General features: G+C 46.6%; 3 protein-coding genes across 6 annotated transcripts; 2 read left to right on the plus strand and 1 right to left on the minus strand.

The window, feature by feature from the left end:
- Positions 1-4,142: 4,142 nt before the first annotated feature.
- PFDN4 (prefoldin subunit 4) lies at positions 4,143-6,982 on the minus strand. Its single transcript, XM_064391570.1, has 4 exons — positions 6,789-6,982; positions 5,364-5,471; positions 4,786-4,929; positions 4,143-4,553 (listed from the first exon to the last, which is right to left on the minus strand). Exons 1-4 carry the CDS (start codon positions 6,810-6,812, stop codon positions 4,422-4,424), a joined length of 408 nt encoding a protein of 135 aa, XP_064247640.1. The 5' UTR covers positions 6,813-6,982; the 3' UTR covers positions 4,143-4,421.
- Positions 6,983-14,682: 7,700 nt separating this feature from the next.
- Positions 14,683-26,926, plus strand: LOC135282204 (1,25-dihydroxyvitamin D(3) 24-hydroxylase, mitochondrial). Its single transcript, XM_064391760.1, has 12 exons — positions 14,683-14,921; positions 15,042-15,232; positions 15,592-15,685; positions 16,308-16,404; positions 17,503-17,594; positions 18,710-18,821; positions 20,136-20,281; positions 21,468-21,634; positions 21,812-21,890; positions 22,912-23,106; positions 24,482-24,593; positions 25,826-26,926. Exons 1-12 carry the CDS (start codon positions 14,694-14,696, stop codon positions 25,837-25,839), a joined length of 1,527 nt encoding a protein of 508 aa, XP_064247830.1. The 5' UTR covers positions 14,683-14,693; the 3' UTR covers positions 25,840-26,926.
- Positions 26,927-45,850: 18,924 nt separating this feature from the next.
- BCAS1 (brain enriched myelin associated protein 1) lies at positions 45,851-81,815 on the plus strand. Of its 4 annotated transcripts, XR_010348371.1 has the most exons (13): positions 46,494-46,536; positions 49,745-49,818; positions 49,910-49,991; positions 55,364-55,881; positions 60,676-60,813; positions 61,316-61,360; positions 64,095-64,235; positions 66,599-66,634; positions 66,874-67,074; positions 70,674-70,841; positions 76,802-77,050; positions 80,583-80,874; positions 80,918-81,815. XR_010348371.1 is itself a non-coding variant. In XM_064391409.1 (12 exons), exons 2-12 carry the CDS (start codon positions 49,750-49,752, stop codon positions 80,655-80,657), a joined length of 1,722 nt encoding a protein of 573 aa, XP_064247479.1. In that variant the 5' UTR covers positions 45,851-45,870; positions 49,745-49,749; the 3' UTR covers positions 80,658-81,815. The 4 variants fall into 4 exon arrangements, 3 of the variants coding, with proteins under 3 accessions (XP_064247479.1, XP_064247480.1, XP_064247478.1); XM_064391409.1 differs by lacking the exon at positions 46,494-46,536 and adding an exon at positions 45,851-45,870 and having other exon boundaries at positions 80,583-81,815; XM_064391408.1 differs by having other exon boundaries at positions 80,583-81,815.
- Positions 81,816-141,833: the final 60,018 nt, after the last annotated feature.

A 141,833-nucleotide genomic window follows, 5' to 3' on the forward strand; every position in this document is an offset into this window, starting at 1 on the left:
GGGGTACAAAGTGACAGGGATAAAGGCCTCCTCTCCCAGGTTTATCACGAGCCCAAGCCTCTCAAACCCAGCTCAGCAGCAGCTTTGTGGGGTTTTTGTGTGTGTATGTTCTTGTTTTGGTGGGGCACTTATCAGCAAATCAATGGAACAGACTGACAGAGAGGAGGTTGAGATGGGATATTGGGAAGAAATTCCTCCCTCTCAGGGTGAGGAGGTTGCCCAGAGGAGCCTGTGGTGGTTTTATTTAGTTTATAAATATTTTATAGCTTTAACTGTTTGCTTGGCTTGGATTAGGGATGGAGCAGGTTTGATGTGGGTGTGGAAGCTGCTCAGAGCTGCACCCAGAGCTCTGATCCAGCCCAGCCCTTCTCTCTCACTCTATTGACATCTCCTCAATCAATCTGGGCTCAGAGCTGAGATAAATCAGGCAGCCAGGGCTCCGTGTGCATTCCTGCTCGTGCAGCCCTGGTGTGACAGAAAAACCCAGATAAAAACCTTGTGTGCCATCTTTGGGGCTTTCGGTCAGTAGATGGAAATGCAAAACTTGCACTGAGATATTTAGAAGTACATCTTCAACTGTAGATCTGTCAAATTAACAAATAAATTGAGGAGTAAAATTAATTCTGTAGTTGATTTTACCACTTGTCTAAAATCAAGTATTGTGACTGCAATAAAAATGTCATTGGGACCAGAATTCTTCTACAGTGAAGTCCATTTTGTTCCTTTAGATAAAAATATATATTTTTAATATTTAGGTTTTAAAACAGTAATTTTTCATATTTAGATTTAACTGCACATGTGTTGCAGCAGCATTTTCTACAAAGCAAAAGTCAACTCCTATAAATGCCATCCTGAACATCTCCAACTGACCCCTGACCCCTCAGGAGCTGCAATGAGCACAATGATTTGTTTTGGGTAGCACACCCATAACCTGAACACATAACAGACCCTACAAACAGAGACAAGCTTTCGTTTTAAACCTTCCCAGAGGCTGTTTGATCCCTGATATGTTCAACATTGCTGCTGGGAGACGTTTTCAGAAGCAAACCAAAGCTCTTCTGGCTGAACTTTTAACAGCAGGATTAAAAACGGGAGGGGAAAGTGCTTCCACAGCAGCAATGGAACTGAATGTTTGATTATTTTCCCCCCAAGTGTTAATAAAAAGGAGTGCTGGAGCTACCAGCAGTGCTTGGCCATGTGTGTTGGGATTAATGATTTTCCTCTGAGTTGACTGTACCCAAAGGCAGCCAGTTTTATCTTGTAAATAAATATATTTGGTGTGCTGCAGGTTGTTGGTCAAAGGCCAGGCTTTACACAGGAGTTTGGTTAAATTCAGACAAATCCCAGATACCCAAGAGACAGCAGAAATTTAAACTCTAAACAGAATTTTAAACCCCCACAGCTGTGTGTTGTAAGCCTGGTGTGCACAACACTGATTGTTACAGAAAAGGCAGGAAAAGCACCCAAATTTGATGGAATTTTGGACTGTGCTTGAAGGGTAAAACTTGGCAGACTCTAAAACTCCACTGAACAAGGTTTTTCCTCCCTTTGCTGGGCTGTGAAATCCAACAGGAATTTTCCCTTAAGGAATGGCTGGGAGCAGCCCTGGCTTAGCTTGGAGTCCAACACTGAGCACATCCTGCCTGGTGTTCTCCTCACGTTTATAATTTTTTATTCAATTTTTTATTCCACCTTTTATCATCTGGATGAAATTCCTCTGAATGCTGGGGGAATCCTCCCTGGCTGTGTTTGGTGTTCTGTGCAGCCCCCCCAGCAGCCAGAGTTTAATTAGAAAATAATTTGGTTTTCTGCGTGACTCACACAATCTAAATAAAGACAAAGTTGGTTGTAAATAATTTCTGTCAGGCCTTATTATGCCTATATATATATTCATATTTTTTTTTCTCTCTCATGAATCAGGCTATTAGAATAACATTAGAGAAATTATCTGAACCACTGACTCATGCAAACCAAACTGCTCAGTTCTGTTGTTCCTGCAGAAATGTGGATTCAGTATTCAGAATTCAGTCTCTTTTTGCCCTTGGATGTGATTTTATTACCACAAAATTATCAGTGCTTCAGACACACACCATTTCCTGTAATTACTGAATAATTATCCACCACATTTATATGGTGGAGTGTAAAGGGAGCCCAGATCTGCTGTAAAAAATGGGGATTAATAAAGGTTCCACTGGAGATCATCCTGTGGGAAACATTTTTGTATCAGAGGTGCAGAATCACAAACCAGCCTTCAGTGCAGGAACTGATCCCACTGTGCTTGGCAGAGGTTTTACCAAACTTTAAAAATCTGGGAGCTCCTTGACAGCAGGCACCAAACTGAGCTGAATTTCACCTGTATTTTACTGCTTGAATTGCTGCAGCCAAGTGAAAACCCAGCCATGGGTGACTCTGTGACTTCAAACCAAAACCTCTATTAAAATTGTGTTTTAAAACAAAATAAAGCTGAAAAGGTGATTCCGTGAGTAAGGGATCCTCAGCCCAGTGCTCCAAAAGCCCTGAGATGAAAGAACAGCACTTTGTGACACATTTAATCTCCCAGGTGCCCACAAATGTCCCTCCCTTGCCAACACAGAGGACAATAAACTCTTGGCATTCTGAAGTTTCCACATTTATATTGCCAAGTGCAGCTGAATGACTCATGAGGTGCTCAGGGGTGAAGAGAGCACCAGGGTTTGGTTCATGGGCTTCTACCACAGTTCTCTTGTTCAGGTAAAAAAACATCATTGTTAGAGATCACAGACTCCAATCTGCCAAAAAGAAGAAGTCCTCAGAACATGGGGTGCTGAACAAAGTGCCAACTCAGAAACAATTGCAGATCTTCATGACAGAAAGGTTATTAAAAAGCAAAATAGGATGCTGTCAAATACTTCCAAGCAGCTGATGCACCATCTGCAAAGTCACTTCCACAATGACAACTCCAGAACAAGAAAAGTGTTTCCTGCATGTTCTGCTTTACACATATAAAAATACCAAATGATGGCTTGGCACAGGAGCTCTGCAAATACAGAAATTCAGAGGCTGAGCTGAAAAACGTTGGGATGTAATGATTTGCAAACACAAATGACCAGAGCACACAAGGAAATTGGACATCCCAGGTGCAAAAGAGCCCTCCCATTTCTGTAGCAAGGACTGAGCCAACAGGAAAAATGCATCACACCCATAAAACCCAAAAGGGAGAGAAAACAAGGGGAAAATCAGATCTGTGGCACTGAACAATCTCCCCTGAGCACAGCACTGTGTTTATGGCCAATCCCAATTTTAGGATCAAAGAGCAGCAAGCTCTCCACACCCGGCCGTGGCAGGAGGGTTGGAAATAAAATCATCATAAAATCATCATAAAATCATCATAAAATCATCTTCAAGGTCCCTTCCAACCCAAACCATTCCAAAATCTTTCATTTTCCCTGCAGAGTGTGAAATGCTCAGCACAGCAGTGACTCTGGAACTGTCACCATCCAATCCAAGCCCTGCAGCCAGAGCTTCTTCACTGCAGGCACCATGGCACTGCCAGCCTGGCACTGCCAGCCAAAACTGGCATTCCCAGATCTTTGATGCCACCTGCTGGGTGCTCCTCGTTATGGGTCAAACTCCAGCAGTTTTCACCTGGCAAAAACACCACTCTTTTGTGTTTTCTTTGGTTATAAAGATAAATTAAGCCAATTAAGACATTTAAAAATTACGTTTAACCCCTCCTAGTAATGGAAGCACAGATCAGGGATTGATGCTGACACTGCAACAAAACCTATGAACAACTGTGACATGAATATGGATTTAGGAACTCTTCAGGAAAATTAGAAATCAAGACTCAGAACTGTGACTTGCAGCAGTTTTTGGGATTCCCAAATACAAAGCAGTAAATGAGTGACTATGGGGGCTCCAAAAGCTTTTCCTCACGACCAAAGTGAGCTTTAAAGAGCCCAGGCAAATTCCTGACTCCTGAGCTGAGGGTGAAACACAGAGGAGGAATTTAGGAGCTCCAGGAGGGCTCTTAGGAACACCTGAAGAGCATCACTCCCTCGTGTCCCCTGTATCCCACAGCTTTTATCCAACAGCCACTCCAAAATTCCCTCCTTCCATTTGTTTTAAGCCTTTTTATGAGTGGAAAACAAAACCCAGGGAAGTCCAATACATGCCTGGCTTTATTGCCTTAATAAACAATGCAGATATTCCAATCTTGATGCTTTACCAGCAATGTGAAGTCAGTGTTTTCCTGAATAAATAAATAACTGCAATAACCAAAATAAGAAAGTTCTTATTAAATATACAGAACTTTACAGGGAAGTAAAAAAAAAACAACAAAAGGAAAGGGATGGATTTTCTGTTCTCAAATATAATTGCAGTAATGTTATCAAAACATTTAATAACCTAAGGAAAAGTTGGGTGTTGTGTTTAGAAAAGCTTTAACTGTCCTCAGCCTCCAGATTGATGTTGTTCCCAAACTTTGCATAGAGCTGAACTTTGAGGTCAGACAGCACGCTCTGGATGGACTCCACCCGCGACTCCAGTGCTTCAATTTCCTCCTGTAAACTCCTCTGAAAAGGGAAAAATAAACAAAAATCAGTTCTGCACAACAAACTGAGCACACAGAACCAACAGAGAGGTGCCTCTTTTCCAACTCATGCCCAGCTCTGGCTGCAGGATTTGTTGCTGGAGTGCCTTTGGAGTGACCCAGATCCCAAATCCAACATGGATTTCAGCCCGAGAGCTCCTGAGGCTGCAGACCCCACCCCAGAGCCCAGCACAGCCCAGCAGCTCCAGACCAACCTTGGCCTCCTCCAGCATCTCCTGAGTCTCCTCCAGGGAGTGACTGATGAAGACATCCCCAATCTGGTAGGGAATCAGGTGGGAGTCAGCATCATCCAGCAGCATGATGTCATCACAGGCATCCTCCAGGTTCTGCAGCTGCTTCTGTGGGCCAGGACACACAGAGAGGCTCCCTGGGCACAGCCCTGCCACGGGCACAGCTGGGCAAGGAGCCCAGGGAGGCTGGATTTTGGGAACAAATCCCACCCAGCACCAGCACACCCCAGAGATCCATTCACAGCTGGAATTCAGCAACTCAATCCAGCAGAAACTCCCAGTCAGCACTCATTATCTGCCATTAACGCAGTAATTAACTGTCCAGGCAAGGGCAATACAGCTGGTTTAAATGTCACTAATATCTGATATTAGTGACACTTATTAATTAATCTGATATTTTACCATTCTCTATTTCCAAATTATCAGAAACCTCATATCAGAACCCAAGCATTACTTAAACTCACAGTAACTCACTGCTGTTAATTTCCTATGTTCCAGCTGAAAATCCAATGAAAAGCTCATGAGATCTGAAGCAAATATACCTTTTTCACTTCTATTTCTTCCTTCAGCTCTGTGATCCTGCTGGTGTTTCTTGCAAACTTGTTAATTTTCTGTTGATCTTCAAAGGTGACATTGACATCTTCTGCAGCCTGCGGGGAGGAGAGGTCAAAATGATGATTTCAGTTCTTACATTAACCTGAGTCTCCCTGCAAGGATACTCCTACAAAGTGATGGAAAACAATCTGAGAGCCACCACACTCTGCTCATGCACCTGGCTGCTCCCAGTGCCTCTTTGAGGACACCAGAAATGCCCACATTTAGCAGGGTACATCTAATTAAAACTCTGGCCAGCCACAGCATCCTAAAGGAAAGGTTTCCTTGATGCTGAAGGCTGAACTGGACACCCTGCTCTGAGTTTTCTCTGCAGAGAGACCATGAACAGGAGCAGTTAGTGACAGACAAAGCAGCATGGCTTCAAACTGACAGAGAGGAGGGTTGGATGGGATATTGGGCAGGAATTGTTCCCTGGGAGGGTGGGCAGGCCCTGGCACAGGTGCCCAGAGCAGCTGTGGCTGCCCCTGGATCCCTGGCAGTGCCAAGGCCAGGCTGGACGGGGTTTGGAGCAGCCTGGGATAGCGAGAGGTGTCCCTGCCATGGCAGGGGTGGGGTGATGGAACGAGATGAATTTTAAGCTCCTTTCCAACCCATGATGATGACGACTCCATAATTAACCACGCTCCCAGAAAATAGATTTCTCCTCACATCCACCCTGCCCCTGCCCTTGTTGTTTAGAAGGAGCCGCACCAGCAGAGGCTCCGCGGGGCCACCGACCCCGGGGACAAGCCCGGTGCCAGAGCCCGGTGCCAGAGCCCGATCCCACAGCCCGATCCCACAGCCCGGTGCCACAGCCCGGTGCCCAGCCCGGTGCCCCAGCCCGGTGCCACAGCCCGGTGCCCAGCCCGGTGCCCCAGCCCGGTCCCACAGCCCGGTGCCCCAGCCCGGTGCCCCAGCCCGGTGCCCCAGCCCGGTGCCCAGCCCGGTGCCACAGCCCGGTCCCCAGCCCGGTGCCCCAGCCCGGTGCCCCAGCCCGGTGCCCCAGCCCGGTGCCCAGCCCGGTGCCACAGCCCGGTGCCCCAGCCCGGTGCCCCAGCCCGGTGCCCCAGCCCGGTGCCCAGCCCGGTGCCACAGCCCGGTCCCCAGCCCGGTGCCCCAGCCCGGTCCCACAGCCCGGTCCCCAGCCCGGTCCCCAGCCCGGTGCCAGCCCCCTCAGCTCCCCGGCGGCGGCCGCGCCGCTCCGGGCAGGGCTTCACCCGGCCGCGCCCGGGGCTGCGGGAGGCAGCGGAACACAGCGGCCCGGGGGGCAGCGGAGGAGCTGAACCCGCCTCGGGGAGGGATCGAACTCCGCCGGGAAGGGACCCAATCCCGCTCCAAAGGAGCGAATCACCCCCGGCCCGCTCCCCACTCACCGCCTTCTTCATGGTGGCGGCCATGTTGGTGCTGGAGCATCCGCCCTCCGCGCAGAGGAGGAGCAGCGGGCATGGGAAAAGAAGAAAGAGGAGGAAAAACTGCAGGAAACGGCCCGAGCCCCGTGAAAATCGGGGATTATCTCTATTCGCACCGCTCGCAGCGTGGTGGGATACCCCGAGCGGCCTCGGGCACGGAATGGCTCCGAAGGCACCCCCGCGGCGCTTGGTACGGCCCGGCGGGAGGGGCGGGAGCGGCTGAGCGCTGGTCCGCCAGGGGGCGCCATGAGACGGGAATGGATGGGATCGATGGGAGAGGGGAGGGGGGGAGAGTGGGATATGGGATAGTGGGATAGTGGGATAGTGGGATATGGGATAGTGGGATATGGGATAGTGGGAGAGTGGGAGGGGGGGATAATGGGATATGGGATAGTGGGAGAGGGGGAGAGGGGGATAATGGGATAGTGGAATAATGGGATAGTGGGAGAGTGGGAGAGTGGGATAGTGGGAGAGTGGGAGAGTGGGATAATGGGATAGTGGGAGAGTGGGAGAGTGGGAGAGTGGGAGAGTGGGATAATGGGATAGTGGGAGAGTGGGAGAGTGGGAGAGTGGGATAGTGGGATAATGGGATAGTGGGAGAGTGGGAGAGTGGGAGAGTGGGAGAGTGGGATATGGGGATAGTGAGAGAGTGGGATAGTGGGATATGGGGATAGTGGGAGAGTGGGATAGTGGGATAGTGGGAGAGGGGGATAGTGGGATAGTGGGATAATGGGATAGTGGGATAGTGGAATAGTGGGAGAGTGGGATAGTGGAAGAGTGGGAGAGGGGGAGAGTGGGATAGTGGGATCCATGGGGTGGGAATGGGATAGTGGAATATAGGGATATAGGCATAATGGGATATTGGGATAATGGGTGGGATGGGATCCATGGGATGGGGTATTGGGATGGGATAATGGGCTGGGATGGGATAATGGGATGGGATCCATCAGTGGGATCAGATATTGGGATGGGATTTTGGGGTGGGATATTGGGATTATGGGATGGGATGGGATGGGATAATGGGATGAGATGGGATCCATGGGATGGGATCCATGAGATGGGATAATGGGATGGGATCCTTGGGGTGGGATGTGATCATGGCATGGGATGGGGTAATGAGATGGAATAATAGGATGGGGTAACGGGATGTAATAAGAGGATGGGATGGGATGGGATACTTATTTCTATAATATTGCCTGAAATAAAATGATTTTTGTTTGGTTGGTTTTTTTCAGTTCCAAATAGCTGTTCATTTCAAAACTCCTGTTCCAAACCAGTAGGAAAGACAGAATAATAAAAGATATTTTGGGTGGCCCTCAGGCTGATGTTACATTTTATTTTGGTGCATCACCACAGTGCCTTGTTTCCCACTGAGGCAAGAAGTTCATCACCAAATTTCTCCCCAGAGAACCACATTATTATTAACTTCTACAAAAACATAATCCCAGCTCTAAGCCTCTCTTTTCCTCAGAAAGCAAACCCTCATCCCTCTGGCCATTGCCCTGCTCCTCCCGAAGGATCCTGCTAGGAGAGGACACCGCCTGAGCCCTGGATATTTCCCTGGCTGCATTCACTGCGCCGCCACAGCAATTTCCCTCAAGAGAAAAGGAGTGGATTTCACAAGAATTCGATGACTCCAAGGCTTTGAAAAGCAATCTTTTCTTCTCCCACACGCTCGGGCAAGCTCTGTGGGGTGAGCCTTGCCAAGAGTAACTCACTGCAGACCTCTCTTATGTAAATAAAAGTGAAAACAGCTCACGAGTGCAGCGAGGAGCGAGAGGAACCCGCTGAACCCAGTGCCCTCACTCCTCTCCCAGTTGCATAAAGGACTTGCTCCTTCTTGCTCTGTGCTGTTTGGCTTCCCCTTGCTGGGATCCCTTCCATGCCCTGCCCTCCTCTCACGGCTCCTCTTGGGTTATTTGCAATTTTCTCCTGCCTTGCTGGAGCCCTCTGCTCGGTGGGAAGAACATTCCCGTGCTTCTGCTGCCAGACCTTTGGAGTTCCCAAACTCTTCTCCCCTTTCCCTGAAGCTCCACAGAGCTTCCTCAGGCCTTGGTGATCGTGGAACCCACACACACCAACACGGTTTGTGAATTCCAGGGCACTGGGAATGGGGATCAAGTGGTTCACTTTGAACTTTAAAGTGGATGAAGGGGATCACTTTGAGCAAAAGCCACACAGATTTGTCCTGTTTCAGTTGTGGCAGCACAGTAAAGGAGGTGGCAGTGCTCTGACATTCCCAATATTTGGGATTTATTGTGGAGTGCAGTCCTTGTGTCTGCCCTTCTTGTACCAGCATTGCAGGGGGAATGGAGGTTGAAGGGAAAAAAATCCTTTTCTAAGGGTGTCCATCTTTCCCAAAAAAAGATCTTAATGAGACAGCTCCTAATTATTTATATGGCAAATCCCCCAGTGAGGATCTGTTCATTATTTTGTCATCTGAGGGAAGGGAGGCAGACTTTCTCACCTTTCTGCCCTCATTCTTTCAAAATACCTCGTGTTGGTCAAAAGCAACCTCACCATTTCACCACTCCAGCCTCCTCTATATTCACACCTATCCAACATTAGTTATTAAATTTCATTAGGTTCAGGGGCAACTTCCATAACCCTTCCAAACTGGCCTGAGACACTTCCAGGGATCTCTAAATGCTGCTGCTTTTAAAAATAAATAAATACAAAAGCTTCCAGCCTCCTGTTCAAAGAGAAATATCCAGCCTGGGACAGTGACTATTGCACAAACCCTTCACCTGCCCTTCCTGCTCAGGCAGGGCAATATTCCTAAAAGAGACAAGAAACTGTAACACCCCAGCAAGTGACTCTGATTTCCAGAAAAAAATGCAAAACCTGCCAAGTCCTGAGTAATTCCAAGCTGGCTGTCAGGGCATCTTGTCCTGCACCTTGATTTCTTGCTCTGCTCTCACCATTTTCTCCCTGATTGTCCCAGGCAAGCTCCTCTCTCGAGGATGCAGTGCATGGAGCATTGCTTGCTCATCTGAAGAAGATAATAAATGTTTCTCCACCAAAAAGATGGTCCAGTTTTTATTTTTTTAACCAAGCTTTGCTTGATTTAAGTCAAGAAACCTTTTCATTTTCTTGAACCACTGCTTTAGAGGCTCCCTCAGAGTGTGGCAATGGTTATGGCTGAGGTGGATATCTCAGGGCATGGCCAGCTGCAGGACTCCTGGGCTGCTGGAATTTGAGTTTTCATCCACTGCTGCTGTCATCTTGGAGAGCAGTAATCATCCAGAAGGTGAGATGAGAAGAGGAGTTTGGTGTTAAAAAGCAGTATTTGAGTGAAATTAGAATAAAGGTTTCTTTTGCTTTCATTTCATGGTGAACGTGGAAAACTTGGAGATCTCAGTTTTCAAAGCTATTTCAGTTTCTCTTCTGGAGAATGGGAATGACTGTACTTTCCCATCAATACTTACAAGACTCAAATATCCTCAGCTGGAAAGAGAATTAAAGGAATTAGCACGGAATTAAAAGTGTATAAACAAACATGAGCAAACCCTGCAATAACAACCAGAGCTTGCGAGTTGCAATCCATTTGCACTCCCCACATTGTGAAATACCTTCCTGTGACACTCTCGCTGTTAATCTCCTCCTGTGGCATTCAGCACTTTGTATGAATTTAGAAAACTCAGAGATTTCACAAAATTTTAAGGCCAAATTAGCAAAAATCTTTTCCCAAGAAGGAGAAAGAGAAGAGGCCAGGAGACAGGAATTGTGTAATATGTCACAGAGCAAACCTCCTGGAGTTACAGGCATTAAGAGAGAAAATCCACTCCCAACATAAAGCTGTTCCCCACTGAGGAGTTATTTTGGTGATATTTGATGTATTGGAAGTGAACTACATGAAAATCACTCAGGTCACTTTCCATGAGCTCAAGGTTTTGATCTGGAAGTTCAGAAGTTGTTTTTAATGAGCTTCCCAAGCACACCTCAGCCCCTTAAATCCAGGGCAGGAGCTCTGAGTTTGATGGGATTTCCAACCTTTACTCAAATATGTTACAATTATTTCCCAAAAAGTAGGACTAGAAATTGAATCAGCTCAGAAAGCATCGCTAAAACTTGGACTAATTAAATATTTAGTGGTGGAAAAATCTGAGCCAGCTGTGTGTACCTGCACAGCAGATCTTCCATGGAAGCATCCCACTGGCACATGGTTTTTCAAGGAATATTCTCTCCTGACATCCAAGAGAGCAGAAATCAAACCAAGAGCAAAAGATGAGCACAGAAAAGTCAGCTCTTCAGTTTTGATCTTCTGCTATTTCCTGGTCTTTGACCCAAAAATCCTCCTTGCCCTAGTGGAGAAGTGAAGAGGGTTTTTAATTTTCCACTCCCAGCTGCCTTTTGCTGTTATATTGGAAAATATTGGGAAGTCTTGTGGATGCACACCTGTGGGATGGTGGTGACACCTTCACAGTTCAGGTGCCCCAGTGGGGGAATACACCCAAAATTCAGCTCAAGAACACTGAACTGGTCCAGCTCTTCTCTTGGAACTGATGCCTTGTGCAGGCTGACCTAGAACAGAGACTGGATGGAGCTAAAGAATAAAGCAGGGATTGATTAAAAAGATCTCCTCCATGGATCCACCTTGGGCAGCACAAGAGCCCAGCCAGGGCTGCACCCAAGGTGAACCCAAATGGTCCCAAAATGAACCCAAAATGCACCCAAGATGACCCCAAATGGTCCCAAAATGAACCCAAGATGAACCCAAATGGCCCCAAAATGCACGATGCTGCCGGGGTCTCTCCCTGGGCTCAGCTCTGCTCCATGTGCACATTGCAGTTCAGTGTCCAACCCCACTGCAGCCCCTGCACTCCCATCCTGCTTGTTTTTCTCTCTGCAGCCCACGGGGTTTGTGCTCCTGGGCTGGGATTGGGATCATTTGTCCTTGGTGCCCAGCTGGAGCAGGAATTGTTTTGTGTCCCTGCTCTGTGCACAGAGCTCACCATCCCCTGATGTGGAGCCAGCCCCACACACTAAAGCAGCACAGAACCTGAAAATTTAAAAGCTAAAACCTGAGGCATCACGATAACCCTTGATATGTTAACTGAAAATTAAAGCTTGGGTTTGATATCTCTTGAAAAGGAGGGAAGAAGGGGAAGCTGCAAACACCCTTGGACTTGCACTTGAGCAGGAACTGAGGAATCATTTTCTGTCCCAGCTCCCTGCACACCAACTTCCCTGCCAGAGACTTACAGCCACAGGAGTGAAACACAACCCTTTCCATTCTGTCATTCAAAAAGAGCCTCAGAGAGAGAGGATTTCACATTAACAGGGTGGTTTCCTCCCCGTAGCTGTGAAGAACATGGAAAAATTGACCTGTGCCCAGTTTAGTCTTGACTTGCCTGTTCCAGACTCTTCAAAGACATAGTTTCACAGGCACGAAGCTGTGACCCTTCAAATGAGTTCATTCTCATTCCTTAAATAGGCAGAGTGCACAAATTGTCTCTTCTTATCTGGTTTTTCAGAACTCATCACTGAACGGAGCCTGAGCTGCCTACAAGGACAGGGAGATGTGTTTCACCAGCACTGCTTCAAAGCAAACAAACCACACAATGGGATTGTGGTGTCCCCCCACAAAAAATACAAACCTCTGAACCAACTTTCCTGACTGGGAAGTGCTCTGACCCTGCGGCCCACAGAGGATGATCCCATTGCAGAAAATCACCTGGGAAGGATGTGCAGAACTCCCAGAAAAATCCTGCAGTGTATTTTCTTTTTTGTGGTACATTTTCTCTCTGCTGATCACTGCTGCCTTGGTCTCTGTATTATTATTAATTTGACTTTGAGACATGTGCCTTTTGGTGTCAAATCCATCTTCTGATCGTGCTCTGTCCAGCACACCCAGTGTCTGCACACTCTGCTTCTGCCAGCCCCTCACATGAAGGGGATTAGAGCTGAGACACAAAAGGCACTGGGGAAAGAAGGGAAAAGGCAGAGGGGGTGCAAGAAAATCAAATCCCCTTTGTAGCCAAGCTGTCTTTCCTGGAAATCCTCTGGATTACAGGTAGCTTTGTCTTTTGTCTTGCAGCAGGATCCAACTCTTCTCTTCTCTTCTCTTCTCTTCTCTTCTCTTCTCTTCTCTTCTCTTCTCTTCTCTTCTCTTCTCTTCTCTTCTCTTCTCTTCTCTTCTCTTCTCTTCTCTTCCCTTCCCTTCCCTTCCCTTCCCTTCCCTTCCCTTCCCTTCCCTTCCCTTCCCTTCCCTTCCCTTCCCTTCCCTTCCCTTCCCTTCCCTTCCCTTCCCTTCCCTTCCCTTCCCTTCCCTTCCCTTCCCTTCCCTTCCCTTCCCTTCCCTTCCCTTCCCTTCCCTTCCCTTCCCTTCCCTTCCCTTCCCTTCCCTTCCCTTCCCTTCCCTTCCCTTCCCTTCCCTTCCCTTCCCTTCCCTTCCCTTCCCTTCCCTTCCCTTCCCTTCCCTTCCCTTCCCTTCCCTTCCCTTCCCTTCCCTTCCCTTCCCTTCCCTTCCCTTCCCTTCCCTTCCCTTCCCTTCCCTTCCCTTCCCTTCCCTTCCCTTCCCTTCCCTTCCCTTCCCTTCCCTTCCCTTCCCTTCCCTTCCCTTCCCTTCCCTTCCCTTCCCTTCCCTTCCCTTCCCTTCCCTGTTCTTGCTCCTCTCAGCCTCAAACTTTCCAAGCTTTTCTGTGCAGTTTCTGATTAAAAGACCGGGATTCACTCATTTTTGTCGGGATTTAATGGCTAACAACACCCACAGCGAAGGGAATTTTGCCTTCCCCGGTGATGCCCACACGACCTTTTCTGGTTACTCAACCAGAGAGGGTAGGGGCAGTTCACACCCCACAACTTCTTCTTCTTCAGCTCCCTGCACTTTCTTATTCCGTCTTTTTAAAGTGCAAATGCTGCGGGAAAACTGAACCACTCTGCGCTCTGCAGGATGAACACCGCGGCCCTTCGTGCTCACGCGGGTGCTCGGACTCTAAAACACGAATAGAAAAAAAAAAAAAAAAAAAATAAAAAAAAAAAAAGAGAGAAAAAGAGCGAGAGAGCTACGAGACCGCTCGCACGAGCGCCAGGCAAGGAGCGGAGCCGCTGCCCGCGCTGGGGACCGATCCCCGCATCCCAGCGGGTCCGATCCCCGCATCCCTGCAATCCCAATGGGTCCGGCCCGCTCATCCCCGGATCCCGGCGGGTCCGATCCGCTCATCCCCGGATCCCGGCGGGTCCGGCCCGCTCATCCCCGGATCCCGGCGGGTCCGATCCGCTCATCCCCGGATCCCGGCGGGTCCGATCCGCTCATCCCCGGATCCCGGCGGGTCCGGCCCGCTCATCCCCGGATCCCGGCGGGTCCGATCCGCTCATCCCCGGATCCCGGCGGGTCCGATCCGCTCATCCCCGGATCCCGGCGGGTCCGGCCCGCTCATCCCCGGATCCCGGCGGGTCCGGCCCGCTCATCCCCGGATCCCGGCGGGTCCGACCCGCTCATCCCCGGATCCCGGCGGGTCCGATCCGCTCATCCCCGGATCCCGGCGGGTCCGGCCCGCTCATCCCCGGATCCCGGCGGGTCCCACCCGCTCATCCCCGGATCCCGGCGGGTCCCATCCGCTCATTCCCAGACTCCAATGGATCCGATCCGCTCATCCCCGGATCCCGGCGGGTCCCATCCGCTCATTCCCAGATCCCAATGGATCCGATCCGCTCATCCCCGGATCCCGGCGGGTCCCACCGCGCATCCCCGCGCTCCCAGCGGGCGGAGGCGCTGGCGCGGTGCCTTCCCTGCCCCGCCTGAACCCTTCCATGACCCGCCTGCCCCGCGGGCTCCGCGGGCAGGGCCGGGGCAGCGGCCCCACCTCACCCCACCCAGGGCTCCCATTGGCGAGGATGAAAGTCCAGCACCTCGGGCTGCTATAAATGCACCTATGCGAGCCCGGGGCCGGCACCGCGGCCATGGCAGGCTGCAGCATCCTCCTCCTCCTCCTCTCCCGGCGGCTCCCCGCCCGCACCTGCGGCCGCGCCGCGTCCTCGCTGAGCGCCCTGCGGCCGGCGGAGACGCTGCCCGGGCCGCCCAGCTGGCCGCTGATGGGCAGCCTGCCCGACGTGCTCTGGAAGGGGGGGCTCAAGAGGCAGCACGAGACCCTGGTGAGGCGGCGGGGACGGGATGGGGATGAGGATGAGGATGGTGATGGGGATGGGGATGGGTTGAGGATGCCGCGCCCGGGAGCGCCCCGCGCTCACGGCGCGTTTTCCGCTGCTCCCCAGGCTCAGTACCACCGCAGGTTCGGCAAGATTTTCCGCATGAAGCTGGGCGCCTTCGACTCGGTGCACATCGCGGCGCCGTGCCTGCTGGAGGCTCTGTACCGCCGCGAGAGCGCCTGCCCCCAGCGCCTGGAGATCAAGCCCTGGAAAGCCTATCGCGACTATCGCGACGAGGCCTACGGGCTGCTCATCCTGTGAGTGGGACCGCAGCGTCCCGGGGGTGCCCGGAGGGGCTGCGGGGGTGTCGGTGCCCGGGGGATGCTGCGGGGCCCCCGGGGACCGGGGGATGCTGCGGAGCGCGGCCGCCCCAGCGCGGCTCCGCGGGGACCGGGGGTCCCGGGCTGCACCCTGAGCGTGGTTTGGGTTCGTCCTCACCCCTGGGATCCCCCGGTGGTGCCGCCGATGCCCCCGGGGATCCCCCAGTTGTGCCCCCGGGGATCCCCCGGTTGTGCGGTGGAGCATCAGTAGTGCGGGTTTGGGTTTTTTGTTTTTTTTTCTGGTTTCGTTCTTCTCGGAGCTTTTCGCTCTCCAACCTCGCTGTCATTTCAACCAGGGAGGGGAAGGACTGGCAGAGGGTGAGAAGTGCCTTTCAGAAGAAGCTGATGAAGCCCCGGGAAGTTGTGAAGCTGGACACGACCATCAATGAGGTACCCTGCTCTGAGAAAGCCTTCCTCTCTCTGCTCCCCTGCAAGCCTGGGAGTTAAAGCAGATCTGGTTTGTCTGGACAGCTTTATTTACTGCACAGTGATAAACCACGAGTTCAGACCCAGAACATTCAGGGGATAACGAGTACAAACTGATTGCCATGGTCTGAGACCGTCTCCACAGAATAATAGGATTATTCCATAAGGATGCAGGCTCCTGTAAAGAGCTTTTCCCTGCTTTTCCTGCCTGCAGTAATTTTTGCCTTTACCCCTTCATTCTTCCGCTCCTCCCCTCAGGGAACACCTCTGTCCTTAACCTCTGTGCTCCTGGGGGAGGCTGAGGAGCATCTGTGATAAACACCTTAATCCCCAGTTGTGCAACCCCGGAGTGAGGGATTGCATCCCCGCGAGGGCAGCACAGTTCATCGAGAGCTGCGTCAAATCCAAACACTTGTTCACACGGGGGGAAGTTGAATCTTGTTCAAGGAACAGGGAACAAAAGGATTCCTCTCATGCAAGATTGTTATCTGCTTAAAAGGCAGTGGAAATGCTGAATTACACCGGATTTTTATTAGTTGATGTCATTTTATTCCCTTCTTTTCTTTCTATTCTCCTCACCATTTAGGTCCTGGAGGACTTTATGTACAGAATAGATGAAATTTGTGACCACAATGGACAGATGGAAGACGTCTATTCAGAATTCAACAAATGGTCTTTTGAAAGTGAGTTGGGTTTTGCCTGAGCGTGGTGCACCTGCCAGGGCACTGCAGTCAAAATACGATCAGGGATGAACGTGCTGATTATTTCCAAACTCAGCTATAATATCATGGAAAGAGAGTTGCAGAACAGCCAGGGACTGTCAGTGCAAAATTCAGCAGCACAAATACAAATTTCTGCCTAGCTACCTGCATGGCTTACTAAAATTCAAACATTCCAATGACTTATAAATCAAAAAATTGAGGAGGTTATGGTTCATTCATCTAGAGTGGGATCAGATAACACACAGCCTTTTTTGTCCATCTGATATTTGTTAGCTATCAGCAGGATCAATGAAATATTCCAATAACAGAGTGCTGGCTGCAGGCAAAGCCTGGAAAATCCCATTTCTAGTGTTTACACTGGGATTGAGAAGGGCTGGAATGAGTTACCAAGACAGAGCCTCATCCCTAGGAACCTTTCCGAGCTCACTGAGGAATGTGCCAGGAATGACACAGGGCAGAAAGTGGCTCAGTGACTCCCAAAAAAAGGGATGGCTGGGTGCAGTGACTGACCCAGCCCTGCCAGACCCAGCTGCCCTCGGCTGGCTCCTCTCAGCAGCCTCTGGGCTGAGCTCCTCAAAGTGGTTTTTTTTCCAATGTCAGTGGTGATGGTGCTTTTGGAAAGGGAAAAATAGGAAGTGACAGTTTGAAAAGAAAGGGGAAAAACAGACAAGTGGAAAAGGTGGGAAGTGGTGGAGTGTGGGATGCTGCAGCGGTTTGGGGCTGTGGGGAGGAGTGGGGATGCTGTGGGAGGTGGCTCCTCATTCTCCAGTTTTCTTCAGTAAAGTCACCAAATATCAGCCAAATATGCAGTTCTGCTGCCGGTGGGGGGATCAGTGGCACTCCTAATTCTGCAGGAATGTTGCTGTAAGAGCCCCAAAGCTGGAAACCCTCACTGGGGCTGAGGCAAACCAGCAGGAGGGGTTTTACCAGGGCTGCTCTGCCAGCTCTGCATCAAGGAACACTTTCAGAAGGCTCACCCAAGCCATTCCTTGATGATAAATGATGCATCCCACACGGCCTTTTGTTTATAAATTTAATTATAATATTGCCTAACAACAGGTATCTGCCTGGTGCTGTATGGGAAGAGGTTTGGCCTCCTGCAGCAGGACGTAGAAGAAGAAAGTCTGAACTTCATCAAGGCTGTAAAAACGGTATGGAAGGGTCTCTCCTGGGGCTGTGGTGGTTTTGTACCCCTGCTGTTAATGAGAGACAGCAGTTTAAAGGAGCCAGCTGGAAAAGCAGCTCAGGCTTCTGTACCCAACAGGTGCCCAGCTAATCCTGAACTTCTGCCTCCTTTAGGCAATGCCTCAGTGTGTTGTAATAAGAGAGGACTCAGTTTCTCCATGCAGGAAAACCCCCTTTTTATTCCCATTTTTATACAGTTTTCACAGACCTCCTGTGCAACTTTAACTTTGGTTAGGAGCTTTCTTGCCAATTACCCTGTTGGTTAGTAAAAGGTATTTCACTTGTCCATCAAATCTCTCTATTCTTGAATTGTTCACACATTTTCTTCACTGATTCTCATGAGACAGATCCCTGGTTATTACAGGTGCACTTGGTTTTTCTCTCCAGGAATAGTTAATTGTTGTGTTAATGAACTCTCTCAAGCTGTTCTCACATAGGGACTTGCAATCTATTGTCAGTTTAGCTGAGGTAGCTAAGCTAATCCATGTTTTATAAATTTTTTTATAACACCTTTTACCTGCCTGCACCACCAGTGTGACAGGGGAAGTGCTGAGTGGCCGTGAGGGCAGCCTGGAAGGAGAACTGTCAGCTTGGCTGGTGACTCTGCTCCTGCAGGGTGGCACTGTGGGGCTGTGCAGATCCCTGGGCTTGGGCTCAGAGCTGCTTTGGGCTCTGGGGTCCAAACCTTCCTTATTTCAGTCACGGGGTCAGAGCTGCTTTGGGCTCTGGGGTCCAAACCTGCCTCATTTCAGTCATCACACACAGGCAGCCAGCCCTGCCTCAGTTTTTAGCCCATCTGTTGTCAAGGGAGAGGGAGGCACTGCCAAAAAATGCCTTGTCCCACTCCCAACAGGTGCCTAAAATCCACAGGATGCATTCCTTACTGAGAACACTCCTGGCTGCCTCTAATTTTTACCTGGATATGCCCTGAGTAGACTGAGACCCATCCTCTCTGTCCAGGATAGAAATTCCACCAGAATTTTGCCTTCCTGAAAATCTCCCTCTCCTTCCCAGCCTGGTGTTGCTCAGGGATTGCAAGGAGGAGGATGAAAAGAGATTAAAGAGAGGTTTTCCCCCACAGATGATGGCCACCTTCGGGATGATGATGGTGACCCCTGTGGAGCTGCACAAGGGGCTCAACACCAAAGTCTGGCAAGCTCACACCAAAGCATGGGATGATATATTTAAAACAGGTCATTATTTAATCCAAATTATCTCCTTTCTCTTTGTCTTCTCCTTGCTGGAATTGATTTTTTTCCATACTTGCTGCTGTTAATCCCCACCCTCAGCCTGGATTAAAACACATTTGCTGTACCTAAAGAGGGATTGATTCCCATGTGGGAGCAGTTTTTAGTGACTAACACCCAGGCTGTGGGGCAATATCCAATTCCCAGGGGAATCCCAGGATTCTGGGAGCCAGCAGTGCCATGGCACTACTTTAATCTGTCCTAAAAGGAAATTAAAAATGGATAATCCCTTTCAAGGCAAGGGTATAAATGTAAAGGGACTTCCCTCAAGGACTCGTTTTCTTGAGAAAAAATAATTGTGCATGCAGCAAAAACTTGTTTGCTAAAAAAAAGAAATTATAGCTTTTCTGAACAACCTGTAACACAGCTGTAAATCTTATACCCAGAAGTAATTTAAATAATAAGGAGCAGTTTGGCTTTTTGACAACATGTTTGACTATTTAAAATGAGTTTGCCTTCCAAGTTTAAAAATTACTCAAACTCCAGATGTGAAGTTGAGTTTGTATTTTTAATACTTTAAATTTTCATTGATTTAAACAGTGAGAGGCATAACTAAAGGCTGAGGAGCTTTTGGAAAGTTGTAACACTGAGATATTTCCCTTGGGTATTTGAGTCCCAAGGCTTTTTATCCTGCCAGCCACACACTCACTCATTTTATTGCTTCTTGGTTTATGGGCTTTAGGAAAGACACTTTAAACCAGTTTTGCTCAGAAAAACCTGTTTGACACCTTCACTTAAAATGAATAATTCCTTACAGAACTGTTTTTAACAGCTGGGATACTCATGAGCAAAACCTGATTCTTTTTATTTAAAAAAACCCCAGCATGTCAAAGTTTGGCATCTCTTTGTGCCTTCCCCTGGTAAATCCAAGGTTTACATTTCCCCTTGGGGGTGCTGGGTGCTAAATCCCTTTGATTTTTTAACACCTTGATCCCCTTTGAAAGCCCCAGGTAATAAATTTTACATACTCGTGTTTCTGTTTGCTGAATATTTCCCTCAACGTGTCACTGATTTCCTCCCTTAATTTAAGAGAATAGAATTCCTAAGAGCTCCTCCTCTTGAAAAGTGATTTTTGGGACTGAGTTTGTTTGAAAAGCGACAGCACCATCCTTTATTCCCTATAAATACTCTCATTATTTACCCACTGCTTAAAAGCAGAGCACAGCTCGGCACTTCTTTAAAACCCTGTGTGAGAAACGTGGGTTTGCTGGTGTTCCTGTGGGGCTCCGAGTGATTTTCCATCATTCCCGCCCTCCTCAGCCAAGCACTCCATCGACAGCCGGCTGCAGAAGCACTCTGCCAACCCCCAGGGGGATTTTCTGTGTGACATCTACTCGGGGGGACAGCTGTCCAGGAAGGAGCTCTACGCGGCCATCGCGGAGCTGCAGATCGCGGGCGTGGAGACGGTAACCACGTGCCAGGGGTTTAAACCACCCTAGTTGCATTTTTGGGGTTTAAATTCCCCCAGTTCCCTCCTTAGCTGCAGATCCCCAGTATGGAGATGGCAAAGCTGATTTTCCAAAGGTTTAAATTCCCCCAATTCCCTCCTTAGCTGCAGATCGCGGGCGTGGAGACGGTAACCCATGTGCCAAGGGTTTAAACCACGCAGGGGTTTAAATTCCCCCAATTCCCTCCTTAGCTGCAGATCCCCAGTGTGGAGATGGTAACTGATGTGCCAAGGGTTTAAATTTCCTCCAGTTTCCTCCTTGGGGTTCAGATGACCCCCAGTTCCCTCCTTAGGTTTTAAATTCCCTCCAATTCCCTCCTTAGCTGCAGATCACCAGCATGGGAATGGTAAAGCTGATTTTCCAAGGGTTTGAATTCCCCCAATTCCCTCCTTAGCTGCACATCATGGGTTGGAGATGGTAACAATGATTTTCCAAGGGTTCAGATTCCCCCAATTCCCTCCTTAAGGTTTAAATTCCCCCAATTCCCTCCTTAGCTGCAGATCCCCAGCATGGAGACGGTAACCCACGTGCCAAAGGTTTAAACCCCCAGTTCCCTCCTTGGGGTTCAATTCCCCCAGTTCCCTCCTTAGCTGCAGATCACTGAGGTGGAGATGGCAAAGCTGATTTTCCAAGGGTTCAAATTCCCCCAATTCCCTCCTTAGCTGCAGATCACCAGCGTGGAGTAAGTAACCCACGTGCCAAGGGTTCAGATCACCCCAGTTCCCTCCTTGGAGATCAAATCCCCACCTAGTTCCCTCCTTGGGGTTTAAATTCCCCCAGTTCCCTCCTTAGCTGCAGATCACCAGCATGGAGATGGTAAAGCTGATATTCCAAGGGTTTCAAATCATCCCAGTTCCCCACTTCCTTCCACAACCCAACCACCAGCAGACCTGGAAGTGAGTTAAACCTGAAGTGGCTTCAGTGGCCCAAGTGCAAATGGATTTTTGTCTGAAATCCCTGGATTTTTACCTGAAATCCCCAGATTTTTAATTCTGCAGGACAACTGGGACTGCTCATAACACCTCAGGCTGTCAAAATTCCGTAAAGCTGTGCCCAGCCAGAAATGTTGCTTTGAATTTTGGGAAAACTCTTCCTTCTGTGCCTACAGAAGGAGGGCTTCACCTTTCTTTTTGCCTTGTTCCAGACAGCCAACAGTTTGCTGTGGGCTCTGTACAACCTCTCCCGCAATCCACACGTGCAGCAGAAGCTTTTCCAGGAAATCCAGAGAGTTTTGGCTGCTCAGAAGAGCCCGAGTGCTGAGAGCCTGAGGAACATGCCCTACCTAAAAGCCTGTCTGAAAGAATCCATGAGGTAAAATCCCCAAATCCTTCAAAACAATCACCAAGTGTTTCACCAGCTCCTTTGCACAAGGGAGAGGGAATTTTCCAGCACACGGAATTTTGTTCATCTTGCTGTTTGAGGGAAAATATGAGAGATAAAAGAAGGGAAATTGCTGGGAATTTAACCCACTGTTCTCTTTCCCTGCAGATTAACCCCATCAGTGCCTTTCACCACCCGCACCATCGACACAGAAATGGTGCTGGGAAATTACATGCTGCCCAAAGGGGTAAGGAAATTAATTCCGTTTATTGGGATGGTTTTGAATTTATTAATTGCCCTTTAAACCACAGAAGTTGCTCATATTTCAGTTTCAAACTGGCTTTGCCAAAGCACCAGCCCCAGGACAAGGAATGAAGGATTCACCCCAAGGATTCCCATAAACACAAACCCACACTGCCTGCACTGCACTTGGACTTAGACAGAAATATTTGCCTGAAATAATTTTGATGAGCTATTCCAACTTTTTATCAAGTTTTCCCATGATTCTCTGAGGAAACCACAACCTTTTCTATGTTCCAATTGATTTTTTGGGGATTCCATGACCTCTCCTGCGGAAGCTGCTGTGCTGTGAAAAACACATTCACTTGTGAAAATTTAAAAAGTTTGATAAAGGACAATAGGAGACAAGGACTACAGAGTAAAGGTTATTATGGTTGGGTGTATCTTGGTACTTAGCTAAGAGTACACTTGTTTTTTGGAAACACTTTTTATATACTATTTCTGTTACATTAGTTTGTTGCATATTCATAAACAACCATGCATAGTAAACTTCTTCTTTAAACTAGTTTACATATTTTAAGAACCGTTTGGTATGGCTCTTGTTTGGTTTTACTTTTTCAGAGCATGAGTATTCTTTGGCTGTGGTTTTTAGCCTATTTTTATTACTTTTATTTTATTACTTTTAGTTTTTGGGCTATGGCCCACACTGTTTTTAGCTGTGAGAGTTGATAGTTGGTATATCTGTGGCAGGTGTCTTCATATGCTCATTGGATGTTATTTTATTTAAGTAGGTATATAACAGAAGGATATTTATATCAGCTATTTCACTACTATGTCCAAGCTTAATTAACAACAGAAATAAAAACCGTATAACGAAGTCGTTTTAACCTCACACTTATAGAATCCATGTTAATATTTGCCAAAAGCCAGTGTTATTATTTGTATCTGACACGTGCCACGATTCCCCATCCCGGAGCTGCTCCCTGGGGTGGCTCTGTGACCCGGCTCTCTGTCCTGCCTCGCTGCAGACCGTGCTGATGATCAACAGCCACGCCCTGGGCTGCAGCGAGGACTATTTCAGGGGCTGGCCCGAGTTCCGGCCCGAGCGCTGGCTGCACAAGGGCTCCATCCACCCCTTCTCCCACGTCCCCTTCGGCGTCGGCAGGAGGATGTGCGTGGGGCGCCGCGTGGCCGAGCTGCAGCTGCACCTGGCCCTCTGCTGGGTGAGCACCCCAGAAAGGGAACTGGGGGGTGTCAGGGTCCCCAGGACGAGGCCAGAGATGAGAATCTGATTTTAACTTCTCTATATTTATTAGATTATATTTATTGGATTATATTTATTAGATTTATTAATTTTATTTTTATATTATATTTGCTTTTTATATTATATTATTATATTATATTTTTATATTTTATTTTATTTTTTATATTTTATTTTATTTTTATTTTATTTTTATTATTTTATTTTTATATTATATTTTATTTTATTTTTATATTTTTATTATATTATATTTTATTATGTTATGTTTTATATGATATTATGTATACATGATATTATGTATACATGATATTATGTATATATGATAGTATGTATATATGATATTATGTTATATTATATTATATTATATTATATTATATTATATTATATTATATTATATTATATTATATTATATTATATTATATTATATTATATTTTTTCTATTATATTTCTTATATTTCTTTATATTATATTATATTTCTTCTATTATATTTCTTATATTTCTTTATATTATATTATATTTCTTTATATTATATTACATTAAAAGAATGCTAGACTAGAACTATACTAAATTATACAGAAAGGATACGTCAGAAGGCTTAACAAGAATGATAAAGAAAACCCGGTGGTTCAGAGTCCGACACAGCTGGCTGTGATTGCTCATTAAGAAAAGCAATTTACATTGAACCAATCAAAAATGCACCTGTTGGTAAAAAACTTGTAGGCTACATTCCAAAGCAATCAGATAATTGTTGTTTTCACTCTTTCCTGAGGCCTCTCAGCTTCCCAGGAGAAGAAATCCTGGCAAAGGGATTTTTCAGAAAATATCACAGTGACGGGGGGTTTGTGCTGCAGCTGAGCGGGGCAGAGCCCAGCACGCTGATGGTGGGCACAGCTCTCTCCACAGGGAGCAGCAGGCACAACCTCCCCAAGGATTCTTCCTGGGGAAGGCAGCGAGACAGCTCGGAGAGAGCAGAGAAAACAATTCCAATCTCTGTTCCCTGCGCCTGTTTGGCACGTGTGGAACGTGTTATGGAGATTGTTTAACAAGAGGGATTTGTTAATTGGGCTCTGGTGGTGGTTGTTTTGATTGATTGGCCAATTCAAATTAGTCAGGTTTGATTGACCAGGTCAAAGCTGTGCTGTGACTGTCTGAAAGGCTCACGGGTTTTTCTTTGGTATGATATAGTCTAGTTTTAGTATAATATAGTGCAATATAGCATAGCTTAATGAAGCAACTGTTCAGCCTCGTGAATCCTGGAGGGAGAGCAGGTTATTCCCAGGCTGGGGGAGGCCCTGCATCCATAGGGGCGATTCACTGACAGGATGTGTCCTTGCAGCTGATCCGCAGGTACCGCGTGGTGGCCACGGACCGCGCGCCGCTGGAGACGCTGCACTCGGGGATCCTGATCCCCAGCAGGGCCCTGCCCATCGCCTTCCAGCCACGAGCAGGTCGGGCACACAGCACATGCTGTGCTCTGCTTGGGCACCAAAACACACACCTGTGTTCTGCTTGTGCACAAAACCACACTGTGCTCTGCTTGTGCACCAAAACACACCTGTGCTCTGCTTGTGCACCAAAACACACACACTGTGCTCTGCTTGTGCACCAAAACACACCTGTGCTCTGCTTGTGCACCAAAACACACCTGTGCTCTGCATGTGTACAACACAACACACTGTGCTCTGCTTGGGCACCAAAACACACACCTCTGCTCTGCTTGTGCACAAAAACACAAACCTCTGCTCTGCTTGTGCACAACACCACACGCTGTGCTCTGCTTGTGTACAACACCACACGCTGTGCTCTGCTTGTGCACAAAAACCTCACACTGTGCTCTGCTTGTGCCCACACCACATGCTGTGCTCTGCTTGTGCACAAAGACACAAACCTGTGCTCTGCTTGTGCACAAAACCACACGCCTGTGTTCCTGCACGCTGTGGGCTCTGCTGGGAGCTAGGCTGGGGTTTCTGTGCCAATGGGAGGGTAAAGCTGATGCTTCTCTGCCCTTCATTCTCACAGGGCCAGAGCCCTCCTGATCTCTATTTTAACAAATTAATGCTGTCCCAGTTTAGTATTTTATCAGGAAATGTCCCGTGTTTTGCACAGCTCGTGGCTCTGGAGGCAATTTTATATCCACATTTGCTGTGTGATGCAGCTCAAAAAGGGAGAAATCAACATGTACCCACTGCTGCAGAAAATAACAGCCAGGGTTTGTTAGAACTCCTCCACTGCATCCCCAGAAGATATTTCCTGGAAAAGAACATTTGATCTTGAGCATCAGTTTGCAGATTAAATAGAGAACGCCTTAGTGAAGGAACTTCTCACTGCAGAGCTTAGATCTATTTGTAAATAGTCATGCAGTAGTCCAACTTAAATATTTTGAATGTGGGATTTTTCTCTCTCACAAATTTACACAAACTAACAAAATAACTTACTTGTGCAACAACCTAAATTGAGAAAATAAGTCTCTGATCTAGAATTAAATCCTCCAATTAGAAATCCAGGACATTTCAATACTGGGGAAGAGATTTTTTTTTGCTAGCCAACACCACAGGAAAAAAATATCTCCCAGTATAATCTGAATATTCAGATTTATCTGAATATTCCTTTAACTGAAGTCTGTTCAGTGCTGTTTGCTTTGACATAATCACTATAAATATTCTTTTTTTGCTCAATACAGGTTGCAAAAATTAAAGGACAGCCCTGCTGCTGCTGCCTCCTCTTGAAAGAGAGACATCAGCTGTGGGAGCCAAAGCTCCAGGGAAGAACTGCACCACATCCCTTGAACAACTGCTGAGCCAGGAACAGCACCAGGAAAAGCTCCCAGACCCTTTTATTGGGAAAAATGTGCTTAAAAGGAGAGGAAAATACCAAGTGCTTTCCTAGAGCTGTGGAAATCCAGGGATTTAGTGCAGGACGAGGAGCCCTGGGGGGTGTTGAACAGCCCAGTTTGGGGAGAGCTGCCTCCAGTTTGGGACCAGTCAGGGCTGGGCTGGCCCTGGGAGCTCGGAGTGGGAGAGGAAACTGCCTCAGTCCTTCTCAAATTACCAGAGAAGGGAGTTGGGAGTCTGGAAAAAGGCTAAAACAGGGCTGGGAAATTGGGATCAGGAAAGAAATAGATTTCCTTGGCATTCTTCATTTCCTGGGTAGGAGGGAAATAGGGACAAATGCACCTGGCAGGATTTCTGGCTTGCTTTGAGCAGTTGCAGCCTGTGCCTGACACAGCCTCTGCCCTTCCCCATGGATTTCCATCCCTCAGCTCCTGCACCACCCATTTTATCCCACTTTTATTGTAAAGGCTTCGTGGCCTTTCATAGCATGAGAAGAAATGGAACCTCTGGAATCCTATGGGTTCTGCCTCTGCAGGGTGATGATGATCCTAACAGGATACTTACATGAGATGAACACAAAATTATGCTTCCAAGAACAATTCCGCAGGAAATGAGGACCCTAAACATTTCCAGGGGGTTTATTTCTCGTGGATACTGCAATATCTAAAGGTTCAAATTGTCACTGCCCTCCATGCAATACTGGATTTTGGCTGTTATGGTCGCTGGTTTTACACTTTTGCAGTTTCAAGCACAGCTTTATTTCTATATATAACCCTGAATTTATTTTTTTACAGGCTGAAATGATGCAAGTTCTTGGTACTTGTTGGTCTGCCTCTTGTTTTTCATTTGTTTCTTCTCCTCTGTTATGCTCAGACATGTAAATCTACCCCCATAACAATGTATAAAACAATTTGTGCATTATCTGAATATTTCTAGGCAGTTTTGTAAGAAAATAAAGAGTTATATTTTTTCTCTAGAATTAGTCCTTCATTATTCATTTTAAAATATTTGCAGCTTTGCAAAAGAGCTTCTGCACCCTTGGCACAACCTGAACACAGTTCTGCCTGGCGTGGAGGTCCCAGGACAGGGATTGGGATATTTCTCTGCCATGAGGACAAGAAAAAATTCATACAGAGGTCTGAGGAAAGATGAAAATAGCTGGAATTTTTGCAGAATCAGTAGAAATGATGCATATTTTTTAAATGCCATCCCTCAGCACCATTCCTGGCAGGGTGAGGGTGACACCGGGAGCAGGGAAGAGGATGGGAAATCAATCCCCAGGGAGTTTGTGCTGGGGTGCAGGTCCATGTGGGGCATCTACCCAAAATCCCGGGACAAAAACCCCCCAAAAAGCCTCTTTTTACGTCATCATAAATTAGTATTACAGCATTAGAGCCAAGGGAGCTGTGCCAGTATGGAAGAAGTGCTAAGAGACACAGTTTGTTGGATTCCAGGCATCTCTCACTGCTCACAAAGTTCTGATGATTTAACTCAGAGACAAGTGCTGTTATCTCGTTGAACTGACCTTGGCAGCCTCGTTAGGAGCTGTTTCGAAACCCTGATTGCTCCTGGGCAGGAAATCACAGGTGGATATTTACTGAACTGCTGGGGATTCTCACTGTTTAAATGCAGTGGACCCAAAGATCCAGGCGGGTGTTGCTGTGAGGGAGGTTTGGGTGGATTCTGTGCAAGCTCAGGTACAAATCTGTGCAAGCTCAGGTACAAATCTGTGCAAGCTCAGGCACAAATCCCTGCTCTCTGCTGGGTGACCAGCACCCACTGACCTGGAAAACGCAGTTCCGGAATCTTCGGAGCTTTTCGGGTGCCTGAAGTTTGCAGAGAACTTCATTAATCACCCACCTCCGAGTGAATGTCCAAAGCAATTTACTTAGGGAATGGGTAATTATCAAACTGCACAGATAATGAATGACCAAGCCAGGCTTCCAGAGAACAGAGCTTTCCTTCCCCTCTGTTTCCGGAGCAGGACCCCAGCAGATTAATCAATATCTGGAACCCTTTAGCCCAGCAGGATAATTCAGAGCAGTCCTTTGCTGCTTTGGAACGAGGCCCTCATTCAGAATTTCCATTTCAACACCACCTCCCTGGGACCATTTCCTGCAGTCCCTCCTGGGAGGAAGGCAGCAGGATCACAATTTAATGGAATTAATTCACCTCCGCATTCCCTGTCCCTACAGGGAAGGGAGTGAGGTTTACCTGTCCAAAAGGAAGTGAATTCTGTTCAGGCTTTGGGCGTGTTGGAGTTGAAAAGGCAGAGCTGGAGCCAATAATCCATGTTTTTTTAATGGATAAGAATGCCAGTGTTCAGGCCTGGCAGTCTGGCATGTTTGGTCTGTGCTCTGCTCCTGACAATTGATGTGCCCCAGCTCTGAGTCAGTCCCTGCAGAGGGATTTAGAGACCTTTCCCTGCTGCCATCAGTGACAGAAAACACCCAGGTTTGTCCCCTCCAGCCCAAGAAGGACCTCTGTGCTCAACAACCAGAGGCAGAATTTACATCTCTGTCAATATTTCAATGAATGGTGCAAACTAACCCAAAATCTAAACAATTAATTCTGTGAATTGTTCCCAGCTGAAGTTCATTTCAGGACAAATGTTCAGGAAATTCGTCCCATGCCTCATTTTAAAGATAAAATAATTCATTTTTAATTCAGTGGTACTGCCCGTGGGTGGGTGTGTTTTTAATGCGTTATCACCTCTCAAAAAAGGAGAAAGTTGGACAATTTTCAGTCCTTTGTGGCACATCTCTTGAAAATCCACGGAAGAGTTGTAGCTTTAGCAGAAGAAGGTGGTTTTGGCTGCAGATAATTGAAACAAGAGGTTTGTTGAGGTTGAAGTTGCCAGCAGCTCAATGATCCCTTGTGTGAATTCCCCTGAGAACCTGAGCATTGATAGTTCAGGGTGGGGGTGGCTGCATTCAAATTTTTTTAATGTCTCCTTTTAGGCAAGGCTTGGAGAAAAGTGTGAATGTTATATTATGAAATTGAGCATTTTGCTTATTCACTTCTATTTATTCTTGGGTATTTTTGAGTATCAGAGTTGAAGAGAGTGAAGACCAGAGCTTTTCTTTCCTGTGTGTTCACCTAGAACTTCATTAATGCCTCATACAATTCCTGTATGGATTTATCTCCTATATTCCCTTACTCCTTGCTACCAGAGGACAGACTACATCAAATTTCAACTCCTGTCCACAGTTTTTATCTCAGTTGTGTGATCTTTGAGGCTTTGGAACAACCTAACAAGTCAAACCTCAGCTGTAGGACTCGGATCCAGAAGGAATTTTAAAGAACTTTACATTGTAGGGTTTGGAGGGAGCAATAATTCCTGACAAGAAAAGCAACAAGGAGCCCTGTCCATAAAACAAAATATTTTTCTCTGAGAGACAATGTCAAAACAAGTGTGGAATGGAATGCATTTAATAATCAGGGAAAATGATCCTGTGCTTTCTTGGGCATGTTCCTCTCAACAAGTTCAAACTCTTTGCCTCTAATTTTCCAAGTGTTGGGTGAACTCCAGGCAGTGGGAAGGGAAGGAAGAAGGGAAGGCACTGCAGTCAGCTGCTGGCAGGGACAGCAGCAGGGCAGTAAAGGGGAGCCAGGAGCACAAAAATTCCCCCAAATTGGAATCTGCACGTCCATGGCACTTTACCCTCCACTATCAACTCAGGTGTCCCAAAAGTGGAATGGAAATCAGAGTCTCATCTGCTCCATGCTGAGGTGAACTGTGCTCCACAGAAAAACAGGAGCTAGGAGAGGAGCAGGGAGTGCTCCGGGTCTGTCTGCCTCTCTGCAGTGAGGAATTCTGGAATTCCAGCAGCACGGGGCTGGCTCAAGGTGAAGAAGGGAAAAAGGTCCTCCAGATTTAATGAAAATCATGGAGGGAAATGTTTGAGACGCCTCAGGCAGAAAGGGTTGCACTCATCCAGGCTTCCAAGCTCCCTCAAAAACCCTTCTTGTTATCTGAGTCCCACCAACAGGAGCCACGGGCAGCTCTGCAGGTGAGGGCAGTGCCTGATCCAGGCTCTGTCCCGTTCTTCTCCAGGGCAAAGGTACCCAGATATCTGCCAGGGGTCAGCCAGGAGCCAGCTCAGCCACGGGCAAAGGCCACCCCTGCCAGAGCTGCTGGGGTGGCTTGGCAGGGACACCCAGGCCCAGCCTGCAGACACCAGAGCCACCCTGAGACTGAGGCTGGAGGTCTGTCCACCACAGAGCACAGGGAAAACCCCAGATCTGGCGTTTGTGGGGCCCAAACTTTGGCCATTGTGAATGGGAGCAGAAGGAAGAGTTTGGGAGCAAGGTTCTGGGCAGAATAACAGGAGAGCTGGGATCGTCCCCACCTGCTCTGTTCAGGTTTTGGGGCTCTGGAAGAATCCTGTCTTCCCTCTGGCTGTGGTTGAAAGAACGACGGGAAGGAAAAGCTTTAATGCAAATTGTAACATTCAGCTTTTCAACACAAGCGAAAAGCTTCAAAGCACACTCCACCAAAATAAAATAAACATAGAGAAAAATCAGGAGATGTTTTATATGCAGTCAGTGATATAAAGTTCTCAAGAAGTTGGACACCCTGGACATTCTCATGGGAAGCTGCCACGGCCACTGGGGGTGGCTCTCAGTGCTCTGCTTTAGGTGACAGGCTGGAGACTGGGCAGAGTTGGGGATCTTTTCCAGTCTAAATTAACCTGTGATTCTGTGATTCAAGACATACAAAGGGGAGCTGGCTCCATAAGAGATCAGGCATTTGGTTTTCCTACAAAAAATTTAAGATCTCAAAGTTCACCTCTAAGTGTTCCTGGAAGGGCTGATAAGAAGTGCAGGCTGAGGGAAACGTTTGCAGGGTAGTGAAATATCATTTTATCAGATTTATTAGTTCCAGAACGAGTGGTGCATCCCACCTGTCTGTTATATACCTATTTGTGTGCAGATCAAAAAGGATTTTTGGGGCCAGAAAGAGCCACAGAGCTGCAAGAAGAATTCAAACCCATAACTGTAAAGATATTTTATTTATTGATCTATTTATAGATTATTCATTTAGACACCTCGGGCAGCAGTTAATGAGGGTCACTTGGACTGAAATTCTCCTGAAATGGAGAGAACTGGTCCCTGCTGGATCTGCTCACACCAACCCCAAAGGAGAAGGTGGCTGGGGGAAATTTTCAGGTGTGGTTTTCTCGCCTGCAATAAATCCCTGTGGAGATTGCACCTCCACAGGGAAGGAGCTCCTCCACAAAAGGAACTTTGTGGTTCACAGACTGATTAGGAGCCCGTGTCCTTCACCCCCTTTCGTGAGCAGGGATCTGGGACTTTGATCCTGACAAAAACCTTTTTGTGCAGGCTTGGTTTTAGCAGGGTCACAGGGCTGCTCTGACTCACCTCTTGGCTGCAGAATTGCTGGAGTCAACAGCAGGAATGTGGCACCAATTCGTGTCTGGGGATGAGACCTTGGGGCTGGGAAGGGCAAGACCAAGCCCATGTGTAGCCAAAGGAGCCAGGAAGATCCCCAAGGTCTCTCTCAGGAGAACTTCAGGTGCTGAATCATTTCTTTTGGGATGCAATCCCTCAGGTTCTTAAATATTAAAGTGAATTCAAGCCACCTAAAACCAGCAGGACTTTAGTGTTTTGCTCTAAACACTAAAATTTCACTTTGGACACATGAGAACCTCTCAGGGACTTCCCTTCTGGTTGGAAGGAGAAAAGAGCAAATTGCAAAAGGTATTTTTGTTGCTGAATATCGGGGTTTGCTGTTGTCTCTGCCCCAACACAGGACAAGGTGGTTCTGGGTGGCCGCACCTGGAAGGACGAGTCTGGACTCTCAGGTTTTCGGTCTTCAATCTTGTTTATTAATTCTTATCTACAATATTTTCTCTCTGCCCAGCCGAGGTCTGCTCAGCAGGACAGCCCAGTGCACTCTCCCCCGCCCAGGGGACAGTTGTGTCTTTTACAGTGAAAATTACGTCTATTATATTTACCTTTAATTCCCAATACTTTTCACCTTTATTGACAAGTGTACCTTCACCATGAACCAATCCAAAAGTGCCAACATCACCACAGAAAATGGAAGACATGACGAAGAAAGAAGAACCCAGGGCCACGCCCTGAATCCTCCATCTTGTCTTCATGACCCCCTGTACCTAAATTCTAAAATTTATACTTCACCTTGCAAACACGCTATTCACACCCTAAAACTTCCCATTTCCTCATACACAGATGTTTCATCTCTAGATGGATCAAAGTCCAGCCACCAGACACTTTTAGCAACATTCCAGGATCTCCGAGCCCCCCAAGGGTTCTCTCGGGGACTCTGGACATCCAGAGTGATGTGTTGAGTTCCCACAGCTGAACAGTGGCAAAACAACCTCCCAGCACGGGGCCAGGCTCTGAGGGAAGCCTGGCAAGGCAGGCCAGGGAAGGTGTGCCCCAAGACGTGCTCCAGACAGGACAGAAGCTCCAAGAGCAGTTGATTCACAACCCCTGTGCAGCTCCTCTTGCCCAAGGGCAGACCTGAAAGGGAAACTCATTGCTCAAAGAACCAGAGGCAGCTGTGAGGCAACAGATAACCACTGCAGTGGGGGAAGTTTTATTTGTCTGTGGAGCCGGATGAATGGAAGAGAGGTTTAAAAATAGCACATTGTGGTGCCTGCAGGAGGAGCTGCTCGGGGAGGGACGAGGCTGGTGCCAAATGTTTGAGCTGTGCTCTGATCCAGCAGCAGGGCTCTCTCTGGCAGGTGCCCTCACAAACACGGAGCACTGAGGGATTTTTGCATATTCAACATCCCCTGGGGAAGCTGCTGCTTCCCCCGAGCCTCTCTGGGGTTGTGCTTGGCACCCAGAGCGGGGCCAGGCTGGAAAACATTTATTTTTTGTCCAAAAAGATTTGTGACATGGAGAGAGAGGAGCGTGCTATTTATAGAAGTCAATGGCATCCAGGGGAAAAAACCTGGAATTTCTGGGGAAATCAGAGCCCCTGGGCAAACAGAGATGTGGGAATAACATTTTTGGGGTCACACAGTGTCAGGGCTGTGCTGTGGAGCCACATGCCCCACACTGGCCGTGATGAAGGACAATGGGAACCAGGCTTGCTATTTTTCTAAATTATTCTGAAATTTAAAATTATTCTGTGCTTGAAAGCCTGATTGAAGCAAAGGTGTTTTTTCAGCAAAAGTTTAGGAGAGAGAAAACAAAACAGCTGGATAGAAATCTTATGGGAAGGAATCTTCTGGAATACTTGGAGCTGTTTTTAAGATTAGCAGGGCTGTTACCAGAGCTTCCTCCAGGACAAAGATTTTTCATCCAGTCAAGCTCCAAACCTGTAGTTTTCAACATTATTATGTCAACAACTCTTCATTTTCATTTGGAAAGGGCATTTCGTGAAAACACCTCAGTCTGGTGGCATGTTTGGATTTTTAGAAAGCAGCTCCTCCCAAACACCTGCAGGCTCAGCACCAGCAGGCCCAAGTCAGCACCACTGAATGGTGTGAAAACCTTGGACAGTCCTGGCCTGAGCTGGAAAACTGCTTCTGCCAAAAGCTGAACCTTTTTGGTTCCTTTTTGGCATGGATAGAACTTAAATTTTCAGAAATATGCAGCCATTTCTACCTTGCTGCTCTTGTACAGACAGAGAAAACTGATTTATTTCCAGTTGTTTATCCAGGGATAGAGCTTTGTTTACCTGCCACAAGAGCCAGACTAATTAGGCAGTGTTGGTCCTGGGGGAAAGCTGCTCCTGAGCCACTTCCAGCAGCCTGTGCAGGACTTCAGCATCTCCTCAGCTTGCACAGAAATCATAAATACAACATGAATAGTCAGAGATTTAAAAGCTCAGGTCACAGCACGTAACTCAAAGTTAATTCTGCCATTATCAAAAGCAGGTGGACTCCTCCTCCTCTGCTTCCTCTCCGAGAAAAGCAGGTGGACTCCTCCTCCTCTGCTTCCTCTCCGAGTTCTCTGCTCTCATTTTGTGCTGCACTTCCCAGATTTACCTGGTCAGGAGTTGAGGATCCATCAGGCTCACCCTCGGGGCTCATCTCAGCCTGTCAGAATCCTTCCCCTTCCCTCCTGGAATCCCCATCCAGACAATTCCCTCATTCCTGGCTGCTTGGACAGGAGCAGGCACTGCAGATAACACCTTCAGCTCATGTCCATCACCAGCCCATCACTGATCACAGGTCATAAAATACATGGAGACACCCTGGAGCTCCATTTCACCTCATCAGCTGAAAAGCAGGAAAAGAAAACAGATGTATTAATTTGGAAATACAGCCAAAAGAGGCATTGTAAATATAAAATATTTATATTTTATATATAAATACTATATTTATTTATATTTATATTTATATTTATATTTATATTTTAAATATAACATATTTATATTTATATTTTACAATATAAAAATATATTGTAAATATAATGTAAATATTTAAAAATTAATAAATATAAACAGATGATGGGGTTTTAACACATTTATTCCACAGCTTCTGAGGAATTCGGACGTGAGTGTCAGGGGTCAGGTAGTTAGTATAGTATGTGGGGTTTTTTTACTAAGAACAGTTAAAGTTTCATCAGGGTTGGACTTTTGTGTCTATTTTTGGCCTGCCTTGTAGGAGAACGCACTGGCTGAACCTGCACTCCCACCCTGTGCTCTGCTATTAATAGCAGGGGGTTAATGAGCAACCAGTGCCAGGGCCTGGGGTCAGGGGGAAACCTTCAGCCTGAGACCTTCCCAAAATCCACAAAATCCCAAAATCCAGCTCAGGGCGTGGGGTGAGGGGGAAACCTTCAGCCTGAGACCTTCCCAAAATACCAAAATCCCAAAATCCAGCTCAGGGCATGGGGTGAGGGGGAAACCTTCAGCCTGAGACCTTCCCAAAATCCCAAAATCCACCAAATCCATCTCAGGGCCCGCCAGGATGGGGCAAGAGGGACAGGGCTGGGCTGGCTGCTCCTGTATGGAAATGTCCCCAGCTGGGGACACTGCAGCCCCAGCCTGAGTGCCAGAATGTGACACTGGGAGCCCCCAGCTGTGGGGGGAGGTTGGGGAAATTGGGATTGTTCAGCCTGGAGAAGCTTTGGGGTGACCCCATTGTGGCCTGGAGGAGCTGCAGGGAAGATGGAGAGAGAATTTATAGGGATGGAGGGACAGGACACGGGGAATGGCTTCAAGTGACAGAGAAGAGGGTTAGAGGGATGTTGGGAATTAGGAATTGTTCCCTGGGAGGGAGGTGAGGCCCTGGCACAGGTGCCCAGAGAAGCTGTGGCTACCCCTGGATCCCTGGCAGTGCCCAAGGCCAGGCTGGATGGGGCTGGAGCAGCCTGGGATGGTGGGAGGTGGGTTGGGATGGGATCAGCTTTAAGTTTCCTTCAACCCAAACCATTCTGGGCTGAACTGTGGCCAAACTTCCCCAGATTCCTCCCTCCAGGCTCAGGGGATGGAGGGAAGGGCAGCACAGAGTTGGGCTCAGGGCAGCCCCAGGACAGGGATGCAGGCTCAGCCAGGCTCCCAGCTGCACATCTCTCCAGAATTCCCAAATATTTCCATGTTAGGAACTGCTCTGAGGCTGAAAGGCAGGGCAGAATGATGGTGCCGGAAGAAATAAAGGACCCAGGTAATTTTAAGATACTTTATAAAGATAATGAGGGTCAGGATGTGACCCAAAAGTGCAGCAAGTGGGAGTCAGTGCCAGAGTGTGGGCAAGCAGCACACTGCAGCCGTGTGACCTCGGGATGGAGCAGGAAAACAGCAGGAACAGCAGAGCAGAGAGCTGCAGAGCAGGCTGAGACACTCCAGAGTGCAGGAACAGCAGAGCAGAGAGCTGCAGAGCAGGCTGAGACACTCCATGAGGAATAGAAAAGCAGAGCAGGGTGAGACACTCCATGAGCAATGGGACCTTTCCTTGAGAGGTTAAGTAAGAAGCAGTGGTGCTGGCTCTGTTCCAAGGACAATATTTGACTAATGCAGCAGCTTTGATCATCCCACTGCACATCATGTTTATTGGTGAGAAATGTCAGCGTTTCTCTAAGCTCATGTGGATTTCCCCTCTTTTTGATCCCCCAGCTCTCTCAGCTTTCCTGTAAGGTTCGAAGGATTAATCCATAGTTATGATAACTTGAGAAATAAAGTGTTCTTTGTTTTTACATTTTCCAGGCTGGACAGGATTGAGACAAATAATAAAACAAAGACAAATAATAAAACAGAATGACTGGTTGCTCTTCCCTGCTCTCACAAGTTAAATATTCTTTGTCACAGGCACACTCAGAGCCAGATTTCCACCAGCTCTGAGCAGTTCAGAGCACAATATTTCCTGGTTTGGCAGTGTTGGTTAAAATGGTAGAATCGTGTCTGGCTGTGCTGGAAATGACCATTTCCATTTTCCTGAGAGATCATTAAAGCTCCATTAGCCTTTACCTCGAGGAGTTTGCTCTAGCAGAGAAGTTGTCATTAATTTTGTGCATTAATTGTTGTTTTTTTCAGCCAGAACAGTCAATAAGGAAAATTGTGGACATTTTGTCCAGCAGGGCTTGAGTCAGGATCACTTTGTTTGCACAGAAAATATTCAGAGATGTACAAATCTTTGTAGCCACTCTTTTTCCTTTGCCATGAACATGTTTAGAGAAATTATCTCCCAAACCCATTTCTTCTCTACAATTTCACTGAGAATTTTCAGCTGGAACTGCTCCTGTGTTGAATTCCTTTCTCTTTTACTCTCCCTCTCTGTCTCAGCCAAAGCAGAAGCACCTAAATCCCACACCCTAAACCCTGAGTTTGCTTCTGCATTTTCAGATATTCCCCCACCCACCATCCCATCTCCACATTGCACAAACTTTCAAGCCCAGGTTTGTTGCTGCCAGCAAAAACATTGGGTAGTCAGTGGTGGGAAAAAAATCTCCCTGAATTTTCTTTAATATTCTTGGGCAACCTGGTAGGAAAAAGCCAGTAGCAAAGGAGGATTGGTGGGAGGAACATATTGCAAAATGTTGTTCCTCCTTCTTACCAGCAATGAACTGCATGATCCGGGCTGGAATAAATTCCTCTTGGAGGATGGATGAGTGAGTTTGCTGGGATTATCAGGCTTGCCCATGAGTAAGGGCACTGCCCTGGCTGTCAGCAGTTGCTGATCTGGATGAAAACAGTTCCCATCTTTCATCTTTTATTGGACATTATTAAAGGTGGAAAAAACCCCCACTGGAATCTGAGGTCTCTGAATCTCCCAGCTACTTCCTTGGTAGAGTTACAACCCATTTTAGCAGCTGGGTGATTCCCCAGAGCTGCAAAAAGTTCACAGGGAAGTATAAATATATATATATTTTATCATGGTTTGGCTTCTCTAAACACAGTTTTCAGCAGAATTTCCTTTGGTGCCTTGAGAATCTGACCTAGAACAGAGACTGGATGGAGCTAAAGAATAAAACAGGGATTTATTCAGAGGATCTCCTCCATGGATCCACCTTGGGCAGCACAAGAGCCCAGCCAGGGCTGCAACCAAGATAAAACAAATGGTCCCAAAATGAACCCAAGGTGAACCCAAATGGTCCCAAAATGAACCCAAGATGAACCCAAATGGTCCCAAAATGAACCCAAGATGAACCCAAATGGTCCCAAAATGAACCCAAGATGAACCCAAATGGTCCCAAAATGCACCCAAGATGGACCCAAATGGTCCCAAAATGAACCCAAGATGAACCCAAATGGTCCCAAAATGCACGAGCGCTGCCGGGGTCTCTCCCTGGGCTCAGCTCTGCTCCATGTGCACATTGCAGTTCAGTGGCCAACCCCACTGCAGCCCCTGCAGTCCCATCCTTGTTTTTCTCTCTGCAGCCCACGGGGTTTGTGCTCCTGGGCTGAGATTGGGATCATTTGTCCTTGGTGCCCAGCTGGAGCAGGAATTGTTTTGTGTCCCTGCTCTGTGCAGAGCTCACCATCCCCTGATGTGGAGCCAGACCCACACACTAAAGTAGCACAGAATCTGAAAACTAGGAAACCTAAACCTGAGGGATCTTTGGGAGCAGGCCCAGCCCCCAGGGATGCAGTCAGGCAGGACCTGGAGCAGCAGGGCAGCCTTGGGAACGGGAGCATTTTGGGGATGCACAGGGAGCCTGCAGCAGCAGCAGCAGCCCAGCCCTGGCTGAGCCTTTTCCCACTCCTGAAGGATTTGCTGAGTGGATGAACTGCCCTTCCAAAAACCCTCCAGCTTTGGGGAAAACATGGATTACAGCCATGTTTACAGCCAAGCTGTTTGTGGCCAGCAAACCCAGCTCACCCCGAGCAGGCAGAGCAAACCTGCAGCAGGAATCCCTCTGTGATAAGGGAGAGGCCAACGAGGGCAGCCCAGCCCAGTACGTGACCCACTCTGCCCTGCCACAAAACCCCTGGGCTTCAAACACCCCCTGCTCTCCTCCTGGGAGCTCCAACACCCGCCAGCATCCCAGGAAAACTCCATTCTCCATGGTTTTCCTTTAGAAATTTGGAGAAGAATATATGTAATAGTGTTGTTTTGGTTTTTTTTCTCCTCTGAGAGTGGCCTCAAACTGTGTAAACTTTCAGCTTAAGTGCTCAATTAAAAGGTCAAATTACCCAAATAGAAAACTGAAGTGTCAGGCAATAATTGTCCACTGGACTCCGTTACCTGAGGAGTTCATTGCACACTGACCCCCATTAAATATTACCCAAACGAGTGGCACGGGGAGTGCTTCCTGCAGTTATTTATAACTCCTCAAATCCGGAGTCAGGGAAGTGCCAGGATTGCCCTTCGGAAGTGTTTGCATGTGCAATTTGCAGGATGCACAAGTACAATCAAGATGCTTTTAGAATTCCCAACCAATTTTTTCCTGGGGGAAAAAAACATAGTCCCTATCTGTCAGCAGCACTACAAAAAGTGACATTTATGTAACAGAATGCTTCAGCAGTTACTAATCCTTGCTGAAGAAGTCTCATTTTATGGAATGCACCCACAATTTTCCTGTGGGATTTCTGCTCTGACTCAACACTTCGAGCTCATTCTTTATTTCTGACCAAAAACTCAGCTTCTGTTGGTGCTGCGTCTGCCTCTAGCAGGGGCCAGTGACACAGGGAAATCGCTCCCTCTGGGACCCCTGCTCAGCACTTTGGGAAGGAAATCCCCTCCGTGGGAGTGGTGAGGGGCTGGGGTGGCACTCCCAGAGCAGCTGTGGCTGCCCCTGGTCCCTGGCAGTGTCCCAGGCCAGGCTGGGCAGTGAAGGTGTGGGTGGGTGGGCAGGGTGGCTGGATGAGCTCTGGTGTCCCTGGCTCTGTCATTCTGCACAGCATTCTCATTAACTCCTGTGCACATTCTCATGAACCCCTGGGCACAGTAAAGGTGGCTAAAACGGGTGGGTTCCCTTCCCCAGTATCGGGGTTTGCTGTTGTCTCTGCCCCAACACAGGACAAGGTGGTTCTGGGTGGCCACACAGTGAAGGACAAGTCTGGACTCTCAAGTTTTCAGTCTTCAATCTTGTTTATTAATTCTTATCTACAATATTTTCTCTCTGCCCAGCCGAGGTCTGCTCAGCAGGACAGCCCAGTGCACTCCCCCCCGCCCAGGGGACAGTTGTGTCTTTTATAGTGAAAATTACGTCTATCAATTTTACCTTTAATTCCCAATACTTTTCACCCTTATTGACAAGTGTACCTTCACCATGAACCATTCCAAAAGTGCCAACATCACCTCAGAAAATGGAAGACATGACGAAGAAAGAAGAACCTAGGGCCACGCCCTGAATCCTCCATCTTGTCTTCATGACCCCCTGTACCTAAATTCTAAAATTTATACTTCACCTTGCAAACACGCTATTCACACCCTAAAACTTCCCATTTCCTCATACACAGATGTTTCATGTCTGGATGGATCAAAGTCCAGCCACCAGACACTTTTGGCAGCATTCCAGGATCTCCGAGCCCCCCAAGGGTTCTCTCGGGGACTCTGGACATCCAGAGCGATGTGTTGAGTTCCCTTCCCCAGGGTTTGGACGTGTTCAGATGAGACCTGCAGTGGCTCTGCCTCCTGCACTCAGCAACCCCAGCGGTGCCACACGCTGCAGAGCTGCCCTGTCCCCCGGCTGTCCCCTCTGCAAGTCACATGCCAGCTGCAAAAACATTAACCACGGTGTCCTCTGTAAACCCAGCCCCGCAGCAGGGCTGCAGGACCTGCTGCTTGCTGGGCCATGGGGGCTGTCCCTGATAAGGGTTATCTAAAATCCCCTCACAGGGCCACAAACAGTGGGAACACCAAAAAAAAACCCTGCTGAAATATCTGTTATTCCTCTTTCTTTTAGGATTCCGTGAGCACACATCATCTCAACGCAGTGATAAAAAACCTGCCTGAGTCACTGCTGGGTTTGTTGTGAGCCCTGACATATGAGTCACCTTAAATCATTAACCACACCTGAAAACAGCAGCACGGACTCCCTGACCCCAGGGAACAAATTTAACAACACAAAAACTTGATCTGTGAGGAAAAAAAAAAATAAAGATAACTTTAGAATGAGCCTGGTTCAGAGCAAACAGTGGCAGTTGAGTGGCTTGAGACAGCCTGAGTCATGTGTTGGCATTTACCCCCTCCACCTCTGCCTGCACTGGAGGCATCTTCAGAGGGTTTCTCATGCCTAAATTGGGGTTTTTGTTCAAAATGGGAACAAAGGGATGAAGCTGGAGTAGGAGTCAGTCATGGCAGCTGGTTCATTAATGCCAGAGAGAGAAATTTGACAGTTAAATGTTTAAGTTACTCTTAATTACCCAAATATCAATGTTCAAGTCAGCTTCTCTTGGTTGTATTTCTTTATTTAAAAGACACTCACCATGATAACCCAATTTTAAAGGATGTAAGAGTATCTCCCTGACCTGTTGACACCCACTTGTTATTTTCACAGCTGGGACTTGGCATTTTGCTCAAGATGCTAAAAACAAACCTGCCCATGAGTCTGCCATGACAAGAACAGCTCTGGGGCAGCCCACCAAAGTCTCTATTTTAACTGCACAAGGACAACAGGTGGTGGTGGAGCAGCATGGGGAAACCAGGGGGCTTGGAAATATTATTTTTATTTATTTTTATAATGAAGGGAGGAAGGGAGGAAGGGAGGAAGGGAGGAAGGGAGGAAGGGAGGAAGGGAGGAAGGGAGGAAGGGAGGAAGGGAGGAAGGGAGGAAGGGAGGAAGGAAGGAAGGAAGGAAGGAAGGAAGGAAGGAAGGAAGGAAGGAAGGAAGGAAGGAAGGAAGGAAGGAAGGAAGGAAGGAAGGAAGGAAGGAAGGAAGGAAGGAAGGAAGGAAGGAAGGAAGGAAGGAAGGAAGGAAGGAAGGAAGGAAGGAAGGAAGGAAGGAAGGAAGGAAGGAAGGAAGGAAGGAAGGAAGGAAGGAAGGAAGGAAGGAAGGAAGGAAGGAAGGAAGGAAGGAAGGAAGGAAGGAAGGAAGGAAGGAAGGAAGGAAGGAAGGAAGGAAGGAAGGAAGGAAGGAAGGAAGGAAGGAAGGAAGGAAGGAAGGAAGGAAGGAAGGAAGGAAGGATTGTTTTGGGGTAAAACGCTCAGCTGAGCGCACTGAGCATCTCCAGGCTGAGCGCGGCTTAACGCCGCCACCTGCTGACAGGCTGCCGGGCATCCCGCAACTTCCAGGGATATTCCTGAGCTTTCCGGAGCATCCCTGAGCATCCCTGAGCTTTCCAGAACTTCCCGGAGCATCCCTGAATTTCCCGGAGCATCCCAGAGCATCCCTGATTTTCCCTGAGCATCCCTGGCCATCTCTGCCAGCTGATACTGAGAATGTGGATTCAAGATTTCAAGCTCTAATTGTTTTTTACACGTGGGTAAAATTAAAGTTTATGTGGAAAATGTAATTGCCAAGCAGTGGCCGTGGAGGACAGGCCAGGTCCTGCTCAGGAGTATCACTGCTGCAGTGTCACTGCTCTCCAGGAGCTGTGCTGGAGGACAGGGCTGCTCAGGGAGCTCTGGAATTGTGGAATAAAGCTTTGGCTCTCAGCAGAGCTGAGCAATCCCGCGGGTCACGGAGCTCACACGAGCTCAGGAAGGGAAGGACAGCCCAGGGGCTGGCACAGCTCCTGCCTGGTATCCCAGTGGCAGCAATAAAATGGCATCAAATCCTTGTCCCTCACTGAGGGTAATGTTTCCTCTCGTAGCTTTAAAGCTTTTCTCCCTCCAGTGACTGCATCAGGGATGAATATATATCCATCCTTGCGTTTCCACTCGGCAGAAGTTTAGCAAATCACATTTTTCCAGGGAGAAAATTTGGCTGCAGCTGCCCTAACCCTGCAGTGACCTGAGGGGGCTCTCCTGTGCTGAGGAGGAGCTTTAGCTGCAGGAATTCACAGCTGGAATTGCAGGGAGAGCTCTCCCAGGTGATCCCCACCAGGACAAGGTGCCCGAGGCCATCGATGCCTTTTCTTGGGAAAAAAACCAAAGAAAACAGAAGAAAATTTGGACTTTTCTCTCAGCCCAAAGCCACCAGGGAAACAAAGGTTCCACAGCAGCACTGGCAGAAGGGCAGCAGTGTGGCCATCGCCTCACCCGGGCCCAGCTGGCAGCTGGAGCTGGCCAGGACAGACCTGGCTGTGGGCACTCTGCTATCCCAGCCCTGCACATCCCAGCAGAGCAGGCTCAGCCTCGTGCTGGCCCCTCCTCGGCACAGGAGAACGTCCCAGACCTGACCCACGTGGGCCAAAGAGCCCCCAAAAGCCATCACTTCTCTGCCCCTGCTGCAGTCCATGCTCGTGTGCCTGCCACTTCCTCACTCAAGGCAAGAATTAAATACAGGGTTTACATGAAGTTTCCTTTCCTTTCCTTTCCTTTCCTTTCCTTTCCTTTCCTTTCCTTTCCTTTCCTTTCCTTTCCTTTCCTTTCCTTTCCTTTCCTTTCCTTTCCTTTCCTTTCCTTTCCTTTCCTTTCCTTTCCTTCCCTTCCCTTCCCTTCCCTTCCCTTCCCTTCCCTTCCCTTCCCTTCCCTTCCCTTCCCTTCCCTTCCCTTCCCTTCCCTTCCCTTCCCTTCCCTTCCCTTCCCTTCCCTTCCCTTCCCTTCCCTTCCCTTCCCTTCCCTTCCCTTCCCTTCCCTTCCCTTCCCTTCCCTTCCCTTCCCTTCCCTTCCCTTCCCTTCCCTTCCCTTCCCTTCCCTTCCCTTCCCTTCCCTTCCCTTCCCTTCCCTTCCCTTCCCTTCCCTTCCCTTCCCTTCCCTTCCCTTCCCTTCCCTTCCCTTCCCTTCCCTTTCTTTTCCTTTCTCTGAGGAGCTGCAGCTCCTCAAATTTTCCACATTTCAGGCTTGGGAAGGGGAAGCACTGACAGGAAAGCACAGGAAGCACTGACTGAGCAGGGGGTTCAAAGCAGAGCTGCTGGGGAGAGTGGTGACCCAGGCTGTGCAGAAGCCTCACGAAGGAAGTGAATGTTTGACATAGTATTGTTATCATCACTGCATATTTGATAGACTTAAAGTGCTCCTACAGGAGAGTAATTGTGCTTCAAATGCCTGTTCCACCCACTGAGGCACCACGTCTACAATAAGTCTCTGTCTCAATCCTGACACAGGAACCTTTTATCTCTTCTAGGAGCTCCCACGTGGAGAAATAGCTGGTGTAGAGTCTGTAATCCTCCCTCTTTAAAAACAGAATAGTGGCAGCAGGAACCTGGGGGATTTTTGTGGTGGGGGAAGAAGAGACAATCAGATCAGCAGCTCCCTTCCTACATCAACACTGTGACTCACAGGCTGCAGAAACTCCAGGCTGAAATATCATTTAAAAACGCTGCTCGGGCATCTCTGGGAAGCAGAATGAGGGAGTGTTTCCCTCTGAGCTGCAGTGTGTGAGCCAGAGGCTGCTCCCAGCCCCCTGGGGATCTGCAGGGATTCCTCTGGGGGCTGCTGCAGAGCAGCACAGAAGGGGCTGCAGCCCAGAGCTCAGGCTGAGGGGCAGGTAATGGTGATAATTAGGGGTGGTGCTGCTGCCCAGAGCCCCTGCACTGCAGCAATCATTCTCCTTTCAGCACCCAGCCAGAGCACAGGGGTGAAACACAAGGCAGACCCGACCATTGATGGGAACCCTGTGAGAGACAGAGGGAAAGCCCAGCTCATGAAAACATCACTGGGACAACCACCAGGAGCCACCAGGAGCCAGATCCAAGCTTAGAACTTCAGCAGAACTTAAGCAGAAAGAATTTTCCCTGGAGGTGCAAGCCAGGCTTTTCAGGTTTGCAGGAACACCAGTTGGGGTGTGATTTCCTTGTGCAGTTCAAAGCAGCACCTGCTCCCCCAGAGAGGAGGATGTTTGTGCTGATGGGGATGACTTCACCTCTGCACCCGCTTCCAGCTCGTGTCTGTCCCAGGGATTGTGGATTTTGTAATGGATAGCAGGAATTTCGGAGTGCCAGCACCTTGTTTTGGGGTCTGTCAGGTGTGGAAGCCCCAGCATCAGTCACTGCACTGCCTCAGGTTTTTTTGGGAACCTCCTCTGAGAGTCACTACACTGCCTCAGGGTTTTGGGAACCTCCTGTAAGTAGGCTGAACTGAGGGGCCCTCAGAGGGTCACTCAGAGTGTCTGAGGAATGCAGGCTCCAGCCGAACAAACCCTGTGGGTCTCAGAGGCCCAGGGGCTGGGCTGGATCTGGGATTCAGGAGGCTCCCCCAGCTCTCCCTGCCCAGGATCCAGGATCCATCAATCCCTGCAAATGTTGAGCTCTGCCATCCGAAACAATCCGTGATTCACTCCATCCATCCTCTTCTGAGAGAAACACCAAAGCTGAGTCCAAACCTCATTTATATTTTGTCCCAAACTGCCAGAATTCCCCTGGAGCCATGCCTCACTCTGCTTTCTGCTCAGCCGTTCTCCTGCAGGTTCCTCGTGCCCTCCCTGCCGGGGGGGTTTTGCTGCTGATCCCTCGTGCTGAATAAACCTTGGCAGCAGCAGCCAGGTGGAAACCTCACCTCAAGCCACCAGCCCCTCTCAGAGCACGTGGGCAGGAGCAGAGGCAAACACAGACCAGGAGTCGTCTGCTCCTCGACTGTCAATATCTGAATGCTCTTGGCTCTGGCTCTGGACAGCAATAAAAGAAGCTGGTTAATCATTGATAATTGTTGTGCCATTGATGAACAGGAAGTTTTATGCAGCTGTCAGATGCACCAGCTGAGCATTTCCTGCAAGGGAGGAAGATTTATTTGGTGACAGCTTCATTAGAAAGAAAAAAATAGCATTTTGAGCACTGCAAAAGCATGAAAGCACAGTTTCCTGTGCTTTGCAGAAGATTTTCTGTGGCTGCCACCCAGCTAAAAAATTCCCAGTTTGGCAAAACAAAAACTCAACGTGTGTCACTCAGGTCTGTCCTTGATGAAAGCATGGGATGGCTTTGAAATTACTGGAAAGAATATTAACGAGTTGAAATGGCTTTAAACCAGCAGCACTTTGTCAGGCTGCACACCCTGCAGGGGGATTGGGATCAGAACCACCCAGGCTGCACATTCTGCAGGGACATTGGGAACCATCGTTGACACAGCAAACAGTCAAAAAAAACAGCAAATGAACTTTGCCAGTAACAGAACTTTGTATTCTTTCTGCATTTTGGGGAAAGCCCGCATTGGGAAGGGGGTTGTGGGTGTCCAGCACAACGTCACCATTCCCACAGCAGGGAGGTGAGGGGCTGCCCCAGGGCCAGGGATCCACGAGTGCCTCGGAGCAGGTTTGGGTGGCCAGAGAGCAGAAAACACCTGGGGAGGGGCACGGGCTGCTCCACCCTGGCTGTGTTTGCGCCCAGTGTTTGTGAGCACTCCCTGGCTGACTGTGGGCACAGCAGGGACAGGGATAAGGACAGTGGCACAGCAGTCAGGGCTGGGTGAGCAGCACCTCACCTGGACCAGCTCCAGCTCCCAGAGGCTGTCCCGGCCCCTCTCCCCAGGTAACTCCTTCAGATCCCTCCTATCCTTCATCTCCTTCCTTCCCTAATGTGCAGCTCTGCTCTGCTGGTTTGGCTTTTCCTGGGTTTTGCTCTCACAAAAGCATTTTTTAATTTGCTTTTTGCTGTTCTGCTCCAGCAGTCCTGTCTGTGCTCTCCTGCCCAAGGATCTTGGGAGCTCCTGCAAGTCTCATTTTCTTTATTTGGGGTTTAAAGCACCTGCTCTGCCTTTTCCCTGCAGTGCCCTGGCTTTTCCTGCAGAATGGGAGCAGAGCCTTTCCCCAGCCACACTGGGACTGGCTGCTCCCCTGGTGGCATTGTGGAGCTGTCCCCTCCCTGGGAGCCCAGGGCGTGAATGTTTGAGCTATTTTACTTCTCCCACTTGGCTCCAGCGTGGAGTGGCTGAAAGAATTGTATAAAAACTGTCCCAAGAGCCTTGGGGGCTGTAAGCCAGCATGTCCTGCATGCCCAGCCCCTGCCAGGATCCCGGCTGCTCCTGGGTGTTCCTTGTTTGCTGTAGGTGACTCAGGCAGCCCTCCCTGCTGCTGTCCCTGCTGCTGTCCCTGCTGCTGTCCCTGCTGCTGTCCCCCGTGTGCCCACAGCTCCTGCCCACCTGGCCCTGCTCCCCATTCCCATCCCGTGTCCTGCCCCTGCAGAGCTGCTCTCAAGGTAAGCAGAATTTCTGATCTCTGTGCTTTTATCAGCCCTGTCCTTGCTCCACGTCAATCAGAGCTGAAAATTCTGCTTTTCCACCTGGACGTGGCCAAGTCCTCAAGCTCAGCTGGGTTCCAAGGGCAGGGAAATTGATTCTTTTCCGTGGTGTTTAAATGCAGCATATGGTAAGATTTAGTGAGGAGTTAATTGTGGACTTCTGGCACTGATGGACACGGGTGATTGCAATATTCCAGGCTGGTCAATACATCAGGGAGGGGAGGCTTGGCTGCCTTTGGCAGCACACAGCAGATCATAGATTTTGCTGTAATTTTCTCTCATACTTTCAAAGTTTTTATCATTCTGCCAGGACCAAACCAATGATTTTTGAGAGAGAGAGAGTGAAAAAGGAGGATTTTCCCAAGCCTTGAACTTGGCACATTGTGGTGCACATAACATTAAAACCAATTAAAAATACAATCATTTTCCTTTTGCATTATTTTCTGCATTACAATGGAAGCAGTGGGGCATAATTTGGGAAAGGGATTGTTTCAGAGCTGTAGAAGCTGGCAGTTCATGTTCCTTTTGGAACCAGTCAGGCTGGATTCCAGCTGGCCTGAGGGAGCCCCCACAGGGACAATATCCTTGGAACTTGGTGAAAAGCCTGTACCTAGAAAGGAAGCCTCAGGACAGGAATTACTGCAGCTCCTCCTGACTTTTAAGGGCTTCCCTCTCATTTTGAAGAATGTTGTTGTATCAGAATCATCTCTTTTCCCCTCTCAGTCCTCCAAATTCACCTTCTCCCATGAAAGTTGTGACATTTTCTCTCGCAGAGTGAGGAAGTTCTTCCTGCAGCGCCCTGGCACAGCTCCAGGAGGGTGTGGAGCTCCCTCTCTGGAGCCACCCCAAACCCACCTGGCTGAGTTCCTGTGTCACCTGCCCCAGTGGCCCTGCCTGGGCAGGGGCTGGGTGATCTCCAAGGGCTCTGCTGCAATTCCATCCTTATCTACTCCACAAACACATCGTGAGAGCTCCTTTATTTCCCTTTATTTGCCTTCACACTGAATAACTCCAGCTTTAAACCTCGCTATATCAAATGAGAGAAAAACAGATCTGAGCACATCAACAGAGGCCTGAGCACTCTGGGAAAAGCAAAACCATTCCATGGGAATGCCAGGTGGAGCTGCTGTTTGCTCAGCTCTGGAGCCACACAGGGACAATCAGCTGCAAGAGCTGGCTGGAGCCGTGCTGGCACCAGGACAGAGCTGTGACAGCAGCTTTGATTCATCTGCGAGTTTGGATCGTCACTGCTGCTGCTCACATTTGTCTGTAGGTGGCAGTGACCTGTCATTTTTCTGTAAAACAGGGCAGAAGTTTTCTTTTCAGAATAAATAACGAGCGTGGTATTTATTGGATGTTTTCTAAATCGCGGAGGGGTTTGGGGTGGAAGGGACCTTAAAGCCCATCCTGTCCCACCCCTGCCAGGACAGGGACACCCTCCACTGTCCCAGGCTGCTCCAGCCTGGCCTTGGGCACTGCCAGGGATCCAGAACAGCCACAGCTCCATCCTCTCCATGTGCACAGCACAGAACAGAGTTTGGTATTTTGGGATCACATTTGGGACTCTATAGCAAATTTTCCTGTTTTTAGCAAAAAAACCCTTCTTGTTCATCTCCATCTTTCCTTGAGAGAGTTCCTGTGAGTGGAAGTGTTTTGAAATTCCACATGGCCGCTATGTATGTTTTATTTCAGTGAGAATTATAAACTGGATTTTAGGAGCTCCCCTGGAGAAAAATCTGCCAGAGATCAGAGCCTGTGGTCCCTGCTCTGCATCAGCTCCAGAACCTCACCTGGAGTGAGGAAATCTGCATCAACAGGAAGCTGAGAATCAGCTACAAATCATTGAAATTATTTTTAAAAATAGAGGAATTTGCCTCTCTCTCACACACAGATTTTACAGCACGTGTGGGAAAGGAAGCAAACCTGCAGATATTCCATCCTGTGCTGGGCTGTGCCCTGGCACAGACCAGGCCTTGGGAGTGCAGGACAAAACAAACCCTCCAGACTGGAGCAGACTGAATTTACCATCGAGCCTGGGTTCTGATCCTGATTTCTTCTCCTTGCTGTGGGATAACCCTGGAAGCTGCAGGGAAACAGTCACAGGGCAAGGGCAGGAGGACTTTGTGCATCCACAGGGAGGCACTGGGTGTTTCCCACCCCAAATCAGGATTTCTGATTTATCCTGAGGAGTGAAACCCCAGTGAAACCCTCAGCAGTCAGAGCACACCCGGGCTGGGGCTGAGAGCTGACCCTGCTCTCCCATTCCAATGGGCAATGTCATTTACTAAAACCACTGCTTTCCTTCTTTTCCTTAATAGCTAAGGCATTTCAATTAAAATTTAGTCTGATTTATTTAAAGGAGGTGTTCTCCTCCATCCTGTTCCCTGGTTCCCACCGTGAAGCAGAGCAATAATAACTGTGGCAGCCGTGGTGGCTGTGCAGGGCGAGCACAGCTCCAGCCTCCTCTCCTTGGGCACCTCCCTCTCTCCAGGTGTGCCTGGAGACTTTCTCCTCGTTGTTTATTTGGGTACTTCAACAGCAAACACACTTTTATATCCTAAGTCAACAGGAACTGCTCTCTTGACTCGGGTCTGCTTTGCTCTTCCACTGTTTTTCAGGGAGTGTTTGGCCCCAAAGAATTTACAGAGCAAGATCAGAGGCTACATAAATGTATTCTAAATTAAGGACAAAAGAAAAGAAGGGACAAGAAAAGCCCCCAAATGTATTTGAAATTAAGAGGAAAAGAAAACCAAAACAAACCCCCAGAAGATTTATGTGAATTAGTACACAGGCTGCAGTTCAGAGCTTCCATGTGTGATACCTTTCCTGCTGCCTCTTCCTTCTCCCTGCTTTTTATTAAATAAAAACCAAACAAAACCACACAAGCTGTTGTAATTTCTGCACAAGTTTCAGCCTTGTGCTGCTGCTCTCTCCTGAGCCCCAGGGACGCTGCAGGTGGAGTTGCAGCCAGCTTGCCTCCACAAACAAGAAAAGTTTGTTGGTTTGTGCTGGTTTTGGGGAGCAGCTGTGAGCCCTGAGCACCATGGGGTTGGGGCAGGTGGGATTTTAGGGGTTTTAACAGCCTGCCCCCATTGGCTGTCTCTTAACTAGAGAATTCATATAAATGACAGAAAGGGTCATTTGGGGTTTTCTCTCCACCTCACAGGAGCTATGGGGAATAACCTGAGTGTGCCAGAGGAAGCTGAGGATGACAACTCCTGCACAGTGAAGAGTTACCAGGTGAGCAGCCCCTCTCCCACCTCCCCTGGCTGCTGCCAGTGCAACTCCCACCCCTTTGATGCCCTAAAAACTCCGATCTTTGTTATTTCAGCCTCTCTCCGAGTCTCCTGACGGTGTCACCAATGGGTCTGTGGTGTTTGTTCAGAGCCCTCCCCCGGCACTGAATGGTGAAGGTAGGGGCTGGGAAGGGGGCTGGAAGTGCCCCGGGGACCGAAGGAACAATAAATATTCATTAATGGCTTTGAATTAGGGGATGGACCCATGTTCCAGCTCTGACCTGAAATGTGGCTCTGCAGAAGCTGCGAAGTTGAAACACAACAAAAAGAAAAATAAGGAATTTTTTCCAGAGTTCTCTGGGTGCTGGTTAAGAGCTCTGGGGTTTGGTTCTGCCCTGGCCCCAAAAAGTGGCTTTACAGGGGGGGGCTTTGTGGGGAGCATCACCAGGCAGGGCTGCTCTGTTTGGGGCAGTTTGTGACAAACTCTGCCCGGGCTCTGGGGGAATTCCTGGGGCAATTCCTGTCTCCAACAAGCCCTGGGGGAATTATTTCTGCAAGGAGGCCGAATTTAGGCTCTGAAAGGACAAAATGCAGCAGTGTAGGGGGATTATGGACTCTTGGAGAGGTTTGGGTTTTCTGGGGGACACCAGGAAATGTCTTACAAGAAGAGAACAGTTCATGTGTTGGAAAGGGATAAAAATCCATGTCCTGGCTATGTGCTCCTATCCACAGGGTGATAAAGTCTTAGAAAAGTCAGGTTCGTCATTCCTTCCTGCACATACAACAGTTTCCAAGTGGTTTTGAGAAGTTATCTGCACATTTTTAAGGGCAGTTGCTCTCATCCACAGGCACGTGGCTCTTCTTGCTTTTCACCCCTCATTAATTCCTCCTTCCACCCCTTGCTGGCTTCGGAGCCTTTCTGAGCAGCAGCAGCAGCACCCATCCACAGCTCCGAGATTCAGCCACGCTCCTTGGTATTTATTCTGAAAAGAAAAGAAACTTTTATTTTCAGAAGAAATAAAACCCAACAATTCCTCTTCAATCTTATCAGCAAAGAGAATACTTTATAATTCCGTGCTGAGAAAAACACTTTATGATTTGTTGTTAAGAGAATCCTCTCAGTCTGTCACAGGCACTTGAAAAATCTAAATTTCGGTAAAAATAATCAAAGGCTGGTGTGGGGAAATGCAGATGGATCTGATAACAGCTCAGAATCTGCTCCATGGCCCAAATTTCCCAGTGCCAGCCCACCATAAGTCACTTTCAGCAGTTGCCTACCAGCAAAACCTCTCTCTGTGTGCTTTTTTCTGGTGTAAACCAGCAGAGTTCTGAGGAGGAAATAAAAGCCAGATGATTTTCACTGCCTGAAGACCTAGAAAATGCATGTACATTTTATTCCTCCTACGTAAAATGAAGCATATGGGACTGCTTTACTTAAATGGATTACCTAATTAATGTAACTGCTAAATCAGTTTAAGTAGCAAGTTGAAAAATTAGACGTTCCTGTGTTGATATTTCTTGTATTTTAACTTTTTTCCTCTTTGGAAAGCAGTTAAAGTCACTGAGATACCATTGAAATCTCCATTTTTGTGCAATGTCATTTTGGAGAAATACAAGTGATAGAATGTATTAATAGGGAAACATAGTTGGTAGTATTTCTAAAATGAAATACTCCAATAAATAGCATTTTTGGGGCATAGAGTGAGGATTTTGGGGGGAGCCAGAGCCGAAAAAAGGGAACTTTGTTGTACTTTCTGTAATAAAACCACTTGGTGAGCAACAGGTGAAGGGGGGAAGGTTGGAACTGGGATTTTCTGTCCCTGGTTTGTGCTGCACAGAGCAGAAATGCAGCAGGAGGACAAAACAAACAGTTCCTGTGGGCTTGGGTGGTAACTCCATGCAGATTGAAACAACGACCTGCTCCTAAAAAGAATTACAAAAGAGTTTAAAACATTATAAAGGAGAAAGGTTGAGTGAAGATGCAGCTCCTTTGTCCCAGAGGGCAAATCCCATTCAGCAAATCCTGCTAGCAGGCAGAACCCAGCAGAAATCCTGACTGCAGCAGCTCCTGTGCCTGTAAGGCCTGAAATGTGAAATATTTCAGGGATGCTTTTAGAGAATGTGCGTTGCCATTCTTGCTGCTGACTCCTCTGCCCTATTTCCATTAATTTCTGGAAATCTGCAGGTAAATAACAATGTGAGTTAAATTAGTGAAACAAGATGATTCTTGGAGCAAAAAAAAAAAAAATATTTGCATGGAATGGTGGAGCAAGATGCAAAAGGATATTAGTGAGTTCTTTATCTTTTAAAAGGCAGAGGCAATGTTTTATTTTGGATTAGTGTTTGCTGCAGAAATTCATTCAGGGCTGTTGTGGCCTGTGCTGCCCTGCCCTGCTGGAATTCCCAGAGCCAAATGTTGCCTTGTAGCCCTTAATGGTTTCTTCATGGCCATTAAAATATTTTGTCCACGATTTTCTGAACACCAGGGAATTAAAAAAGTGCTGTGTGGCTCTAATTCCATGGCTCAGCAAAATATTTGTTTGTGGCTGGCTTTAGCTCAAAAGAGAGGAATGGGATGAGATGTAAGGACCCTTCCAACCCAAACCATTCCATGGTTCTGTGATATTGCATTAACCATTGATCTTCTCTATTTTTTTACTAAGTCAAGATAAAAAATGTTGGTTTAATTTTCCAAATTCCCGGCAAAAAATGTATTCTTACAGAAGAGGGACTTTGTGTAGCCACAAAATTTCCTTTTTAACACGCCCTGATGAAGGGAAGGGGAAAGAGAGACAAATCTTCTGGAGCGTGACTGTCTTTTGTTAAAGAGTTGAAAGGCAAATGCCCGAGCAGGAGTAGTCTGAAATGCAGTCTGTAAATTGTGTATTGATTTTCATCTCAGAGCAGCTTTTAATCTCAGTCACAACGAGCAGCTTTGATCTGCTCAAAGACCTGGCCTAGAATTTGGGGGGTTTTGCTTATCTTTGCAATTCTGCCTCCGGATTGAGGAATAGATCTGGGAAAAAAATGTCACTCGTGTGTATTTAAAAACAAAAATAACTCCCACTTTTCACCCAAATACTGGAATTTCAAGGCTTTTCTCCCTCAGTTTGCTGTGCCTGTTCAGTGCAGGCCAGCACTGGTGGGATCTGCTCTGCCTCTGGCTGAGCAGAATTTCCTTGGAGCAGCTGCAGCTCTCCTGACACAACACACACACAGCAGAGCCCAGGCAGTGACATTTGCCAGGGCTCCCATTCCTTCCATGATCATCTGAGATAAAAGGAGCCCCATAGGTTCCTGAGCTGCTACTTGCTGAGCTGGTTTTCTTAGAGCTGAGCTTATATCCCCAGTTTTGAGCCAAAGCCAGTTTTCCTGTGGTTCATTTGTTATCTGTTACATAAAGCAGGAGTTCAGCATCTCTTACAATTATTTTCCTATGGATATTGTTTCTCCTTTCTTTAGCTGGGGAAGGGGTTTTGATTTTTGCTTCCTTCCCAAGTTTCCAACTATAATTAGAAGTTCTTTTTCTAACTTTACTACAGGAGGCTCAGGAAACTACAGCTGCTCCTTAGTGGCCCCAGCTGAGTATCTCAGTAGGTGCTGCAGTAGCTGTAATTTGCAATTTTGCTGTGTCTGTCAGGACATTGAAACTGAAACTGGTGCTCATGAAGTATCACAGGAGGATATTGCTGCCCAAAGATTCCTGCCAGTGGAGCTGCTTCCTTACAGGAACAGCAGAAAGAGAATACAGGGTGGAAAAAATTCATGTATGCCCAGAAAGTGGAAATCTTTGCCTGCCAGAACAGGCTGTGCTGAGGAGCTCTGGCCACTCTGCCCAAAAAAGAGAGAGCAAAAGGCTCCTTAAAGCTCTCTCTCTGGATGCAGACACATCAACCTGCTGATGTTTTCTGGGATTATCCAGAATCCCTGGGGAGGTGGGAAGCTTGGGGGAATTTTGCTGTGAAAAGCCAAGGGGAAGCTTTGAAAGCTGGGATCTAAAATTGTTCTGTTTTCCTCATCTCAAAGAATTTCACACTGAAGATCTGTGCTGTGTGGAAGGTGTGTTTCAGTCAGGTTTTTTTGGTGTCTGGGGTTTTTCTTTCTCTTAAAAGAAAATGTGAAAGGCATAATATTGACTAGACTATTACAATTACAATTTGAAACAATTTCAATTTTACATTGAAACTGACAATTTTCCCGTCCTAATTCAGCAAGTCGGTTTGAGCCTGTCAGTTTCCCACAGTTATAATTAAATACATCTAAATTCATCCTTGAAATGTGCTGATGACTGACAGGGAAATCGGATCCATATTCCAGTCCAAGTAGGGAAGAGGAGCTGAAGCTCAGGGAGAGCTGTAAGATTTACCTCTGACAGGACCCTTTTTTATTGGGGTTTCACACCTCATCTGTGCTCCTGCCTCCCAGCCACAAAACAGATCCAAGCAAGACTATTTTTCTTTTGTCTTGTGTAAAGCAGGAGCTGCCTTTTCCTTCCTGTGAATCTCATACCAGGGATTTTCACCTCAACAGTGCTATCAAAGCACCACTGTTTTATAAAACCATAAAATACATTTTTAAATCAAAAGGGGTTTTTGCATCTAAGGTGTGATGGCCACATGTGTGCACATGGAATGATTTGTGTGAATTTTGGGGGAGGAAACGTGATTCTGAGCCGTAGTTTGTGAGAGAAGAAATGTAAAATGTAAAGAGAAATGCAAGGATAAGAAACGTGGCTGGGATGTGATTTATCAGCATTCAAATCAGGCTCAAAATAACCCACAGGCAGAGGAGAGGTGCAGGTAGGAGCTGCACTGAGGAGAGCAGGCGGCAGGGCGAGGAAAAATGAGTGAGATCAGTTCTGGCTGCACAGAACTCCCTGCTGGGAGTTTGGCCAGCCAGAAATGGGATCAGTCCTGGTGCTCCCCATTCCTGTTGGTACTCGAGCTTTGACAGAGGAGCAGGTGATATATTGATATCTATTTTGTATATCACTGATTTGAATTTGCTGTCCACTGGGCTGAGTAGTGTCAAACAGGGCTGGTGTCTGACTTTGACACTGCAAGGGGTTGTGCAGGGGGTAAATTCACACTGATTTCAGTGAGGAGCTGCAGGGGGGCAGAAATCAGCTCGGGGGATGAGCAGAGGGTAAAATTCACACTAACTTCAGTGAGGGGTGGCAGAACTCAGCTCTGGGGATGAACAGAGGGTAAAATTTGTACTGATGTCAGTGAGGGGTGGCGGAAATCCACTCTGGGGATGGACAGAGAGTAAAATGTGCACTGATTTCAGTGAGGGGTGGCAGAAATCCTCTGTGGGAGCTGAGCAGCAGCACGGGGTCCCCAGTGTGCCCTCAGACCAGCTCATCCCAGCGCGAGTGCCCATGCCTACAGTGCCCGAGGCTGGCGGTGCCCATGCCCGTGGGTAATTCCCTCTCTCCCTGTGTATGCCCGTGGGTAATTCCCTCTCTCCCTGTGTTGCAGCGGATGACGGGGTGCCTGCAGGCCAGGATAATGTGTCTGTGGGTAATTCCCTCTCTCCCTGTGTTGCAGCGGATGCCAGGGCGCCTGCAGGCCGGGATAACGTTCCCGTTCCTTCGGCGGAGCCGGGCCCCGGTGCCCGGGCGGGCGGGCAGAGCGGCGGGAGCGCTGCCAGGAGGGCCCTGCCAGCTGCCAGGCCCCGCTCCCTGCTGGCCTTCCCCTGGGCTGTGCCAGCGCGTTCCGAGGAGCCGGCGGCGGCTGCAGCCCCCGGAGAGGCCACCCTTGGTGCCACCGGGCTGAACAAAGGCCCGAGTGAGGGCACGCAGGGGCCCGGGGCAGCTGCGCCGCGCGAGGGCAGCCATAAAAACCCGGGCCAGGCCCCGCCGCAGGACACAGAGCTCGCGGGGACACCTGAGGGACACGATGTGGCCGCCCCAAAGGGCAGACAAGTGACGCTCCTGGACAGGATCTTCAGGCTGGAGAAGGGCACGGGAAGGACGCGAGGGGACCCTGAGGAGGGAAGGAAGGGGCTGGACGTTCCCAACGGGAGCATCGCGGCCGGCGCGCCCCACGGGGAACCGCTGCGCCAGGCAAGTGCTTCATTTATATTCATGAAATAGCCTTTAATTTCGTTATTTGCTGGTGAAACCTCTTGGGAATGTTGGCAGAGTGGGGTAACTCCGTGTGGGGTGGGAATAAATCAGTGATGCCCTGGAAATGACCACAGGTAACACTCCAGGATGGAGGTGTGGGAGATGAACCTGTGGCCAAGGAGTGAAGCTCTGGCTCATGACTAAATCCTGACCTCCAGTTTAATTCAATTTATATTTCCCTGAAAGGTTTGGGCAACACAGCTCCAACTGCCAGGAGGAGCAGCTGCCAGCTGCAAATGAAAGCAGAAATACCTGAAACTAAACCAGTTTCTTGTGCTTTAGGACCTTGGAGTTTGACACTGGATGAGTTTCTAAAAGTTCTTTGGTGTGTCGTTTTTAAAATAGCCCTACTTCTCTAGCAATAGTTGCTGGATACCCTATTCAGCAAAATAAGGAATAATATGCAGCAATGATTTTTGTACTCCAGCTTATTGTGATGTTTTAGTCAAGGAAAAGTGGTTCATTAGAAATGATTTTACAGGATGAGGATGTGATATAAGAAACTACACGTCTTAAAGAGCACCCTAGTCAAAGGAGCTGAAATATGAGTTTAGATTTTACACTTCCTGCCAGATCTGATGTCAGCAAAGGTATAATTTTCAGGTAATTAACTCCAGAAAAAGCACATCCTCTGAAAGGGAATAATGGCGTAACTCTGAGTTCTGCTGGAGAGGTGGAATGCAGGAATTGGTGATCAAATAGAAAATTGGTCTAATGTCAGGAACAGGAGGGGAAAACCAATGTGTAAATACCACTTTAATAATTGCTTTTATTGGCCGGTTCAGGTTTACAAATAAGATGGTGATCACTGATGCTTTGGGTAGTGTTGAACTTAACTCATGGGGTACTCACTGCTTACACTGCCAGCATTGCAAGTTGCCCAAAATTCTTTTCTTTTCAATCTTTGTCTTCTCTATCTTGCCTTCTCAGATTTGAAGATCACATTTCTTGTATAAATTTACACATTGTAGTATTTTTCTGAGGGTTCATTTTAAAGAAAGAACTGTTACATTTTTCACCCCTGCCCCTCAGGAGTGCTCCCATCCCTGGTGTTTCAGGCAGCTCGGGATGCACATTTAAAGAACCCATAAAAGCATTCAGCACCTAAGCAGAGCAGGGTGGATAATTTGCAATGAATCCTCTGTTCAGGGCACACTGGCACTTCTGTGTTCAGCCTCTCAGAATGGAGCTTTTCAACACCCCAAATTCCTGCAGATATTTTTGACTATCACACACAACAAGTCCTCCCCATGACTTGCAGGAATTGTCTCTTTTCCCACCAAATGCCAGATTCTCATTTCATATTTTGCTGTCACTGCAGTGACATTGCTTTCATTTACAGAGTGGGGAAGGTCACAGCTGGTGCTGCTGAAGGAATGCTGTGGAAATCCAAGGAAATAACACTTAGGAGCAGTTTTAACCAAAATTCAGAGTTAAACATTGCTGGGAGCACACAGTCCTGTTGAAAGCTCAGGTGAGGCACAGCATGATCAGGGAAAGAGGGGAATCTAAATCATTCTCCCAGTTCAAGCAGGGAAGCACTGCTCATCCAGATCAAGCTTTATTATATCAACAACACCTGGATTTCTCATGAATTCCTGATTGCAGTTCTGCTCCAGTCCCCTTGTAGCCATCCCCATCCTGGAGGTGCCTGGTGGGAATAACCTGGAAATCCCAGGCACAGCTGGGCTCTGGGTGGTGCTGGGGCTGCTGGGAGTGTCTGCAGCTTTTTGGAACATTCCTGAGGACAGGTCTGGTTATCAAAAATGCCTCCACACCTCCTAGGTGCCATGGATGTCTTTCAGGAATCACAAAATTGGGGTAAATAAATGACAGATCTGGATCACAGGGACAGGAATTTTAAACATACAGTTGAATTTTTGGGCTATAATTTTGTCTTTGGTTCTTTCAGACATGAAAAGGAATATATGGTGGGGGCAGAGACGAGTTAAGCACCTTTTTGGGGGAAAATACATCAGCTAAACACTGCAATGTGTTGCCAAATTTAACTCAATCCCTAAAACAAAGGCTGTGGCTCTGCCTTGCAGCACAGTTGCCTTCTGTTCCCTCTGAAGTTCCAATTCTCCTGCTGGATGGGAGAATGACCAAGCCTAATTTAATTACTGTTACTGTAGTAACTACAAACTGTTACCAAATAATCATACTAAAAATCAAGATATCGCTGCCAACAGCTCCTCTTTTTTCTCTCTCTCTCTATTTTTTTCTTTGTGGATTATGACTTGTAGTATCTGTAAATGCTAAAAGCAAAGTTTCCCTGCACTGAGTGCCAAGACAAAACAAACAGCGTTGCTGGTGAGTAAGAGAGAGGCTCCACAGTTGTAGCTTAAGAGCTGCACAAACATTCTGTGTTTGCTGAGCCACTCTTTATTTTTGTGGTCTACAAAACTACATTCAGAGCGCAGCATAATTAAAACAAGGGCAGAATTCATGAATTCATGAAGCATTTACTATGTAAGCCAAAGAAAAGATAAATTATATGCCTGAAATGTTTCACTGAGCCATGATTCATGCAAACAAAAGTGCTGGCAGGAATACATTCTTTTGATATGTTTGGGGTTTTTTTTTCCTGATGACTGAACTGAAACTACAGTACATTTAAGGTGTTTATTACCCCCAAATTTAGCTTCTCAAAGACATGAATTGAACATTTACATAGCATCTATTAACTCCTAATACTGATCTTCTGTTTCTCCTGGGGTTTCTTTCATTATTTACCCCCAGGCCTTTGAGCAGGGAGCTGCCACAGAGGCTTTTGTGGCGATTTTGTGGCTCTGCAGACGTGATCCTGCAGGGCTGTGTGTCCTCTGTGCCTGATTCCTGTGCTGATGGCCCCAGCCCGGGCTCTTCCTGCAGGAACATTCCCATGGGAGCACAGGATGGATCAGCCCCTCTCCAAGGCCAGACTGGAGTGATTCTCTGTAGCCAAGGGCAGCTTCAGCTTGGGCAGGGTCATTTTTAGTGGGAAAAATTAGAATTAAAGCGTTCTAAAGAACCTTTCCCCGTGCTGGGTGATTAAAATAGCACAATAATTGTACAATATGGATTTCTTTATGTCACCAGTGGAAGGAATAGACTTGAAATGCTTTAAGACTTCAGAGGGATCAGGACAGCTGGGCGTGGGGTGGGCAGTGCCAGCAGAGCACAGGAGTTGAATGGGCACATCAAATGGGGCACATTTGAGCTGTGAGGTTGGAGTTCAGGGATTTTGGGATGGCCCCACTCCTCAGGATCTGCAGTGGCTTTCTCTTCAGTCCTGGATCAGCCAGAGGTGCTGGAAACAGCTGTGTGGAAATGCGTCCCAAGGCCAGGGCTTGGGCTTGTCTGTAATTCCAAAAAGTTATTAACTCTGTTTCTTTTCTTGAGAGCATCCAGCTCTAAAGAGTGTGATGGCACCAAGCACTTGGGCTGTGAATCTGGTTTTGTTTAGCAGCACATCCTCCTCCTCCTGCCTCAGTTGTCCCTTGAACACCTGGAGCAGAGCCAGCATTTTCCATGGCACCAGAGCTCTGTGTGTGCCACCCCGGGCTGGCGTGGCCACGCGTGTCCTGCATGGGACAGATTGTTCCTGGGGCCGCTCTGGGGCTGGCAGCTGCACAAAGTGCTGTGTGAGACCCTTCAGGGGCCTGCTGAGCGTTCCAGCAGTGCCCTGCTGCTTCCTGGGCCAGCTTGCACAACTGGGTGGGTGGGGAGTGACACTGAGGTCCCTTCTGGCATTTCTGTGCCCGCTTTAACTCCCTGTGTTCTGCTGGCACTGCCCACCCCACGCCCAGCTGTCCTGATCCCTCTGAAGTCTTACAGCATTTAAAGTCTATTCCTGCCACTGGTGACATAAAGAAATCCATATTGTACAATTATTGTGCTATTTTAATCACCCAGCATAGGGAAAGGTTCTTTAGAACGCTTTTATTCTAATTTTTCCCACTAAAAGCGCTGAGCTATAATGGGCTGGTTAGGGAAAAATACCTTTGATGTCACTTAGGCATTCTTTGATGTCACTCTCTCCTGCACAACACTTTTCATGAGCTTTCCTGTGCAGGCTCAAGGCAAAGGTGGCCAAAATGGAAGGTAAATTCAGTGTGAGAGGTGCTAAACTCTCCACAACTGGTTCAAGAAGTGTTTTTTTAGAAGCAGACCCTTGTCCAGGTGTCTAAACAGAAAACAAGTACCTAAATATTGCCTACTTTTGTGAGTGCTTGAGCACTGGAAAACCTTTTGGGGCTCTGGAAAGTGTAATTCCATGAAGAGAAGAGGCAGCTCCATCTGGCTAAGAGGAATGACTTTGATTTGTATCCTTTTTCCTTCTTTTAATGTGTGTCACGTTGGTGTTTGATAGATAAAAATGATTCCTGGCATGGCAAAATAGAGAATCCAAAGCCATCTTTGGATGGTGCACTCAGACACAGAGCTGGCAGGGCCAGAATCTCAGCGTTTGCTCCCATTTTTCACAAAAAGACAAAAGTGGAGTTTGGGGCTCGCCCTGTGCTTGTTGTGGCTGAGAACAACGCTCCCCCCAGCAGCAGCAGCAGCGCTGGATGTCTGAGCAGAGAGGGGAAGGAGAGGGATAAATGCTGGATTGTTCTGCCCGTGGGCTGGGCAGGAATGGTTGGAATTGCTGTTGTGACTCCCAGCGAGTCACAAAAGCCACTTCTGCATTCCACTGGGAATCAGGCAAGCTGGCACTGAGCAATCTGTGCCCCTTTTCTTTTTTAGGAGATAGATGAGTGCAGCCAAGAGGAGCCTGGGCAGGACTCTGCAGGTGAACAGGGCCCTGGGAGGGCACAGGCACAGCAGGACAGTCCCCAGGCAGCTGCAGGACAGGGCTCAGTCATGAGCTTCCTCAAAACACTGGTGAGTTCTGCCTTGCCTTTCCATCTCTTTGGGTTTCACTTGCTTCCAAAAATCCCCTGTGGGAGTGGAGAAGTTGCATAAATTCTGTAAAATGTGTCAATAAATGTAAAATGTTCTCTGTCCTGGGGGGATGAGGAGGGTGTGGGGGGACACTGAAATGATCAAGTGAGTGTCACCTGCTCTGCAAACTTCCACTTCTACACAGATACAGATCTTGAACTGTCTCAAAGACTTTCTGCTTGATATTCCTTTTGTATCACCTCTAAAAGTTCATTTTTATTAATTGATTAGAAGCTTGAATTGTAAATGTTCACTCCAGGCATTTTTCATCGTAGCCATTACGTTGTTCTCAAGGAATATTTGCATTATCAATTTTCCCACTTGAGGGAAGCAGTATTTATATTTTCCCTTTGTGCAAATAAAACCTGCTGATTTCAAGCTTATCTTTTCAATCCTTTGAAAGGCTGGGTTGAGTGACTGTTTTTTCTCAAATTCCTTTAAGGTCTCCCCAAGCAAAGCTGAAGCCAAAAGTGATTCTGAAGACAAGGTAGGCAGTTCCTTGTTCATTGGTCATTAGGTGTTTTTCACACAGGGATTTCCTCTTCGTTTTGTTGGGCTTTTTCCCTAACTGATTTAATCATTTTAAGAAATTTCAAATGTTTTTCCGCTGGATAAATTGAAAAGCAAGAGACTAAACAGTGCAATTCTTAATATCATCTGTTACAATCAAAATCTGTTGTGTTTTCTGCAGGCTTGGTGATGATTGGTGACACTTTTGGTTGTTTCTCTGACTTGTTTTTCATCTAAAATTTCCATGAAAACTTTGAGTCCACAAAAAAGTTCTGTTTGCTTGTACAACAGTTTTCCTTGTGCCTTGAAAAAACTTTATTAAGAAAAAAGGAATAAAACCCTAAAAATGGAAGTGTTTTTCCTGTGCAGATATTAGCCAAAAATCACAACATTTTTGGGTTTTCTCCTATTTTTTTATTATTTTGTCCTATTCAATATTCAGTCTTTGCTGGAAGCTTGGTGAGTACATGGGGGATTTAATTCTGAATAACTATAAATTAGTCTCAATAACTCTGAATAACTCTAAAAATCATCAGATAGTGTGAAGCTTTTCCAAGCAATGCAGAAAATGCAGTTATTGAAGTGCCCAGGCTCAGGGAGCCTTGCAGCTCTTCCCAGAGGTGGTGAACAATCCAGTTTGGAGGGAACCGACCCCATTTCCTTCCCTGACCCTGTCACCTGTGCCAGGTGACTGCTGGTGCTGCTGTCATTTGGACAGGACTATTCTGGGTGGGTTTGGTTTGCTGGCACACCTGGCAGGGCAAACAAACCCAGCTGACTTGCAGGATGTGCAAACTCCTTCCAGGAGATTGAGCGGGAGTGCTTTTTTATTGGGAATTCCTTTATCTGATATGGCAGTTGTACCTCAATAAAGGGGAAATATGTTGAGGAGTTAATTTATCAGCTCCCAGGTAGAAAAGCTGCAGATTTTTTGGCTGATAAGAAATAATGGTACTTTTTTTTTCCCAAAAAAAACAACTGAAGTGTGTTAAAGGTAAAGCTTTGCTAAGTGAAGTGTTCCTGAGTGCTGTGGGGCTGTTGGGTGGCTGCTGTGCCTTCAAATGATAGAATTATGGAATATCCTGGAGCTGGAAGGAATCCAAAGGTTCATCCTGCATAGACCCCCAACAATCCCACTCAGAGCCTTGTCCAAGCACTCTTGGAGCTCTGAAGGTTTGGAGCAGGGAATGTTCTCTGGGGAGCCTGGGCAGTGCCCCACCACCCCCTGGGGGGGAAAACCCTTCTGTTTCTGTAGGGTCAGGCTCTTATCAGTGCTGGCTCCAGCTCTAATCAGCTGCTGGGCCACGTGTGCTGCCAGCAGCCGGGCACACCCTCGGTGGTGGCAGTCCCTCAGATGCCTTGGGCAGGCTGACCTAGAACAGAGACTGGACAGAGCTAAAGAATAAATTAGGGATTTATTCAAAGGATCTCCTCCATGGATGCACCTTGGGCAGCACCAGAGCCCAGCCAGGGCTGCACCCAAGATGAACCCAAATGGTCCCAAAATGAACCCAAGATGAACCCAAATGGTCCCAAAATGAGCCCAAGATGAACCCAAATGGCCCCAAAATGCACGAGCGCTGCCGGGGTCTCTCCCTGGGCTCAGCTCTGCTCCATGTGCGCATTGCAGTTCAGTGTCCAACCCCACTGCAGCCCCTGCAGTCCCATCCTTGTTTTTCTTTCTGCAGCCCACGGGGTTTGTGCTCCTGGGCTGAGATTGGGATCATTTGTCCTTGGTGCCCAGCTGGAGCAGGAATTGTTTTGTGTCCCTGCTCTGCACAGAGCTCACCATCCCCTGATGTGGAGCCAGACCCACACACTAAAGCAGCACAGAACCTGAAAAATACAAAAAAAATAGAAAATAGAAAAGCTAAACCTAAAGGCATCACCTCGGTGGCCATCCCTCAGTGGCTGTCCCTTCGTGCCCATCCCTTCCTCTGTGCCCACAGCGGTTCAGAGCCCGGTCACACCTGCTCGGGCAGTTCCTACAAACCAAGAGGTTGTTTGCACAAGGTCTGCCCCAAGTCCTGACCTCACCCTCCTGTGGCAGACCGTGAGGTGATCCTGTGTCACTGTGTTGAGGAATTGCAGGAATTTTTCAGGGAAATGGGTCATTTTTGCTGTGAGAATTAGTAAGGAATAATCCTTCATCCTCCTCCATGCTGGGTAGTCAAAGGCATCTTCCTGCTTTAAATCCTGGGACCTCAAACAATTAATTAATTAATTTCAAGGGCATTAATGCAAGCTTGAAATATTTAGGCAGTGTATATCATGAATATTCACACTGCCCTTTTCCTAAATAATGCATTATATAAAACATTTTAAAGTCCCTATTATGCTGCAATAAAAAGACTGAAGGTTCCTCCAAAGATTTATATATTTGCCTATTTTAAAATTATAAATCCTAAATTGCTTCTTCATGACTTGGAAAGGCAGATGTTTGTGGGATTTAGGTTTCAGTTTAGTGGAGGTTTTAGAGGAAAAGTTGTGGTTTAATTTGGAATCAGGTGGATTGCCTTGGCTTTTATTTTGCTGTTGGTGTGAAAAAAACTCTGATGAGAGCTGAGAAATCCCTCAGGAAAAAACCCACAATTTATCCAGAGCTAAGAGGGAATCTTTTCCTTTAATCCCACGTGTGTGATGATGGAATAATGTCTTTGATGAAGCAAATACCCGCAGCAAACCCTCACCTGCACTGCTGTTGTGCCAAGGGCTCCAAGGCGGAGAAGGGCCCTGGGGGACAGCCTGGCCCGAAGGCAGCAGCAGAATCCCCCTCCAAAGGAGCCAAGAAAAAGAAGGCAGAGAGCCCCAGGCTGGGCCACAGCACCTTTAGCAAACTCTTTAGGCACAAGGTTGGTATGGAGCTCCAGGAGCAGCAGAACCCTGAGCAGTCACAGCTGGCACAGAGAGAGGAGTTCTTTGCCCACATCTGGCCAGATGTGCAGAGCTCTGGAGGTCCCTGGGGGAGCATTTCTGGAACCATCCTGAGCTGCACCTTCCTTTCCTTGGGCCCTCTGTGAGCTCGGGGTTCTGGAGCAATCCCTGGAGAAATTCCTGGAGCAATAATTCCTGCCAGTTACTAACACAGACTAAACCCCCCTGGCCACTAAAAACCAAAATCAGAGGCGCTGACAAACAATGAATTGTGTAGAAGTGACCAAAGCCTGACACCAGAGAGGTTTGGGAGCTCAGCCCAGCCACAGGTCAGGTTTTGTGTCATTAATGTACACCAGAACTTGGCTGAAATTGGCATTTTGGGGCACCTGATACAGCACAGAGGAGGCTGGAACATGGAATTCCCTGCAGAAATAGGGATTTCTCACTGCAAACAAGAAAATTAATTTATTTTAATTCTGATTTAGTTTGGAGTAGAAAAAAAATCTGGGTTTGATGAGTACTTTTAAAGGGCTTAAAATGCACAGTCAAGCAAAGGCTGTTTCAGAGGACATAAGCTTTTATGTTAAAAACCAGAAATTAACAAAGATTTTTAGTCTCAAGCTCTGTATTTAAAGATTTCTGCATTCTCTGAGGATAATCACGGCAGGCAAGCAGAGAACTGCAGCTTTTTAGCCCAGGGAATGCAGGAGCAGGGACCCTTCCAGTGGGGGAGGAACATAATTAATATTTAGTTCTCCCTCCAGACACCCACGTGGAATTTCTGGTGAGTAGGGGGCTTTATAATCAAGGGCATAGGGCATAAAACCAAAAATGTTCTTTCCACTATCTCATTTTTGAGGGGAAAAAAAGTAATCTGCATATTACTGAAGGAATAGTAATATTCCAAATGAATTCAAGTGTGCAGTTCTTCCCAAAACCTTAAATTTGATATCTCAGCTTCATTTTTTAATAAAATTAAAATATTAATTACTTGTTCATAATGAATTACAGTTTCCTGGCACAAACCAAACCTGACTGGCATTTTTTATGATGCCATTCCAATACTTAATCTTGCAATAAATTGTAGTGAGAAAATTCCCTGGAATATTTAATGGAAGTTTAAAGAGTTTGTGAGTTAACAGAAACATTGTTTTTCAGGCTCCTGTGTTACAAAATCCTAACTCTAAAGCAGCTTGTGATGCTCTTCCCATCCATGCATATTTGCCCTTCATTCCATGCTAATTTTGCATGTAGCTGTGCTGATTTATGGAATTTTCCCTTGGAAGGGAAGGGTGAATCCCATGTTGAAGCCAGCCCGTGGCATCCTCACCCTTGTTCTCACCTCCCATTGTTCTGGATGTTGTTTGTCACAGCTGACCACAAAAAAAAAAAAAGTTCTTGGCTCCTGCAGAATAACTGCTCTGCAAAATATCTCACCTGCCCTGCAAAATATCTCACCTGTTCTGTGGAGAACTTCCCAAAGTCTGCCCAGGCTGCTGGAGCCTGGCCCCAGGCTGTGGCTGGAGGGAATTTTGTACAGCTCAGGGCATTCTTCAGTGTGAGGGGTAAGAGATGCAGCTCACATCCCTGGCCAGGGAGGAATTTAACTGGCTCCTCCTTCGTGTATCCTGCTGAAATCAGGAGCCCCATCACTGAATGTCTGTGCTAAAGGAAATCCCACCTCATGCCCAAAAACGTGAGAGGCTGGGTGGAACCAGCCTCCAGCACCTGCAGAGCTGCAGCTCTGCCCGAGTTCCAGAGGCAGGGCTGTTCCGTGCCCTGGGTATCCAGCATTTTGTGTGCTGCCTGTGTTTGGGATCCCAGACACCCGAGCCTGTGTTTGGGATCCCAGACATCCAAACCTGTGTTTTGGATCCCAGACACCCGAGCCTGCGTTTGGGATCCCAGACACCCGAGCCTCCTGCTGGAAGGTGCCGGGAGCACATCCCTGATGATGGTGTGGGATTCCCATGGAAAACACCCAGTTCTGTGTCCCTGAGCTGCAGACACAGAAAAATCTGTTAATACCTTTAAATTCTCTCCAGTGATTTACCTGAGCTGAATGGGAATGTGAATATTGCAATACATTTATAAATACACATATTTTTAAAGAACAAGTTGAGGACTACAAGCACAAAGAATGCAGGTAGAAGGATGGCATTCCCTCCAGCAGCCTCCACTCTTCCAGGGATCAGTTTCCATGGCTGCAGGAGCCAGGACTTGCACACACATTCACTAAAAATAAAATAATTGGTGACACAGACAATTGCTGGCCTGTGGAACTGCAGTGCTGCCCTGGCCTCAGACAGACTCATCTTTGTGTTTTGTTTCCCTTCAGGCTGCAAAAGAAACCCAGCAGACAACCAACACCAAAGTGAGTAGGAGGGGTTGAATTATCTGTGCAATGCAGGAAAAGGGGAATTCTCACTGCCATGTTCAGTCTTTAAGTGTTTTAATTTCTTTATCTTGTTCTGGCTTTGCTGTGTCTTTGCTTCTTCTGCCCAAGGGAGCAGGGATGGAGGGGCAGGGAGAACGGGGCGAGGCGGTGCCCACCTGCCCCAGGTGATGGCTGTGGATTTGTTCCCCACAATCTCCATGTCCTGTCATTCCCAGAGCCCTGAGCAGCCTCCTGTGACCTGTGCCAAAGCAGACAGAAATGTCCCTCCCTCCCAGGAGGCGCCGGCCAAGCAGAACCCGAAGGCGCCGGAGGCCGCGGCCCCTCCGCAGGCAGTGAGCACAGAGCCACCCCGGGAGGGCACCAAGGACAAGGGCTCGGCCACTCCTCTGCCCCTCAGCAAGCTCTTCTGGAAAAAGGTACTGGGGCTGGGAATGGGGGAATGGAGCGATGGAGGGATGGAGGGATGGAGGAATGGAGGGATGGAGGGATGGAGGTCGTTCCTGCCAAACCCGCCACGGGCAGCAGCTCCCGCGTGTCCAGCAGAAGGGGCATGAATTAACTGTGCTGCTTTTCTTGTTTTTGTGGAATCAGGAATGTTATGCTCTCACAATTCAGTGCTTCTGTTAAATATCCCCCAGAGATCACAGTGTTCTTTACTAAAATGTATCATCAATAGGGATAAAGCTCTAAAACCTCGTTTCATTTGCTTTAATGTCTGAAAAGCTGGGATCAGGGGATCTACTCTTACTCAGCAGAAATTATTCTGTGACAGAGCAGATCAGGCTTTAATTTGGGGTCTCAATTGCTTAGGAAGACACATTGTTCCACAGGTTAAATAATTTTAACTAAATTTAGGGCTAACTCTAAAAACACAGTTCCTGTTTCCATGATCCTTATGGTTTATAAGCTGAAGTTTATTCATTCTTAATTTCACTTCATAGAAAGGTATGAAACTTTACTGAGTCACTGGATGTTAAATAACTGCTTTTCTGGGCTTCTGCTCAAGCTCAAATCGCAGAAATTTGGTGCTTCCAAACACCCAGATGCCCCTGAGTGGCTGCTGCTCCTGCAGCTTCTTTAGCTGAGTTTTCCCACTGGAGATGCAGTTTGGATATTTTATTTATGTTAAAAAAAGCAGAGGTGTTTAGATATTTACAGAGTAAAGATGCTTGAAAATAATCAAAGCTTCCAACATTTGCCACTTGGGACTGAATTTCCAGGGGAACTGAGGGAATCGGGTGCTTGGAATGAGAGGAAAGTTGGGAAGAAGAGGGAGAGGGAGGTTTTTCTGTAGTTGTTATTGCTACAGAGTAGTCTGGCTTATTTGAAAACAGAGCTGGGAAGCAGGATGTGTGCTGAACATCAGGATGAAATGAGGAGAGAAGAGGCCTTCTGGCAGGCTGCTGTGTGTAGTTTCAGTGTAAAGCAGCAATAAATCCATCTGAATTCAGTCATTTCTTAATGAAGCATCAAGGATTTTAAAAAAATAAATAAAGAGGACAGATGTACAAAAAAACCAAAAGGAAACAGGTTGGCCTCAAACTCAGCTTGGTTTGAAGACTCTGTTGGGTGTTCTGCAGTGAATTTATTTTTTTCTGGCACATTTAATGCTCTGTCCTTTTGCTAGAACAGAGAATCCAAGCTCAAATAGGTGCAGAATTCAGAGTCAGGAGTAGCTTTGCTTTTGAAGTCACAAACAGCAACCACAACACTCAATAGATGCAGGATTCAGCTCCAGCTTCTCTTTCCAGGCAGTCTCTTAAATATCCATCTTCTGATGAGCTTTCACTTCAAAGTGCAGCTAATGAAGTGCCTGTCAACACGTGGCACTTAATGCTGCTGCTCTGCCTGCACATGAATAAATATGGAAAGGGAAAATGAAAAATTCCTTATTCAGCTTCTCAGCTGGGAGCCACTTTGTATTTGCCCCATTTCCTGATCAGTCTTCACGAGAATTTTCAGAACTGTTACTCAAATATTTGCTGTGCCAGCATTTCTCTTTCTCTTTTTTTTTTTTTTTTTCAGAAGGAATACTAATAGGGAATTACAGTGGGCAATTTCCAATATTTGTGTTGGAAAGCTGCTTCCAAGGCCTGGTAGATATCTGATCAGGGCAGAGAAACATGAGGCTTCTCATTTATCTGATCAAAGCAGGCCAGGCCAGGGTGGAAGGTGATCAAGGCAGCATTATTTACACTGCTCTGGGATCTGTCTTTAAAAGCAGATGTGTTTGCTTAAAAAACTTGAATTTTAAGCAACTCTTGCCATGCAACTGCAGGAAAATCTTGCTCTTTTTACTGATGTGCAAACAGCAAACTGGGTAATTACTGGGTGAAGCAGAACGTGGAATCCCAGAATGGTTTGGGTTGGAGGGACCTTAAAGTGTCCCACCCAGTGCCACCCCTGCCATGGCAGGGACCCCTCCCACTGTCCCAGGTGCTCCCAGCCCTGCCCAACCTGGCCTTGGGCACTGCCAGGGATCCAGGGGCAGCCACAGCTGCTCTGGGCACCTGTGCCAGGGCCCAGCACCCTCACAGGGAGGAATTTCCTCTCTATATCCAACCTAAATTTCCCTTATTTCAGTGTGAAGCCATCCCCCCCTTGTCCTGCAGAAGAATTTCCTGAAGAAATGTGCAAAAATCCCTGACGCTTGAAACAACCCAATCCCTGAATAGCTGCCTAACCCTGATTTAACTGGGCAGTGCCTTTTGGAGGTTGGCATTTGGTCCCAGGGTGCTTTTGTTGGTTGTGCCACCAATTCCAGTGCAGAGCCAGAGCTGCAGAGACAAAACTCCTTTGGGGCACAGCAGAGTGATCCCAACCTGCCCCTCTGGAGAGATCCCAGGAGCTGAGCCCTGCTTTACTGAGCCACTGCTTCCACTCTGCCCTGGATCATTTCCTTCCAGCAAATAGATGGGGAGTTGATGATATGGCTGTGTGAATAGGCAGGGATCCAGAGTAAAATTATTAGAGATTGATTATCTCAAAGCTGTTCATAAATATAAATTAAATCTACAATTCCACGGGGAGGTGGGATGTGCTGCAGCCATCTCAGGCAGCAGGGGATAAGGAATATTTATTCCCTCATCATTCTCCCTGTTGCCCCACCCCCAAAATGTTGTTTCTTCCACTAAAGAGAAGTCAGGTACAAAGCAAAATCTCTCCTGCTGCTGTAGGAGTCCATGGTGAGTCCCTTCCTGAACGTGGAGTTCCCTGCAACTTAAAAATAAGACAGAACTAAAGGTGTGATGGAATATTGAGTAAATATATTGGATGGCTTCTGCATGAAGGACTAAATAAACTGGGATTTCATTTCCTCAGAAAGGGAGATGAAAACAGCACACAGAAAATCTGCTGTAAAGGGGAACAGGAAATATCCTTGTTCACAATAAAAGTGCAGAGTCCAAATAAAAGAATGTGGTGACAAATAAGAATAAACAAGTGACAGGATGGGGGAATGGCTCCAAACTGGCACAGGGGAGGTTTAGATGGGATATTGGGAAGGAATTGTTCCCTGGGAGGGAGGTGAGGTCCTGACACAGATTCTCAAAGGAGCTGTGGTTGCTCCAACCCTGGAAATGTCCAAGGCCAGGTTTCAGCAATTAATAGTGTCCATAGTGTGTTTCAAATAAACTTAATTCTGCTTTTTAGTGCAGATTCCTGAGTATGGTTTTTCTGGTATTTTCTGGATTTACTTGAGCCTCATCTCCTCAGGACAGCAGTGCTGTGTGGAATTTCATTTTCATTCTTTTTACATTGTAATCAAAGCTAGGTTCTTGTGATTGGGAACCAGCAGCACAAGAAAGGTTATTTCTTTAATTTATATAAATTGGTGGGATTTTAACACCTATTCACTTCCTTTCAATTGGGATCAATCAAATTCCTGAAGCAACACGAAGAGCACAGCGAAGCTGAGGACGTTTTTATGCCCTGTTTAATTGTAAAATTTTAAGAATTCAACCAACTCCTCACAGATTGAGCCAGAATGTTTGTTCCACTTTATTCCCAACCCCAGAACTCCTCGGAAGAAGCAGAGGCCGTGAGCAATGAGAAGGCAGAGGTGGCTCTGGAGGCCGTGGCTCCCGACAGGGACGAGAGCAAGAGCACGGAAAGCGCCGAGGTGAAACCGCGAGGGGCCGAGAGCAAAACGCCCAAGGCAAACCTGAGGAAGTTCTTTAAGCTGGTAAGAGCAGCTTTTACCTTCGGGAGCCTTTGTCTGGGAGGGCTGAGGGATGCTCAGGGATGAGGGATGCTCGGGGATGCTCAGGGATGCTCAGGGATGCGGGGTGTTTAGGGATGCTCCGGGATGCTCAGGGATGCTCAGGGATGCTCAGGGATGCGGGGTGTTTAGGGATGCTCAGGGATGCTCAGGGATGCGGGGTGTTTAGGGATGCTCACGGCTGAGGGATGCTCAGGGATGAGGGATGCTCCGGGATTCGCAGTTGGGACTCCTCCCCACATCCCCCCGCGCATTCCCCGTCCTGCATCTCCCTCTCGCGGCTCCTCCCGGAATGTCCCGAGGGCTCCGGTGGCCCTTTCCCGGCCGAGGTGGCCCAGGGAGCTCCAGGGGTCGAGACACCGAGGATGCTCCACCTCACAAACCGCATCATCCCCCGTGGAGGAGCCCATCTCCTGCTGGCCGGGGCACTGTCACTCCTCCTGTGCCGTGTCCTGTCCTGCACTGCCTTTGGGGAGCTGTATTTTTAGTGGCAGGACGGTTTTTGGCAGTTTCTGTAGGTTAGGTAAACTGGCACGTGAAAGGAAAGGAGGCAGCCACTCCTGCAAAGGTCCATCGGGAGGGAAAGAGGAAAGGCACAAATCTCATCCTGCTTCCCAGAGGAAAATTGTTCCCAAATCATCTGCAGTCCCTGCGCTGCCCTGCTTCCCCACATAATCAGACTTTTAGGCAATAAATAGCATTTAGAATTGAGAATAACTATGTTGTCACAACTATTGATGAAAATGTAGCAGGGTGTTGGCTGTCCCACCTCCTCCATTTAAAAACATCCCAACCCACCCTGCTCACTGCTGAGAACTTGTGGACAGCAGCAAACCAAATGACCAGAGGCAAGGATAAGAGGTCAGCAGTGCTCTGGAGAGAAATCCTTGGGGTTGTTTCGTCCTCGTCTCACTGGCAGCAAGAGGGAGCTTTGTCTAGACCTCAAGGTCTTTACTCTGTTTTTGCTTAAAAATAATCATAACAATAAAAATACGAGGTGGATTAGAGAGGTTGGCTAAAGCAGGGCTATTTTTATCTGTGTTTTGGATGTTTATAGGGGAAAAGGTAACACTGACTGCTGTTAGAGCAGGTTTGTTTTTTTTCTAAAGGCATTTGAGGACTTGCTAAAACCCAGATGCAGAGCAGATCTTATCTCAGCCCGTCTCCATGCACTCTGGACCGGGTTTGTCCCACACTGTGCTTCCTCCCCTGCACCTCTGCACAGATAAAGCTCCCGAGCACAAACCCTGCCAGGCTCAGCACTGGCACCTTCCAGGGACAGGCTTTTCCCCACAAAAGCCATGAGCTGTCATGGAGTGGTTGAATTTTCTCTCCTGCTGCTGCCATGCATTGATTTTTGTGGTTTTGTAGGAAAGTCAGGGCTGCAGTAACCCCATCTGTGGGAGCAGGCTGGGGCTGTTGCAGCTCTACCAACGCAGAGCTGCAGCAAACCACAATTCCGCCCGAGATAAATTTAGAACAAAAGTCACATCCTTTCATTGTTTTCATTGAACTTCTGCAATGAAAAATGACATTTAAATTTGGGCACTCTGAAATCCTGCAGTTTATTTCACGCTTTGCTGCTGAGTTCTGTGGCTTTTGAGACACCCAGGAGAACACACTGAACCCTCCAACACATTTTTAAACACAAATGCTCATTCCTGTTGTCCCTTTTGTAGCTCTGATTGTAACTTAAGCTTAACCTAATTCTCACAAAGCTTGTACTGTTTACTCAGTTTGGTCAAACAGGGGTTTCTCACTTTTAAATCTAGATGGAAATGGGTTTTTACCTTTAAAAAGGTATTTGAGTCAAGGTTTGCTCTGAGTGACTTCCCAGTGCTGCAGCCTCAGGCTCTGCCTGCATTGTCCTGGCTGGGAAGTGTGGGAACCAAGGAGGATTATTTTTTAGAGGTTTAAGGACTGCAGAAATAAACAGGAAAGCAAAAATCAGGATTAAATGGATGCTGATGACAAAATATGGAAACATCCCTCTAAAGCTGAGTGGGCTTTAATTATTCACGTGCACTTAGTAGGGTGGGTAAATAGAGAGCAAGTCCCACTTGTCTTGTAGGTCTTGTAGGACAGATTTGGCTCTGCAAAGCAAAGAAAAGCTCTTTCCTAGAAAATTCCAGCAGCAGGTTCTTGTTTAGTGGCTGAGATGATCCCTGCTCAGGCCTCGGTGGGAAACCTGGCTGGCAAGAGACAACCCCACAGAACAGAGCCAGCAAAACCCACCTGGAGATGGGGACATTCCCAAGTGGAGTTGCAGAATCAAGCCTTGATTCCTGGGAGCTTCCCTCCTGAATGAAGGCCTCCAACAGGACCCTCTGTTGTTTTAGTCAGTCAGGGGTGATGGAGGGAGCCCCCGCTCAGAAGGAGATGGTCCCAGCCCCAGACACCACGTAAGTGGGCTTTGGATCTTTGGCCTGGCCTTCTTCATCCTCTGGTGATGGGTTCTTGTCACTCCCTTCACACAGCTCTGCCTCTTGAGCTGGAAAAGTCACTGAAAGGAGAGTGCTACACTCCGAGCTTCGTGTATTTGCACACAGCTTCTCTGTTTCTTTTTTCTGCTCATAATATTGAACAAGATTTTAAAGAGTCAACATCATTTTTTTAAAGCTTTTTCCGGGTGTGTTCCTTTTCTTAAAATAATCAGTGGGTTTATGTACGATCTTCTTCCTCTCTCTTGCTGCTTTTTGACTTTCTGCAGGAACCTTGGCTCAGGCAGTGGAGCTAAATACACACAGAATTATTTTTACTTTGTTGATTTACTTGACTTCTGAGGAAAGAATCATTTAGGTGGAAACTCTACAAAAGAGAACTGAAAATGAGAATGAAAACTGTTCGCTGCAATGTAACAAAAGCCATGAAAATATTTGTTTCTTGTTCTGTTTTTGTTTCTTTCGTTCTGTGTTCATAAAATCTAAACCCAAACTTTGGGTGTGGTGTTTTCATTCTATTCTTCATGGCTTTCAAAATGCTCCAAAAAAATAATATTTTCATTAGAAATACAAATTCTGTTAATTTGAGAGTCAAACCCTCATCTGCTGCAAGTGAAAATATCCAGAAGAATTCATCTCTCAGTAATGAGAACTAAAACAAGGTTCTGTCTATAGACAGCTTCTTTTAAGAGGAAAACTGAAGTTGCATTCAAAACTGTCATTTCAGAATTTCCTCTTTTAAATAGCTGTGAAATTATCTCTCTCTCTTCCTATTTTCACAATGTCTGATGACACCAAGGTTAATTTTTACCAATTATGTCTCTAAAAGCATCCTAAATATAGAAGGGCCTTGTCTTGTGACACCTAATCCTTATTTCATACAAGAGCTTTGTGAAGTGATCTGGCTAAGACACCAAAAGTTTCAGCCCTGGATCTGTTTAATTATTTTAATGAGCAGCCATTTCCCTCCATTTCTGTAAATCAGTTTATTGTTCTTCCTCCTTCTCTCCCTTGCCCTGGTGTAAAGTAGAACAGTTTTATTCCTCAGAGGAGCCCAAGGAAAACTAAATCTGCTGCTGACTTCTTCCTTTTTTGAGGATTTCTTTGGAAGAATTTCCTTAAATTATGCTGCAGTGTCTCTGGAATGCTGTGATTCTTCTCCCCTTCCCATCCCTGCCACTCTGCACCCTCCTGAAATTTCAGCACTGCTCCAAAGCCACAGAAATCCTGGGCTTAAAAATCAGCCTTGGCCCAAGGTCTCCTGTGAGATAACAGGGAAAATGCTGCCCATTTTTCTTTTTTATTTCAGTGGCACTGCTGGTGTTGAGGGAGGCAAAGCAAAGTGCCAGGAGCAGCTCCCCTTTGGAATAAGGAGCATTAACATCTTTCATTATTCATTGGCCTCACTCCGCATTTCCTGAGCTGCTCCCATCAATATCAAATCTGCCAATTTCCTGTCTTTCAAGGTTAATATGAAACACCTCAAAGAGATTATCTGATAGGGTTTGAATTGAGTATTTTTTGCCTGGGAAATGTATTATGGATATTTTTTAAAAAGTGTTTAGTCTGCCTGACATCAAAGGCCCCACCTGCTCTCAGCCATGGGGACGGTTCTGCTGTGGCTGCAGCGCTGTCTCAGGCACGTGTGGGGAGGAAAACTCTAATTTTACACCCACAGAGCAAAGCCACAGATTGCACAGAGTGTTTCTGAGGGTTCCAGGCTCCTCTGGCCCCTCTGAACTCGGCTGTGGCTGGGCTCAGTCCCAGAGCTGTGCTTGTTGATGGAATTTTTGAGGGTGGATTTTTGCAATTTCACCAGAGAATCCTTTCAAAGGTGAGCTGAGGCCAGTTCCAGTGAGAAGGGTCTTGGGAAGCAGCTCAGAGCTCCCAGAGTTCACTGAGAGCCAACTTTCCATTGGCTTTGTGCCCATCCTCGTGCTGGGAGAGCTCCTGCATCCCCTGGGCACGGCAGTGTCACTGCCCAGGTGAGGGGCACAGGTGGGCTGTGTGTGGTGTCAGCCCAGACCACAGCCCTGCTCTCCTCTGACCCCACTGAACCTGCCTGAAAAACTCCTAAATCTGCTGATCCCCTCCTTCACGTTCTCCTGCACAAAGACAAGCTCCTGGCTGGGTTTTTGAGTCTGAGAGCAGAGCAATCCAAGGGGTGAGGAAATATTTACCACATATATTAATCTCTGGAAAAAGAAACGCGTGTTTAGTGCAGGAGTTGAGTCTCCTGGTCAAGCCTGAATGTATTAAATGGGTTCTGTGATTTAAACACGGAACATTTTTAAGACTGGGCAATGAGAAAAGCTGAATTGAGTGAAAAAGGCAAAGCAGCAGGATGGTTGTCCCCTCTCATTCTTGTTTCCCCAAAATTAGACAGGCTTGAATGTTTTTTATTTTTAAACACAAGAGGTGTATTTGCATTCTGTTTCTCTCGAGTTTCTGCTTTCAGGGTTTTCTCTGAAATCATGATATCTAAAAATGTTTTTGTTTTGAATGAAAGCTAAGCCTGGCGTGTGAGCACATAACCCCAGGCCTTCAGAAGAACACCAAATATTTCAAGACTAATGGTAAAATTCCCAAAGCTGGAAAAATACACAGCATTAAGCTTGGGCCATGGCCTGAGGGCAGATGTGAGATTTCCAGCTTTTCAACATGGCAAATTTGTGCTGTTTTAATGATGGCAATAAATAAAGCCATATGGGTTTGGGGTTTGGTTTTTTTGCATTAAAAAAAAAAAAAAAAAGAAAATCCTATTTGCAAACAGATTTCTTGGCTAAAACACCCTCATTTACTGCTTTCTAAACAGTGACGATTCCATTGTCTGATCCTTTGTTTGCCAGATTTTATTTTCCTTGTGTGAACTTCAAATATATCCCGAACTTCTCTGAGTTCCAGAATCTTCCCCTTTACTCTAGACAGGTGCTTGGTGATTGTGATTTTTTGGAACATTTCCTGTCTCTTCTTTTGCACTTGTACATGAAATTTTCTATGCCATTCTGGCTTTCCACAGCCAACCCTGCGTTGATAATTTTTGGGTGGAGTGCTGCTCATTCATGGGGAATTTGTTTTCACCCTTTGCTTTATGGGGTCTTTTGATTTTTGTCCTCTCTCAGATCTTTTCCTTGCACTTTTTGGGTGCTTTCCCTGCTTGGGGTGCAGACTCTGGGGCTATTTCAGTGGGCAGTGTCTCTCAGTGATGTTCTCTGCCTCCTCAGGCAGCCCCAGCAGACACATCCATGAAGTTGTTCCAGGCAGGGATGGTTTGATCCCGCAGTCTTTGCTCAGGGAATTCCACCAGCTCCCTGAGCCAACACTGCAGGAGTTCATCCCAGCCTCTGGAAATGCAACCTGCTGGGCAGCAGGATTCCTCCTGCCAGGTGGCCTTTCATTTTTTTAATTATATTTTTTTCCCCTAACATATTTATCTATCTCCTTCTGAACTCTTTCTATTTCCCCTGTTTGAAACCTCTGCAGACTTTAAACGCCACGGAGAAGCCTCTTGCCCCACCTGAGAGCGACCCTGGGGGCCCAAGGAGCAAAGAGGGCTCCAAAGACAAGAAGTCCACGGTGGAGCTGGGCAAGCAGAAGGGCAGGGAGCAGCCAGAGCCCCGGGAGCAGCCAGCAGCTGACCCTGACTCCATCCACAACGGCGGGGACGCCAAGGAGCCCTCCTACAAGAAGACAGAGAAGAGGCAGTCCCTGGGAGGGTTTTTTAAAGGCCTCGTACGTTCATTTATCTTCCTATTTTTGCTCTTTTCCAGCTGGTTTAGGCACACAAGCTCTGATCCATGTGGGATTTGTGCTTCAATTTCACCAGCAGGACTTGGGCCAAAGAACAGCAAGGTTTTGGGAAAAGAAGGAAAATTCGGGCCTCGGGGTCTTGATTGAGGCAGGGATGGTTTGGTGGTTTGCTTTTGGGGTGCTGGTTGTGGCAGGGATGGTTTGGGGGTTTGCTTTTGGGGTGCTCACTGAGGCAGGGATGGTTTGGTGGTTTGCTTTTTGGGGTGCTGGTTGAGGCAGGAATGGTTGCCCAGGAGGAGCTGGAATTGTTGGCACAGCGCTGGTTTGGGGTTCATGCCTTGGCCATGGGGATGACTCAATGTTCCTACAAATGACAGGGTGGTCATTAAGGGAGAGTGGAGGTGGGGCTGGTTCACCTGAGGAACCTGCCTGACCCCTGGGGGTGCAGCTGGGACATCCCTGCCAAACAAAATCCCTGCCAAACAAAATCCCTGCAAGGTCAAAATCAAGGCAGGTGATCAAAATCAAAACTCCTTTATGGAGTTTAACAAGAGACACACATTTAGAATTCTTCCAGAAAGGGAGATCTGGAGGAAACACCTTCAAAATTCATGAAACACACCGAGAGAGGCAGGAGAGGTGGCTCAGATTGAAAGGGCAAGAAAAGTTTTTAGATCAAGGGAGGAGATTGTAAGAGCTAAAAAGCTAAAAAGACCACTTGAGGAATAAAACAGAATCAACGTAGAGGAAGTGGAGATGTTCTGTAGGATTTATTTTTTCAGTTTGCCTCAGTTTGGCTGTGCAGTCCCTTATCTTCTGCTGCAATTTTAGAGAGGGCTCCTGCAGCTTCCCTCTCCCATTAACTCAAAAAAAAAAAAGAAATTTTTGACAACAGTAAAGTTGATTTGGTCAGTTTATTGTGCTTCAAAGTGGCAGCAAACCACATAACAATGAGGTCTGTGTATGGGAAAACTCTCATGGAAAATTATTATGGATTAGTATTATTACCTCTCTTTGAATATCCTCAGGATTACCAAGAGCTAAGAAACTCATTCTGCAATGATAACAAAATAATCTCCTCATCTCCAAGGTGATCAGGAGGTGTAATCATTGATCTAAAGGTATTAGATCACACACACCAACCAGCATTGCATTTCAAGATAACAGCTCATTGTCTGGGAACAACTCAGCAGAGAAATTCAGCTTTTTGTTGACAAAAGGGGAGCAGGAGATGTTGAAGAGGGGATCCAGCAGCTCACCCAGCCTGTGCTCACCCAGCAACTCCTGTTCTGCATTTTAACACCACCCTCTCCTGGATCTGAGTCCCCTGGGAATGTCACAGTGCAGGAATGCAGATTAAACACTGCAGCTCCAGCCTCTGCTCCCAGCTGGGCTAAAAATGCTGGAATTTTGGCCAAAATGCTGAAATTTTGGCTAAAAATGCTGAAATTTTGGCTACAACTGGAGCCACTTCTGCAAGCAAACAGCATCAGTGCCCAGCTGCAGGGTTTGAGCACAGATAAGGTTGTTTCTATGGTAAAAGAGATTAATTTATAAGCTGTAGCAAATGTATTTAGGGAGTCTTTGAAAGATTAGATTAGAACGAAAAAGAAAGGGGAAAAAAAGATTAATAACATTGTTTCCTGAACTGGAATAACTCATAGTCCAGTTGTCAGGAGCTGGGAGTGCTCAGCATGTGGAAAGTATTCAGATTTTTTCTGATCAGAGTATGTGCTGCACTAACCCAGGCTTCTCCTGAGCAAAACCTGGGGGGAAAAATACTCCAGCACCAAGGTTTTGCTGTGTGTGCACTTTAAAATGCTCTGCCCAAGTGTTCCAAGCTCTCTGTCACAAAGCCATGAGCTGGTGGTACCTGAGCTCCTGAATCCCAGGGCAGAGCTGGAATCTGTCCCTTAAAGAAGGCAGAACAAAGCTCTTTCTTTCACTAGAAAGAAGGGCTTGGAAATTCCAGTTCAACAGGAATCATCAGCCAGTCTGATCTTCCTGCTTTAATCAGCAACCACCTTGAAAATTGGTGCAGCAGGAGACTGCAGTGAGCAAATAAGTGACCTCTGCAAAATGGGTGCTAAAAGAGGCAAAAATGGGGATTATCTCCAAGGAGAATCCTCCTCTCCTGTCTCCTCCCTCCACCCTTTCATAGGAAAAAAGGCAAATTGTATCATCTTATTCCCTGATCAGTTTAGAAGTGACTTCATCGTGCTCAGACAGGAGCTGAAGCTGGCAGACCCCACTACTCCTGTCGTGTGGGAAATCTTTACCTGATGTGGAGGTTTTTAGGGTTTCTGGGTAAATTTGGAATGAGTGGCTCACGTAGTATTGGTTGGTGGATAAATGATGGATTTTCTGCTACCTGTAAATGGCCAAACCTTTCATTCTGCTCTAGAGCATCCTCCAAACTCAACACCAGGGGAAGCAGAAGCGAAGCCGCTGCAGCCAGCTCAGCTCACAAGGCTACAATCAGCTTAGATTGGATTTTTCAGCCCATTGTGATTTTTGGCTGCCCTTTTTCATGCTTAGATCCTCCAAGGTGAAACCTTAAAGGAAGATCAGTGAGGTGGAGCCTTATCAGTGTACAAACCTTGCTGGTTTTACTTCCCTGAAGGGGATGAAGAAGTCGAGACCTTTCACTCTCCATGAGTAACACAGAATCCTCCTCAAGTGGTGACTCAGGTTTCCAGGAAGGGACAATTCACACATTATTCTGCCAGGTTCCTATCCTAGGGAAAGCACAGAGGCACCTTTAGCTTTGTCATGTTGGATTTTCTGCTTAGCAAGGCGTGATTTGGGTACCGACACCTCACAGTGGTAACACTGACCTCAAACACTGATTGTGGGTCCGTTTTGCTGAAGTTTTGGCAGCTTCAAGGGCAGCAAAATTAGGTCAGGCACCTTAAACCAGAGCCAAGCTTTTATCAGTTAGTGAAAAATGTAGTTGGTATAGTTAGAGCTATACATTTCCTTCATCTAAGCTGGATTAGTGTCTTGGAGTGGTTCCAAACCCAGAATTATGTTTGCAGTGTAAAAAAAGCTTTATCACTCGAACATTGTCGAATACCTGTCATGCATAAAAGTATTTAATGTTCCTTTAACCTAGAGCAGAGCAGGGCTGGCTATAATACACCATTCATCATGCCTGAAGGACTCCTAGCAGGGCTGCAGTGAAGCGTTTAGGGCAGGGAAATGGTAGAGAAAGTTATGCCAGAACTCCAATACTACAGACACACAGCAGCCTGGCTCTGCTAGGTGAGCCCAGTTCAATTGTTTCCATGCCAATTGAGACAATTCTATTAAAATAACCCCCACATTTAGGCAGGAACTTTGAGTGGTTCTCACGATGCAGATGGTGCTCGTATATTTGTGCATATTAAATGAAGAAAAGCAGTGAGGTTAAATCAGTGGGAAATATCTGGCAGCAAAAGTCTAGGATACAATTCCAGACTGGACCATTCAGAAATACTTGGAACTTTCTAAAGGTGTCTCTTTTTTTCCACAGGGCTCCAAAAGGATGTCGGATGCAGAAGTGCAGACAGATCCCGTGTCCATCCTCCCTGCTGGGAAATCCAAGTAGTGCCAGCTGCTGGAGGGAGGCTCAGCAGCTCTCTGGGAGCTCCAGAAATGACTCCTTTTTGGCAGCAGAAATGACTCCTTTTCCTTCCCACGGCTGTCACAAACACCTGAGGCTGAAGCAAACACAGGGTACCTCTGCAGGATTTGTCATTTTTCGGGTTGTCATGGCAGGGTTTGTCATTTTGGAGGTTGTCTTTGCAGGGTTTGTCATTTTTCGGGTTGTCATTGCAGGGTTTGTCATTCTGGAGGTTGTCTTTGCAGGGTTTGTCATTCTGGAGGTTGTCTTTGCAGGGTTTGTCATTTTGGAGGTTGTCTTTGCAGGGTTTGTTCCTCACCTGTAGAAAGCAGCTCTGAGATCCCATGAGATGTGTTGAAGGTAAGGTGCTGTGGGTGGTTTGAAGTGTGCAGAGGGCGAGTCAGGTCCGAGGCTGGCAGAGAATTCAATAAATGGCAGGAAAAGCACGCAGGTGACAGAGGAGGGCAGCGAGGCACGGGCAGAGAATCCTCTGCTTCAGAGAGCTTGAAAGCAGCCAGGAAAACACAAATCCCCTGGAGAAATGTTCTGCTGCAGGGTAACAACAGCCGAGTCACTTCTGGTGGGGTTTCGACAGAGCTGGAGTGAGAGCTGAGCCCTTCAGCCCGGCAGAACCCGTGCTGACCGAGTCCTGCTTCCTGATGGTTATTAATGTAAATTAAAACGCTAAAATGCAAAGCTTGCCGTGATTGGGGCAGCTCCTCTCTCGGCCGGGCGGGTGGGATAACAAATTAAAATCTATTTAAGGTTCTAATAGGACACAAGAGGGCAGCCACGTCCCCTAACGCCGGGCTGTGCCTGCCAGCCCGGAATTAATGTTCCTTAGATCTTAGGAAACTTAGTTGTTCACCCTGATGTTTGTTTATATCCATACTTGTAATTAATCCTAATAAAAAACCAAAATCAAAGCTGCCCAGGCAGCTCTCTGCTTCACAAGACTCCTGTAATAACTGTAGTTAATAAATTTTACAGAAAATTAAGATTTCTGTTCGTTCAATCCTAGCCTGTACAGGGAACCAGGGGCCTGACGCTGTAATCCACACTGATCTAAATGATGCAATACTGTATATTTTGACATCCTTATCTTTAAATAAACTAATACTTATCCTTTGAAACAAAAAATCAGCTGCTGTTTCAATTTTCAAACGAAGTTTGTTATTTACATCCCCATGGCCTGATGATTGATTAGCATAAAATCACAGAGGGGTTTGGGTGGGAAGGGACATTAAAGCCCATCCAGTGCCCCCCTGCCATGGCAGGGACACCTCCCACTGTCCCTGTGCCCAGCCTGGCCTTGGGCACTGCCAGGGATCCAGGGGCAGCCCCAGCTGCTCTGGGAATTCCATCCCAGGCAGGAATTCCTCCCCAGTATCCCACCTAAACCTATTCTGTGTCAGTGTGAGGCCATTCCCTGTGTGCTGTCCCTCCATCCCCTGGAAATCCTCTCTCTCCATCTTTGCTGCAGCTCCTTCAGGCAGTGGAAGGAAGAAAAACTTCTCTTTTCCAGGCTGCAAATACAAAATATATATCTATTTCTATATTATGGACTGTGTAGACATTAATTAATATTCTATTTTGGCTAGAGCAGCTCCCAGGAATCGGGGCTGCTGTGCCCTGACCCCATCCCTTGGCAAAGGGGCTGATTTGAGGAGTCAGGAAACGCTTTTGGCAGAGAAACAAGCACCAGGGGTGGCTGTGGGTGCCCTCCATGGCACGGGGCTCTCCCTGCAGGCAAAATAAAACCCCTCTGAGAGCTGGCACGGGCTCCTGGCAGAAGCTGCCTGGTTTTGCTTGATTCCTCTTCTTGTTTTGTTTAATTCCTCCCCTGATTTTGTTTGATTCTTCCTCTGATTTTGTTTGATTCCTCCCCTGATTTTGTTTGATTCCTCCCCTGATTTTGTTTGATTCTTCCTCTGATTTTTTTGATTCCTCCCCCAACTTTGTTTGATTCCTCCCCTGGTTTTGTTTGATTCCTCCCCTGGTTTTGTTCGATTCCTCCCCTGATTTTGTTCGATTCCTCCCCCGATTTTGTTCGATTCCTCCCCTGGTTTTGCTCGATTCCTCCCCTGGTTTTGCTCGATCCCTCCTGCCAGCAGCAGCTTTGCAGAAGCCCCTCAGCCTGCCCATAACGCTGCCACACGTGGAACCCAGAGGAAGAACGGTCTTAGGAGCAGCATCCCCAGCTCAGGGAGTTTCCGCATTCCTCGCGGATATAAGGAACATTAAATGCAGCTTTCATGTCCAGGAAAGCTTAACAAGTCATTTGGAAATCAAAGCTTTGGAAGGGCTGCAGCCCAGGACAAAGGAGAAGAGCAGCCAAGGCCAGACATTGCATTTAGAGCCCTGGCTCTGGTTTTGTGCTTTGGAGCACAACTGGAGCAGGTCACACTGCTCCAGGGTCTCAGGGTGCGTTTCAGAGGGGCATTTTGGAAGGGTTTGAAGCATCTGATAAATATAAAAGGGAATGGATCAAAACTGCAGGATTTTGTGCAAGAAATGCTGGCTTACAGCACACAGGGGTTGATTTGCCCCTCAGGCGGAGCAGGTTCCCAGCAGGGTTCTCTGTGTCCATCCCAGGAACTGAGCTCAGCTCCCACTCTGTATTCCCAGGAGGGCTCAGAGCCATGAACTCCTCCCTGCTGAGCATGCCAGACCCATCCACCCTCAGAGCAGGGAATCTGAGCAGGATCTTGCCCCTTGCAGGTTTGAGGTCCTTCATTCAGGAGCTGAGTCTGCTCACACTGAGCCAGGCCCTGGTTCAGGGGTTGTGTTTCACAGCTCTGCACCCAGAACATGTTTTAAGAGCCCCTGGATACCTTTTGGGATGGAAATCTTCTTTAAAGCCACTCATGGAACAAAATCCATGGGTTTCTGCGTGGAAGGATGGAGGTAAACACAGAGGGGTGGTGGCTGTGGGACAGAGCCACGGGAGGCTGGAGGGGATGGCTCTGGATTCGTGCAGTCACACAGTCCGAGAGCAGCAGTGAGAAATCTGGATTTGTTAGAGACTCCACCTCTTCTGGATAACACACCCCGGGCCTTACTGGCAATTTCAGCAGCTCAGCAGTTCTGAGAACACAAAAACAGGAAATTCTGCAGCAGCCCTGACGAGGCTGAAGATGCTTACGAATTCCTTAAAGAGGTGTCATTTTCTGGAAACAAATTATCAAGAGCCTCAAAGAAGAAGAATAAACCTCTTATCAGCACTCTTTGCTTTGACTTCATCATTTCCTATTAAATCTGTCACCTGCTGAAGGGCAGAGGAAAGAACCTCCTGCACAGGAAGCACCAGAGATTTGACTTTAAACCGGAAAGGGACAAAGTCCAAATTCCTCCTTTATCACATCCCAGGGTGAGCAGGTGATGCAGGGCCCAGCAGTGCCCCTTCACCTGCCTGTGCACACAGCGAGGGCCTTTGCTTTATTCTGGTCACAGTCCTTTATTCTGCTCACAATCTTTCATTGTGCTCACAGGGCACAGGGGTGATAAGGACAGACCCTCACCCATGGCATCCAAAACACAATCAGAGTTTTGCAGCCTCATCTCTGTGCATCACTTTCAGGATGTTTGTGATTACTTCATTGGAGTTGGTTGGAAAACAGAAGGGAAGTGGGGATTAAGCTGCAGAGGTTTCACTTTATTTTGCTGTCAGCAGTTTTGAGTCCGTTAGAGAAATAGATTCTGAGCTGGTACGGGCTGAAATTTTATTACTTTGCTAAATGAATCTGAAGTAGCCCAGAATGTTGGGATTCCATCATCACAGGAAGCTTTTGAGCCCTGGCAGTGGCTGCCATGAGTGCAGGAAAAGAATTGCTTGTGAAAAATTTGCTTGTAAAATTGAGCAGAAACAATATTTTTTCCATATTTTTAAAAATTTTAAAATTTTTTTTTAACCAGTGCTTCACATACTGAAAAGACACATAATTATCAAATGCCCTGTTCAGGAATCCTTCATCAAATTCAAGATCAGGGCTAGATAACTTTATTACTCCCTGTTCATTGCCAAAAAATGCTCTATCAACATTCCCAACCCAGCCACAGAGCAGAACCAGTCTTAGACATTCTAGAAAAAATTCTCTTTACCCCAAGAACCCAGGGCTGGGCCACACCAGAGGGATTTTGCTGCTTCCAGCAGTGAGTGGAGCAGCCCTGCAGAGACACAACCACACAAATTTCATCCCAGCGAGACTAAATCCATGCAAAGCCTTTTACTGCCATTGTGACTACACTCGAAAATAATTTTTTGGCTCTCTTCTCCTAATTTGTTGCCTCCACACAGTCCTACCACAGTAAAACTGGCGAGTAAAAATCAGATGTTGCCTCAATCTGCTGAGGGGGTCTGCAGGTGCCACGGGCACAGAAGGGGTTAAGCTGCCCTGGGGTCAGCCCAGTTGGGTTCATCTGGGAGGTGATGGAAGGTTTAATGCCCTGAAAGGGATGGGGAGGCAGGCAGAGCTCCAGGAGCTGCAGGAGGAAGGGCTGGCTTTTCCCAGGAGCGGCTGAGAGCTGTGCCCAGCCAGCTTTGTGGGTTTTGGTGCCTTGCAGCCTTTTTGTGGCTTCCCAATGAGACAGCAGTGCCCGAGGAGGTTTTGTGGTTCTAACTTTATCTGGAGTTTGTGGGGTGGCTCTCCTGTGGTTTGAGAGGATTCCCCTGGATTTTGTGGGATGGTTCCCCCATGGTTTGGGCTGATTCCTCTGCAGTTTGTGGGGTGGTTCCCCTGGGCTGATTCCCCTGGATTTTGTGGGATGGTTCCCCCATGGTTTCGGCTGATTCCTCTGCAGTTTGTGGGGTGGTTCCCCTGGGCTGATTCCCCTGGATTTTGTGGGGTGATTCCCTCGTGGTTTGTGGGGTGATTCTCTTGGATTTTGTGGGGTGGATCCCCCGTAGTTTGGGGTGATTCCCTCATGGTTTGGGCTGATTCTCCTGGATTTTGTGGGGAGGTTTTCTCATGGTTTGGGGTGATTCCCCCATGGTTTGTGGGGTGGTTCCCCTGCGCTGATTCCCCTGGATTTCGTGGGGTGATTCCCTTGGATTTTGTGGGGTGGATCCCCCATGGTTTGGGCTGATTCCCCTGGATTTTGCAGGGTGATTCCCTTAGGCTGATTCCCCCATGGTTTGGGATGGTTTCCCTGGATTTTGTGGGGAGGTTCCCCCGTGGTTTGGGCTGATTTTCCTGGATTTTGTGGGGTGGTTCCCCATGCTTTTTCTGTGGGGTGGTTCCCCCATGGTTTGGGATGGTTTCCCTGGATTTTGTGGGGTGGTTCCCCCTGTTTTGTCTGTGGGGTGGCTCCCCTGGCAGTGCCGTGCAGCTCCTTGGCTCCATCCCCACCAAACCCCACTGTTTGGGAAGCTCTGCCCACCTGTGCCCCAGCACATCCCTCTGCTCTCCCACCTTTCTGCTGGAACCCAAAATGTGCCCTTGGCCACCTCATTCAACCCTGAGAGCATAAATAACTCTGACCTCCTTAAACAGCTATTTAAAGGTGAATGGCAATGCTAAAATGTGAATTTAGTGGAGCCTGGGAGCACAGGGGAACATTTATCACAGAAATAACAAGTTTTTAAAGTTGCCTTTCCCTGTAAAAAATGCTGGGAAGGAGGGGATGTGACACTAAAGCTTCTGAGAGACCCAAACAGAGCTGGTATTGAGAGTTTTGATGTGAAAAAATGATGGATTTTGGTGTATTAGCATCAGAAAAGCTTTCTTGGTGAAGGAAATTGTGAAATGCTCTTCCCTGGGTTGATCTTGGAGGGAAATTGTTTCTGTTTTATTCATTCTCAACAAACAAAATTTTCATCATCATTTAAGTTTGTAAGTGCCTTGATTAGTGCAGATTTTGAGAAATGGTGTAAAAGGAACCTGAACTCCAGCATCAGAAAAGTTTTCTTGGTGAAGGAAATTGTGAAATGTTCTTCCATGGGTTCATCTTGGTGGGGGATTTTTTCTGTTTTATTCATTCTCAACAAACAAAATACTCAGCATCACTTGAGTTTGTAACTTGATTAGTGTAGAGATTGAGAAATGGTGTAAAAGGATCCTGAATTCTGCCTTCAGAGCACTCGGGGCTGTGGCAAGGTGAGGGTTAAGGGAAATCTCCTTTTCTCCCCGGCGCTGTGTGTCAGTCACAGCGCTGACCTGCAGTGATGTAACATAATATGGACACGAGGCTTTTACCAAACGTCACTTTGAAACAAAGCATGTGCTTTTAGGGAAAGTTGTTTGTTTTAACTGAGCCCAAAATGAAGCATTCATCATCTTGTCTCCTGTACAGCACATTGTTCTAGCCTGGAAAAAACTGAAACTGAACCATATGCTGAAAGGGGAAGAATTCTGAAAAATTTCCTCACTTTCCACCCAGTCTGTGCCTCGTTTTTTGAGCTTCAAGGGCAGGAAAAATGGGAAAAAATGTAATTGCTGTAGACAGGGTAAAGATGGTAGCTGCTATTCCCAGTCCTTTAGAGAGTAGGTGCTTTCAGGAACTTGGAAACAAACATTGCACTAAAATTACTGCTGGTTACTGGCAGAATTGCTTGTAAATGTCTGTATTGGAGGCTGGAAATAGAACTCAGGGGTTTGCAGAACGTGTTCCTCAGGCTTGTTGTTCACAGATGTAGCTTTGTTCTTAGGGCACACGGCTGCCAAGAATTTCCTAAGCAACTACTGATTATGCAGACTTCAAATTTGGGGGGTTCTGCTCGTCATTTCTCCAAGAACCGAAGGTTTTATAAATGCTGATTCGGTGGCTGTGAGATGTGGTGGAGGTCACTCCAAACTGGCATTGTCAGCTCGTTTTCAACTTCTCCTTTACTCTGAATTTACTCCTAATTGACTCTTCATGAGATTGAACTGTTGGTTCCTGCAAAAGGTGAAAAATATCATGTTAGTTTGGAAGTGGATTGGGAAGTTTGGGGACAAATCACTGTTTTTATGGAATATTGTCTATTTTTAATTTATTGCTGGACTCCACATATCAACCACATTTATCTAAGTCATTTTTTATATCTGACTTCCTAACACATTTAGGATCTCTGCCCTGCCGAGGGGAGAACACAAAGTGCTCCTGAAAGATCTCAGTTTGCAATCTAATTAGTTTTAACTAATGTAGCAGCCTAGATCTTATCACCAAGAGCCATCTCAGATATTTGAAGTGAGATTTTTATTCCAGTTGTTAGCTTGAATTTAGATTTTGCTGTTAACTGTCTGTAGAAAAAAAAATAATTAAAATTAACCATCAGTTTTTGTGAGTTAATGCAGCGTTGAGTTCAGATCAGGCACTCCAGGAGGAGAATGCTTTATTCTTCCCACATTTATTTGCACTTCTGGGATGTCTTTGGGGTTTTTACACTCGAGGCAGAGATGCAGAGCACACACAATGAGAGAGCTCCATCCACGGTTTAATTTCCCTTTTCCCAGTGTTTGTTACCCTGAGCTGTTTCTGCACAGGCTTTGGTACCACAGACTGCCCCGTGGCCATTCAGGTGAGACATGGCCACACTCAGGCAAGACAGGCTTTTCTTTATTTTATTTATGGTTTATTTCTTTCTTTATTATGTTTTTACATATTAATATATTTTATATTATCTTTATTATTAATTTTTATTTTAATTTAATTTTTTTACTTTTTTAAAAATTTTATTTTAAATTTTAAATTTTATTTTATTTTTAATTTTATTTTAATTTTTAAATTTTATTTCAATTTTTTTAAATTTTATTTTAATTTTTAAATTTTTTTTTTAATTTTAATTTTTTTTCTTGCCATAGCCCTGCTGTTGGCGCTGCAGTTAATCTCTAGTAATGTTAGTTTGGTTAAAGTTTTATGAAGGCAGTTGAGAGCATCCTGTGGATTCCCGGGCTCGGTAAAATCTCACTCCTAGATGCTGCTTTCTAACAGGGCAGGAGTGAGTTGTTGTGTGCCTGAAACAGATTTTCCATGAAGTGCTGTGTCAGTGCGAGCACACACACACACCCTGGCATTCCTGGGACCTCGGGGCTCCATTCCCACAAACACGGATGATGGAATTCCTTCCAGGACCAGATTCGTGTGGCAATGCCACTGCTACACAGCTCAGCTTTAAAATAACATCAAGTGCTAAATAATCCAAAAGGTTTCTTCTTCCTTGCTTCCACCACTCATTTTTCCAATGAGAAACTGAAAATGTGATTTTTTATTTAATGTAAAAAAAATACAGTGATCTTCTAACATTGATATTGCATCAAAAAGTTTTATTATCTCCCTTCCCCACCCCTGAACCAGTTTCTTCACCCTGCCTGGCCCTGCTCTCACACAGAAAAATGATCTTTGCCATGTTCTTTGCCATGTTCTTTGTCGTGTTCTGGGTTTTGCCCTGCTGGGTTTTCTCCCGTCCCCGTCCCTGCCTCCGTTCCTTTGGATGTTTTCTCTCCTCCCTTCCCCTGCTCAGCCCCGTCTCTCGCCAGTGCCAGCAGAGGGCACTTGGATTTAATTTCTGCCATGGTTCAGCCCCTATAAAACTGTTCAGCAGTAGCACTTAGAGGTTTTTGGGGATTTTTTTTTTCCCTGAGAAACCTCAAACAAGCCTATAATCCCAGTTTAGGAACCTGGATCCCAAACCCCAAACAAACCCATCATCCCAGTTTAGGGTCCCAAACAAGCCCATAATCCCAGTTTAGAGTCCCAAACAAGCCTATAATCCCAGTTTAGGATCCTGGATCCCAAACCCCAAACAAACCCATAATCCCAGTTTAGGATCTAGGATCCCAAACAAACCCATCATCCCAGTTTAGGGTCCCAAACAAGCCCATCATCCCAGTTTGGGATCTAGGATTCCACATAAACCCATCATCCCAGTTTAGGATCCCAGATCCCAAACAAACCCATAATCCCAGTTTAGGATCCCAAACAAGCCCATAACCCCAGTTTAGGATCCCAAACAAGCCCATAACCCCAGTTTAGGATCCCAAACAAGCCCATAATCCCAGTTTAGGATCCCAAACAAGCCCATAATCCCAGTTTAGGAATCCCAAACAAGCCATTAATCCCATTTTAGGATCCTGGATCCCAAAGCCCAAACAAAGCCATAATCCCAATTTCGGGTCCCAAACAAACCCATCATCCCAGTTTAGGATTCTACATAAACCCATCATCCCAGTTTAGGATCTAGGATCCCAAACAAGCCCATAATCCTGGTTTAGGATCCCAAACAAGACCCTAAACCCACTTTAGGATCCTGGATCACAAACCCATAACCCCAGTTTAGGATCTAGGATCCCAAACAAGCCCATAATCCTGGTTTAGGATCCCAAACAAGCCCATAATCCCAGTTTGGGGTCCCAAGCAAGCCCATAATCCCAGTTTAGGGTCCCAAACAAGCCCCTAGCCCCAGTTTAGGGTCCCGGATCCCACCTGGAGCCCGGGAGGAGCTGGGGGGCCCTGCAGGGCTCCCCACCATGCAGGATTCCAGCCCCTCTGCTCCCAAGGAGGATTTCTCTCCTCTGGGGGAGCATAACGAGCAGCTCCTCCGAGATGTTTTCGGAGCAATTCCTGCCCAGCTCTGGGTAAATAAACTCCTGCAGCCTCAGCAAAACCAGGCTTTACCCCAGCCCAGCTCAGCCCTCCTGAACTCCCCTGCTCGTCTCTGTCTGTCCTTTTGGGGTGTTTTGGTGTTTTCCAGGATTTGCAGCTCAGGCTGGAGATCTCTGCTCGGGTTTCCTGCTGTCCTGCCCTCCCTGATGCAGAATAAAGCCATGCCCCTGCTCGGTTTGATCCCAGCTCCTGGCCCTGGGAGCTCCTGCCTGGCACTGCTGGGGCCTCTCTGGGCTTTCCTTTGGTGCCTTGGTTGGGATCCCAGGGTTAAAAGTTGATGTGGGGCAAACAAAAGCCAAGGAGTGCCGGGGAAGGGTCATGATAAAGGGAAATGAGAGACTGAGCCTTGCAAAAACTGATGTGCTTAGGGCAAGAATAACGCAGCTAAAACTAAAAATGTGATTGCACAGTGCGATGAGAATGCTAAGCAAGCACCACAGAAGTGCCTTAAATTAAAAAAGAAAGAGGACAAATGAGAATAAGTGCTTGATGTATATTGAAATATATATTCCCTGCTCCATTCTCCCTTTGTCTTTCAAATGCAGAAGAAACAAAAAGCTCAGGAGAGACTCGGCCATGCCATAACACGGAAGTGACTTTTTGTGAATGTGGCATTGTTCTTGTCTTGGAGTCCCCTTCAGAGTGAAATTCAAACAGTGCTGCTGAGGAGGAGCCCAGGCTGTGGCAGAGGGGAAGCTGCTCACCTGAGAGCCTCACGGCAGGGCTGGGGGAAAGGCTGCAGCTGGCTGAGAGCAGAAGCTCAGGGAGCAGCCAGCACTGCCCCAGCCCCAGAGCTGAACCCTGGCAACAGCGTGGGGTGCTCTGTGTCCAGGCCAGCAGTGTATTTATTTGTGATTTCATGTGATTCCCAGGCCATACGTGTATTTATTTGTGATTTCATGTGATTTCCAGGCCATACATGTATTTATTTGTGATTTCATGTGATTTCCAGGCCATAAGTGTATTTATTTGTGATTTCATGTGATTTCCAGGGCATACATGTATTTATTTGTGATTTCACGTGATTTGCAAACCATAAGTGTATTTATTTGTGATTTCATGTGATTTGCAGACCATACATATATTTATTTGTAATTTCATGTGATTTCCAGGCCATAAGTGTATTCATTTGTGATTTCATGTGATTTCCAGGCCATACATGTATTTATTTGTGATTTCATGTGATTTCCAGGCCATAAGTGTATTTATTTGTGATTTCATGTGATTTGCAGACCATACCTGTATTTATTTGTGATTTCATGTGATTTCCAGGCCATACATGTATTTATATGTGATTTCATGTGATTTCCAGGCCATAAGTGTATTTATTTGTGATTTCCAGGCCATACATGTATTTATTTGTGATTTCATGTGATTTCCAGGCCATAAGTGTATTTATTTGTGATTTGCAGGCCATGGGAATGGGGCTGCTGGGGGGCCGGCAGGGGTGCAGCAGGGACAGCTGCTTGGGATTCCATGTGATTTACTGACCATACTCATGTTTATTTGGGATTTCATGTGATTTCCAGTCCATAAGTGTATTTATTTGTGATTTCCAGGGCATACATGTGTTTATCTGGGATTTCATGTGATTCCCAGGCCATACATAAGTGTGTTTATTTGTGATTTCATGTGATTTCCAGGGCATACATGTATTTATTTGTGATTTACAGACCATACATGTATTTATTTGTGATTTGCAGGCCATAAGTACATTTATTTGTGATTTACAGACTATACATGTGTTTATTTGGGATTTCATGCGATTCCCAGGCCATAATTGTATTTATTTGGGATTTCATGTGATTTACAGACCATAAGTGTATTTATTTGTGATTTCCAGGCCATATATATATTTATTTGGGGTTTCATGTGATTTCCAGGCCATAAGTGCATTTATTTGTGATTTCCAGGCCATACACATATTTATTTCCACTGGTACAGTCAGGTGCGTGCTTTCAGCTCAGGGCTGCTCTGAGGGAGCCAGAGCTGCCTGCCTGTGGCTGTAATTAATGAGGTGCTGGGGCAATCAGCTGCCTGAGGAAAGCAGGGGTGCAGCCACGGCTGAGCTGTAAATGTGGGGTACAGCTGGGAGCCTTGAGCTATTAATGTGGGGTACACTGGGGTAACTGGGAGCCTTGAGTTGTTAATGTGGGGTAAACTGGGGAAACTGGGAGCCATGAGTTATTAGTGAGGGGAACACTGGGGTAACTGGGAGCCTTGGGCTATTACTGTGGGGATAACTGGGCTAACTGGGAGCCTTGAGTTGTTAATGAGGAGTACACTGGGATAACTAGGAGCCTTAAGTCATTAATGTGGGGAAAACTGGGGTCCTTGAGTTATTAATTTGGGGTACACTGGAAGCCTTGAGTCATTAATTTGGGGTACACTGGGATAACTGGAAGCCTTGGGTTATTAATGAGGGGTAACTGGGATCCTTGGGTTATTAATGTGAGGATAACTGGGGTAACTGGGAGCCTTGGGTTATTAATGTGAGGATAACTGGGGTAACTGGGAGCCATGAGTTGTTAATTTGGGGTACACTGGGGTAACTGGGAGCCTTACCTTGCTGTCTGTAACCTCAGCAGAATAACTTTCATGCAATCAGTAGCTTTTAAAAAGAAGGTTTTTTCCCCTTCAGGCTGCTCTGGACCAAAGTCTTGCTAGTCCCCCCCTAAAGTGCAGCTGAGGAATCATTTTCCTCATTATTTTCACTGCAGGCTCACCTGGGTTTAAAAGCACACTCTGCATTGGCAGTTTTGTGCTTCCAGCACGAAGCAGAACTTTTACTCTCCCACGTCCACCATAAAGTGGAGAAGGAATTTCGTTCTGAAGTGGTTTTTGCCCAGCAGTTCACAGGTCAGGGCTGTGGCTTTGGAGGCTCTCTGAGATTTCCTGAGACACTGAAATGGTGAAATGCTTCTCCACCTAATTTCTATTTCAGTTTATTCATGGAAAATGTGTGTTTGGAGCTGGCCCCCAGAGGTGAGGGTGTTCCTACTCTGCTGGTACAGTGGCAGCGTCCTGGGTCAGGCAGAGATGAGGCAGGGATCCTGATCAAATTTTGAGTAAATGAGGCAAATCTGCAGGTTCTTCACTGCTTCTGACAGGCACAGAGATTTCTCTGCTCAGAGATTTCTCTGCTGATAAGAACAGATATTCAGGCCTGTTGGCTGAAACAATTAGCAATTTACCCTTTAATCACAATTTACCTAAAAGAAAATATATTATAAGGGGCAGATACTTAAATAAAACCCTAATTTTAGGGGGAAACTCTGAATTTAATTTGAGGTTCTTGTGCTTACAGCTGGTGTGTTTTCACCTCTGGGTAATTTGGTTTATATTTCTGACTCTCCACGAATTTAAATCATGTGATGGACAAAGGCCATGTTACCAGAGCCAGAATGATTTTTATTTACATTTTTTAACTCAGTCTAGAAGGAAAAGAAGGAAAATAATTAAACAGTTGGCCTAGTAAAGAGCATTGCATGTGCTGTGCCGTGGCCTGCCCTAGGAAAGGTGGGATGAGCTGCTTGGTTTGGGTTTGGAATGAGCAGACTGGGCTGAGTCGAATGAGTGACCCAAATCTGAATTGCAAGAGGCTCAAAACTTTGTTCTTCTTCACTTAAAATCTCACCCAGTGTGTCTCACTTTAGCATTTAATACTTAAATGAGTTTGACTTAGACACTGAGTGGTTTAGATGAAAAATAGAATTTTGTGGAGTAAGACAAGATAAAGCACTTAGAATTGAGCACAGCCATCATGAATAATCTAATTTAACCCTTTTTTCTTTTCAAATCGCCTGATTCAAAGCGATTTTTTCACAAGGACTTCTCAGATAATTGGTGCAATCAAAGCCTGTCCTGTGATTTTTCCGTGGATGCTCCAGAGCAGCCTCACATTGTTCAGTTTTCTGTCACATGAGCGGCCACAAGTCACAGTCTGTTATTTCTGTTTCCTGTTTGATGACAGAAATAAGAGATTTGCAGGTCTTGTGTACTATCTGATCTATTATGCAAATAAGCCCCAGCTCCTGAGAACTGACCCAAGAGCACTTTCCCTGCAGATTCTTCCACCAAAATCCAGTTTTCCTTCCGGAGCTCCTGCTGGAGCTGCTTTTCCTCGGTGTGCTGGAGATCAGACATGCACAAACCTTCCTTCCTTGTATTTCTGCACCTTTGCTTTGAAGCCCCATCAGGGCAGTGGTTTATTTGATTTATTATTTTTATTCCATGTACCACGGGCCAGTTTCCTTTGTCTCCCTGAGCAGCAGCAGTTTGAGGAGTCCACGGAAAGCAGCTCCATGTACATTTGGGGGTGTTTTGCCACTGAATTCACACACCAGTGTGGAACCATGGAATGGGTTGGGTTGGGAGGGACCTGGAAGATCTTCTCACCCTCCCTGCCATGGCAGGGACACCTCCCAGTGCCCCAGGTGATCCAGCCTAGCCTTGGGCACTGCCAGGGATCCAGGGATCCTCAGCTGCTCTGGGAATTCCATCCCAGCCCTCCCCACCCTCCCAGGAAGGGCTCCAGCAGAGCTTGGGTGCAGAATTCCGGCTGGGCCATTCCAGCTGCTCAGGGAGCTGCTGCTGCAGAGCCCCAGGAACATCTCATTCCAAACTTCTCTCACGGGGCCCTGCCAGGGCTGTCCACCAGAAATTGAGCTGAAATGAGACAAAAGTGCCACAAGTGGGTGATGGCTGAGGGAGGGATTCATCCCCTGGAGCTGCCAGAACCCAGCTTTTAATGAGCTCAGCCACAGCATTTACCATCCCCTGAAATTAAAGTGAAAGAGCAGAGACCACGCTGAAAAGGAAGGGCACTAAACTAATTCAGTGCCAGCTCATAAAAGACATTTTTATAAAGGATTTTCAGCAAAAAGCCAATGTTCAAGCAAGACCTCTGACCAAGCTGGCCTTGCTGATCCCTGCCCACTTTCAGGTGCCTCTGGAAATTCAGGGGGTGGGGGAGACACAAAGCAAAACCCAGCATGGAGAAGAACCCAAAATGCCCAGCACACTCTGCTTGGAGCCCAGCAGCAGGAACAGGGACAGGGTGCTCTGTGCCACCCTTCAAGGGCTGCTCTGGAGCCCCAGAGTGGGTAACTCACCCCAGGAAGGCAGGAGCTGACTGCGGGTAAATGCTTTGTGAAATCACACCACTGTGACCAGAATTCTGCTCAGGACAAACCCACAAAGTTTGACAAGGTTACATTAAAGCAAATTTCAGCAATAAAACCCCCATGGTATTTGGTTTTGTCTAACTTTTTTTTTTTTCAGTTTAGACTACAATGCTATCAATTCTAGAAAGAAAAGCAGAGTTTTCAAGTCTAGGTATGTGAGACTTTTTTAACATTTGGAATAGATCCAGTATTTCAGTATCTTAATCCAAAGTCAAACTTTCTGCAGAACTGCAGTTTTATTTTTGTGGTTTAGGTGTATCTGGGAAGTGGGGAGAACAAACTGAATTTTGTTGTATTTGAGTTAGAACAAAATACAAACCCTTAAAACTGCAGTGCCTGAAATAAATACATCTGACTAGGCTGGATTTATGCAACATAAATATAACAAAACAGTGCCAGCAAACTCTGATTTTGTGCCATAAAGACAGACTTGGTGTCAATCAGCACATGCCTCGGTTCGTGTTCATTCAATATCCTGGTTTTGTATAGCATTTTTAAACAGACTGTAGGTACAATTTTAAAATTTTGGTTTTAAATTTTAAATGAGAGAAGTGAGGAAAATGGTCCGCTTGGTCCCCTGTCATTTCAGGATTCTTCTGTGCTCTGAACCCGTGAGATTATTTACATGTAAAAATCAACTCCTAGAAAAGATTTATTTAAATATTCTGCTGGAATATCTCCCTTTTGGAGGGAGTTTTGCTCCAGGGTCAGGGCGTGCAGAAGCAGAAATCCAGAGTGGATTTCCCAGGGCATTTCTGCAGGTCGGGATCAAAGCTGATCTGGTGAGATCCCTGTCTGAGGAGGTGTGCTGGGTGCTGTTTTCTGTGTCCCTCCCTCTCTGGGGTGTCTCGGCTGTGCTTTGAGGGCAGAAGGAGCTGGCAGCGCCTCCCTCCTCTCCTGGAGCCGTGTAGGGAACCTTTGCTCTCAGCCAGCCTTGCTTCATGTTGTGCCAGTCTCTGGAGCTGACACACACCAAATATTTTAGGTTGTTGTCATATCCTCCCTTAGTCATAATTTGGTCAAATCGCTCATTCAACCTTTATCTTGTTGTCTTCTTTTTGCCTTTTTAATAGATTAATTTACTTTCTATTCCCTGAATTAGCAATAGAGCCCTGTAAGCAGATGGGCATAAAGGGGGAGAAGGAGGAATTCTAAAAATCAAATTGAGTTCATATAGAAATATTAAAGTATTTTAAATTGAAAGTATTAAGACTAGGGGTTTAAATTCTGTCTAAAGATTGCAACAGTTGTGCAAATTAATCCTGGTGGGGTTTTTTTGTGTGATTTTGTTTGTTAAAAACCACCAACCAAACAATCCTCTCCCCGCCACTCCAGAGCTCCTGAATGGTTCTAAAATTACTCAGTGCCTTGAGTTAATTTTTGTCCCGGGCTCTCTGATGGTGATTTAATTTGAGCACACCTGTGATTTATGGGAGACAATAAATTTCCCCTTCAAACAAAAGCCTGGCTTTGGGAGAGGAGCTGGGGCTGGCAGAGGAGGGGGCAGATGATGCTGGGGACTGATAGCCAGAGATTATCCAGAGGTGAAAACACATCAGTTATGATCCATTATATCATATATGTAAAATATAAATAATATATATAATATATACAATATATAAAATATAATATATAAAATATAATATATAAAATATAATATATAATATGTATAATATGTATAATTATAATATAATATATAATATATAAAATATAATATATAATATATAATGTATAATATATAATGTATAATACATACAATTATAGTATAGTATAATATGCAATATATAATATATTATATATAATTATTATGTAGTATATAATGTATAATATATATTATATTATATATTATATATTATATATTATATATTATATATTATATTATGTATGTAATATGTAATATATATTATATAGATAATATATAGTATATATAAAATATATTTTATATATATTATATATCAGTTATTATCAGCTCTAAGCACAAGGACCTCAAATTAAATTGAGGATATTTTCCTGAATTTCCTGGGATTTTAGCCGCTGTCGGGATGGTTTTGCGGCACTGCCCTGCATTCCCCCGTGGAACACCAAGTGTCGGGGGCAGTTTGGGGTTTCCTGTCTCTGGGAGTTGTTCAGCAGCTGATCACTCCAGAAATAGCCGGGAATAGGAAATTCCTGCCGCAGGGAGAGGCAAGACCCGAGTGAGGGAGATGGAGCTGCTGGAGGTGTTTGCTGTCACCCTGCGGGGTTTGGGCTCGCTGGGAGGGATGCAGGTCCTGCTCTCCATCACATGCCCAGCAACAACAACAACAACAAAAAAAAAAAAAAAAAAAAAAAAAAAAAAAAAAAAAAAAATTATATGTTATATTTATATTTTATATATTTTATATTTATATAAAATTTATTTATTTATATTTATATTAAAATATAAATTTATTAATTTATATTTTAAAATATAAATATGTTATTATTTTTATTTATATTTTATTATTATATATTATTAAATTATATTTATTTATATTTCTATATATTTATATGTTTTTATATATGCATTCTTATATTTATATATATTTTTATATATATATAACCACCAAAAAGTCCCCCCAAAAAACCCCAAAAATCTGCCTTTCCTCCCCCCTCGCCGCCTCTGTTTCCAACACCCAGTTGTCCATTACAGACTGGGGAAATGCTGCTTTCCAGGGGGATGCGAGAGGCAAACTTTACAGGCTGGGGGAGGGGAGCAACAACAAAGCATTTATTCTTCCCTTCCCCTCCCCCAGGAGAGGGAGGAAGCAGAGGAGTGGTGGCAGAAGTAGGAAGAAGAAAGGAATTAAAAAGTAAAGACAACTTGAAAGTGGCGTAAGGAAAGGAATTTAAAGGGGAACTGTACGATTTTAGCAAGAGGAGACAATGAGAGACAATTTAGCCAGCCAGTGACTTTAATTTAATTAAATTGAATTGAATTGAATTGAATTTGCTGAGCGCTGTCCTGCTGACAGCAGCTGGGTTTCCATTGATCCCCAGCAAGGTGTGGCGCGAGGTTTGGGATCCAGAGATGGTTTGTGTAACATCCCTGCTGCTCTCACACACACACGGCAGAGTTTCACCGCAGCTTTCACAACCTTTAGTGGGTGTGAGCTGATTGCAGGAGCAGAGCAGCCTCCTTTGTGTGCTGGGGCTGGGGATTAGCCCAGCCACCTGTTACTAAAACATGAAACTCGCAGCAAACATCCCCAACCTCCCAGGGGCACCTCGGGGGAAGGATGGAGGAACGGTTTCTGCCAGGGAACAAAACTTCTGGTTTTCAGACTCTTCCCCGGCTGTCCCCAGGTGCCAGCTCTGCCTTTCTGTGATTTTTGCACCCTGCCCTGGTGCACACAAGTGTGGGGACACACGGGCACACTCTCTGCTGCCCGGCCCCTCCCTGGCTGCTCTGTCCGAGCACATTTGTGCTGCTCGGGCTGCTGTAAGCCAAGTTTCCTTTCCACACCTGAAATCACGTGTGTTCCAGTTGTGGGTGTAAGGGCAGCTCAGGAAAAATATCCATTATATTGACCAGTTCTGACCTGGGGCAGAACCTCTCCTGATTTTCCTGATCTTTCCTGATTTTCCTCTTAAATCCTGGTTTTAAACACAGAGCTCTTGTTTCATTTGGTTGTCATTACTCCTGAGTACAGCTGCCTTGAAAAGTTTGCAATTCACAAGGTTTCCTTTTCCTTTTTTTTTGCTCACTTCCAGCTTGCTTTGGGTCCCGGGAAGATGAAGATTTTTAATTTGGGATGAAGATTTTTCATTTGGCTGCAGAGCAGCCCCGCAGCCCTCCAGGAATATTGACAAGGACAGCAGGGAAAAGGCAGGAGCTGGAGTGGCCCAGCAGCTGCCCTGGGCTGGACCTGCCCCAGCCCCGGTGCCTGCTCGTCAAACCCAGGATGTTTTAAATAACACATCCCAGGCCTGGCCAGTTGGGGCTGCCCAACAAAACCTGGCTTTGTCAGAAACTCTCTGCCCAGCTTCACTTTTGGTAACGTGCTCCATCTGCCCCAAGAGAGCGAAATCCTCTTTCAGGGGCAGGGAGTGTGTGAATAACTGATAATGCACGCCCAAAGTTCTCCCACTGGGAGCAGCAATAATCCATGAACGTGTCCCTGAATTAGATCTGCAACCACCATTCAGTTTTGAATGGAATCAAACCTGCTTCTCCCATATCTGTGTTTGGGCCTGAATTTCTGTTCTGGGAGCTCTCAAAGCAGAGGCTCAGTGAGAGCACCAAAACCAGGAGGGTTCCTCATTCCTGGCTCCTCCCTGCAGGGCAGAACACCTCGTTTTTCACCTGTACCTGCATACCAGCCTGTTTACTAGCTGTAGGAGACCGGTTGTAGAGCCTTTGTACCTGGGCTTAGCAGCTGTAACAAGAGCTGGGGGTGTGTGGAAGCTCAGCCTCCTCTTCCTCATTCCCTGGCAAAGCTGTGCCAGGACACACTTGGCAGCACGGAGCTGTCCCTGCCTCAGGATGGCTTTTTCCCATTTCCTCAACAGCGAGGTTTGGGGTTAAAAGAGGAAATAAAAATGTGCAGCTATTCCTATCTGAAAAGCAGACCTTAGCTCCCGGTGGTTCTTTTCCTTTCAAAACGCGAGCAAGATTAAAAATAAAGAAGTGTCAGTGTGCTAATGTTTCAGTTTCTAATCAGTTCACAAATGGCAGGAAATTAACTGGCTTTTCATGAACATCTGTTCCACTTCTGGCTTGAAAGGTTGGAGGCAAATGCTATCTGTCAAATCTCATAGTGAGAATCAGCAATAAATACACTTTTCATTTCCCACCCCCATTTCTCCATTAGCCATTCAAAACAGGTCATTGTAGCCAAATGCAGGTTTCTTTTCCTCCTGTGTTTTTTGGGGGGTGGTTGGTGGTGGAGGGGATGAGGAGCTGCCTCAGAATAAGGATCAGGAAGAAGCTGGTGATTGCAGCCCTGCAGTGCTCTACACCTGCTGGATGTGTACAACACTTACCCTGAGTTCTTCCCAGGTGAAATGTGCTTTTCTTGAACATTTCACAAGGGCTTGGGAAGCGGAATCACTTTTTCCTGGTATTATTTATCTTTGAGTGACTTGGGGAACTGAAGGTCTTGTTGCTGCAGCAACAGTCTCTATGGGGATGTCACATCCAAGTGACTTTATTTAATCACCTTTCCATGCCTTGTGTGCCCAGCTTCTGCAGGCTCCCCAGGACAGGTGCAACTCACTTTGTGCTGTTTATTTTCTCCAGGTTCTGGGGAATTAAAGAATGTCCAGCCCCTCTGGGAGTGGCTTTGTCCCCCCGAGAGACTTTGCTGCCACACTGGGACTGCAATGCTGGCACATTGTGCTCTTTTCTGTGCTGGGTGCTGTCCCCTCCTTTCAAAACTGGACAAATATCCCAGTTTTCCTGCCCACTGCTATGAGGGAATAGCAGTGGTAAGCAATTGCCAAGGCCAGATTATCTGGAGTTTGTGACAGCTGTGCTCTTCTTGGTTCCCTGCACACACAGGGCTTGAATCCTTGGCTGAAGAGACTTTGGGATATCTCCATTAAACTCTTGTAACAGCTGATTATTCCTGAAATTGGTTTCAGTAGCAATTCAAAGAAAAGCTGCTCTGGAGAGCAGAGCTGAGCAAAACCTTAAGCAATGCACAGACCACTGGGTTTTGAGCAATCCAGAGCTGAAATAGAGAATGACAGCGCCCATAATGCAACAAATGGCCTAAAAAGCCCCAAAAGCTTCCCAGATTCCCTCGTGGGGTCCAGAGAGGAGAACGTTAATCAGGCCAGACAGAGGAATCTGCAACCAAACAGGTTTGGCCATTACACAAGAACAGCAGGCAAACATGAAACTGGAGGAAAAGATCTTTATCAACCCCTCGCATGCAAAACCATACAGGGGAAACTCGGAGTGTTCTGGGCACTGATCAGCTGCAGAGGGAGGTGGGACCTCGTTTTCTCTCCTTCCTGGCAGCAAATCCCTGCTCCCACCCAGCAGAAGTTCCCCTGCTTTCCTGCCCAGCATCAGCTCTGCTCTTCCCACCAGTCTGGATGCTTGAATTGGAAAAGGATTGGGGCTTTATGGGGCAGACAGGCTCAAAGGGCTTCAGAAATGTGAATTTCTCCTAAGTGGAATGATGAGGTTTTGGAACAACTGGTGCACGCTGTCTTTAATCACAGGATGAAGCTGCTGCTGGTCTGCAGAGCTCAGGCAGGGGCACCAGGCTGGTTTGGGGTCTCAGCTGAGCTCCTGCAGAGCTCAGGCAGGGGCACCAGGCTGGTTTGGGGTCTCAGGGTGCTCTGAACTCCTGCAGAGCTCAGGCAGGGGCACCAGGCTGGTTTGGGGTCTCAGGGTGCTCTGAACTCCTGCAGAGCTCAGGCAGGGGCACCAGGCTGGTTTGGGGTCTCAGGGTGCTCTGAACTCCTGCAGAGCTCAGGCAGGGGCACCAGGCTGGTGTGGGGTCTCAGGGTGCTGCTGGTCTGCAGAGCTCAGGCAGGGGCACCAGGCTGGTTTGGGGTCTCAGGGTGCTGCTGGTCTGCAGAGCTCAGGCAGGGGCACCAGGCTGGTTTGGGGTCTCAGGGTGCTCTGAACTCCTGCAGAGCTCAGGCAGGGGCACCAGGCTGGTTTGGGGTCTCAGCTGAACTCCTGCAGAGCTCAGGCTGGTTTGGGGTCCCAGGGTGCCCTGAACTCCCTCTGTAGCTGCTGCTGTGTCTGTTTCCCACAGGAACACCTCCCTGATTTGCCCTTTCCCTTTTTCTGGGCATGGTTCTCCTCAGCCTTGTCCAGAGCTGGCCTCGCCCAGCAGGAGTGTGGCTGCAGAGACATTTCCCTGCTGCTCCCATCCGCCCAAATCCATGCAGGAGCTGCTGGTCTCCAGCTGGAAAGGCTTCTCAAAGAACTCCTTGCTCATGTTTAGGAGGATTAGAAGCCTCAAAGAAGTGGTGGAAAGGGGTGCCACTGGCAGAAGTCACCCAAAATGATGGTCAGTGCCACAGCTCCTCCCCTCTGGGGCTGCAGAGGTGCCCGTCCCTCTGTCTTGTCACTGCTCCCTGCTGCCTGGCAGGGGTTTAAAAAGAGTATTAGTAATTTATTATTGCTCAGCTCCAAGTTCTCAGAGCTCCTTGCAAGGCTGGGGAGTAACTGTCCTTGCCTGGCTGGTGGGAAAGTGAAGTGGAGCAGATGTGCTGAGAGATAGGGATTTGCCCACGCCACCAGGGTCAGGTTTCCTCCGTTTATTGAAGAGTGCCAGGCTCATCTTGTTCTTTCCTCACCAGTTAAATAATAATAATATACACTTTGTGCTGCATGGCTGCTGATTTCTATGTTCTTATTCAAACAGACGCCCAGGTCTGGTTTAATGAAAGGACAAGAAATATTGTCTATTAATGAACTCTGAATAATTATATTGTGCTCTGAGCATTGAGTACAACAGTGCTCACGAGGGGAGGAAAAATCATTGGGCAAGGAAAATAATTGTCTCACTGGCAATTATCATTAAAGTATTAAAGAAACTGATGTAGTTCTCATTAAATAATCTCTCTGGAAGCCTTTGTTCCCTAATAAAGTGCTCATCTCATGAAGTGCCATCAGGAGCACAGTAATTTGATTTGGTGATGAGCCTTTACCTGCTTACAGGAGAATTGCTTGTAAATATTAATAATGGATTCTCACCAGGGGAAAAGAAGGTGCAAGAGACATTCTGAAATTAGGAAAATAAATCATTAGGTGCCCTCCTCATCCTCAGTTCTTGATGTCTTCATGACATTTACAGCACAGTTTTTCCTTGACTGCGCAGTTTATCTCTCTGAAATGGTGATTTTTGATTTGCTGTTTCTAGTCAGGATGGACTGTCTGCAGTTTAGTGCTTACACTGAGTTTTTCCACCCAGTCATTACTTGGAGTTTTTAACCTGCAGGTGAATCTCCCCCTGTGCTCCCCAGAGCCTCCCACACAGACTGGGCGGATGGGAAAAAAAGAGGTTTGCTCTGGCCAAAAACGCATCACAAATCTGCCATTTCCACCATTTCAGAAATCCTGGAGCACCTCAAGCCAGGGCACAAACACATTTCTGCAAATCAAAATGCCAGGAGGTTTCTGGAGCCGCTCTCCAAAATGCCAGGGCACTTGCTCCACTTCCTGAAGGCACCTCAGCCTCCTGTGAGCACAGCCTGAGAAACTCAGAGCTCTACAGACCTGCTCTCGATTTCTGCTGTGTCCCAGAAGAAGCTGTGGGTTCTTGAAAAACAGCCCCAAAAATAGCGTGAATCTTGTAGTTTCATTTTCCAGTGTTGTAGATCTGCCTTAACAGGAAGCCTCAGAAGGAGAATTAAAGGGTTTTTTTAATATTAAGTGGTTTTAAGATATTAAAAGCTCTGTCTAGAAGGCAGATGACACATCCCTGTGCCTGCACACCCCGGGCTGAGCTTTCTTTGGACTCTGCTTTCTTTGGACTCTATCTAACACTCAGGTGTTGATATGATCAGCTCCACCAGGAGCCTTTCATCCCTCCCATTTATCTTTATTTTACTGCAGTTGGCAGCAATAAATGAGGGATAAGATGCTGCATTTGTCCCTAAATGATATCAATTTATGATTTCATGCTGTGGGGTCAAAGTTTCCTGCCTGGCTCTGTACTGAGTGTGGCCTTGTGGGGCCCTGAATGGCTCCTTTGTGCTGCACTGGGAAAAGCTTACCTGGAGCTCATGGAACAGCAGTCAAAGAGACACTCTTGGGTGCTGTGATTGTTCTTGTTTCAGCCATTTAAACAGCTCTTTACAGAGGAAAAAAAAAAAAAAAAACTTATTGAAAAATAGGTAAAAAACCAGGAATGTTTGTCTGGTTTTGTGTGGGTGAGGATTTCTAATAAAAGTTCCAGGAATTTTTTATGTGTCTTTTCTGTCCATTTTATTTCCTCATTGCTCACGGGTATTTTTTGACTATTAACACTAACCTTTGTGTCACCCACATCCTGGTATGCATCACCACGTGCTCCGTATGAAACACGAGAGAATCTTTATTATTATCAGAAACACACAGGACAATCATTTCTATTCGCTTCATTTATTTCCACTGAAAAGGGCGGGGTGAGGGACCTGTCCTGGAAAAGTCCCACACAAAATTCTCTGAACAAGAACTGTCTGTGGCACGTGGGACGTTCCTCAGCCCGTTTAGAGTGGGGGGAATTTTCAGATCAAAATCTTCTTTAAAAGCTGCCTTTCTCAGCAGGGTCGGTGTTCTCTGCCCTCACCTCAGCTGGGAGGTTTTGGGAATATTGGGAATTATGGGATGGTTTGAGTTGGGAGGGACTTTAAATCCCATCCAGTGCCACCCCTGCCATGGCAGGGACACCTCTGCTCCCAGACCCAGCCTGGCCTTGGGCACTGCCAGGGGTCCAGAACAGCCACAGCTGCTCTGGGAATTCCATCCCAGCCAGGAATTCCTTCCCAAAATCCCACCTTTAGTCTGGAACCATTCCCCCTTTGCCTGCCACCACAGCCCTGCAGACAGGAGCAGTTCATTTCTTCAGGCCTCGTCACTGACCTCTGGGCTCTGTCCCGTTTGGATTGCTTTGGGCCCAGATAATCAGGATTTTAACCATAAATTTAATCTGCATTTACACCAGAGTGAGGGAAGAGCAGTATTATGGGATGCAGCAGCTGCTGCTGGGTTTAGTTCAGGTAGCACAGGTGAAATGACATTAATGGGGAGAGTCAGCAGGAGGAAAATCCTCTGTGAAATCCTCCATGTGCAGGATATTCTGAGGCATTGCTCCTTCTCCCTTACACCTCCTCCTCCACCCGTGGCCCTGAGTTCTGCTCCCAGACCCAGGGAGAGCCAGGTGAGGCCAGGAGGGTTTCCTGACCCCTGCACACACAGCTGGGATGCAGGTGGGAGGATGAATGCCCAGGTGCCTTGCAGGGTCTGTGTTGAGGTTTTCCCACTGTAAAATGTGAAGTTTTCCTGCTGTAAAATGAAGGCTGTGGCACTTATGTAGCACGAACCCTTATGCAGAAGAGGTGTGAAAGCACTTCATGGAATTCCACTTCTGTAATTACAGCTACTGTGTAAAGAGCATTTAAAAAAATAAATATGTAAAAACCTGATGTTACTAAATGTGAGCATTTTACAGAATGTTACAGCCCGCCATGGAATTTCAGAAATTTCGTTTTATCCAGAAGACAAACAGAGGAGGGAGTGGAGCAAAAAGCACACAATTTTTATCTCCACGCTCCTCACTTCTGCAAGGGGGAGGTGTGCAGCAGAACAAAGCCAGGCCCTCACCCTCACAAAGGGGAACCTCCAACTCTCATTTGCAAAGCTCTGAATGTTTTGGGAAGGGTGTCCCAGCAGTGTTTCCACTCTGAATCCTGGCTCTGACCACAAACAAAGAGCACCCAGGATATTTAGTGAAGTGACTCTGTCTGGAGCTGGAGAAATCCCTGGGGTGTTGCAGCTCGTCTGAGAACCCCAAAGCTTTTTGTCACTAATTCAGCACATACCTGAACAAAAAAAAAAAAAAAAGAAGAAGAAGAAGAAGAAAAGAAAAGTTGCCTGACTGGTTTTGTTGTTTCAGCTGTGCTGAAGGGGGAAGCAAACAAAGCTTCAGCATTTCAATTAACCTTCTACTCTGACGATATTTTCAAGTAAATATTTATCAGTGTTGGTGCCCCCCCAGTAGCTCAGCTCCAGCATTTTGTATTTCACAAATTCTTTGCTGCTATCAGAGACAAGGATTTCTCTCAAGCAATAGAAATATGTCGCTCCATCCTTCCCCAGCTCTGGGTTTCTTGTCTCCTCTGCTGGAATTTGTCCAGCAGGGGAGGTCTCACATCTCCTTTTTAGCACTTGCCCAGATGAATGAGTGCTGGTATCAGGGCTGCCTGATCTCAGTACAACCTGCAGAAAATGTAGGTTATTTTTTCTGCTCTCAGGAAGTGGCTGCCAGGCCCGGAGCCCCTTTCTGCTCCAATGGTAGCAGCAAACACCAAAGGATGTCAAACTCTCCTCTCTCCCTTTCTGCTCCACTCTGGCCTTAAGAATAAAGTTTTACTCTGCTGTTTGCAGCTGATTTTAGCAGAAATCTATCCCAGTGCACCTTAGTGCTTTCAATATTTTCTAAAGATCTCCCAATTAAGTGGTAATAATCCCAAATGCAGCATTCAGAGCTGTGGGGTTTATTGGGACTTGGCAACTTCAAAGCAGCAGCAGCAGCCCTGAGATTATCCAATTGCAGCTCCTGGCAGCAGCTGTTAAATCTTAAATTGCTGAAACATTATCTCCCGTGCAGGATGATAGAGCCAGGCTAAACCCTCTGTAAATGTACAGCGACAAATCTGAAACTTGCATCCTTTCAAACTTCAGGAAAAGGAAAAGTTAACTCAAGGGGGAAAGGCCTTAGGAAAGTGATCAGCAGACAGCGTGGAGACAGCTTATCTCTTTGATCACTGGATACTGGTTTTAAATCACAGGTAAACAGGCTTTTGAAGTATTGCAGACTATTTAATCTCTAACCACCGACATAAATTATTTTTTTGTACCCGTTTTAATCAGGAAAAGTGACTATTTCAGCTTGGAGGGAAAGTGTCTTCAGCCAGGTGACCCGGTGATGCTGCAGGGTGAGTGTTTTACCCCATGCACAGCAGCGAGGCACTGAACACTGGCAAAGAACTCCAAAAACTCTTCTCTAAGAAGACCTTTTATAGCTGTGCCTGCAAGGGCTAGGAGTGCCTTCATTGGTATTTATTCTTGGTCTGACCAGAACATTCAGTTGCTACAATTAAAACACACACTCGTATTTCTGTATTTCCCTGCACCACTTTAAAATCTGCATTTTTTGTGGTGAAACACTGGCCTTGCAAAATTAGGGGTCCATGTGTGATATTTCCTGGATTTTGGAGTAAATTTGCTTCTTGATATCCCTCCCAGTGCATTCTTTTCCAGAGTGTGATTGTTAAAATCAGGGAGCAATCGCTGGAGGAAAGAAAAGCTAAATGAGATTAAAGTTTGAACTCGCCTTTGATTTGCATGCAGATAGCACCATTGAAACCTCTCTTTCTTACAGATTTTTTTTTTTTGTTTCCTGCTCTAAATCTGTGTCTAGTGAAGTTCTAACAGCTCAGGGGAGGTGAAGTTGATTTATTGGAGGCTTAGGGCTGTTACAAATGCACTTCTCTCATTCAGTCACTCAGGCTTGAGGTCAGATTGGATGGGCTGCAGTTACAATTTGTCTGCAGTGATGAACTTTCATTATCTTAATATCCCAAGCAAGGTACCTGCTAGCAACAAAACCACTTCCTTTGTATCACTGGGTAAAAAAAACAACCCTGGGTCTGTGTATTATTATCTGCCAGAGCTTAAAATCTGCACTTCCTGAAGAAAAAGTAGCAGAAAATGAGCTCGGTGCTCAGCTGGGCAAAGGGTTGAATATTTCACAGGTTAATCTCACATTCTAGTTGGTAAAACTCTCAAAAGTTAAATCATTTCATTCCTTTTGTGTGGCTTTAGTGGGCAAAACTTCAGCAGGTGGAGGGAAAGAGCAAAAAGTAAATACAAGAAATTGTCAGGCAGCAGCTTGGAGATGGCTCTGACGTGAGAAGCTCTGTGGGGAAGAGGTTCAGGTCTGTGTGATCATTGCAAAACTTCTTTTTCTCACAGTGAATTGAAATAATTTGATCCAAACCTAAATCCAAAAGGTAGTTTTGCCTCAGGACATTTTTGCATCCCTAAAAACGCTCTTTGGTTTGTTTAAGGACATTTTGTGACTTAGATGCTGAGGAAAGAGGAGGAACAAGAGCCATTCTTTTGGTCTGTGTTAAGATCTTCGTGGTTCTGTTTTGACTGCAGCAATTAAATACAGAGGTGCTCAGACTGAAAATGTTATTTAGGATAAGAACTGGGGAGAAAGTGAGAGATTTTTCAAGGTTAACCATGAAAGCTCTATCTAAAGGCATAACACAGCAAAATTCCTGTGCCCAGCCTGTCTGGAATATCTGATTCCCTGCTCAGTTCTGCAAGGACTGAGCAGCAGAAGGAGAATTTGGGGGTAAAAACCATGAGCTGAGAACTTCAGGTGTATCTGAGAACAGAAACAGCCACAGAGCTGTCAGTGCAGCAGGTTTTTTCTTATTTCTTATTTCTTTTTTCTTATTTCACACGGGATGTTTTCTGCCCACAGATGTGGTGTGCACTGTCAAGTCATCTGTAAAGCAATTAAAAGCTTTTTGTTGTAGCTCAGAGCGAAGAAGTTTCTCCATGCATTTTTAATGTGGGAATGGATCCATTACACCCCGATGTGGACAGGCACTAACATCCAGTGGTATCTCCTCATTGATTAAATATCAAAGCAGTTATTATTTGTGACTGATCTCCCTCGAGGAGCACAGAACATTTTGGTGAGACAGCTCACAGAGTGACGTTTTAATGGGTTTTAGAAATGCCAGTACAAGGTGTGTGCCATGAGATGTTGTAGCACACACATCCCGAGGATTTAAATCCAAATTATACACACCACCCCCTTGGATCTGCACTGTTCCTTTTTTCCTGAGCTGCACAAACACAGAAGTAAAAAACAGCTTGGGAAACACGTGCCTGCACTTCTGCAAACGCCACAGCTCGGGGGTGTGGAAGCAAGGGCACAGGGGTGTTCTCTGCACTTTATTGAATTGATGCACGTGTGGATCCCCACAGTCCTGAGGGAGGTCAGAGCACGGAGGGGAATGGATCCCAAATGGATCCCAGAATGGTTTAGGATGGAAGGGAGCCCACCCCATCCCATCCATCCCATCCCATCCCATCCCATCCCACCCCATCCCATCCCATCCCATCCCATCCCATCCCATCCCATCCCATCCCATCCCATCCATCCCATCCCATTGATCCCATCCCATCCCATCCCATCCCATCCCATCCCATCCCATCCCATCCCATCCCATCCCATCCCATCCCATCCCATCCCTTCAATCCCATCCCATCCCATCCCATCCCACCCCATCCCATCCCATCCCATCCCATCCCATCCCATCCCATCCCATCCCATCCCATCCCATCCCATCCCATCCCATCCCATCCCATCCCATCCCATCCCTTCAATCCCATCCCATCCCATCCCATCCCACCCCATCCCATCCCACCCCACCCCATCCCATCCCATCCCATCCCATCCCATCCCATCCCATCCCATCCCATCCCATCCCATCCCATCCATCCCATCCCATTGATCCCATCCCATCCCATCCCATCCCATCCCATCCCATCCCATCCCATCCCATCCCATCCCATCCCATCCCATCCCATCCATCCCATCCCATTGATCCCATCCCATCCCATCCCATCCCATCCCATCCCATCCCATCCCATCCCATCCCTTCAATCCCATCCCATCCCATCCCATCCCACCCCATCCCATCCCATCCCATCCCATCCCATCCCATCCCATCCCATCCCATCCCATCCCATCCCATCCCATCCCATCCCATCCCATCCCATCCATCCCATCCCATTGATCCCATCCCATCCCATCCCATCCCATCCCATCCCATCCCATCCCATCCCATCCCATCCCCTCTCACTGTCCCAGCTCGTTCAGTGCTCAGAGGGAGAAGTGCCAAACACCTCTGGCAGACAGTGACAGTCCAGATCTTTCTTGATATTTTGAGGAATTATTCTGATTTTTGTGATGAACTGGAGCAGGTAGGAAGATAAACCATGTGCCTGGAATTGTTCAGCCCTCATAATTGTCATTGTATCTATAAAATATAAATGTTATCCTGTGTGATTAAGACAATTTATTTTAAGCAATCAGTCAATCAGCTGTAACTAAAACAAATAACAACAAAACAAACCCCAAAACCCCCAAATGCTGGGCCATCTTTGTTATAATTCTATTTGGTTGCTGTCAATAATAGAATATTACAAATTTTATTGAAGAAATTAAATTCTTTTTAATGAAGAAGAGCATGGAAGGCCCAAAAAGGAGCAATTTCAGCTGTGATCTATAATCTTGTTATTTGCTGCTTTGTCTTCTATCACTAAAATTGGAATTAAAACCATGGAAAGCCAAATTAAATAAGTTTTGTAGGTTATCTGAGTAATTCATGTGTTCAGTCTCTCTGTTTGCAGGTCACTGCTGGCCCTGCCCATCTCCCTCCCCTGCAGGATCAGACACTTTCTCTCTGCACTGCTGTCCCTGAGTTTCAAAGCTCCAGCTCAACGATAATTTTACAACTCTGGCACTCTCAGCCTTGCTCAAGCAAAGAACACAATCTTGAAATCCAGCTGAATTCAACACTTGTATTTATTAACAAAGTGGCACCCGGCCAGAATTCCCAGCACAGAACCTGTTTGGCCATAATGCTGCCTTTGTGAGGAAATCTGAATTTCTGGAATTCAGACCCACCAATTTGCTCAATGAACCAGAAAGCATTTCTATTTCGTGGCAGGAGGAATTAGGAAAAATTACCAGCCTTGCACTTTTTTTTTTTTCCTCCTGAGTTCTGTAATAAAATTGTTTTTGAACTTTGTTCTTCTGAGTATTGGGGTGTTCCTGTACATTCCAGGCATCTCAGGATGACCACATGAGAAGGAGGAAACAAAAAAAACCAAAGCCAAGCCAGTACTGAAACAACAGCAAATATTGTAATTTCCTAGTTTCTTTTTCCTAGAAATAACCTCAGAAATCCTTCCTAAGTAAAGATGTTGGGTAATGGAGGAGATTTGTTCAGGAAATTTATACAGTATAACTGAAAATACTCTGAAAAGGTCAGCAGAGGCTGTAATTTTATAATTAGAAAGAATAATTTTTCAGAAGTGGCAAAAGGAGGGTTGTTGAGCTTTAGTTTGTGTCTCTTTTGAGAAACAGGCACTGCTAAAAAGCATTTTGCCTTTAATTGTTCCTCTTTTGTGTTTTTGTTTTGATTTTCTTCTGAACAGCAACAGGAATTTTATCCTCTCTGAGGAAGTGTGAAAACTTTTCCTGTAATTTCTTGCTTCACTCCAAGAGGCAGCACAGTTTGGACGGTGCCAGAATGTCCCACAATTAACATGTAAGTTGATAACTTTTTTTTTTTTTTAATGTTTAACAAAAAAGCACCATTTGTTGTTTGTTGCTTGGGGGAACATCCCTTCATGACTTCAACTTTTGGTTATTATAACAGTTATTTCACTAAGGCTGACTCTATCAGTGTTTGTGTTTGGGAGCTGCATTTGTAACTAAAATTAGAGGACCCCTTGATATAAACATAAATATTTATATGAATGTAACTTTTTGGTAAAAAGCCCGTGTATCTTGCATGTATCCATGAAAATTCAGGAAAAACAACTTGTTTATTTCAACTATCATTGTTTTGTTCCTGAGGTTTGATTTGGAAGTGCTCAGAAAAGATCAGGGATCTGGTAACCAAAGAACTCAGGCTGAGCTGAGATGTTTTACTGATGAACTCCCCAGACATTTGGTACCTGAATTTTCTCTCCTTTACCTGGGCTGTGAAAGGTTTGGGATGTCTTAGACTGTGTTCAGCCCAGTTCAGGGTTTCTATGGGTTCTAAAAAGCATTTTGCCTTTAATTGTTCCTCTTTTGTGTTTTTGTTTTGATTTTCTTCAGAACAGCAACAGGAATTTTATCCTCTCTGAAGAAGTGTGAAAAATTTCCTGTAATTTCTTTCATCACTCCAAGAGGCAGCACAGTTTGGAGGGGTTCAAGATTGTAGGATTTCTACATCTTTGTGTCACAGCAGAGGTTTGAGTGAAGCTGTGAGTTCCCGAGCACAGGGCCAGGTGTCCTGGAGGTGCCCAAGCCTTGCCCAGTGGTGTCCCAGGAATTCCTGCTGTCTTCCCCCCAGTGGAGATGGGGGTGGCCCCACTCAAACTGCACCATTTCCATCTGAGTGTCTCAGCAAATGCTGGCAGGGACCAGTGCTGTGTCTTATTTTTATTTTTTGAAGCCTTTCACTTCCCCTTTTGGTTTCCTCCTCGGGCTCACTTGCTCCCATACTGTTTTGTTGCTGGTATTTCACATCCTTCTGAATGTGAGTGGAAAGCCAGAGATGGCAGGAGAGGAGCTGGCTCTGCAGCTGTGCCGGAGGTGCTGGAAGATCAGCTCCCTCAGTCTTCTGCTCAAATCCATGCTCACAAACCAGGAAAACCTTGCTGGAGGTGCTGCCCCATCCCAGCAGTCCCTGTCCCCCTGTCCTTCCATCCTCTCACCTTGTGAGTGAGTGCTGCAGACACAGTGGTGACCACACAGAACCAGACCAGATCAGATTCCCTCTGGATCTGAGCAGCAGACAGAGAACCTTCAGGGCTTTTTGGTTTATTTTTGCTTTCTTGTCTCTGTTTCTGTACCATTCACTTCTCCAGTGCTTTGTTTGGGTGCCACTCTCCAGTGCTGACCCCGTGCACAGGGAGGGGGACCTTTGTCACCCAGGTGTGACACAGCTGGTGTTGTGGCCTCTCTGAGCAGCTCAGGCAGGGCTGGCAGTGTCCCCTCCCCTCAGCAGGGACAGAGCAGGGGGCTCTGAGGTGGGATGTCCCTCAGTGCCACCACAGCACCTGTATTTCTCAGAATATTCAGAGCTCTGCCCTGCTGTGCCTGCTCCCTGTCACAGTGACAGCCAGGGCTGCTGTCCTGACTGTCTGGAGCCATTATTTGCTGTCTCCTCAGACAGGTGACATAAAGCTGCTTTAACACTGCTGTCATTTCCATTTCAATAACCAAGGGAGGAGAGGGCTGCCCCAAAGACCTGGTACCTGGGTGTGGAGCAGGTCAGAGCAGAACTGTGCATGAAAGGCAGGATCAGGGATGCCAGAAGAGTGAGGAGCAGGAAGATGTGTCCTATTCAACTGGCAGGAGGGATCTGGAGGAAGCCATTGCTTTTTCCTTCCCCCCAGACTCATCCCTGACAATTGGTCATTTCGTGGAGCCTGAGTGTCATAAAAATGGTTTGGGTCTGGCTGGTTCAGCTCCCTGAGGCTGCAGGTGCTGGCACAGGAGGGGATGGCAGCAGAGGGGTGATCCCTGCACTGGTTCAGCTGTAGCTGCAGTGTTTGTTAATTTTTGTCGTTTCCTATGAGAGGCCCTCCCTGGAAAACTGAATTTGTGTTGTTGGGTTGTTTGGCACAGTTCCAGCTGTGCTGATTGTCTTTTATGGGGCACCACAGATTTGAGCTGTACTTGATTAGAGCATCAGTTTGATTTCTTTGCCTGATGCTTGCAGCTCTCACATGTTTTCTCTGCCAGCTCAGCCAGCAGCAGCAGGACACCGAGTGGCTGCATTTGTTCTTCCTGAGCAGGAATTTTCAAAGCTAAAACCATCTTTGAAACAACCTTCTCTTGCCCAGCCTCATGTCTTGACTTTATCCTTCCAAAGGATAAACCCAAACCTGTATCTCAGTGTGGTAGGAGGAGGCAAAGTAAACAAACAGAGTGGGACTCCAGCCTTGGGTTTGAAGTCCAGCCAGGCATAAAGGTGCTAAAGGAGAAACCTGTCCTGCCCTGTCATGGCCAGGGACCCCTGGGAGGCCCTCAGGGGCCTGTTCTTAGAGATTCCATGGTCAATAACATAATTTAAATCAACATTTAACCCATCTATGATTTATTAATGCCACACTACAAGGAGCAGTTGTTGGCTCCTACCATGGCCACAGAGCAGAGGTCAGCAGTAGGAGAGAGTCAAGTTTCTGGTTTTGATTTCATCTCAAAATGTTTTATTATGGTTTCATTTCACGTCCAGGGATCCACAGTCGAATCACACATCATTCAGCCTCTTAATTTCCTGTAATAAAAATACAAGTGCTCAGATAAAGAAGTTCAAAGACCTTCACTTGAAAATCATGGGGTTGAGCGAGAGAAAAATCCTCTCCATGCTCCTTCCAGCTCTTCAACAGGTCTGCACTGTCAGCTCGTGTTTGCTTGGTGTCCTTTGTCACCTCCTTCCCATCGGGGACTTTGTGCTTTAATACGGTTACTCATGTAGTAACTAATATTGTTCTTTAATATGGTTACTAATCTGGCTGGGCTGGCTGTGAGGGAGTTCCCTCCTCCAGGGGGATTGGGATTGGGATTGGGATTGGGATTGGGATTGGGATTGGGATTGGGATTGGGATTGGGAACTGCCCCTCCCAGCCATGCTGCAGGCCTGCATCCTGCTGCGAGAGCTCTCAGCCCTTCCTCTGGCAGCACTGGACACTGGGAAAATGGGACAGTCATCCCAAAGTACATTCATCCCCAATGGGAGATTCATCCCAAACCGGATTTATCCCAAATGGAAAGTTTATTCCAAACTGGATTCATCCCCAATGGGAGATTCATCCCAAACTGGATTTATCCCAAATGGGAGGTGTATTCCAAACTGGATTTGTCCAAGACGGGAGGTGTATCCCAAACTGGATGTATCCCAAATGGGAGGTTTATCCCAAAGTGGATTTGTCCCAGACGGGAGGTTTATCCCAAACTGGATGTATCCCAAATGGGAGGTTTATCCCAAACTGGATTTGTCCCAAATGGGAGGTTCATCCCAAACGGGATTTATCCCAAATGGGAGGTTTATCTCAAACTGGATTTATCCCAAATGGGAGGTTCACCCCAAACTGGATTTATCCCAAACAGGAGGTGTATCCCCCCGGCACTGAGGGGTGCTCGGGGCAGCCTCGCTCTGTCCCTGTCCACCTTCAGCTCCCCCCAGACCTGCCTGACTCCCCCGGCAGCCAGCCCTCACTGAGCGCTGCTGGATCCAGACACGAGCAGGATTTGGGGAGGCTCGGGCAGAGCTTTTTGCCTCTCAGGGCTGCCTGGGTGACACTCAGGCAGAAATTCCTGATTCCCGAGGCCTGGGAGCCTCTCACCAGCCCAGCGCCAGGGTCTGTGATGCAGAAATGACAAACAAATGACAAACAAATCGCCCAGCCTGTGTTTCTGCCTGTGCTGAGCCCCCCCGAGGCCCCAGGAGCACCGGGGCAGCAGCGAGGGAGAGGCAGGCAGGGATAAAGGGAAGGGGAAAGCTGGGCCGCACAACCCCGCTCGATGTGCGGTCCCTCTGATAGCACAAACTTTTCCCATTAGGAAAAAGAAGCCAGAAGCCTTTGCCTACCAAAAGAGAATCTTTGATCTCAGTCTTTTATGTTGCTCTCCCCCCGGCCCCCCTCGCTCGGAGGAGCCATGCCAGCATTATAGAAATAGCATCTGCAAAACAATTTGCAAAGCTGGCGTTGAATACATCTCGCTTTTCAAAAAGCAAATCTTTCACATCATGTCATGTGGTGATTTTTGTGATGTTGCATTTTTTTTTCCTCGTGGCCTATGTGTAGAAGATGGATGTCAAAGACATCGACCCAACAAACAACTGTAAATATTTGCCTTGAGAAAGCATGTGGTATATCCTGTAATTCTTGGCTCGGCCTCTTAATCTGGAGGCAGCTTAATTAGTTGTTAGTGGACTAAAGCAAAGAAAATCTTTTAAAAATAAATTAAATAAACAATATGGGGCCTGATTTTTATAAAGTGCTATAATCCACAGTGGCTTTTGTAGAATCTAAGTGTGCTCATCACTCTGAGAACTGGGCCCTCAACTCATGTTTGAAAGTTAAAATTTTAGCTGTGTTCTTGGCACTACATAAAATCACCCAATTAAAGGATTTCAAAAACCACTGGCGCTGCACAGTCCCTTAATTCCATATTTATTTTCCTAAATTTGTGGCCATTACTTCAGAAATACTGGATTTCCTTCAGCTGCTGTTGTTTTTTGGTCCTGAGGAGGGGATCATGATTTGGAAGACAAAGGCGCCACAGAAATCAGTTCCCTTTGTGAAAAACCCTGATTTTTGTTTTCATTTTCACAACATCTTTAAATATAACTAGTGATAGCAAATATGTTAACAATTCCACTGACATGTGGTTCCACAGAAAAAGCCTCTTTATTTTTTTTTCTAGTGAGCTCTTAAGTGTGAAAAACATGTGAGCATTATTGAGGGCAGTTTAATGGGATCTGTGTTCAGCAGTCAGGATTCCAATTTCTTCTTTACAATGCTAGACTTCAATGTCTTCCTTTAAATATTAGCATGAGGGCTGTGCTAGAAAATAAAATATTAAATGCTGATGCTGTGATGTCAGCTGGAATAGCGGGTTCAGTCCAATTTCAGCAAGAAATACCCCATAAATAAATAAGGGTGGATAAGAGATAAGTGTTTCAAAGGGCTAAAAGGAATTTGGTTTTGTAGTGCAACACAAATATTCCACGGGACTCATTATCACGAGATGTTCTGGAAGCCGAAGAGAAAAAGTTAGATGTGTATCAGAAATAGCCATGGGGCAAGAAGAGGAATTACAGCTTCTCGTGAGCAGATGTGGGTTAGGAAACAGCCCTGCCCGAGATGGGATCTTTCCTTACAAGATCCTCCAGCTCCCAGGCTTTCAAGGGCCAGCATCAGGGAGATGTTTATCTGCTGAGGTTTATTCGGGATGCCGACTTCTTCCCCTCCTTGAAATAGGAAATTCTTCAATAATATAATGAATTTGGTGCATTTTGAGCAGCCCACTCCCGTTCAGCTGCCTCCTTTCCCTTGGAAGCCCGGGAGGATTGCAGGGGACAGCTCTGGGAAGGTTTTTTATCCCAGGAGTTTGTTCTGTGCCCAGCCAAAAGGGGTGCAGGTCCTCCCTGGTGATTTACGGTGATATTTACACAGAGCCAGCCACTCCTGAGCACATGGGGTTTGTGGTGGCTTTTTGTTTCTCTTCTGCAAACACGGACCATCACATTAAACCCTAATTTAAGAATTTTCACCGGCGGTTTTGCCTGTGCTGTTAACAAACTGTAGATGCAAATATTGTTCCCGTTGCCTGACTCCTGAGGAGAGTGTTCCATTGATATGGAAATATCTCCTTTTCTCCCCTTTCCATCACCCCAGATCTAAACAGCCACAGTATTCCATACAGTACTGGCAGGAAACAAAAGTAATGGATCGCTCCTAGCTCGAAAATGAACTTTTTCCATAAACATTTTCTGGATGCACAGTTGGGCTAAGAAATATCTTCATCTGTAGGAGGTTTTGGGAAATCATAAATAAGGTTTTTATGCAAAGAGATGTAAAATTTACAGCTGGCATGTGGCTATTTCTCTATTTCCACTCTTAACAATATTACAATAAAATAGTTATAATATAAACTAGGGCATAAATATTAATTTTTTCCAGAAGTCCCATTAGTTTGAAGTGTTAATATGTGGGGGAAAAATAATTAGTCAGAAAATAGAGTGGTTTACAACAGCAAAGAATTTGGGTGTTATAATAAAGAAATAGGGCGGATATTTAGAAAAGGAGCAGATCTGAGCAGAAATGTGGATTTCAGGAAATTTCAGAAATGTGGATTTCAGGAAAATGTGTGACAAAATATTCAGCTGGAATTTGGGAGAACACCCTATTCAGAATATAAAAACTGCACTTGGAACACACCAAATAAAAGATAATTAGAAATACACTGCTCCACAGAGTTTGTAATTAGAGTCAGGAAGTCTTTATCTCGCTCTGAGACACTGAATTAAGCGGTGAGGTTGAGGAAATCGCTTTTTCTGTGGTTTTTTGGAGGGCAGCGGTGCCTTCCAGGACACAAAGGCTTCCCAAGCAAAGAGCACAGCACCTTTTGGGGAGCCGATGTAGAATAAAAACGCTGAAATGCAGCAGAGCTCTGAATTTCAAACAGAACAAACAAAACTCCCACTTCTCGTGCTCGCAGCTGAGAATTGGAACATCGGTGGGAATGACGAAATTTCCCTTCCCCAGGAAGGTGCAGGGGATGATAACACGCTTCAAACTTTCTCAGTGAAAATACCAAAAAAAAAATATTCCAGCCAGTAGCAAGAATCTCTCAGTCAGAAATCCTGCCCGGACGCTTCTAACAAATTACAATGCGCCCATTCCGCAGTCGTTGACACATGCTCCGAACATTTTTACTGTAAATCGTGGCTCCAGGGGGTTGGTGTGCTTTTGTGTGCGGGCACTCGGGATGAGTCATTGGGATGCTGATGGAGGGGGGAATCCAAAGAAAAAAAAAAAAGAAAAAAAACAAGTTTTGAATGTCTAAAAGGTTTCGGACAAAGCGAAATTCTGCAGGAATCAAAGGCAGGAGCGCTCACCTGCTCCGGGCTCCTGGAGAGCCCAGCAAGTGGAGATTTTGGAATGAAAGAATTCCAGACTGTGCAGAGCTGGAGGTTCTGTGTCACATGCTGCTCCTGGGACCCCGGGAGACGCTCCTGCCTCAGATGTGGCTCTGCTTGGGAGCTCACACCGGAGTTTATCAATTTCCACACTTTGCACTGCCTGAGCCTCACGTGGTGCCTGCGAGAGCGCTTCTGTGGCTCTGAGAACATCAATGCACCAATGTGAAATTGGCCGTGTGGGGAATCGGTGAAAAGTGCATTTTAACAGGAGCAAAGATATTGAGGGATTTCATCCTGGATTGTGGAAATGTTCAGTGCAGCAGCACTGTCCCCTCAAAGCAGTAAAAAGTGTATTTTAATTGAGACAGAGCTGCTGGGGACAGCAGTGCAGGAGCAAGGGTATTGGGAGATTTCATCCCTGGGTTGTGGAAATGTTCTGTGCTGGGGTGGCAGCAGCACTGCCCTCTCAAAGCAGTGAAAAGTGTATTTTAATTGAGACAGAGCTGCTGGGGACAGCACTGCAGGAGCAAGAAGATTAGGGAATTTCATCCCTGGATTGTGGAATGTTCTGTGCTGGGGTGGCAGCAGCACTGTCCCCTCAAAGCCCCCTGTCACAGCTGTCCCAGCAGGCTCTGACGGACACCTGTAGCCCCAGGGATTTTATTAAATAGGAAAAACCAGCCCAGGACAAATCTGAGGATGTCGGGATGGTGTATTGTGTATCCAAGGGGAACTTCCCAGCATCTCAGCACCAGTGGGAATCATGGATCCTCCCAGTGGCGGATTTATCTGTGCTGGAATTCCTTTGGTTTCATCAAATGTGTTGTCATGGCTGGAGACACACTCCTGGATATCCCAAGTCTTTATTGCATGTCCCGATTATTCCCAGTTTCACTCCTGATATCCCAGCTCCAAAGCGGTGTATCCCAAAACACAAGTTATCCTTCTTAAAATTAAGAATATCGTTCTCAAGATCACTTTATTTATGAGCAGGCTTTTTCTCTAAGGAAAGTATTCCTGAGAAGAAATGTTTGCTCTTTCCAAACTCGTGACAAAACAACATCCCAACCAAGCGGGAGCCCTGGACTCCTGAACCTGGGAGCAGGAGTTTGTGTGAGGCTCTCCAGCAGCTCTGAAATCCATATCTTTGAAAAAATTGGGATTTTCTTGGGTCTGAGTTGCAGGGAAGCCCTCCCAGCAGGAGCCAGGACCCACACAAGGAGGGAATATAAATGCCTTCCTCCCACCTCCTTTTGTTTCACTTTTGCCTTTCATATCTCCCTTTCTCAGTGCTTATAAATCCAAGCCGAGCCCAAGTCCTTGCTGCTCTTTCCAAAATTCCCCATCCCTTCAAATTTAAAACGCCAGTGTAAAAAAAAAATTGGATTTGTGGATAAATTGCCAGAGGTTTGAGGGTTTGGTTTACATTTATCTTCCCGAGGAATGGCGTTTATCAACTCCTTGTGAGCTGTCATCACCTTAGAGGATCTGCTAAACCCACCGTGTTCGGCTCTGCCTCAGCAGAGTGCGGGCCGCTGCAATTCACATATTCCTTGGGAATTTAAACACTCAGACATCGGCCTTGGAGACCTTTAACGCTGCCCTGCTGCCCAGGAGGGGCTGGCTGGGATCAGCGCCACTGGGAAAAATTATTACTATTATTATTATTATTATTATTATTATTATTATTATTATTATTATTATTATTATCATCATCATCATCATCATCATTATCATTATTATTTTTATTTTTATTTTTATTTTTCTTATTTTCTATTATTATTGTTATTATTGTTATCGTTATTATTAATAGCGATTATATTATATTAAAATTATATTAATATATAAAACTTACATATTAATATAATAATAATGATACTGATAATGATAATAATGATAATAATGATAATAATGATAATAATGATAATAATGATAATAATAATAATAATAATAATAATAATAACAATAACAATAATAATAATAATATATCCAAACAACAACAATCAGCTCTACTGGCTTCAAGAATATTAGAAGCAGTTTCTTTAACTCCGCTTGTTTATTTATTTCTTTCTTTCATACCATTCTTCCCTCGAGGAGAAGAAGCTGCCAGGAAGGAGGTTTTATTCAAATCTCCCAATCAAACCTGGGCACTTCATCATCCGCCCTTGGCTGGGTCTGAAGTGAGAGGAAGAACCCTCAGGACAAAGGGACGGAACAAAAAAAGGCATTTGGAGAATCATTAAACCACAGTCGAGCCTAATAGCTTCCTATTGGTTGGAAAAAATCCAACTTATTTAACTTTACCAGAGAGCTGATATGTGGAACTGGCAAACGGTCTTCAAGAGGGCTGGGGGTTATTTTATTATTTCATTTAATTTCATTTATTATTTTATTTCCTTTATTATTTTATTCTATTTATTATTATTTAATCACGTTTGTTTATTATTTAATTTTTATTATTTATTTTATTATTTTATTCAATTTATTATTATATTCCACTTATTATTTCATTTAATTTTTACCACACCTGAGGATGAATATTTGAAAACTTTACTCTCATTCCTACTCCCAGCAGCAGCACAATAAATCTCATCACAAACTCCTCTCCTTTGGGGTTGTGGCTTTCCAGTTCTCTTTGGGGACTTGGCGTTCAGCTCATAAATAGCAGAGGAATGACATTTTGCCTTAAATTTGTATTTCAATGAGTCACCTTGAGCGAGGCTGGGAAGGAAGGAGCCTCGGAGGTGCTTGCAGGTAATTAATTGATGGTGCAGATTTCAGCACAGCAAAGGGGCCTGGCAGGGAGGAAGTGCCTGTGTTTTACATTTTATATCCTTCCCCTGTTCTGGAAAAAGGCACTTGTGAAATAGATTTTGATAAAAGGAGATTTTAATGGAAACTTCATCACACCAGGGCTTCCCACTAAAAGTAAACTTGTTTCCAGGAATTTGCCTGTCTGGGCCCAAGGCACCACTCCAGAACCTCTGAATTATTGAATTCTTATTGAATTCTTATTGAATTCTTATTGAAATATTATTGAATTATTATTGAATTTTTATTGACTTATTGAAATTTTATTGAATTATTATTGACTTATTGAAATATTATTGAAATATTATTGAATTATTATTGAATTTTTATTGACTTATTGAAATTTTATTGAATTATTATTGACTTATTGAAATATTATTGAATTATTATTGAATTATTATTGAATTTTTATTGACTTACTGAAATTTTATTGAATTATTATTGACTTATTGAAATATTATTGAAATATTATTGAATTATTATTGACTTATTGAAATATTATTGGGCTATTATTGAATTATTATTGGACTATTATTGAAATATTATTGACTTATTATTGACTTATTGTATTATTATTATTATTATTATTATTATTATTATTATTATTATTATTATTATTATTATTATTATTATTATTATTATTATTATTTAGCAACGGAATTATTGAGGTGGAATTGTGACAGATGAGACTTTTTCATGGCTCACCCCTGGGCTGGCACAGCGCAGGTGGGCTGAGCCCGCAGAAAGAGAGAAGTTTATTTTTAATTCTGCATTTTGATACAAGAACCCCAATTACCAGGAAGCTGCCGCAGGGGTTGTACCCCCTGTCCCTCCCCAGCACCCCGGGCAGAAGGGATCCCAGCTGGGGGATTTTCCTGCTGCCACCATTGGGGGATTTTCCTGCTGCCACCATTTCACAGCAGCCCCGTGCAGGAACCAAATGGTGGCACAAAGGGCTCTGCTCATCGCTCATCCCCCAGCTGTCTTTTTGCCTCTGCCACCCTCCTCGTTCTCCTCCACCAATGAAACCTTGCACTTAGAGAAATTCAGGGAGAAAAAGGAAAAAATAAAGTCCTTAATCCCGCTGTCCCTGCAGCATCAGCCCCACGGGTTAAGGCACACTTCAGCAGCTCAAATCAAAAATCAAAGCCTTCTGACAATGGGGCCTTTTAAACAAACCCCCATGCATCTCTTTATCATCTCAAAAATCCTTATTGCCTCTCGTGTTTCTGTGAGTCACGACGTGCAGGAAAGGGAGGCTCAATTATCCTGCTTGCTTTAACAAGGTGTGTGTAATAAATGAGCAGCTCTTAATTGACTTCGGTGCAATTTGACACTGCTGGAGTAGGAGGGAGTGGGAGCCACAAAGAAAGAAGACGTGCAGCTTAAAGATGTTAGACAACACAGTTATTTAGAGCATGAGTTTTATGACATTAAATTAATTAACCGGTGTTTAAATTAATGATATTTAGTGTGAAAATGATCGCAGGCAATGCTGTGCCAGTAATTGTGTTTTACATGGCTTTGTGTTGTCAGGGAAAATTGGTTAAAAGGTAAAATTCTCCAGGTTTTACCAGTCCTTGCTAAAGGAGTGTGCTTAAAAATGTAATTTCCTATTTTATGGGTTGCTGTCTTCAAATTAGGCCTTATAAAAACAGATAAGGCAATAACAAAATCCCTGCTCATAAATATTGGATGTGGGCAGTGAATGACGCAGACACAATCTCCAGATTTAGAGGAATTTAGCTAATTTCCATTTGGTGTTTGCAAGGTCTGGGCAGGGTTTCAGATGGGACATTTGTCCGTGCAGGTGGTGGCATTTTTGGGTGGCATTGCCAGGGCACAGGTGGGGCTCTGGGCTGTGGTTTAGGCTGGCACAAAGCCGTGCTCATCCCCAAATCCCTGGTGCCCTGTGCCAGGAGGGGCAGGGAGGGGATGCCCCCCTTCCCAGCCCCGGGGTGCCCCCATTCCCAGCCCCGGGCTCTCCCCTGGTGTAGGGATATAAAAAGGAAAAAGGCTTTAAAAAGTGCAAAAAGGCCTCAGAAAGTAGACACAAAGCTAAGAAAAGCTGGGAAGTTTCTAAACCTTCTCATGGGAAGGTAGGAAGTTAAAAACCAAGTGAATACATTTACATTTATCATAAGGAAAAAGAAAGAGCAAGAACTTGTTGATAGTTCAAGATGTGAGATGTTCTAGACGTATGCTTTGCAAAGAGAGAAAAAGTTTCAAACTTAAATAATGAATTATTGTGCATTGTTTGAGGTTTATAGAAGTCTTTGTGTTGATGTTAAACCCACGTGGGTCCTTTTTTATTGGTTAGAGTAGAAAGACTTCACACCAGGTGAGCCCCCCCTGCTCAGGTGGTGCCACATCAGGAATTTGGCAGAGCTGAGCTCCAGAGCCAGGGCTGAGGAAGAGCCTGGAAAACTCCTGTGAGCCCCAGCAGCTCTGGGCAAAGCCCTGCCAGGAGAAATCCAGGGCAAAGCCCCAGCCCTCTCCAAGCCCCTTTCCTCCAGAGGGGCACACAGCTGGGATTGCAGCACTGCTGCAGCTCCTGGGAAACCCAGGGATGTCCCTGGAAGAGCAACTTACTAAAAATCCAGGGATGTGCCTGGGAAAGCAGCTCCCTCAGAAATCCAGGGATGTCCCAGGAAGAGCAGCTCCCTCAGAAATCCAGGGATGTCCTGGAAAAGCAGCTCACTAAAAAATCCAGGTGTGTCCCTGGAAGAGCAGCTCCCTGAGAAATCCCTGGAAGAGCAGCTCCCTCAGAAATCCAGGTGTGTCCCAGGAAGAGCAGCTCCCTCCTCGCTGTGCCAGGCAGGGATGTGCTCCTGGTGCTCACTTCAAGCTGTCCCCTCCTTTGGCAGGGCAAGCCCCAAGCCCTGCTGGGGAGGCTCTTTGCCTGCACTGATCTGTTTTCCAGCTGACTGTGCTGCCTGCTGTTGCCACAGGTATTTTTGGCACCAGTCTCAGGTGGAACAGGCAGCTCCACCGTCCTCCAGCCTCCACTGATCTTCTGCCCTGGGCTGGGACAGCAGCCAGGGTGCAGTAATTCTTATCACAGGATCACTCTCCAACCTCAACCACAGCAATAAGGTGTTACAGACTCTTAGATCTGATGCAGAATGCACTTCCAGCCCCCAGCCTAGCAAAGCCAGGCTCATGAGAAATGAAATGCCACGAGAGCAGAGGATTCATGGCAGGCTCTGCCAGCCCTTTCAGTCACTTAGGCATGATTTGCATCACCATTTCCAGCTGCTGTTTGCAGTTGCAGGGCTCTGGCTCTGCCATCAGCTGCTGCAGGAACAGGTGTTTGCCATTGCAGGGGCTGCAGGAGGGAGGGAGCAGTGATGGATGGAAACCAGCAGCCCTCTGATAGCAAAACCGCTCCCTTAAGGAGGCAGCACGGCGCTGGGGAGGGAAATCAATTTAGCTGAATTGCCTAACAACCTCTAATTGTATTGCTGGCTTCTCTTTGGGCTGGCAGGGGAGCAGGACTCGGCTGCGGGCAAATGTCTGCCCTGGCTGGGGCTGAGCTGCTGCACTCCCTGCCAGGGGCTGCTCTTCCCTCTCCTCTGGCCACTGAAAGCTCCTGTGGCCACTCCAGCCTGGCTCTTTCCTTAGGGGGGGCAGTTTGGGATGTTGGGGCAGTTTGGGATGTTGGATCAGTTTGGGATATTGGGGCAGTTTTGGGATATTGGAGCAGTTTTGAGATTTTGAGGCAGTTTTGGATATTGGAGCAGTTTTGGGATTTTGAGGCAGCTTTGGATATTGGAGCAGTTGTGGGATGTTGGGGTAGTTTTGGGATGTTGGAGCAGTTTGGGATATTGGGACAGTTTAGGATACTGGGGCAGTTTGGGATACTGGGGAAGTTTGGGATATTGGAGCAGTTTTGGGATTTTGAGGCAGTTTTGGATATTGGAGCAGTTTTGGGATTTTGAGGCAGTTTGGGATATTGGAGCAGTTGTGGGATGTTGAAGCAGTTTGGGATATTGGAGCAGGGAATTTGAGGACCCCCCAAAATGCTGAGCTCAGACACCTCACCAGGGCAGCCCAGGACGTGCTGTAAGGTCTCACTCCTGCTTTGGAAGGACAGTCAGGGGCACAGGAGAGCTTGGTCTGGATCAGTGGCTCCTCCTTTTACTGCTCCTTTGGGGAAACCTCTTTCAAAGGTTGGATTCCATGGTCTTGGAGTCTTTTCCGGCTTTAATGATCCTGTGACCCTTGTTCCCTCATTTTTGTGTATTCCTCCCCACTCCTGCCCCTCAGGAATGTGCCACACACACTGCAGGGGAGAAAATTACCTGGGACAGGCTGCAGCCTCCCAATTAATAATATTCCTAATGATGGAATTATTAATTTTAATTAATCCATGCATCACAGATCAGGAGGTTTTGAGTTAGACACTGCAAAATGCTAAAAGGATTTTTTACAAGTCCTGTCCCCCAGAAGCTGTCTGCCAGCCCTGGGGTTGACTCGCCAGGATGGAAACCACTTGGATTTGCCTACACAGGCAATTTTTCTGCTTTACTGAATTCTGTTACACAACTGTCCTGAGCTGGTTTCCAAAGTGAGGAGTCACCAGTGACTCTTCAACATTGGTGTAACTGGAGTGGTTTAAAGGCACCACTTGCTCTGTACCAAGAATGTCACAACCACGTCAATTAAATGTTATGATTTGTTTTCAGAGCAGCAAACAAAAAATGGTATAAGGGCACGGTCAGCATTGTGGAGGAAATTTATGTCATAAAAATCCAGTTTGCTTGTTACAAAGCCGGGAGTCTTTGGTGTAGACAAAGATTGGATTGTAGCTGGTTTGAGTTTAAAAGCTTTGTTGAAGTTTTCAGCCCATTTCTGTGTCAGGTCTGTGGTAACTCTGCAATCTGTCTTATCAACTCTGCCCCCCAAAGACGTGCACTGAGCCAGTCCTGTCTCCTTGAGCACTTGAAACACGTGCTTAACTTTAAGCACATGGTTCACTGGGTTTTATTAAATAAAATAATAAAAAAAAAGAGAATAATTGGCACAGTCTCCCCACTCAGCTCCCAGTGCAGGCCCTGATGACAGTCTAATGACAATGCAGAACATGCTCTGAGCTCTGGGCTGGGCCCTCTGTGGGGAGCACACACAGCTACAAGTGGAAATTTATATCCTTGAGACTTCTTCCTGCTGCCAGATTTGGGGCCCAAGCAATGACAGCCCAGAAATCAGGAACAATTTCAGCAACAAATTCAATGAAAAGCTGTGACCCCATTTGGGCTGTGTGCCTTTCAAAGCAGGTCCAAGTTAAAATCATTTCAGAGTTACTTTTCTCTGTTCACTTTTTTATGCCATTAAATGAACTTTTAAATTATCTTCTGACAGCCAGGAGTGAACCTCATAGGAAGAACGGTTTTCTTAATGATTTTGCAAGAGCTCCAGGGTGTCAGTGCCTCTCCCAGGATGTTTGGGAAGGCTGGACCCACCTCTGGGTGGGAATGAGGGAGACCCTTGGTGTCCCAGCAGAGCACAGGGAATGGGGGCACTGCTGGGAGCAGGAAGGGGTTAAAAATGACCCCAAACCTCAGAGACAGGGACCAAAAATGACCCCAAACCCCAGAGTGGGGCACAAAAATGACCCCAAACCCCAGAGTGGGGCACAAAAATGACCCCAAAGCCCAGAGTGGGCACAGCACTGCTGCTGCTGCTGCTCCAGCCCTGACCTTCTGCAGGTTCTTCCTGTTTGCCTCAGCAGGGTTTGCTCTCTCCGCTCCTTTCCCTTGGTGCAGGGGGTTATTTATTGGTGAAATCCTCTGTCTGAGAGCCTGGCTCCTCACCTGGGGTTCCTGTGCCAGGCTGAGGGGCACTGCTGGGAAATCAGGGATGAGAGCCTTGGGAATGGGCCCCAGAGTGCCCTTCACACTCCCTTTGGGTTTAATTTTGTGTTTTCTGCCAGACTGACTGCAGAGCAGTCACACCCAAGCTACGCTGGCATACCTGGCAGCTGAGTCAGGCTGCTCCAGCCCATGCACTCGGTTTCAGTTGTAAAAATTTAAAGAAAAAAAAACAAAAACCCAAACAAATCCACTGAATCGAAGTCACCAAATCATCTCCCACAGGTTAAGTAGTCACCTAGAGAAACCTCAGCAGAACAAAAATATTTTCATTCTGTTTTTAGTACAAAACCTAGGAGTAACAATGAGGCAACAAATTAATTAGAATAAAGAAGTCCCTTGGCGTAACGATTGACATTCAGATATGAGATGATCAATGGCTCATCTGAAATATCTGAATTTCTTCATGCAAAGCTATATTCCAAGAACTACTTTCGTGCATGTGATGGAAGCCAGCCCACACTGGCACCTCCTCCCTCTGCTCCCGTGCTGTGTGCCACCAAAGTCATGTAATCAGCTGCAGTAACACATTCCTTCAGAAATTTGCTTTTCCTCATTTCCAGAAGGCCAAGGCCTGAGAGCAAATAAGGAGTTTTTTCAGTATCCTCAGGTTTTTTAGGCTTTTATCTGACTTTAAAGAATTGCTGGATATCATTGGCTGTTATTCACTATACTTTGGGTGAAGTGTCCTTATGTAAACAGCTTGCTTTACAATTAAGCTCACTAATTAGCCCCATAATAGACTCACTACCTGTTTGGCCTGAAAGTAAACCAGGAGTGTGTCAGAGCATCCTGTTGAGGGATGATCTTGAAACCTTCCTGGGGTGTATTCATGAAAATTAAGAGCAACTACCAGTATGTATAGCTACAAAATGAGTTCTTTTATTTCCTTCTGATAACATCCTGTTCAAAAAACCCCAAAACATTTGATTTCCTGCATGCTCTGGGCTCTGGCTGTCCCAGAGCAGAGCTGCTCAGGTAAATACATATAAACTCAGAGCTTTATGGCCATTTTGCTGACATATTCCTCCAAGCCCAGCTTGTTGTTTGCCGTGGTCTGCAGCCCTGGCAGGGCTCTGCCCTGTGCCTGTGCTCAGGGTTGTTGTCTGCTCTGTTTGTAAAGTCCAGGGTTGCACAAACAGCGCAGGCTGTGAGTCAGGGATGTGCTGGCTGTGCTGGCCCTGGTTTGCCTTGCAGGGTGTGTTTACCCTGCTCAGCTGAGCTCCTCAGCATCACAGCTTCCTCCAGCACGGAGCTGTGATCTCTGGGCTGGAAAGAACACGTGCTTCTCTTGTAGGAACTGTGTTCTTATCTGTCTCCTGAAGAAAGCACACCCCATAAGCAGTTTATGCTTAGAGCCTTGCAGACTGTGGTGCCTCTTGGCCAGGAGCTGTTAGGATTCTCACAAGGTTTGTCAAACTGGAAAAGGGAAATTGAGGTGGGATATCAGGAAGAAATCCTTCCCTGCAGGGTGGGCAGGCCCTGGCACAGGTGGGGCTGTTCTGGATCCCTGGCAGTGCCCAGGGCCAGGCTGGAGCCCCTGGGACAGTGCAAGGTGTCCCTGCCATGGCAGAGATGGAACAGGATGATTTTAAAGTCCCTTCCAACCCAAACCCATCTATAATTCACCTCTGGGACTCCTCTGTACTACCCAGACCATGTAAGATATCAGCACTATGATTTTATTTCACGCAGGCATTTCCCAGGCTGATTCTGTGGGGTGGCTCCTGGCAGCCCCATGTCATTTCCCATCATTTCCTTTGATCCTTTTTTGGTGAAAGAAGTTTTTAAAAAATCCCCGTTTCTTGATCTGGGAAGCAGAGTGCAGCTCTGAGCACTTGATTACAGAGTACAGTATGAATACTTGATTAATAGTTACTGTAAGCATTTGTAAGGAATTTGATGCATCTGGTTTGAATAAATATCACACATGTCTGAATTCAGCTGAAATTTCATCATCCTGGAAATACAGCCCTGAGGATGGAACCTGGCAACTGTGGGGATCAGGCTCTGGTGTGAATATTCTCCCTGTCCTCTTGGAATGAATGGGTTTTGCTACTGATGCCACAGGAGTCAGGATTTCCCCAGAACTTCCCAGATGAAATAGAAAAATCAGGAGATCTGAAATCAGGAATTAACCCGTGTCAATCCCTGCTCTGCAGTTCACACCCCATTTCCCCCCAGTTTGAATCCCACACTCCTGCAGCTATTCTGCTGCATAGGGAGGGGGCAAAATAAAAATGCAGATTTTATCCAGAAGTGATCCGTGTGTTCTGCTGGCTGTGGCTCTGCCGTTGCTCATTTCTGGGGGGGTCTGGGTGCCCTGAGCACATTTCCAGGCTGGGAATTTGCACTTCTGTGCAGTTGTGCCTTTAGATCAGGACATCATTGATAATTTGAGATGCTGCACCTGTAAAGCCCAGCTTGCTGTCTCTCCTGTTTCCTTCCAAACAGAAGTTTTTCTGTTGAATGTTAAGAATTACATCAGTTCAACTTGCAGCAGACCAATAATTCTATTTTTTTCCTATGCTAGGGGCATTAAAGCCTCAGCACCTACAGAAACGAGTCCAGATCTTAATCTTAGTGAAAGAAATCATGTTTCTATTTCCTGAAGTGGAAGCAGGGTTTCTTTTACGATTTCCACCTCAGACCCGAGGAGAGATTTTCTGAGAAGGGAAGGGTTTCTTCCTACTGCTGGTTCTTGCCTGACTTGCCTCCACCCTCTTTTGCAAGCACCAAGTCCCCACCAAGGCTCACTTTGCTTCTAGGATCAATTAATTCACTGATTGCCTTTGCCTTTTCTTGGGCATGGCCACGAATTGAGGATCTAGCCCTTCAAAAGTTCTGCTTTTGCTTTGAGAGCTCTTTTCCTTTTGTCTCTTTTCCGGGTAATGTTTTGTTTGCTGTTTTTCCCTTGTTCTGTTTGTCTATTAATACCCCAGACAGTTCTAGCTCACTTTTAATATGACATGCAACTTCCTTTTTATGGCTGCCAGCTCCTCCTGCCTTGCCAGAACAACTTAAACACTTTCTGCTGTCTGTAAAACCAAAACTTGAAATCCTCCACGGAAGGAGCAGAAGAATGGAAGAAATAAAACCCACGCCTGCATTTTTCCGTTGGCCTTATCGCCGCATCTCCTTGAACGTATATAAATAATGTTTTTATCCCTTTTCCCCGCCGTCCCTCTGGCTGCAGACAGTGAGAGCAGCCAGGATCTGCTCAGAGAGCAGAGGTCATTTCTTTGCATCAGGGCACGGGAGGAATATCAGAGTACAGGAGGAATATCAGGGTACAGGAGGAATATGCGAGCAAGAATTGCTCAGTCCCTTTGAATAAAGAGGTTTGAGTAAAGTGGATTTGAGTAAAGAGGGTCTGAATAAAGTCTGAATAAAAGGGGTCTGAGTAAAGGGGTCTGTGTAAAAGGGCTTGAGTAAAGGGGGTTTGAGTAACGGGTCTGAATAAAAGGGTCTGAGTAAAGGGGTCTGTGTAAAAGGGTCTGAGTAAAGGAGTCTGAATAAAGGGGTCTGAATAAAGGGGTCTGTGTAAAAGAGTTTGAGTAAAGGGGGTTTGAGTAAAGGGTCTGAGTAAAGGGGTCTGAATAAAGGGGTTTGAGTAAAGAGGGTCTGAATAAAGGGGTCTGAGTAAAGGGGTCTGAGTAAAAGGGTTTGTGTAAAGGGGGTTTGAGTAAAGGGTCTGAATAAAGGGAGTCTGAGTAAAAGGGGGTCTGAGTAAAGGGGGTCTGAGTAAAGGGGTTTGAGTAAAGGGGTCCGGGGTGTTGCTCAGAGCCCTCGGGAAACCCTCGGGCTTGGCACAGCATCTTCTTGCAGAGAGGCAGAAAGATTAAAAATGCAGCACAGCCTCGGGAGGGCGATGAGCGGGGGTATTGCTCCTGTAATGGGTTAACCGCAGTGCGCCAAAAGTCGCCTTTAAAACGGTGAATTCAGTGAATAGATAAAAGCGGTTTAAGGACAGGTGCCAGCCCATCAGTCCCTTTCAGCAGCTGAGGGTTTCAAAGGGTAAGTCACTTGCAAATGTCGCTTTCAATAGGTGAGGAATCCCTGACTGGAATAGGTGCTGGCACAAAGGGCTCCTCTCGCACAGAAATTCCGTTTATTTTGTTTGTTTATTAACCATCCCAGACGTGATCATTTACACCCCCCCGGTTGTTTACCGAGCCGCCTCTGAGCTCGCATTTCTTTGTCCCAATCGCTCAGAGAAACCAAATCTGGAAATGTAATTTTGGGAGAAGCCGTAAAACTGGCCAGGCTTGTTTAAAGCTGAGAGACTTTAACTCTATTGACTTTCCTGCTTTGCTGTTTAGCTGTACTCGACTGACTTCATTAAAAAGGAGGGCAGTTACTTAATCATACAATCCATCCCGCTGGTGTCACTCGCAGTTCCCTGCTCTATTCTTACTCGGCCAATTCTCCTTCCAACTTCTGGAGTTTGCATCTGGACCAAAAAATCTCCTTCCCATCCTTTTCACTGGAATAAAAAAAAGAGATGCTCTGTGGGGAAAGGGCGCTTTGTGTTTGGGTGTAAGTGGAGTTCTGGGGTGCTCCGTGCTTCTTTGGGATCTCCCCACCCTCTGCCATCCCTTGGCACACCTCTGCCATCCCAGTGAGGAGCTGCTCCTAAAGGCTGGCATCGCGTTCCCAGGCTCCTGCTGGAGGAGGGATGCGGTGGCTGAAGCAGGGGAAGAGCAGCAGAGAGGGTTCAGGTGCCTCTGTGCCCTGGGAGGGATGCTGAGCCGCCCAGCAGAGCTGGGAGCATCCCGGCTGTTCCTTTGTTCCTCTTTAACCCGGGAGCTGGTGAAGGCAGCAGGGTTTATTCAGTGAGTGAGTGCTGGTCCGGGCATGGCACAGGCAGAGTTCAGGCTGCTGGTGGCTGATATTTCACTTTTACACCAAGCTCTGGCCCTGCTTTTCAGGCACAAGCTTCAGTGCAAACCTCGTTTAAGGAATTTATTTTCTGAAGAGAATTAATGAACCTCAGTTTTACATTAAAAACCCACATTTATCCCTCTATTCTGCCAATTTAACAGCAGGCAGGATTCCTGTTCCCCCCAGTCCTCTGCAATCCCTGTTTGGTGTCTGCCCCTTTGCCACCTGGGCAGGGGCACCTGCACGAGGCTGTGGGCAGGAAAGCGCTGATTAATTAAAAAAAAAAATGGATTTTCACTTGCTTTTCCCTTGGTTGGGATGCTCTCTCCCCTCTTCCAAATCACCCATTTTACATAAAGCCCCCAAAGAATTAATCATCCCTGTGGTGAATGAATCAAGAATTAATGAAGGAACTTCAGCAGCTCTGCCAAAAGCGATCTGGGGGCTCTGGAGCTGTCAGCAAGGGATGGGAGGGTGTGGAACAGTTTGCTTTCGTGGGCTGGAGGAGTTTGCCCCTCGAGTGTCGGGGCATTTGCAAAGCTTCACAACACAGAGCATTTGGGGAGAGGAAAAGGCAGCGCCCGATCTCGTGTGTAAGAATTTTTTGGGAGTAGGAAATGCACCTTTCGTTTCCTAAGTGACACGTACAAAAATATACAATTTTACAAATACAGTTATATAACAATGTGCTTAAATACACAGATTTTTGGGCCAGTGAGGCAAAAATGTGATTCCAAATTGTCCAAAATATGGTTCTAAACCACCCCACCCACAAGCCCTGGCGTGGGGTCCCTCAGCCTGCTCTGAGACCCTGAGAGGAGCAGCGTTGTTAAAAACCCTCATTTCCACCTCCTGTTCTGTGCTCCACAACTGCTTTCCACGTGCTGCTTTATTTTTAGGGTTTAGTTAATGGCTCTGTAAGAAATCCCACTTTGCATCTTCCCCAGCATCATCCCGTGCTGCTTTTCTGTTAGCTCTGCTCTGGCAATTAAAAAGTTGCACACAATTATCCCCCACACTTTCAGAGTGGCCTGGCAACAAAGGTTGCTCAAGCCCTGTGGAAAACAACTTTATCCCCATTTAAATATTGTAAATATCGTGTAAAAAAAAAAGTTCAGGGTATGTGCGGGGTGTGAGAGTCCGGGACAGCCTCGTTTTTATTTAATTCATTTTTCTGCAAGCTTCAAAAAAAAAAAAACAAAAAACAAAAAACAAAAAACAAAAAACACCTCAGCCAATACTTTTTGTTGATCATTGGAAATATTATTGCCTGGTCTGTAGGTGTTTAAATGTTATCAGGAATAAATAGGAGGAGAAGGAGGGAGGGGGTATCTGTTTGTAAGATGAGAAAAGGAACCACTGCCTATTGTTTGACCTGAGCAGCTCCTGATTGACTGGGAGAAGGAATATCTCCATGGGAACAGATGAATGTCTGGTTTTCATGTGGTGAAATCCCCAATCGAGCTCCCAGTGCCTTCCCTGACGTGCCACTCTAAATTGGCTGTGTGCATGCTGCTTCCCACCTTGGGCTAAACCACAGCAGAGCACTTCTCCCGAAGTTCTCTCTCCCAAATGTTAGCATTTGACAATGCTAACAAAAATACAGAACCAGCAACAGCCCGAATTAACGCGGCTGGTTTGGCCTGTCGCTGGGTCTTTAAATTTAATTTTGGGGGTTCTTTTTAAGCAAAACGGGCAAAATAATGCAATGAGATGAAGCATTTAGCACGGGCCAGCCCCTGCAGCCCCGTCTGGCAGGTTTGGTGATGGGGAGGTGCTCTGATGGACACAGGAGTGCATCTGGAGAACTCCTGGGTCCATTGTCCCAGCCTGCTCCAGCCATTCCCAACGCTCTGCTTTCCCTCCTGCAACGTCAGTTGACTTCAACGCAGCTGAACCTAAAAATAATTCACACGCAGATATCAGAGGTAACAAAAGAACCACAGTAACGAGGGGGAAAATCGCCATCCAGGTTGGGTGCAGGAGTATTCCTAAATATTAAAGCCCCAGTGGTCTTATCTGGACCAGCTGCTTATAATGTCTGTGAGGAATGTGGCACATCAAGTGTGTGAACACTGCAGCTATTGTATCCTAACAGGCTGATTGAACCCTGGATAATTGGCATGTAACCTTCTCTATTAATAGTGCAGACAGATATGTGAATTAGCTGAATGCCTCAGACATATGCCATGCATTAACCAAAAGGGCTTACAATTCTCATAACAACTTGGCTAACTATTACACCAGTAATTATTCTTTAGAACTTGATAATATTAGAGCAAAATCAAGAAATAATTTGTAGTTTCGGGCCAGGTTATGAATAATCAGCTGCACTGTAACACGACGCCAAGGGCTGGGCTGGGAGGAAGACTCGGGGCTGATAGTGGCACTTTGATGTTTTTAAAGGGGTCAGAGTGTGATTCTCTGTCTTTGTTTAGCTCTTGTAACTTGAAGGCTTCGATAGGCATGAGAAACATTTAGAATAATTCCAGGATTGCTGTTCTTTCTGTGGTACAGGACACGTACAGTCAGGGCCATTGTCTTTGGAGAGACAATGGATTATTTTCCTTTGTGAAATGCCATGTGGAGGGGTAAATATGGCTTCTTAATTATTTTTTTTCCATTACATTGTCTTACTGTTCTGAACTCCCCATCCTTCCACTGCAGTTGTTTGTGTGGAATGAAATGGCAAAGCCACCTTTTACTTTTTAATGAGGTTGTTCTTTTGCTGAAGTGATGGAGTGTATGATTCATCTCTGAGTGATCTCGAAAGAATGCAGCATTACAACACTTTGAAGGCAGAGAAATATCAACCATGGGCAGAGAATATTTAAATGTGGGAGCCCCTAGAGCTGCACAACCTGTCTGAGAGTGTGGAGTAACAAGCTGCTCCAACAGAGCTCTGGAGCTTTTTGTTATTTGAGAACCTTTCCTTAGAAAATCTTTTTACAATTCAGTGGAAAATAATCGGATATTTTAGGATAGAAATTCGAGTTTAGATGTTCCAGCATTCCCAACAATTGTGCTGTTGTTTTGCAAATGCTTTAGTCATTTAAATGCTGCTCTTAGTAATCCACCTCCAGTCGGAATCCAATAAACACCGACATAAAAAGTGTTTTAAGCAGCTACAAATACTACACAAATAGGCACGTTCATTTCTGAGCAGGTTTTATTTACATCTGCCCCTCTTCCACAGGGGCTGAGCCCAAAACAAAGTGTTGGAAGGTGTTTTGGTGAAAAGGCCAGAACTCAGAGAGCTTCCCAATAAAACACAATCTCACATCAGTCCTGGGCATTGATCTCCCTTCATGCAGAAACCAAAATCTTTATTTGCAATTGCCTCCTGAGCTGCCCACCTCCAGCAGCACCCAGAGAAACACTTTCCCCCACCTGCTGCACTCTCCTGGAGGGGCCTGGCTGCTCCTGGGTCCCTCTGTGTGGTTTGCAGCCATCACTCAGCACCGGGGCTGCCTCACAACACCTCTCATCTTGCACGTTTGGTTTTGCTCCTGCCGTGTCCAGGAGGAAACTGAGGCACACAAACGTTGTAAAACCACCCTGGCAGAGGCTGGAGCACACTCTGTGTGCATGGACTTGGCATTCTGTCTCATCTTCCCAGTGGAAAGGTATTTAAAAAATATATAATTAACAGGGAACCAGTCAAGCCCTGGAGCCGAGCTCTTCAAGCAAAGGTTTTTGTTATTTGTCCATCAAAGCAGTGAAATATGTTTCTGTTTTGGCCCTTAATGCCCACCCAGCATCACATTTTTCTCTCCTGCTCCTGAGCGGGATTAGGTGAGGGGAATGAGAATCTGTCCTTTATTTAGGGTCCTTACACATGGTTTTCTCTCTCATAAAGGACTGGGCAATGATTTTCAGCTTTTCTCAGTCCTGAGAACACCTAACTTTGGGGTAAAGAAGTCCAAATTGGGTAAAAGTTCAAATGAACTTTGGCTACATCTCCTATTTATTTTTTTTCCATATTCCACCTTTGGTTCACACTCATGGGAAAGTTTCCTTGGCTTCATTTGGCAGCAGCTTTGTGAACTGCTGCCTTCTTGATGCTCAGAAGAGCACAAGTGCCTGTGGAGGAGAAACACGGGAGCTGATGCTCCTGGGACATGCAGATGGGTTCTCCCAGGTGGAAAGAGTCACTAATGCAGACCTGGCCACTGCAATGACCCACAATGCAGAGGGAATGTCTGGAATTGCTGCTGGCACAGAGAAAGCAGGAGCTCCACAAGCTGTGGAGCTGTCCCGATTCAGCTGAAAGGTGGAGAGATGTTGGTGATGAGACCCCTGAGATGTTGGTGATGAAACCCCTGAGATGTTGGTGATGAAACCCCTGAGATGTTGGCGATGAAACCCTTGCCCTGCACAGGGGCACTGTAAGCCGAGAGGGGAGAGGACAGGGCTGTCTGTGCCAGGGCAGGGCTGGGGAGCAGGAGCTGCCCAGCGAGGAGGCACCAGAGCAGCCCAGGCTGGCAGGTTTGGGCAGCACTGGGAGGCTCCAGCTTGGATTCCTCAGGGATGGACATGGCTCAGGGGCAGGAGGGGCAGGACCCACCTGTCAGTCCCTGCTGGGATGTTTGTGCAGAGTGGGGGCAGCCAGTGGGCAGGAGCCATTCCATATCCCATCTCCTCCTGAAAACCAGGAGCCATTACAGCTCCTGTAATAATAATCAAGATAATCAAGACCCTGCCTTTGGAATTCAGCATCAAAATCAGAAGGGAGAGCAGGAATTCTTACTATTATCTCAGAGTAGAAATCCCAATGTTAATAGAGATTAGGAAAGTATTGATTTGTCACAGGCCATAAGGTTTCCTGTGTGCCTGACTTTCCTTAATTCCCCTGGGTTTGACAACATTGACTTAGACCTGTGATGAAGGATAAAACATCACCATCTGCTCGTGCAAACATTTAAAACTTAAATAGAACCCCATCAAGAGAGTGGGAGAGATAATAAAATCTTCATCATGATTAAGATGAAGACCAAAAGAAAAAAAGAAAGAGTTTTTAAAGTCAGGGTTCTTTTAAAGGAAATCCAAGAGTATCTGAGGAAGAAGATGTGTGGGTGACAAACAGATGTTGGTTCCTGAGGAAATGGTAGAGGCTGGTAGGCAGCAGGATGCAGTGGATTGAAATTCTGCGTTTTGGCTGTGCTGCCTCTGTCGGGGAGTGTTGCTGGAGTGCCCATTCAGTCACAGACAGACAGACAGACAGACAGACAGGAGACCTTTCCCCACAGACACCATGACTCACAGCTGGTTCTTCCTCCTGCGAGCACCACCAGCAGCACTCGGGGGAAAGACCCACGGAGTGAATCACTGGCCAGGCTGCTTTCACCCCAGATAGATAGCACCCTGTGCCTCGAGACTCGTGGTTGCTCTGGTGTGTTTGAAAATGCACATTTCTGATGGGTTTTGGTGCCGGCTGCACAGCTCCTGCAGATCCAGATCAATGAAGGAACCCCCAGGGTGTGCTGCTGCTGGTGCAGGGCACTCCCTGACAAATATTGCTGCAGCCCCTGGGATGCTCCCCTGCAGCTGGAACTGGAGCCTCGGGCTGCAGCAGCTTTGCCAAGCCCATCTGGAGAGGGTGCTGGAGGCCAGGCTGTGCTCTGTGCCACCGTGCAGGGACACAGGGCCTGGCAGCCCCCTGGTGCTGCTGCTGCACCTCCAGGGAGGGGACTGGGGACAGCAGGGACTGGGCAGGGAGCTCTGTCCTGCTGCAGCTCTGTCTGTGCAGGGATTCTGCTGCAGCTCTGTCTGTGCAGGGATCCTGCTGCAGCCCTGTCTGTGCAGGGATTCTGTCCTGCTGCAGCTCTGTCTGTGCAGGGATTCTGTCCCTGCTGCAGCTCTGTCTGTGCAGGGATTCTGTCCCTGCTGCAGCTCTGTCTGTGCAGGGATTCTGTCCCTGCTGCAGCTCTGTCTGTGCAGGGATCCTGCTGCAGCTCTGTCTGTGCAGGGATTCTGTCCCTGCTGTAGCTCTGTCTGTGCAGGGAGCTCTGTCCCTGCTGTAGCTCTGTCTGTGCAGGGATTCTGTCCCTGCTGTAGCTCTGTCTGTGCAGGGATTCTGTCCCTGCTGCAGCTCTGTCTGTGCAGGGATTCTGCTGCAGCCCTGTCTGTGCAGGGATCCTGCTGCAGCTCTGTCTGGGCCAGCATCGCCCCACAGCCCGGCTTTTGTTACATCTAAACACGACTTTAGGCTGCTTCAGGGGGAAATCTGTTAGAAAAGGTAATTTGGATGGTCTGGGTGCAACACAACCTTATGGAGCTCATGGACATTTGGATCTACAGAAATTCCAGTGAGGCCTGGCAGAGGGGACGGGGTGGAAAAGGGCTGGGAATGTCTTGGGAAGGCTCCAGCTGAAGAAAACATTCCACATCAAATATACTGATAAGAAAGCACCATTTAACCTGGGCAAGTCGTTGGGTTTGCTTTATTTGGGATGAATGATTATTATTTTGTTTATTTTGACAGAAGGAGAATAACACCTATTGTATTATCATATTAGCAATTAATATATTATAATATATTGTCTTATATAAGATTAATATTAGCATATTATAGTCTAAGAACAGAGGCAACCCTTCCTCTGCACTTTGGAAGGAAAAGTTCATTCATAATTTGGGGATTCCAAATGTCCAAAGCTGAGGATTTGATAAGAGGAAAATCCAGGGAAAGAAAGAAAAAGAAAAGTGGGAGTGAACACATGTGGGAATGCTTCCTTTCAATAATTTTAGGGGAAATGCTCGCAAAAGAGAGGGAAATGTTGAAATAGAGTTCAAAAAATTAAAAGATAATCCCCATTTCAGGCTGGGAGGGATCCTCGGCGTTTTGGGGGCTGCAGCTCGGGGGGTGTTTCTCTCCCAGCCTGCAAAGGGTGCTTCCCCCAAATGTATTTTTTTAATCAGTGGGGTTTTAATCAGCCCTTTAATATGCATTGCCAAGGCTCTGGAATCGAGGAGAAAGGAGGAGGAGATTCCCCTGGATTTGGGAGCAGGGTCTGGAATTTCATAGGTGCAGGGAAAAGGCTGCCAGGCTTTGATGTTCGCTGCTCTCTGTGCCAAACAGCGCTGCTGGCTGATTTACTGCATTTCCCATTCAGGGCTGGGGAAAAGGAAAGCCACGACTTTTTGTGGAGTGCACGAGGAATTATTGACAGACAGGGATACGAGCTCCACTTGCTCGCGAATTTGCTTTCAAAACCCAACAAGTTCACAGGAGCCGGGGCTTGTAACAGAGCAGTGCCACATTTAGGAGAGCCCTGCCACATCTGGAGCTGCAAACATCGCCTGGCTCTCCCACAAAGGCTGGGCCACAGGGGGAAATGCAGCGTTTGCAGGCAGCACAAATATATTTTTAATTTTTCTATGAATTAGTGCACTCTTTCACTGGTGGTAGGAAAGCTCTTTCAGCCTATCTTCCTAGTGAGTGTTTAAGATTCCTGGAATATTTTGTCTCCAGCAGAAGGTTTAACCAGCCTGATTATGCACCAGTGGCAGGGACAGCATCCTTAGCAATAAATTCATATTCATGGGGGGAAATGAACTGTGGAGCATCTGTGGAGTTCCAAGACCAAAAACCTTTGGAACAAAGAAATTCCTCCCAAGGAGTGACCCAGTGAATTGTGCCCTGAACACTTGGGTTGGGAAGGATCTCTTCCCATGCTTCAGGAATAAATGCCAGGCTGGCTGTGGAAATACTGGGGCACGTTGTGCAGTCTGGTGTCAGAATGTGCAGTTTTCAGCATGGTTAAAATTAAAAAAAAAATTTAAAAAGCTATGATATGAAGCAGTGAGCAGGAATTGAATAGAGGTTTTGTTTTAGTGCCTCTGAAAGGAAGCTGTCTCCTCTAGGAGAACACTTCTTCCTCGATAGCATATCATTAGTTGCTTCTTTACATGCTCTGGAAAGATGTTTCTTTGAGTCTTTATGTGTGGCAAGAGGCAGAAAAGGGTGGAGGATAAAAGGGAGCTAAAAATAGCAGCAGCATCTGAATGCACAAATGCAGAACTTGTCTGCAAAACGGGTAACAAAGGCAAACATGCCTTAGCACATCAAAATATTGCTTTTTGTTAGTGGGTATTTGTGTTCTCTAACGACATTTCTGTTGGGAAGGAAATTCTGCCTCCTCCTCCTCCTCTGGCAGTAACCAGCAGGACAAATTTCATTCACTCCATTCCCCAAAGTGGAATTTGCTCCCTCACAGTCCCACTTAACCCAACCCTTCTGTGCCGTGGTTTCCTGTCTATCAATTGAATTTCAGGCATATTATTAAGTCATTTATGTGTTTTTAAAGCACTTGGATATCTCATAAAAATGATTGCAGGAAAGTGCACTTATACTGGTACACCTTAACAAACCCAGACCATGCCAGGCACAATTAAACTCTTTTTTAATGTCCCACCATGCAAATCTTCCTGTAGAGCTTGAAGTTTAACTTTCAAAGCTCAGCTGAGTTTATTCAACTGATTACTATCTAATCCACCCACCCATCATCCCACACTCCCTCAAAAAAATGTTCAAATCCTGCCCAGAGTGATATTTTTATTTTTAAACTTGAATGTCTAAGCATTCCTCACAGATGTGAGAAAACTTGAGGCTTAATCATTACAGCAACCCCGTGCTGGCATTAGCCAGGACACAGCAAAATTGGGATTTTCAGCAGCATCACACTGCTCTGTCCCAGCTCAGAGCCACCTCTGAGCACCAAGGGGGATTTTTACCTGGTGCTGGCACTGGGCAAGGAGAGCCCATCCCTCCTCCTGTGCCACCCTGGGGTCACTGCAGCAGGAGCTGCAGCCAGGGAGAGCTGCCTGAGGATGGACAAACAGGCTCAGGAGGTCTCTGAGGTAGTGAAGGGTCTGGGGGGGTGCACTGGGGACAGTTTTGGGGACAGATTTGGGGGGTACAAGGTGCCTGTGCCATTCCTGGCTGGCTCACTGTGTGCCAGGTGACCCTGCTGGCACCTCCTCCCTTTCCTCCCTCAGATTCGTTCTCTCTGAATATTCCAGCAGAAAGAGGATCCCCAAAAGAGAATTTATTTCTTTTGCTTCAAGCAGCTGAGCTGGCTTGCTGGGACCCCAGTGTGAGGCAGGAGCCCTGGCAGGGCAGGGCAGGGCTGGCACTATTCCTGGCCCAGGTCACTCCAGACCCTCTCCAAGGCTGTGCTCTGCAGGGCTCTGTCCCACCCAGCTGTTCTGGAGGAAATATTTCATTGCACTGGGCTCTTTGATTCCCTGGGCCGGTGCAAACAGGTAGAACTCGTTGGTGCTGAGGGAAGCCATGAATATTTACAGCTGCAGAGCATCCCCTCCATTCTTTTTTAATGCAACTCGGTGAATAATTGCAATTAGCAGTCAGCAAAGGTGATGGTTCTGCAGAGGGGCAGCCCCAGAGTCTGTCAGAGGAGGCTGTGCTGGGGTCAGGGTGCTGCTCTGCCTGGGGGGTCACACCCTGCACTTTTTGGGGTTTAACAAAACCCTGTCTGCTGTGCTCACACGTGGGTTATCAAGCCATGGGGGCTGAGCAGCCCCAGGGGATCTGCAGTTGGGTTTCTCCAGGAAATCTGGTGCCTGGCCAGGTGGTCACACGGGGCTCTGGGGCAGCTCAGGGCTCCTGGACACCCCAACACCTCTGGTGGGGTTTTGTGGGAGCACAGAGT

This window comes from Passer domesticus, chromosome 16 (genome assembly GCF_036417665.1).
Source record: "Passer domesticus isolate bPasDom1 chromosome 16, bPasDom1.hap1, whole genome shotgun sequence".
NCBI classification, from domain to species: Eukaryota; Metazoa; Chordata; class Aves; order Passeriformes; family Passeridae; genus Passer; species Passer domesticus.

Bases quoted from the DNA above. Each gene is read 5' to 3' on its own strand.
- PFDN4 (XM_064391570.1), bottom strand. From the start codon at position 6,812: ATGGCCGCCACCATGAAGAAGGCG. The intron at 5,472-6,788 runs GTGAGTGGGGAG...TCCTCCCCGCAG, and splicing joins CCGCCACCATGAAGAAGGCG to GCTGCAGAAGATGTCAATGT. The intron at 4,930-5,363 runs GTATATTTGCTT...CCTGGCCCACAG, and splicing joins AAGAAATAGAAGTGAAAAAG to AAGCAGCTGCAGAACCTGGA.
- LOC135282204 (XM_064391760.1), top strand. From the start codon at position 14,694: ATGCACCTATGCGAGCCCGGGGCCGGCACCGCGGCCATGGCAGGCTGC. The intron at 14,922-15,041 runs GTGAGGCGGCGG...GCTGCTCCCCAG, and splicing joins AGAGGCAGCACGAGACCCTG to GCTCAGTACCACCGCAGGTT. The intron at 16,405-17,502 runs GTGAGTTGGGTT...GCCTAACAACAG, and splicing joins CAACAAATGGTCTTTTGAAA to GTATCTGCCTGGTGCTGTAT.
- BCAS1 (XM_064391409.1), top strand. From the start codon at position 49,750: ATGGGGAATAACCTGAGTGTGCCAGAGGAAGCTGAGGATGACAACTCC. The intron at 67,075-70,673 runs GTACTGGGGCTG...TCCCAACCCCAG, and splicing joins GCAAGCTCTTCTGGAAAAAG to AACTCCTCGGAAGAAGCAGA. The intron at 77,051-80,582 runs GTACGTTCATTT...TTTTTTCCACAG, and splicing joins GAGGGTTTTTTAAAGGCCTC to GGCTCCAAAAGGATGTCGGA.